At 26.7% G+C, this 118,506-nt stretch overlaps 2 protein-coding genes across 5 annotated transcripts; one reads left to right on the top strand and one right to left on the bottom strand.

The window, feature by feature from the left end:
• Positions 1 to 19,369: 19,369 nt before the first annotated feature.
• On the top strand, positions 19,370 to 47,892 carry LOC135924908 (EF-hand domain-containing protein D2 homolog). Its single transcript, XM_065460037.1, has 7 exons — positions 19,370 to 19,468; positions 20,367 to 20,486; positions 30,979 to 31,189; positions 32,890 to 32,972; positions 33,411 to 33,480; positions 33,640 to 33,737; positions 47,614 to 47,892. The coding sequence occupies exons 1-7, from the start codon at positions 19,370 to 19,372 to the stop codon at positions 47,761 to 47,763; spliced, it is 831 nt and encodes a 276-aa protein (XP_065316109.1). The 3' UTR covers positions 47,764 to 47,892.
• A 1,106-nt stretch (positions 47,893 to 48,998) lies between these two features.
• LOC135931766 (uncharacterized) lies at positions 48,999 to 97,178 on the bottom strand. 4 transcript variants are annotated; one of them, XM_065469058.1, is made up of 4 exons: positions 97,045 to 97,178; positions 96,857 to 96,965; positions 58,947 to 59,093; positions 48,999 to 49,225 (listed from the first exon to the last, which is right to left on the bottom strand). In XM_065469058.1, the coding sequence occupies exons 1-4, from the start codon at positions 97,105 to 97,107 to the stop codon at positions 49,074 to 49,076; spliced, it is 471 nt and encodes a 156-aa protein (XP_065325130.1). In that variant the 5' UTR covers positions 97,108 to 97,178; the 3' UTR covers positions 48,999 to 49,073. The 4 variants fall into 4 exon arrangements, with proteins under 4 accessions (XP_065325130.1, XP_065325129.1, XP_065325132.1 ...); XM_065469057.1 differs by having other exon boundaries at positions 48,999 to 49,206; XM_065469060.1 differs by lacking the exon at positions 48,999 to 49,225 and adding an exon at positions 51,076 to 51,446.
• Between the last annotated feature and the right edge of the window lie 21,328 nt (positions 97,179 to 118,506).

Genomic DNA, 118,506 nt, shown 5'->3' with positions numbered 1-118,506 from the left:
TGCGATGGGGGGGGGAATTTCCCCTTCCCCCCCCCAATGGTTACGCGCCTGATTTGTTCCTTAACTTTTAGGTCGCTCACGTGTTGCCCTATTTTTAAAAATAATTGTTTGGGCCTCATATTTTTTAAAAAAAATTCGAATCGCGCCGGGCTTTAAATTTTAAATGCGGTATCATTATATTTTGTCAAATAAATTGATATAATTAATTCTTATAAGATACAAGGCGCTAATATTCTTTAAAAATAAATTTTTCTATATTTAAATAATTTGGGCTTGGCGGACAAATAATTTTTATTTTGGGACAAATAAAAATAAGGAAGTTGTTAATATTTAAAAAAATAAAAATAATGAAGGCGAGATGAGGAACGACGACAAAGAGACGGAATATAAAAAATATATTATTTTTTTAGAAAAAGTTAAATTTTTATATTATAAAAAAATTTTTTTAAAATGTAATCTCCTACTCTTTCTCTAAATTGGATAAAACAATATTTTAAATTGGGTAGTATTGAATGTTATTTCCTTTCAAACGCATTTTAAAAAGAAATAATAAAAAAAATATTTGAAATTTTTAGTCATAAAATATAAATTTGCGCCAAAGTAAAATTTTACGGTTTTTAAGTTGTTTTAATTTTATCCTATATAATCGTAGAAACATACACTTATGAATATAAATTATTATTACACTCTAGCAATAACAAACTATGATTCCTCGTTTTGTTTTTGGTTCTCCTAGCCTAATTTCAAACATTAAAAAATTTAATTGATGTGTTTAACTTTAATACATATTTATCGCCATTTATTTTACAGTTAAAAAATATAATTTCTCACGCTTAAATATAATAATCAGAGGTAAGCGCGGGCCGTGAAATAAGCATGACCCATCATGTCACGAGTGGGTCACGGCATGAGTGTTAATAAATTTTAAATTACTAGGCGTGACGGGCCTTCCTAAATTTTACCCAGGTGTGATCAAGCTTGAACATTTAATTTTTAAAATTGTTTTTTTATAAATATAAATTTGCTATTTTATAATTATAATACATATTTTCTAATTTAATTTAGTTCCTTTTTTAAAAAAGAATAATTTTTGAAAACAAAAAATCTTCCGCATTTATAAACAACATCTGGTATCATGTTTGATTTCAATATATAGTGTTTCTAAATTCTGAGGGTACCCCACCTATTTTCTCGAGTGATTTTTTCCCACCTATGTAAAGAAGGATATTAGTTTACAACTGCCAAGTTTTGAACGAACAAATAGATTCACAGTCAAGCTAGCTCGATAAGACATATGCGCATGATTTCCAGATTCTACTAGATTGATTATTAACCTTTCACAATTTTTTACAAAAGTAAAAATATACACACTAAGCTCATCACAATCCTAGATTTTAGTATACCATAAAAACTAAAACAAAATCTCCCATATTATATATTTTTAAAAAAAATTAATGTTAACCCATCATTCAACAACTTAAGAAAAAATACACGAGAGACTAGGTGGGGTACCCTCATACCCCTTAGAAACACTTTATAACCTTAAGCCGCATATCAGCGGTATGAACCGCTCATGAGTATAGGCTAAATAGAAATCTTTTGGCATTTTGCCAAAATCTAAAATTATAGCAATCATTTTTTAGTTAAGATCATTTTTATTACATTAATTGATCCTCTTATTCTTCAAACGGAATGTCAAAAAATTAAACGGAAGTGAGTTATCAACAAAATAAAGAAAGTGTGAATTAACTTTGGATTTTGACCTTATTTTTAATGATCCAACAAACAAATAAATATTCCTAAAATATACAGTGTTGTGCAGATTTGATGGAAAACATTTCCACGTATTAATTAATATTTTTTATAATTTTTACGAGTTAAATTTATTTGCAGATAAATTAAAAAATATAGGACGGTTTTTTATCAAATTTACACAGTACTGTATATTATTATATATTACCTATTATAAAAAAAACTTATATAATAGTGGAATATACATGAAATGGATGCACTAAAATAAACGGTTCCACGAAGAATGATTTCATATAATGTTTTTAGCTTAGACACATACCTTTTTCCCGAAGAACTCTGCAAGTCACACCACACTCATACACCCTTTGCAACACTCCGTTTGAGATTAAAGGAAATTGCACTGCAAATTTCTAAAGGAAAACATCTTCATCGGTAAAGCCTAAAGAGCAATCTTTGGTATGGGATTCCTGTATAGATGCGTTTGCAATATCGAACTCACAACGCATCTATTGCAGCTGCTTCATCCAAAAGCAACAAATATTACCAATTAGAAAACGTATTTTTTACCCTTCGTCTACCATATTAGGGAACTTCGGCGAAGAAGCTATCCTATTTTTATAGGTAAAAAGCAACAAAATCAGTAGAGAAAAGAAAATTTATTTCTTAGACAGAACTCAAGATATGTAGATCAATTTTATCTCCATCCTAGGCTCCATGCCAGACAATACATCTCTTTAATCATCCCAATGGCCCCTATTATTTCTGAGCGATGAATGTATAGTACCCCCCTCCAAAAAATCAGTTAATTATTTTTGGCTTCCAACCTTAATTATAAAAAATTTCAAGAATAATCTTTATTGCATCAATCTTTAGTATATAATATAAATGTAAAAAAAATATATACTTTAAAAATATTTTTTAAATGATAGATTTAAACAAATTAGGGGAAGAGAAACAGTGGCGTCACAAGGGGGGGGGGCGCAGGGGCTCAAGCCTGAAAAATTTGAATAGCCCCCTGAAGCAAAAAAAAATTTTTTTTTTAATGGTTCCTTAATATCCCCTTAAACTAAAAAGAACTTTTTTTGATTGTCCCCTGTTTATTATAATTCTATTAAGTAATATATAGATTTAATTTTATTATTTAAAAATTAATAAGACTATCTAAATTTTATTAGATTAGATTAATACTTATAAATTATATTTTCACTATGTCAGCTTGCAATCAAATTCTTTGTTAAAAATAAAATATCAATACCATGCATAATGTTTAAATATCAATTTAGCATTAAGTTTAATTGATTTTTATTAATTAAATTATTATATAACCCTAATTAAATAAATATAAAGATTTATTAACTGAAAATTAACAAATTTAATATTGTAAGCCGAGTTTAAAATCACTATTTAAATAAAATGACTTTGCGATTTAAAAATTTAAGCATTAATAAAGACTTTATGAAAAAACTAAAGATAAAAGTAGCAATAATCTTGAGGACCAAAGAAGAGGATTCAATAATAAAGCTGGTGATGAACAAAGTATATTTTATACAGTTTTTATCAAACTTTGATTTAGTTGAAAGACGAATAATTGTAGTTTTAAAAGATATAAATATTGAAAACAAAAATGTTAAAAGAAAGAAAATAGGTAAATAAATTTATACATAAGTCTGTGTCCAAAATGTTTTGAAAAAATCCTTAAAATTTTTACAAATTAATAACAAAACACTTTGGACATTTAAGTTTTAAAAAATAAAAATTTATTAGTTAATTATCTATTTTAATGGAAGGTTCTTTTTCACTTGATCATAATTGAAGTTATATGTTTTTCCTATTTCCTCCCAAATTTGCCTAATTTCTATAGAATTTCTATTTAAGTCATTTTTCACCAGAGTATTAAACAATATTGATTTCTTAGTTTTCAAGTTAAGCAAAAATTGCTTTATATATTTCACCTTTCAGGAGCAGGACACTGGAAATGGGAATTTTTTTTAAAATTTTTCTATTATAATCACATAAGGTGATGTCAAAATATTAGCTAAATAAAACATTGAGCATAGAAAAAAATATTATTAATACCATTCCTATAGATCACATTATAGATGAATATGCAATAATGACTAGCCGGCGTAGAGAACTTATTTTATAAATAATTTAACCTTATAATTTTTGAAACGCAATTTTAGGCGTTAGTATTTGCGAGTAAATATATCGTCTAATATTTATTTTATAAATTTTTTTTTCATATCCAAAATTAGCTAAAAGACATGGTGCTTATAAAAAAATTCTTTTTGAGATAGGAAAAAATCAGAAAAAACAGTAAATGCTTTCTTTTGATATGACCAAAGTTTCTGAAAAATTTAATTAAAAATATATGAATACATTGACAATACAATAATATATAAGATCTTAATTGCTTTCATCATATCACTATGGTACTTATTTTCTAGCTCCCAAATTATTTATTTCTAATTTGGCACACTTAAATTGTAAATAACTCAAGGCTACAATATATTTGCATAATTTCTTCCAAACATAATTTCTACCAAGATTTTAGGTGTTTTTGCTTTATCAATATATCTAACATACTAGATTTTGAATAGGTTAACATCGTGTATGTCATGGCTATGACTGCAAATTAACCAGCATCTATTATTTGTGTGGCTATGTAATTTAAGATTATTACTAAAGCTGCTGGGAGCATATGATTACATAATTAAGATGAGCAACAATGATCAATTGTCCAGTAGTTTATATAGGATTAAAAATGGAAGATAATCTTTTAGAAATTTAATATCTCACAATAATTTTCTCGATTACTTATCTAGCTTCCATCATGTCATCTAAGAGTAAGCTCACCATATAGTTTTATGATTTGGATTGGTCGTTTATATTCTCTTCTTCAAGAATTGTTGATTTGGTTAGGCCTATAAATTTTTCCTTATTAGTCCATTCTATAAAACTTTGTCTAAAATGGTAAGAGAGAGTTATATTAGTTTCATGACCTTTTGTTAATGTTAGTTGCTTAGAATTATATTGCCTTATGGGGTTTTTAAAAACATTAACAATTGAGGCATATGTATGAATTAATTAATCGGTTTTATCACTTGTAATTCTTTAGACGCGAAATTTTTTATATCAGCAATTTAAAATACTTTATACTGTAGTAAATCGATTTTGTATTGAAAAATTTGTAGAAATGTATTGTTTTAATTATTTATATTCTAGTTTTAATTATTTATATTCTAGTCTTAATTATTTATATTCTAGTCTTAATGATATTTATATTCTAGTCTTAATGATATTTATATTCTAGTCTTAATGATCAATATTCTAGTCTTAATTATTTATATTCTAGTTTATTTTGTACGTATAATATAATAAAAAACAAAATATGAAAATAAGAATAATCCTTCAAGAGTTTAGTAATTTTTAAAAATATATTAATATATAACCCGGCCGAAAGCCGGACAAAAGCGGGCCGAAGGCCCGCAAATTAGGAAGTATGGGGGCGAAGCCCCCCATAAAAATTTTTTAGTTGAGCCCCCTGAGATTGTAAAGGCTAGCGACGCCCCTAAAGAGAAAGCGAAAGAATTTATAATGTTAATATTTAATTGTTTAAACAAATGTTGTACCATTGATATAATGGTTAAATTATTAAGAAAAAATTATTCATGGTACTACGAAGTCTTTTTTAATTGGTTTAATTTAACTCATGACCCTTTCTGCACAACTTTATGTAGTAGGAAAAGTTAATAAATATATATATATAATTAATAAATTAGGGAAAACAGAAAAATTAGAAAGTAAACGATATAATAAAATAAACGAATTGATTTTCCATCTGAATTATAAGTATCAGAAGAAGAAGATAAATAGTGTATTAATAATATTTTATTAAAATAAATTTATAAGAGTGACATGTCTTTAGATAACCTCCTGGTCATGTGCAATAATTACATCTCCCATTTTTAAGCCATCATATAAATATTTCGAAACAAACATTTCTTCAAAATGTTGACACAAATTCAATTGCACAATTCACGGATAACATCTCTAACAAATGTCTTTTCCTCATTCACTTTGGTCTAAAAATTTGATTTAAAAATTTCATCGTTATACTTAAGACTTTTATTGAACTGCATTATTATCAAATCAAGTGCAGAGAACACTGGTTTTAAAGCAAAAATATTTATAATATTTAATAATTAATGTTGGATTGTAATGTGTAAATCCTAGAACTTTCAAAATCAAAAGACAGATTTCTCCCTTATTGTTAATTTTTCGTTAATTAACCCTATTTATATATTTTTTTTTTCTATTTTTCTTTATTTTTAAAATATCAAACAATTTTTTACTCTTTTATATTTCTTTATTTTTCCTTTATTTTTTCTTCAATCAATAACATATATATCGAACATAAAAAAAATATAATATAATTAATAATAATCGTTTGTTTCTCTTTTCGCGCTTATATATTTGTTTTTTTACAAATTCATCCCGTTTATTTATTATTTTATTTATCACAAGTTAATCAACTTTTTTTTAATATTTATTTATTCACGTATATTACGCTATTATCTTCCTCTCGTGCTAAGCTTAATACTTGCTCCCTTAACACTTATGATACGAGGCAATAATTGAAATTATACTTCTCAAATTAATCAGGCAATCTTTTTCCAATTGAACTTTATTTATTGCAAATCATGTATCCTGCGATATGGTTTGTAATTTTGTACACGCCATACATAGTACAAAATAAATATAATTTTTTTATTCTAAGAACTATATCACTAGCCATGGTAGACTAGTCACAGAATTTTCAGAATCCTTTAAATTATCAAAGCTGTCTCAAGGCATAAAGATTATCAGAGACCTGCAAGCCCGGCCCTAAACTCGGCCCGGCCCTAAGCTTGGCCGTATTTTAAATTTTTTAAATATACCCGGGCCGGGCCTAAAAATTTTTTTTTAAAATATATCCGGGCCGGGCTTAAGATTGTTAAACCCGGGCCGGGCCTTAATATTTTTTATAAAAATTTTTACATTATGAGTTAATGGTTATAAGATTATATTATATTATAGTTATGAATAATATAATATTGGGTGATGGTTAACACTACCTAACAACCCACAGATCGATCTAATTATTAATTTCCTGCAAATTTATTCAAAGTATTAATATATTTTTTATAATTCATATCTAAATTTTTACAACATATTTTACCAAAACAATCAAATAAGGGAATATCTTAAATAAGCCCCAATATTCAAGTATTATTAATATATTTTTTTATAATTCATATCTAAATTTTTATAATATATTTTACCAAAACAATCAAATAAAGGAATATCACTTCTTAAAGTTTGTAATTGATTTTACTTAAAATAAAGCATTTTTTACAAGTATCATTTTATTTCTCTTTTTCTCTGATTCAAGCAATTACGTATGTAGTCAGGGACAGATCGCAAAATGACGGAAAACTATATAAAAGATTATATTAAATTACAAGAGGCTCAGGAAGTAAATGAAATACCATCGACCAATAAATTACGACTGTTGTTAAACAAAATGAATCGTTTTATGACAAATGGGGCGATGGTAATTCTGGTAATATGTCAATACCCGATGATGAATATTATAATTACATAAATAATAGATAAAACATTTAAGGTGGATAATTTGTTAGAGTGGTGGGCGGCTCATCAAAGCGAATTTCCAATTTTAGCAAAATTGGAATTCCTGCTTCAAGTGCAAGCTGTGAGCGGAATTTTTCCACTACAGGGAGAATTCTTGAAGAAAGAAGAAGTAATCTTCAACCTGAAAAGGTAGATATGCTTCTCTTTCTTCATGATAATTTGTGAATTTTTAATATCTTTCTTGAGTATAGAGTTTCGTCAATCATGCTGGTTTTTTACTTTGCAAACTGTCAAATATTTATTGCATTTATTATATTTACCTTGAATCATGAAAGTTTTAATCCAACATATTTCATTATTTTTTTTCACAATATTATATAATACAATTATCTTCTTTTGTTAAAAATTTATATTATAAAATAAATTATATTAATATTGTGCAATTAGATTATATTTTCAAAATACTATTTATTATACATGCATTTTTTTAAATAGCGATTTATTTTTATTTTATAAATTAAATAGTAAATTAAATACAATATATTATATTCTCAAAATATTTTCCATTTTTATAAATTAAATATTAGTTTTATTTTTTTTAAATGCAATATAAAATATAGTATATGCTCAAAATATTATTACCATTTTTATGTATATTAGTTTTTATAAATGCAATATAAAATATAGTATATGCTCAAAATATCCATTTTTATAAATAACAGTTTTATAATTTTTATAAATTCAATATAATATTCTCAAAATATTAGCTTTTTACATGTATTTTTTAAATAATAAGCGATAATACTCGCTGAAAAATATGGTAAAATACCTCATAGGTGAATTTTTGTATATACCAGGTCGAATATAATTTTAAAAAATTCCGAGCCTGGCCTGAAATTTTTTTTTAAAAAAATATCCGGGCCGGGCCTTAAATTTTTAAATCCGGGCCGGGCCGTAAAAATTTTTTTTTTAAAATATTAGGGCCGGGCCTAAAAAAATTAAAACCGGGCCGGGCCTAAAAAATTTAAAACCAGGCCGGGCCGGGCCGTGCAAATGGTACCTCTGCAGGTCTCTGAAGATTATAAAAGGTTACAATAGCTATAGATATATTAAATAAACATTTTAAATCTAAAAAAATAGGATATTAACAAATGGTATTCTTGATGCACACAAATTGCGATTTTGTTAGTACGTCACTCTGACATACTTTGAGCATCGCATATCTTTTAAACCATTGTACACATGAATCTCGTCTAAGTTATTTAAAACATTTCTTAGTTCTTTTATCAATTAGCATAATTGAACAATGATTAGATTTAATCGATGATACTAGCATCAAATAAGTGCTGCCTTTGAGATCTCAGCTCTAATAAATCCTGTATTCCCATGATTCTTCGACTCATGTTTAAAGCACCATAGATTTGTCCAACTAAGAATTCTTGTGATAGATTCATGGAACTAAGTTTACATATTATATTTTTTAATATCAAGGCCAGTCGGTTACCTGTACAATATATATCTATTGATCATTCACCCAACTAAGGCATTTCGCTATTTTCAATATATCTTACTAACAAAGCTATTACTTCTTATTTAGAAACATCATATGTACCATTAACTATAACTGAAAAGCATCTATTAGATTCATTCTTTTTGAATTTTTTCTGTAACCATATTTTTCTTGGTTTTAAGGAGAATATTTATACGACAATAAATTAGAATATAATTAACATTTTAAACCCTTACGTTTTTTTTTAAAAAAGGAAATTTAAATAAAAGGAAAAAAAATATAAAAAATAAAAAAATAACTTTTGTTTGGCTGTGAACCACTCTATTTAGAGGAAATTTTGATAAGAGGAACATATTTTTTAGAATATTTGTTTAACATGTGAATCCGTGAAGATTCTGATCTTTACAAGATATTATATATTTATTTATTTTCATTTCACTATAAAAATGATAAAAAGATCAATTATTAATTATTTGATTGGTTTAAAAGAAAAAGTTTTGCTCAAACAAAAATTACGCTATTGAACCATCTTGCTTTTTATTAATTATCTAATAAATAATTAGGAAAGCGTATTATACTTATTTGAAAATAACATAGTGCAATCATCATATATTACGTAAATTTTATCTTTTTAAATGTTTAGTATCTAATTTCTCATTATAATTTTCATGTTTTATGAAGAAAAAAAAATGATTTTTCTTTAAAATTTTTGAATTCATTGATCGCGATTAATTAAAAGATTTTTGGAAACTGTACCTAATAAATTAAAAAAATATATATGACTCAGCATATAGTAAAATTGAAGGCAGCTGATATGCCAGAGGTGATGCAAAACGATGCTGTAGAATTTGCCAAAGGTGCCATGAACAGGCATAGCCAGGAGAAGGATATTGCAAAGACTATTAAAGAAGAAATGGACAGGTAAATTATTTGTTATTATTCTATGTTCTTTATTTTAAAAAATTTTTTATTATTTTGTTCAGAATAAAAACTGAAACGCTTATTTTTTTCCCTTGATTGCTCAAAATTGAATATTTCTTCCTTTAATAATCTCAAATCTGCTTGCCCTGACCAAGTCGTAAAATTTTATTTTAAAATAAACCTATCCCGGGAAATATATTTTATAAAACCTGGGTCAGGCCTATTAAGTTGGGAAATCATATAATGGACCATTTTAGTTCGATATAGGTATCGAATTGAAGAAAATATTTTTATTTTGACTCTTTGTTAATCAGCGCCGTGCCGATACTTTTGGCGGCCCAGGGTAAAAAATAATTTGGCAGGCCCCTTAAAAAAACACAATTTTTTAAGCTTTATTTGATAAATTTTTGGGAAGAGAACCAAAAACATGTATATTTTATTAAATTTTAATCATAAATGCTCTTTACTGCGCATTTATTAATTTTGGTATATTAATAAGAATCCAAAATTATAATAGCTTTAACTACTGGAAACGTTCCTCCAACAAATTTCTCGCTTGATCTAGTAATACTCTGAGTAATTGCTTTTTCTAATTCAATATTGTCATTTTGCTTGCACTATGATGAGAGAGGGAAATATGTGAATCAGCAACCTCTGCTAGATCGTCATAATGAGAGTGAGAAATATATGAAACAGTGACTTCTGTGCGATCGTCATGATGAGAATGAGAAATATGTGAAACAGGGACTTTTGTGGAATCTTTTGGCATATGAATAACAATGTGCTCATCATCGAGATGGCTATCGAGTATTTCTGGTTGGCGCATTTTTATTTTTAAAGTATTTTAAAATGGCTCCTTTTGGAGAATTATAAATGTAGCGTCGCTCTTCTTTCTTTTCGTTTCTCAGCACCTGAATCAAATTTGTTTCTTCTTCCCATTTTGAAAATTCTATGGTTATGAAATAAAAGATTATATGGCGTCTAACAATTCAACTCACTAAACACTATTTTTATATTAAGTTTGTCTTTTATGGGACTGAAACTAGCATGTTATATAGTATATATTAAATTAAGCAAAAGTCGAATCTATCTTTATTAAAATAATAACTCAATCTAGATTAGAGTAATTTAAAATGAGCCCATTTGAAAAATCGGTGTATTAAATGAAGAATATGATGTAAACTTTTTTATTTTAAATAGACTTATCAGAATATCCGAAAAGTGCCACGTAGCAATTAACTACAAAAGAAGGACCTTTACGAAAAAATAGACCAAATATTAACAAAATAATCATAAATAGAAGTCCATTTTTTCTGAAATAAATTTATTATATTTTTTTACATACCGATTATCTTGTTTCTTTGCTAATTGAAAATTTAATTAAATCGTTTTTAAAGATTATTTATAAAAGTTCAATAAAATAATCAAATTAACTAAAAAATAAATTAAATTAAAATTTCATTGAAGATGTACCATAGGAAAGTGACAATTGTCATAATAGTCACTTTTGAACTTTTTTGAATTTTTTTAAGGCAAATGGGTAAAAATATATTTTGTAAACATGTTAAATTAAAGTTTCATTGAAGATGTACCATAGGAAAGTGACAATTGTCATAATCGTAATTTTTGAATTTTTTTAAGGCAAATGGGTAAAAATATATTTTGTAAACATGTTAAAATTTCATTGAAGATGTACCATAGGAAAGTGACAAAAGTCGTAATCGTCATTTTTGAAATTTTTTTAAGGCGAATGGGTAAAAAAATATTTTGTAAACATGTTAAATTAAAATTTCATTGAAGATGTACCATAGGAAAGTGACAATTGTCATAATCTTCATTTTTAAAATTTTTTAAGGCAAATGGGTAAAAATATATTTTGTAAACATGTTAAATTAAAATTTCAGTGAAGATGTACCATAGGAAAGTGACAATTATCATAATCGTTATTTTTTAACTTTTTCGAATTTTTTTTAGGCAAATGGGTAAAAATATATTTTGTAAACATGTTAAATTAAAATATCGTTTAAGATGTAGCATAGGAAAGTGACAATTGTCATATTCGTCAATTTTGAACTTTTTTCAATTTAATTGAAGCAGAGAGATAAAAATATATACTGTAATAAATCAATTTTTCAGTGATGAAAAACCTTGAAAAAATTAAAATGCCATGTTGATAATCTTTTTGGAATATTTTGAAGAAAATGGTTAAAATATAAATTATAAACTAGTTAATTAAAATTTCAATAAAAGCCATAGAATAGTGATAAAAGTCATAATTATTTTAAAACTATATTTAATCAAATAGTAAAAATCTTATTTGTAAAACATGTTATATTAATATTTTAGTTAGAAGAACCCGAGAAAAAGATTCATTGTGGCAAACTATCTCATATAAATACTTATTTTTTTTTGGAAAACTGATTTTATTTATAATTAGTATTTCAAAGCCTGTTTTTATAAGAGTTTCCGCTATTTTTTCGATAAAGTAGCGTCTTATTAACCACTTTTTACAATACTTCGAATTTTTTTTTATTTTCTTCAAAATATTCCAAAAAAATTATCAACATGGCTATTTTAATTTTTTTCAAGGTTTTTCATCACTGAATTAAAATGTTTACAGTATATATTTTTATCTATCTGCTTCAATTAAATTGAAAAAAGTTCAAAAATGACGATTATGACAGTCACTTTCCTATGGTACATCTTCAACGATATTTTAATTTAACATGTTTGCAAAATATACTTTTACCCATTTGTCTAAAAAAAGTTCGAAAAAGTTAAAAAATGACGATTATGATAATTGTCACTTTCCTATAGTACATCTTCACGAAATTTTAATTTAACATATTTACAAAATATATTTTTACCCATTTGCCTTAAAAAAATTCAAAAGTTCAAAAATGACGATTATGACAATTGTCACTTTCCTATGGTACATCTTCAATGAAATTTTAATTTAACATGTTTACAAAATATATTTTTACCCACTTGCCTTAAAAAATTTAAAAAAGTTCAAAAATGACGATTATGACAATTGTCACTTTCCTATGGTACATCTTCAATGAAATTTTAATTTAACATGTTTACAAAATATATTTTTACCCATTTGCCTTAAAAAAATTAAAAGTTCAAAAATGACGATTTTGAAAATTGTCACTTTCCTATGGTACATCTTCAATGAAATTTTAATTTAACATGTTTACAAAATATATTTTTACCCATTTGCCTTAAAAAAATTCAAAAAAGTTCAAAAATGACGATTATGACAATTGTCACTTTCCTATGGTACATCTTCAATGAAATTTTAATTTAACATGTTTACAAAATATATTTTTACCCATTTGCTTTAAAAAAAGTTCAAAAATAACGATTATGACAATTGTCACTTTCCTATGGTACATCTTCAATGAAATTTTAATTTAACATGTTTACAAAATATATTTTTACCCATTTGCCTTAAAAAAAGTTCAAAAGTGACGATTATGACAATTGTCACTTTCCTATGGTACATCTTCAATGAAATTTTAATGTAACATGTTTACAAAATATATTTTTACCCATTTGCCTTAAAAAGTTCAAAAATGACGATTATGACAATTGTCACTTTCCTATGGTACATCTTCAATTTTAATTTAACATGATTGCAAAATATATTTTTATACAATGGCTTAAAGAAATAAATTTCAAGTCTGAGTCGGAAAAAACAACCAAACTACAAGTCTGAGTCGAAAAAAACAACCCATATTTTGGGTCGAGGTCGTTTTTTTCAGCTTGGACTCGGGTCGAGGTCGTTTTTTCGGCTTGGACTCGGGTCGAGGTGGAAAAAAAACGACCCATATTTTGGGTCGAGGTCGTTTTTTTCGGCTTGAACTCGGGTCGAGGTCGAAAAAAACGACCCAAAATTTGGGTCAGCTCTGTTCGAGTTGACTCGGCTAAGCCGATTAACAACACTACTAGTGGATACAAAAAAATTCTTGTTTTTTACAAAATTTGGCGGCCCTAAAATTGTTTAATTTCGGGGGCCACTCGCCCCCCCCCCGTCTGCTCGGACCTGTTAATTACACTCTGATCTAAATTATGGAGGGAAGAGTGGAAATATTTTTCATACTCTCTCTATCAGGTTATCAAATGAAAACTCATAAAAATATCTCTAATAATAGCATTGTTAGTTATCACTCCTCTAAATTTTACCTGTTGTCTAAGTGGGAAAAGAAAAATCTTTTGAAAACTTTTCTATATAACTCGACATGGTATCAAATGAAAGCAACATAATGATATTTTGACTCTTTTATTAATCATCATTCTATGAAAATGGGAGGGAGGGTATAGGAATTATTTAAAAAAATATGCATGTTTAAAATATCCACTTAACTATTTTCTACTGAAAAATTTAAAACAATTCTCGCCTTTATTCCAACTTCTTTGATTGGCATTTTTTAAAGTTTTATTAAATTAAGTATATTATTTATATAATTTTTTCCTTTTAAATTTAAATTTATTGATATATATTTAAATAAATATAAAATAAAATGTTCATATTATAATAGCACTAAAAAATAATAACCGACCACTTGTTTTAAAATTGAGTTGCATCATATTTAAAAATTGACGATATTCTTTGAGGCATAAGAATTAATTAGGTTTTAACATTAATTTATAAATATGAAATTAAATGCGATCTGCAATGGGCAGGTTTTAACCCGATATGCTGCTCGCTATTTTTAACAATTTTTTTCAAAAAAAATGGAAAAGTCATCATAAAACAAATTTGGAGGTTTAAATATTAAAAATTGCTTTCCATAAAGTTTATAATCATGGAAAATATTTATATCATAGCTCTGAAAGAAATGTTTGAAAAGGAATACATTGTAATTTATATTGCGCCATCGCCCTCATCTTAATTATACTTCAATATTTATAAAGTAAAAATTAATAGCTCAAACCTTTTTTGTTTGTTAGAGATGCATTGGGAGGGGATAGTTATGTCTCCTATTTTAAATATAATTTGATTTATAGCAATTTATTTTCCTAATTAAGCAAATTCTGAGCTTTCATATATATTATTCTGACCATTTTAATTTTGTTAGTAATTCAGTTTTTAATCTGAGCATTCAATACTTTTTCCGAGGATTTATTATTATTAAGAGCGTTTAAAGATTTTATTATTATTAGCATTTCAGTTTTAACTATGAGCAAAATCTCCAGGCTCACATAATATTATTTTGGCTAAAATCTTAAAAAGAATGGTTATAAAGTAGTATAAACATTTATTTTAAATCATGATCATGCAGAAACCCTTATCTATTATTTGCTCGGCTTTTCGAGTCCTCCTATCCCATAAGTATTAAGATATATTAAATATAAATAACTGTTTTTTTATCTATTAATTATAATCAAAAATTTTTTTAGAGTTCATAGTCCAACTTGGCATTGTGTGGTGGGCAAAAATTTTGGCAGTTTTGTAGCTCACGAAGCTGGAAATTTCCTGTATTTTTATGTGGATAACGAAGCTATTCTTTTATTCAAGTCAGTGTGATAATCAAATGAATAATTTTTTCTAAAAATATTCTCTTAAATAAAAAAAATCAATTATTATTATAAATTTATTATCATATAATTTTATTTCGTGTGTTGACAAAAAAATCTCAAATAATCAATAAATATAATAATGGTATTGCGCTGTCTCAAAATTATTCTTTCAATTTCCTTATGCGACGTGCTATAAATTATAATCCTTTCCCTCTTTTAGTGATTTATTTACACTTTTCTCTGATTCTTAAATTTCTGGTTCGTTAAGAAATTTTATAACTGGATTTACATGCATTTGTGCAAAATAATTTTTAAAAATTAAAATTAACTTATGGCGAAATATTTAAGAAATCAGTCCAGTTCAACCTGTGGCACAATATTATCGAAATCATTCCAGACTATATTTAAAATAGATATAAAAATTATATAAAATACATTTCGAGATTTTATACGAGGCCTAGTAGTTATCCAAAATGGGTGGGGGGAGGGGGTTGTAAATCCTGGTGTGTTACTTTTAATATTATTTTCTATTATATAAACAGAGAGGAAATAAAAGTAAGGATGAATTCTGGATAGATGAGTTTGCTAGATTTGGGTATAATAGTATTAAGATAAACTATTGAATAAAATATAGAATTAAGGACAATGTTATGTAAGTCAGTTTATAAAGTCTACACTTATATATCGATCCGAGATTCATGCTATAAGGAAATCGAAGAAGAACGCCTATAGACGGAAATGACGATGTTGAATTGATTGTCAGTCAGGTATAAATAGCATATAAAAACTAGCAAATTATTGTAAATAAGGTTAGTTCTTATATGATGGAAACAATAGATAATTATTTATTAGAAAGGGATATCAAGGTCAACAACATGATTGATAAGAGGAAGCGTAATCGCTTTAGTGTTGGAGTCATAGTCAAGTGAGGAGGGGCACGAAACGTTTCCTCCCTAGTAAATTTGACTGAAAAAATCAGTTGCTAATAAAAATTATCCCTCTATACTGCCCCTACCCTCTTATCCTAAATAATGTATAATATGTCACTATAAATAACGATTTAAGTATAAATTCAAAATTTTTAGAAAAAAAGGCATTTTAATATTTTTTTAAAAAATGAAAAAATTATTTTAAGAAAAAATATAATAGGCCTAATCTCCGAAAAAATTTATGGAAAAACTCTCACAGAAGTACCCCCACCCCATTTTAAGAAAAAGTATATTAGGCATAATCTCCGAAAAAATTTATAGAAAAATTCCCACAGAAATTCTAGATATGCCTGCGATAGGAGTGTGCTTAGAGTTGGACAGGTCCTTTATATAGGAATTAAGATACGGATATAAATTCTTTATTTAAAAAAATGTATTTTAGATAGAGATACAAGTATCATATTTAAAATATCAAGATATATTTTAATTTTACTAAATAAGATTAAGCTTTTAAGGGTCAAAATAATCTCGTGGATCACAAAACATCATCGCTCTTCCACTCAAATACTATATTTTATCTAGAAGAATAAGCCAGAAGATTTTGCTCATAGGTGGCACAATGATTGGATATCTATTAGCGAAATCTCGATACTTAGGAAATATTTTTCCGGCTAAAAATTGAGTTAACCCTTTTTAAAAATCGGCTCAAATCGAGTCGTTTAACAACATTTAAAGGAATTGTGCGTTACCTAACTGTGGAAATAGAGAGATGTATAAATCAACCAACAGAGGTATACATGCTAATTGTTACAACGAGTTGAAGATTAATTTCAAATAAAATATATAACTCTGTGTCTATAGTTTAGGAATTATTCCCGAATTTTTTAAATCGGTTGGAAATTTTTTAAATTTATCTAAAACACCAACAAACCATTATATTTTGACGACTAAAATAAAATATTCTTATGATATCATTTATGCGAGGTCCCGAATCGCACTATATTTTACTTGATCCCACTTCTCTATTTCCAAGATTCAATTAAATCGAATTTTTTTGAAGGCTGTTATTAGTCTTAGGGATTTTAAAAAGCAAAATAATAAACTAATATTTTTACCTTATAAAATTCATAATCCAGTTTATGAATACTTCTTTTACAAGTAAATTTTGAGAGAATCTTGAGAGACAAATACACTATTGGGATATCTCCGAAGCTTTTAAGTTTTTTTTATTCTTATTTATTTAAAACTTGTTGATAAATTCATATTTTTCTCGATTTCCCTCGAAACTCTCAAGAATATATAACTATGCTATTTGTCTTCGAATAATATCTTGAAAAGCACCTGCATCTATAAATTTGCGATTCCATTTTTCGCATGTGCATCAATAGCTAATCTCTGAGTAAAGACCTTTCATCGCTTTCCGCCAATCATTAGAAACCAAAAGAAGGAACATAGAAAAAGGTTAAAGTTTGGTATTATTTAAGTATTATTATTATTATAATATCAAATGATTTTTAAAAGCAATCAAACTGTAGATTGATTTGCTAAAATATATTATTATACTATTAGATATAATGTGTGGTCGTTCATTTATAGAATGACGTCTAATTTTTTAATCTTGCCATAACTCTGAAATGGCTAGAGGAAAATAAATGTTTCAAAGTTTTTGATATAAATAATTTATTGTGCCATAACTTCCTAAAACCTCATTTTAGAAAAAATTAACGCCTTTATTCTTTTATTTAATTTTAGATATAATAATGCGCATGAAGGTTTTTTTTATTGAGGCAGAGTATACTATATCTGCTATATAATATTATTGTTGTTGAATACCGAACCATCACGAATATAGGTTCGGTTCAGGTTCAAATAAAAATAACGGTTCAGGTTCGTTTGGTAAAAATAATAATATCGGCTCGGACCTTTGATCTAACCTTTTGGTATACCAATTTATAAGTTATGTAAAGTGAAAGTGAAGAACATATTTTAAAAATTTCATAACTATTATATTGAACCAGGCCGTATTCTACTCTTCTTCAAAATATGATGTCTATAAAGAGAAAGAATAAACTCTATGGGTGAGGACAATTTTTACGCCAATTTGGGTGGCTGAGTCAAATATCAAAATATAAAAATAGTTCCTGACAATCAAAAATTGATTATTGATAGTTTTTAAAAGAGTTATGCAGGGCTGTCATGTCGGTACCGGAGGAGTATTTGGCCGGCAAATACTAGTATGCATTAAAAGCATGTTTATCAATCTTATTAGACAATTTATATAAAAATATATTTGTGTCATGAAGAATCGTTTTAATTATAATTTTATATAAAAATTTTATAATATAAAAGCAAAAGAATTTTTTTTATTACCAAAATATATAAATATAATTTAGCTAAATCATGGTTTATTTTATAATAAATTTAAATTTATTTAATATTTAGCCGAGTATAAATTATATTAATTCTCATTTCTTTTACTTCCACTTGCTACATTTGATATATAAATTAATTTTCTTATTAGTTGTTCTGGTCAGATTTACAAAATAATTTATTCAATTCTGGTAAAAAGTTATATCTTATATTATATTTTATATAATATTAAGCCAAATTATTGAAATAATTGATCGATAATTATAAAATAATTAAGATTGATTAACTTTACAATATTCAAAATCTTTTATAGTTAAATTTTTATATATTCGAGATTATAGTTAAACCAAAGCATCAAGTTGGAAACATTTTCAAGAAGTACGCGATGGTAAATCAGTTAAAGCGGTATGCAGGTTTTGCAAGATATCCTATATTACCCACGTTGATAGAATGGTCAAGCATTTATTTAATCAGCTGTACTATGTGCCCTGTCATAATTAATGAAAAATTTTATTCAAATTCCAAAATATGAACCTCGAGAAAATCACACAAATGTAATTTGTAATAGCGCTAATAAAGAATTTGGTGAAATTAGCGAGAATTATTATCAAATTGGCTATTTTGTCTTGTGACTGAGGAAAATTTGATTCCATGAACTCTGATCAATCTACAGTCAAGGATTAAATGTAAATCTCAATCTTGTATAACAGGTTTCATAGATAGAATGAATCCCAAAGAAAAAAATGAGCACGATCAAATGTATGCAAAGGCTGTATATGTGAGCAATTTACCTTTCCACATCACTGCAAATTCCTACATCCAAGTTAAAAGATAACGTTCTATTTACACTTTACCCAGACGAAGGCAGCTGGCTGGATATCTTCAAGACAAAGAGTCAGCAGATATAGAGGCGAGAGTCAGCAGATATAATAGATAAAGCTCCTTATTTATCAATTATATCAGATGGCTTGAGTAACATCAAAAACGAGAGTATTATTAATTATATGGTGATGACGCCTGTTCCAGTATTCTACAAATTTTTAAATACTGAGAAATCGCCATACGGCATATTAAGCCCAGGAATTTTAAAATGTAATTCATGAATTGAATCCAGTAAGAGTATATTTATTAGTTACTGGTAATGCCGCTAACATGAAAGCACCCTGGAGAATTCTAAAATCTGAATCTACTTATAATCATATACAATTCTATGATTGTGCAGCGCATAAATTGCAGCTATTCTTTCACGATTTTGAACGATTGAACGACTTCAGTTACCATATTTCAATAATTAAAAAAATTGTTAAATTTATCAAGAATAAACACATACCAACTGCAGTATTTTACCATAAGAATCAGCATGTATACCTACATTAAGTACAATTAGCCAAACAAGATGAGCATCGTCAATATAATGTATGGAGCAAATACAAATATGTAAGAAAGCTCTGAAAGCATCAGTTGTTGAAGAAGCTGTATGTGATATTTGTCTCATAGAAATTACCAATAATATATTAAATGAGAAATATTTTGGAAAAAAATTAAAATTTTTTAGCTATGCTCCAACCTTTAGCTACTTAATTGTTGTAAGTGCAAGGGGATAAATGTACTTTGGCGCAAAAAATGAGATGCTTAATTTGGAAAAACACATAATATAAACATGCCATGATTCTATATTTCTCTATTTTGACTATATAAAAATAAAAATTATGTTTAAAAAGAGAAAAAATGATCTAAATACATGTGCTCACAATGCTGCTTATTTATTTGACCCCCAACATCAAGGGGAATATCTTACTAGTACTAAATTTGATGAAGCATGTGATATAATACAAAATAAGGTATTTTACAAGGTGATGATAATTAAAATATTTTAAATGATATAATAAATTTCAGAAGTAAAAGCGGCATATTTAATAGCCACATGTGGAAAGCGCTAACTTCCATTAGAAACAATCAGATTTAGGCCTCAAGTTGGTGGAATGCGCTTTGATAATTAAGAGAAGTGCTAATATTTTACTAATATTTCCTAGTTCTTAGAAAGAAATTGGTCGGTTTGGGATAATATTCATACGAAAAACAGAAATCGATTAAAGACTTCTACAACAGGAAAATTGCTAAGAATATATCATAATTTAAGATTTATTAAAAATATTAAAGAAAATAATGTTATTAAATATGAATCGGAACAAGACTCTGCCAGGGAGACCGAAACATTAACTAGGGAATGAATTAAAAAAATATTATGAAATACAATATTACATAGATTCATTTTTTAAATATATTATATATATAGATAATAATAATATTGGCGTAAAACACATTTATTTGAATTTGATCGTATTTGACCGTCAAATATCGGTCAATTAATCGAATTGTATTTGACCTGTCAAATGCATAACCCTGGTTAGGATATCCAAAACGGTTCACAGGATATTTTTATTAGAGGTTCGTTTGACAAAATTTTCAACGTTTCAGATTGGGTTTAGGTTTTTAAAAAGTCAAGATTATAAAACCGGTTTAACGGTTCGGTTCTATTTTAATCCTTGATTAAAAACCTCGATCTAGCCCATTTTTAAAAATGGTGGAATCAAGATTTTTTCAAACCAATATTACTTACGCTTTGTTATTTAGCCAAAAGAGAGTCAAACCTATCTGCCATCCTTTGGAGAAATCTCGAGGTTTAGGCAATGTTGACTAAAATCTTGATTTCGCCATTTTTTAAATATCCCGTAAATCGCAGATTTTAACAACGCCAGAAAATATTCTAATGTCAAACTCTAAATTTGAGTAATTAAATATATTCATTCATAAAATAAATCATATATAAAGCTAAATTTGCACATCATTTATAAGCTCGGTTTGTATAATGTTAATTTACCTCATCAGCCCCGCCTCGTAAAAAAAAATTCGCACAGTCAGGTATGGATTTATAAAATATTGCTATTTTTTTATGGCTAGAAATCTCTATTATTTTTGGTCATTTTGGTTGTTTTTTATTTCAAGTCTTATTTTAAAATATGAGAAGAATAACATATTTAAAGCATCCGTCGTGTTTTTCAGCTCGTTAATTGACACAATTAAAAATCATTAAGCTGATAAATATAATTCGGTTATGACTGACTCAGGTTTGTATTTTTTTTCATTTTTTGGCCTGGCTTGTGGTTTTAAATTATCGAGTACCCTTAGCTTAATCGAGACTATTCAGACCAGATTAACTTAACCTGCAGGCCTCTGATATTGATATTTTAAGTATTAATAAGCCAAAAATCAAGAATAATACAGGTCAATATAAAATTTATTCAAAATTATGAGATGAATCTCTAATTATTAATTTAAAATTTCTTCATTATACTCAATTTATATTTTTCTGCCTTGGTATAATTGACGTCAGGGATAAATGTATAATATATTTTGCCCTAATTATTTTATGCACATAAAGATATAAATTAGGGGACCAAAGCACGTTGGTTAATGGGGCACGTCATTTCACTCCAATTAAAATAAAAGCTCATATTGAAAAACAGTTGAAAAATGCTAATATAATTAATTATGTCATCATTATCGGCTAACGAAGATTTGGAAAATCTTTAGCATTTTAATTTTTACCGAGAGAAATATGTTTTTACATTTCAGAAGTAGCACAGAAAATATAATTGTATATTTTAACGTTTAAATTTATAAATAAAATTATAGTAAAGTTTACCCTATTTTATAAATATGAAAACTTTTAAAAGTTGTAAAACATGAATTAATGTGATTCTGAATAGTATTTTTCAAGTTAGAGGGCGTGGTCATGGTTTATACCAGAAACGTCCACGGCCATTTTAGTTTTTCCTAAAATATGCAAAAATAGTAAACTTTTTATTTCCTCTTTTGTAAAAAATTTATAGACTTATTATAATACCAATTATTATTTAAACCTTTATTATATGGGTGGACCAACTATGAATACGTGTAGGATCATCCAGAGTGCAAAAACATTAATTAAAAAAATTTCTAATTAAATAAATGGAAAAGTGTAGTTTTTATAAAATAGGCATTAAGTTCGGGCTCCTGTCCATAAAATTAGGTTTTATCTTATTTTTTTAAATGTCAGATTGTTAACACGCTAACAGGTGGTTGTATAGATAAAAGTGGGTAGAAGAAAAAAAAACCGTCATTCAATTGTTACACTGAGAATTCTTAACTAATTTTTAATATTGTTTCTTTTGATTAGAAAAATATCAAAATTTTTTTTATCTTATTATAGTTAATATAATCAAAATACTTTTCTACATAATATTTTAAATATTTTCGAACAGTGTTCTTTGAATTGTTCTAAATTTCTTGCAAAAATCATTGGTAATAGTTTTAACCTTTCAAAGTAAAAAAAATTAAATAAATATTTCATATCTATCTTATTTAAATTTTATCTATAGAATATATTGACCTTTTTTTTTGATTTTCTAAAAGTAGCTCATTGAATTTTTCGGTTTTATTATTTAAAACTATATTGATAAAAATGTTATCTTAATATATGTAAATGAATCCCTATGACATTTATGAATAAATAATCTTATACAATTATGATAGTTAAAAACATTATATCTTTCCTTTTTAAGAACTTTTTTAAAGTTAGTCATTGATAAATCTAGGAAGGGGGTCTTTTATTTAAGGCAGATAATTATGCTCGGATTCTTAAAAGTAATTTTAAAGCCTCGCCGATTCACTGTCGAAATACAATGTTCTTATCACTAATCCTTCAGTTTAATCCTTCTCCACCTATTTTATCCATCCGAATTTAACATTCCATTTTAAAATAGTTCCTCTTTTACACATTATAATTTACTTGGTTTTTCTCTTTTCCTCTGTTTACCTAATTAATTAGTTTATTAATATGTATTTTTATTCAGAGCTGCAACTATGAGGAGGGATAACAACTTTTATCATGGTAGGGGTATAATGATATTCGTCGAAGGATAGTAAGTTGATAGGGGGTAAAAGAGAGTAAGCTAATGTACGGTCTGCTAATGATTTAATTTCTTTTTTGCTATTTGGTAGGAGGTCGAAGAGGATTAAAAGAGGGCATGGTGAAAGAGGAGAGTCGAGGTGTTATATATTCATTGGCTTAAAGGGCGTATAAGTCCCTGCGGTAGAGGCCTTATTTTGGGACTGACACTGCATATATTTCAATGCGTTTTATGTATTATAGCATAGATAAATTTTAATTTTAGGAAAATAGCTAACATTTAGCTAAATTTGTTATCGTATACAATATGCGAAACATTCTTTAATTTACATTCTAAAATTTATAAATTGAGGGCCTATAAATGTAAAAAATAGGGCTGGTCAGAAAAATATTGACAGGGCTCCGAATCAAAGAAATAAAAACGAAATTTAACAAATACCAGGGATGTGAACTCGAACCCGGACCCTGAACCCTCGTATTTTGGCTGAACCCGGACCCTTTTTAAAAGTGGAGGGTCCAAGGGTTCTAGGTGTCATAAAAATTTTTAAAAATAAAATATTTTTTTAAAAAATAATATAAATTTTTTTAAATTTTATTAACTTTTTTTGCGGAATCATTTATTTTATCTGCGCGTTTTTCTTCCAATTTTCTTCCTGTTCCATTTTATTTAGAGATTGATATCATAAATTATTTTCCAGTGTAATAATATTTTATTATGTAAATTTATTAATATGCTATGTTATAGAAATACGTTGATTATTGAAAGTGAATTATTTTGTAATACAAGTAATAATATTTTAATTTAAATGATAATGCACAACACGTTGGTCCTCAATTTGTATGAGGCTAGAACGATTATTAAGTTTGAAAGATTTCTGTAATGATTTTATTATAGGAGCATGTGAAGTCATTTTGTCGGAAGATGATTGGTGCCAAATAAAGGACCTTACTAGTGTATTAGTCCAGGGACGGACTGGCAACGCTACGGCCTCGTGGGCATTTTTTATAGCGGCCTCATTTATATGGGGGTTTTGCCCCCATACACCGAGTTCTTTTAAATGGCTTCTTTGATTTACATGATTTTTATTACTGCTTATTTTTTGAAAATAAGTACAAACGTTTTACATTTTTAGTAAAAAAAAGATTAGAATTAAACTATAATCATATATTTTATTTTAAAAAAATGCACATCTAAAATCATATTCATTACCTATGTAAAATAATATTAATTGAAAATATATATTTTATATTAGATTTACAACGATATTGCACTATAAAATCAAATCATACATCACAAGTTAAATATAAAAAAAATGCATACTCAATATATTAAATCAATTAATTATAAATATAAAATTAATGCAGTTATACAATATTACAGAGAATAAAATTGCTGCACTTTTATAGAATCAGGCACCGATCATATTGTACATAATATTAATAAGATTCTAATAAAAGAATTAAGAAAATATATAATTTTTACGTTAATAAATCTCTCATTAACTTTGAACCTTTGCGCAAATATACAGTTCAATCTACGCTAATAGTTCTCGTTCAACTGACATCATTAAAAACGCTTCTAATTTTTCTTGGTCAATATTAGCTCTCAGTTTATTTTTATAATTTTTAATTTACTAAATGCTTTCTCGCAATTAACCTGCGTAAATGATAAAATTAAAATGTATTCATATGCCAATTGTATGCATATTGTACTTGTTACATTTATTATCACACTCTGATTTATTATCAAATTGTAATATTCCATCTTCTTCATTTGACTCTTCACTTGTACATGCGATATCATCGCCCCTTTTATTTAATTCTGCTACTAAATCTTTGAATACACTGGCAAATGAACATAATTCGTTATGAAATTTAACACTCAATATATATACCAATTGTGCCAGTTTTTCCAAGGCCTTTTAGAAATACCTTTACTATTTATTACATCAAAATGTCTTGGATTCAAATATTGCACATTCAAGATAAGCTCTCAATTCGCAGAAAGTAGTTCCGACAATCTGTTTATAACTTGATCAATTATAGAACGAAATAGTTCGAACCTATAAAGGTCAATCGATTCTTGAGGACGTTCATCTTGGCATTTTTCACTTTTTCTTCGCTCGTCCTATTCGATCTTTATACAGAGCATTTTGTACTCAGATACTCTCCGGGAGCTATAAATATGAAAATGTTTCATAAATTAGCAGCCATTTTATTGCTTTATTTTGAATATATGCAATAATCGATGATACAGAAGATTTAGCATCTTCTTTCATTTTCCATGCTGACAAGTACCTAATTTTTTAGTTTAAAGATATGACAGTGGCCCCATTATTTAAAAAATTTCCAAAGATATTATAGCTGTACTTAGAGTCTTAAATTTACATAAATTATCAAGTTTTTGTCTCAAATTATTTATTATCTATTATAAATTGAAGTGCCTTTATCGTTATTGGGAGCAAGCTCTCTTTAGCATATATCAATCTAAGGGCTTTTTCACGCACCCATTTTTTGCAGCCTACTCAACTTATTTTGGCCAGGTGAATTATTCTGTTTCACCCAAGCATCCATCCTTTTATCTGATTCACCGACCTGTCTTTTATTTGATTTCAATGAATTAAGAACAAAAAATGTTGGCTATATTATTTCTACAATAAATCAATGTATAAAAATATAATATAATAAATTAATCAAAACTTAGCTTTCACTCTACTCAAACGGTAGCATTTTCACTTCATTTGAAAAAAAACAAAGAAAAGTACGTGGTAATGATGTGTAGCGTTAAGCGACGTTATTGATATATTATGCATTAAAATCAGGGACCCAAACCGTTATTTATAACGGTTCAGTTTGGTTACGGTTCAGTATGTAAAAAATTATAATGGTTACGTTTTGGTTACGGTTCTTAAGAAGAAATTTATAAAGGTTCGGTTCGGTTCAGCTAATTATAAAGGTTTATAAAGGTTCATTACGGTTAGAAATTTTTTTTTTATTGAAGCAACACCATCTTCTAATTTATTTTTATTATAAGCTTCTACGAATTATATATAAAAAAAATATATAAGATTCAAAATAACTCATTTTTAAATATATTATTTGAACGTATAAGTAATATATTTTCTAATATAAATGGATTCCTTTTTGTTCGTTGTGACGATAACACAAATTTTAGCCCCTAAATAGCCCTTTCTACAGAAACTTGTGTTGCGGGAACCGCCAGTACTATAAGAGCAAGTTTATATAATTCTGGATATTCAAATTATTTTCATTTTTAAAATATAAAAACTGAACCGGTTTGAACCGGTTTGCCCGTTTTTTATAAAGGTTCTTTTTACTCCTTCAAAAAATAATTATATCGGTTCGGTTACGGTTATGGTTCAGATATTTATAACGGTTTATAATGGTTTAACTGTTCGTTACGGTTCACTCCGGGTCCCTGATTAAAATATAGTAAACGACATGACAATTCTCAAGGAATGTGATATTCAAATCATAGAGATATCATTAAAAATAAATATATGATAAGAGAAAATAATGTGAACATAATAATAATTTTTTTCTACTCGGCCTCAATTTTGATATTTTCCTCTGAACGGCCTCAAAAATTGACATTCTCTCGCGGCCTTGTGGGCAAAATGCCCACGGGCCTTATGGCCAGTCCGCCCAATATTAAGATTACAATCAGAACAATTATGTTTATTTGATTTTAAGGCATATGGATTAGATGCCGATTAGATTTAGAAAAATTTACAGTCCATTTTATAAGAAATATTAGAAAACATGAAAATTCGAGAGCAACAATATTTACAAAATAGTGTTGTATACGCTTCTATATATTTAGACCCTCGATATCAAGTTTTATTAAGTATTGAGCAAAAACAAACGGCTAAAGATCATCTTAAGGATTTATGGCATAAACAAAACTCCATTATTTACAATAGACAATATCTATTGGTTGTAGATAATAATTATCGATAATAATAATGATAGCAACATTGATGATCTTGAAATTTTACTTTAAGATAGAGAAAAAAAAATCAAATTATCATCAGATAGAAAGGAGGATCAAAAATGCCTATTGCATCTTCAATAGTAAAGTTCTCAGAAGTTAAGAGAATAAATAAGGATATAAATATTTTAAAATTCTGGGAAGAAAATTCTTCAATATATTCAGAATTATATATCTTATCTAGAATCTTCATGGCTGTACCGACGACACAAGTACAATAATTTTATAAAGATAACTATCTATTTTAGGTAAGGGTAGAACGTGAATTTTCATCTTTGAAATATATATTGTCTACTTTACGTGGAAATCTCAAGGATGGTATTTTAGAAGATATTATGATTGTGCGAGAATAAATCATTTAAAATATAAATTATTTCATTTTTAAATTTTTCATTTGTAAATTATGAATATGTATGTATTGAAGTATAATAATAAATGAATTTAAAAAAAATATTTTTTGAGTCATTATTTTATGTTCCCTGAACCTGAACCCGAACCCTGACCTCGGGTCCTTTAAAATTTTATTCTATTACCCAAACCCGGACCCTTTTTTTTTGTCGAAGGCTTCACATCCCTGATAAATACACATTATAAATTAAACTATACTGTTTTTTTTAAATTTTTCAAGTAATATATTATTCCATTTCACTCTAAGTAAAATAAGAATCGTAACAATATTCTAAATCCTACGTTTTATTTTTTATGAGTATTATATTATATACTAGCATCAAATTTTTTATTATTTGAAAAAAAATTGGTTTAAACTTTTTTGCTTTGTTTAAAAAGAAGATTTAGGTTAAAAGTGAAATTTCCTTGCAAAAATTTAGTCTTTTATCATTTTAACCACAAAAAGCAAAAGTGCGAGTATATAAACAATTTATTTTTGTAAATCTTAAATATATATTAACAGACAATTTCATATTTCTTCGAGATAAGGGAATCTTTCAAAATACTCAGCATATTTAAAGGTTTGAGCTCTTATCAAGTCATTTCCTGTTATTATAAATCACATTATAGAAGGACTAATTAATATTATTTACAGCAGAACTTGATTTAAATATTATGTATGAAATATATAAAAGTGTAAATCAAAAAATACTAAATCCGTTTATCGATATATATCCATTTACGATTTTAATTTAGGGTTATAATCCCAAAAAGGATAAATGTGACATCTGTTAGGAGTATATAATATAATAAACTCATAATGATTTTACAATTAAATATAAAAACATGAAGAAAATAAGGAAACTAATTTCGATCGAATGAATGACGAAGAGGTAGCTCTCATGTTTTGATTTAGTGTTTTAGCACTCCATAATTTAAATAGTTCATCTTTTTTCTATAAATAAACACTCATAATCTAACAACACAACGTACTGCAATATCAATAAAGGAGTATATTGTGCGATATGGTAAGCATGAATATCAGGACATTACGAAAACGATATCGCCTAAAGATCTTTTATCTAAAATGAGACATTCTAATATACAGGAAATCAACAATTTCTATTAGTCAGATAGGAAAGGCTATTTTTATGATATCAAATGAAATTATGTATCTTAGACCATTTCTAATAATGGAATTACAGTCCCGTTGTTTTGTTGCGATTTTTACCAATAGTCAATACGTCAAATCCATCCAATACATATCATCTAAAAAACGATAAAGAGCTTTGTGAATATTAAAAATTTTCTCGACTTTTAAATCTCTATTGCATCAATTAACAGATACAGTAATAACTAAGAAAATCCAAAAGCCTCATTTTATAAACTAATCATCGTGATCCGATATAAACCACGCCACAAATAATTCCAAGACCCCAAGAATGAAAAACGTTAAAATAAAGATGAATCCAATAATACCAGAGATATCATATAAATTGTTTGTAAACTAAAAAAAAGTGGAATATTTTAGATTGATGCTTAAATTTTTTCCAGTTTATATTAATTCCTTAATAAATAATTTTTTAGATATTTTTTTTTATATATATGCCATTTTATTTTAAAATTTTAGCAATTACATTCAAACTACTTTTTTGGTCAATTTTTTAAGAAAAATATTAGTTTTTAGATATAATTTATTTTGTTAGAAATTTTTTATCCTACTTAAAAGATGTTCAAGCATTGCATATAATGGCATTCACTTATAAAATCGTTCAATGGAATTTTAGAAATTACCAATTGAAATTAATTTTATAGGATAATTTTTTTTAAAATATTAATTTTATGTGGATGCAGAAGATAAAGCACCGATTTTGTAATTTGGAATTGGGTTTTTTTCCATCTCTACTAATTTTAAGAAAAGTTTTCTAAAAAAAAACTATTGATTCCATTACATATGAAAAATTGTTTACCAATTTTTTTTTCGGTAAGAACTTTAAAGTGAAAAAATATTGTATTCTATCTCTAACAGTTTTGAAAATAAGTATTACAATATTTAAAGTGGTACTTGTATAAAAATGGAAAATTAGATAGAATAATTCTGTAATAAATAAAATCAAAATTTTTATACGATTTTTCGGAACTTTCCAGAACAGATTTGAAAAAAGTTTCGAAAGCATCATTCCCTTTTCATACTCTTTTTTTTTAAAATTTAACAATATTGTTTAATTCGTCCATACATTATGTGGGAAGGCTTTTAGTCTAATAAATTAATATAAAGTACTTAAATTTGAATGAAAATAATATAAATGACCTTTATAAATTTTATATATTCTCATTTTAATTTCCTTTAAAAAGTAAATTTATCCTATTTATTTTTTTAAACTTAGAAAAAATTCGAAAATATTAATTTATCTTTTGATTATAAATTTGTTTTATTCAAAATGTAATAGATTTCAATTGTAAATATTTTATAGTTAAGAAAAAGATAATTTTAAAATTAATTTCGTTTATTAGAATGATTACATACGTGTTTGAGAATTAAAACATAATTTCTTTTTCTTTGGCAATAATATTTAAAAAAAATGACAAATTTTTTATATCTATTTACAATAATTAATATTTTATCGTCTGCGAGATTCTTTCACCTCAACGGGAATATACATCTCCGAATTTTTCAAAATTGAATAAAAATTAATGTTTTAAGTGGATGCGATTCTTTTTCAATAATTTGGTATGAAAATAATAATGAAAACATATATTTCTCTACTCCAATAAAAAATTTTTTTATAATTATGTTATTGTGAAACATTGATTGATGATAAACAAAATAAAAATGATAATGGCAATAGCAATAGCAAAACACCAATATTTAATCAATAATTTTTTTCCTAGGGTGTATTTTTCCCTAATCCTTTTATTCCCCCCTTTTAAATTCTTCGTTTTTGCTTTCAAAATAAAAAGCTGAATTTTTATTTAAAAATAGCTTTACATGCAGCATTTGGAAAAAAGGATTAATTTATATCCCGAATTTTTGGACGTATTCCCTCCTGGACAATGCAAAGTTTTCGAAGAAATGTTTTTCAAAATGGATATAGACCTGGATAAAAGATTGGGGTACGATGATATAAAAGCGGGATTTGAAAAAATGGGATGCCCTTTACCTCATCTGACAATTAAAGATTGCATCAAATTAGGTAAAATATATATTTATGAGTTAAGTATTTAAGTATAAAAAATCCTATTTTTTTATACTAATCCTCCATAGACCTATTTAAAAACCAATACGAATAATAGAATAACTAAAATGCATTTTAATTTATAATGCAAGGCCTATTTTTAAGGTAAAGAATTTTTCTTATTTCTTCTTTGTAAGATGCGATTTTTGACAGCAGATTAGTTTCAACTGAGAAAAGCCTTTTACAAGTGATTGATTTACCTTTTTTAAACATATTGTTAGATTGACAGGTTATCAATATAAATGTCAAATAATTTCTTTTTATTACAAACATATTAATAATTATTTCTAATAATTTGTTTCGAATTATTCAAATACAAAAAGAGTTATTTACTAGTTTGATTCTATTTGATTAGACTTAGCATGATGCATAAATTTAATCAAATTTATAATAATCAGACTTAACTCGTCATGTCACACAGATATTACTGATAATTTAAATAAGTTATACCTTAAAAATGACATATAAATTATTAGTTTACCTCAAACTTTTAAATATCATTTTATCAGGGCCACAAACCCATAAAAATATTCAACAGATTAATTCTTTCAAATGTCCAATGAATCGAATTCATAACTCAGAGTTCAGGTGGGAGCCTTGATCATTTTAATCTAAATTTTTATAAATCGTATTTAAAACTTAATAATTTTTATTAATTACGGGAAAATTGGCCCCTAAAAATTTCCCTCCAATAATAATCTTGTTATTTTAACTATATAATTATCTTTTAAGTTTATATCATTATGAATTCTAAGAAAGTATACTAGAAATTTTGATTTTTCTAAATATTTAAAAAATCCCCGGTCTTAATTTTTCATTTTGTTAAGTTATGATTAATTAAGAATAAGAATAATTAAACTACAATGACAAAAAAAATTTCCCATATTAAAATATATTATATGAAATTATTATTGTATATTATAATAATTTTTGTCTAATTTGGAAACTTTTTTGCCAAATATTTAGAGAGGATTTTCCAAAGTAAGTTCGGCCCTCTTTTCCATATTTACCTTAAATTTTAAGATTGCTTCGTTTTTATCAAAAAGATAGGCTCTGGTGACATTTAATTTGGTAATATTGAAGTGCTAAACGATTAAAAAATTTAAAATTTAATACTTATCTAGATAGTATGTGCTATATAAAAAAAATATTAATTGAAATTAAAATTTTAACATTTTAACATTTTTTGCAGCCAATATTCCTAGGATTAATTTTCTGGGGGACAAATATTCCGGGGGTCAATTTCCTATTAACTAATTCATTGTTTGCAAATATAATTTAATTCTAGAGAAATAAAAATCATATTGCGTTTTTTTTAGAAATTAGCCTATCTGGACCGGAAAAGGTTAAAATTTTAAAAAATATTTTTTGCCCGGCCAGTTAAATTTCTTGCCCGACTGCTATTAAAAGAAATTGAGTTTAAATTTCAAACCCATGTTAATTATTTTGAAGGAAAGAAAATAGGGCAGACTAATAGAAATATTTTGCACAAGTTGTCATACCCTGAATGTTTAGATGGGCTGCCGGGCCAGAACTCTAGTTTTTTCATTTATAAATGGGAACAAAACATTGATAAAATTTTAGTCAAATTTAACATATTTTGATCGATTTTCGAATATTCAATTCATTTTCTTTTGACAATTTATTATAAAAAATAGTCAATAAAGGAAATGACGGAAAATTGACGGTTCCCGAATTTTTATTGCTCATTCGTAAAGGTTACGAAGCTGACGAATCATCGGTGAGTCATCACGCAATTAATTTTATGTTATTACAACTAGTCTAGTTTGAAGCCACATTTCTAGCATGGATCATTCATCTTATAACCAGGGATGTCGTTTGCTTTATAAATTGAAGAACCCATTTCATTTAGCATAAAATAGTCCCAAAATCTGTAAAATTTGCAATTCGTATTTAATAAGGGTATGAAAAGTAGTTTACAAATTTCTTGAAGCGGCTACCTTAATTTGAAGTGGCTGCTATAATAAAAAAAAATTAGGCTACACACTTTTAGGTAGTTTGAGTCTCCCTGCCCTTAACGCCATCGTGGTTTATAACAATTACAAGTGAGAAAGGTGGAAAATTTATTCTAGATTGACAAGAGCTCAAATTAGACAGGTTACTTACATATACAAATTTTTTTTAAACAAGCTTTCTTATAAAAATTTTTTTTAATAAGCCTTTGAAAAAGGTATGGGATGTGTTCAGTGCTTTACCCTACGAAAAATCGGATTTCGATGTAGCTCTCGGTTTATTTAATTTCACAATCACAAATTCTCTAAAAAAATAATTATATATATTTCTTTGAAAAAGAAATCTTAATTTATTAATTATTTAGCAATGGCATGGCTAGGAAACTTAAAGGATGATTTTAATTTTTCTCTTATTTCTTCCTAATATAAAAAAAGCACAAAAATATAGGCAAGTGCAAGATGTGCAAATGACGAGCATAGAGGACGCCTCGGATAAAAAAATGGTTAGGAATTTTTTCGAATTAAAAAGTCAAGTAATATTTTAACATCTAAACTATAAATTTATATATGATTGGTCCCAGGACCGTAACCAAAGAAAGTGGAAGGGGGTATATTTGTTGAAGAATTTGCATATTCAATTAATAGTTAACTAAAATTAATTATATGCAAACTCTTAAGACTAACAAAATAATAGTTGAATATCATATTAATTTTAGAATATGAATTGGAAATTATTCGACATATTACCAGGTAGAATGCTATATATTAGAAACCTTCAAAAATTTTTCAACCCGGCTCGGTTTTTTTTGTACAATTAATTCAGATTTTTAAAATTTTCATCACCGCTCCTTTAAAATGTTGTCACTTTAAATAATTTGTATTTAGTAAATGGTCTGATATGAAAATTAAGTAAATGAGAAGTCACTTTTAAATGAATCATTACGTGATTTTGTAACTGGTTACTTGATAGAATGTAATTTTTGAAATGAACGATATTATTATGAAATTTAAAATATTTTATTATTTTAAAAATATTATTTAATTAAAAAAAGGTTCAAATCAGAGACTTGCAGGTACTAATTGCATGGCCTTGCCCGGGTTTTACCCGACCCATATTATTTAAAATAATTAAAGGCCCAGTTAAAAATATATCAATTTGGCATTTTACTATTCGTTTTTCAGCTAATATTAAATCACTTAATATCTAACAATTTTTAAAATTCTCTTCTTTATTCTAAAAATGAAGATGATTTTATATTTAATTTAAAAGAAATATTGCATTTTGGTAGCGTCACGGGGAGAGGGGGGAGCAGGCGCTAGAGCCCCCTAAAAAATTTAAAAAGCCCCCTTTTGAAATTGTTAGTTAAAAAAGGTCATTTTCAAAAAAATTAACAAAAAATAATAATTTTTAAGCCCCCTCAGATTGTAAAGGCTAGTGACCAGGGTTGTCAGGTCAAAATTTTCAAATTGTGGGAGAAATTCGGTATTTTGTGGGAGTAATATAAATATTGTGGGAGAAATATGAAAATTGCTAAGATTTAGAATTGACTTAGTTATCCGCTTATTATTTTTTATAAATATAAAATCGAATCTATTTTCCAAAATAAAATAGGTAATTATTTTTCAAAATAAAATAGCCAACTATTTTTCAAAATAAAATAGCCAACTATTTTTCAAAATAAAATAGCCAACTATTTTCAAAATAACATATCCAACTCTTTTTCAAAGTAAAACAAGTAACTATTTTCTAAAATAAAATACGCAACTATTTTTCAAAATAGGTAATTATAGTACGACACAAAATTTCTTAAATACTATCTTTATTATTAAAATAACATATTGATTTAATATATTAATTTTGTTAAAAAATAATAACTAACGATCTTTTTTAAATACAAAAGAATGTAAACAAGATAAAATTTTATAAAAAAATTGTAATTTTACAAATGTAAAAAAATATATTTTATGCTAATGTATAAATAAGATTTTATAAAAAAACAAACAATTTTAAATTTACAATGTAAAAAATAATTATAATCAGTGCGGGGAAGTTGTTCTACAGTATTTAGTTAATACAATGGGGGAAGGGAATATGATATTTTGAGGCATCAAAAATCTTCAAAGCATAAATCAGTGCAGGGCAGTCTATCAACATCTATAGCAAAACAAAAATATTCTTCAAAAATAAGAAATAATACAGATGCAACTACAGTTGCGGAAATGGTAAATACCTATCATGCAGTACAACATTCAGAGAGCTACTTAACATCACAATGTTGGTAGAATTTTCCTCATAATATTTAACGACTAATATAAATGAAAAGTATACTTTGTAGAACACAAATGGGCAAGGCTATCATCAATGTTTTAGGATATAAATCCAGAAGGTCAATTCTAGACGATTTGAAAGATGTGCAAACATATGCAATTCTAACAGATGCATCTAATAAGGAGATATCAAAACATTTCCCTTGATCCTCCCCTATTTCAACAAAATTAATGTTATTTCAATAAAACTATTAAAAAAATTTTGTCCAGATATGAAATATCCAAAGACATAGCTAACCATATATAATGATAAATATGCCAGATTTGGCATTACCAATGAATTGCATGGCAGCTTTCTGATCTGATAATTCCTCAGTGAATTTGGCAAAAACCAGAGTGTATTTACAGAATTGAGTCAGCATAATGTTGGTTGACAGGTTCCTCCTAATACGCGCCATCGTAGAATTTTAAAATTTTACAAACCTTTAAAAAATAAATAGATTATAAAAGCTGTCCTAATATTTTGAAAAAAATTTTCAAAAATAAATGGCAGAAGTATATTCAGGAATTTTACATATAGGAAATCTACTATATGCTGTTAATATGCAGTTGCAATCAGAAGATATAATTTAATAAAGGATCACTAAATTATGCTGCAGAAATATCAAAGTAAGAATATTATTACTATTATCGGATAATTATTAATAAGATTTAATATGATGTCATGTTTGAGGAGATTGTAATGCTTCTTTATTTTTATGATTTGCCAAAATATTCAAAATATTAATTTTACAATGTAAAAAATAAATTTATTTGATTTTATGCAAATGTATAAATAGGATTTTATAAAATATAGAAAGTCAAATAGTTATAGTTAATTATATTTTATTTGAGATTTAAATAATGGAACTAAACGTTTACCGTCGTTATTAAGATATTTATAAAATTCCTGGATGACATTTTATAATTTTGTTTAACCATTAACTTGGCCTCTAATGTTGTTAAAGCAATTCGATTTTTCTCCTTTCTCCAGGCAGTCCTCATCAGGCTAAAAATGCGCTCCGATGAGGCATTAGAATGAGGTAAGGAGAAAACATACTCGCAAATTTTTTCCAAGCATGGGGATTTATCGTTATTACGAAAAAATTCCACCCATTTCTCCTCTGCTTTTAGACCATCTAACTTTAAGTATTCTGGCGAATCACAAAAAATGGAAAAAATTACAATCTCTTCAAACAAGGCTTCAATTTCTATCGGTAATTTTAATATATTTATTAAATTACAAAAACCATAAAATGATGGTTTCTGTTCCAAGGTCATAATATTTATACACTTGTAAATAGAGTTATTAAAATCAAATCTTGATTGTAAATATTCCAAATTTGTCTTAATAAAAATATTTGCTTCATTTAAAAATACGTTAATTATAGTAATATTTGAACATTTTAATATGATATTTTTAGCAATAGCGCCATAAAATTTATTATCTATTTTTAACTGTAGAGATGAACAGAGCTGTAGCATGATTTTGTGAATCTTTATCAATAAAGAATTTTCTGATTGCAACTGAATATTAACTACATGAAGTAGATTCCCTACATGTGAAACTAATCCCAAATATGCTTCTGACATTTCATCCTCGAAATTTTTTTTTAGCAAAATAGAACATTTTATTACTTAAATCTGTTTGGTATATGGGATATAATATCCACTTCTAAAAGTTCTATTCTTCTAACACAAAAATTTTGAAAATGTCGAGTGGAGCACTGCAATTCTAGATAACGATATAAAATATATTAAGTAATTTAAAATATATTTATAATAATTATACATACTGTTCTAACTTCTATTCTTTCTAACACAAAAATTTTGAAAATGTCGAGTGGAGAATTGGAGAATTTTATAAAAAATATATTTTAGAGCGGAAAAATAAAATAAAATAACTAGACATATTTTTCGAATAAATATTTAAAATTTATTTTAAAAATATAAAAATAATCAAATACTGTCTCTCAAAAATTATTATTTATTTAAAAACATTAAAATGCTAAAAAAAAAATTGTGGGAGAAATTAAAAAATTATGGGAGCTTTTCGTGGGAGATTTCTAATTGTAGGAGTTTTGTGGGAGTGAGATGTATGTGGGTAAACTAAAAAATTGTGGGAGACTCCCACTGATGGGGGGAGACATGGCAACCATGTATGGAATTTAAAAAAAAAATAAATAAAAAATGGTGGTCAAAAATATTTTTAGAATAAGAAATGTTAACTGATTAATAAATATAAAGTAAATAGTAGTTATGATTAAATTAAAGAATTAATAAAAGCAGGTGATTATAATTAATTTTATAAATTAAATTAATGTATTATTTAGGATATTAATATATAGTTAGTTTAATATGATGAAAATTTAAGATTATTTATAAAGAAAAAATAATATAATATATTTAATTGACGGGTGAATAGAAAAATATATATTCAATAGTTAATAAGAAATTTGGAAGAAGGTAGAGTAAAGTGAGTAGTAAGATTATAATTATAAAAGAAGTTATAAATTTAGTAATATCTATTTTGATTTAAGAATTGCCACATCAATAATATGAAATGAAATATAAAATACAAGAATTATTTCCAATTAAATAATTAATTTCATTTGTTGGAAGTATATAACGATATTGAGAGAATTATTGTTCATGCCAAATTGAATTTCAATTTATCCTCAAAAAAACAAAATATAATATATATAATTTAATTTATGGTCAATAGTTGTTTCCATTTCATCTAATTTGATTACTATTTTTCACATTGAATTCCATAACCCAAATATATAGCATTCCCTTTGCATGAAATGAACTCATTTCGGTTCTAAAAATATCAATAAATTCCTAATTTCATAAGAAATTATATTCAGAAAGTAAATTCTTTCGTTGGTAATCTCATCCTTGTTTATACTTTATAAGTTTTAAAAAACCATATGGGAATTATCTGAATGATGTATTTAATACTATAAATATAAAACACAATCTTATCTTTAAAAAAAAAACTTTATTTACTTAATCAGCAATATTATTTATTATCCTCCCTAAATAATATTATAACTTTCAATTTATCTTTTATTTAATTGTAGTGGTGCGTGTGTAAAAAAACGGGAAGAAAAAACATTTACTGAACCTGCTGCCATCACTATTTTTAACCAATTTTTATTATCCTTTTTCATTTTCACCATAATTCAAAATGTTACAAAACTAACAATTTTATTAATTACCCTCAGGATTATATAATTCAATTAATTTCCCCATTTTTTTGTACTACACAGTACAAGTATTACCCAACATTAATGTAAACTACAATATCAAGCAATCGTAAACTATCATATTATAGAAAAACAAAAACCTATATTAATGTTAAATTTTGCTTCTTTATTTTAATCTATGAAATAAAATTATATGAAAATTAACATATCAAATATAATATAAAATAAAATAAAACTTTATTCTACAAAAATAGAGGTGGGACTACAAGTTCCCAAACATGAATAATCATATTTTAAAATATTTGTTTTAAAATATTCTTTAGTATCTGATGTAAGGGCTCTTATCTTGTCGCCTATATTTTTTAAAAATTTTAAAGTTCCGCTTGACATATGTCCAAGGGAAGAGATAACGATTGGTATAAAAACATAATTTGTTAATTTTGAATATTTAATTGTTTTTTTTTCTCTGCTATATCAACCGGATTAGAATTAAAATTTTGGAAAAGAAGATACGCATGTGAAGTTCCAAATTAAGGATTTCCCTAAAGACCAAGGCACGGAAGCTAAGCCATCTGGTCTTAGGCCATCATCTAATGATAAATTAGTAGGCTCCAGGATGTTTGGTATTCGGGCCCTGGTAAGAGAACAGCTAATAAAATAAATTGCTGCATGCCTTGCATGTCTGCCTTGACTATATATACAATTTAGACCATGTCTCCCTTTGGAGTCAACTAATATTTTACATTTGATGCATATGTATGTGGTTGAACTATGTTACATCCAATTCGATGGCCTATGGCAACTCTTAATTGTTCATCTGATAAGAGGTTACCTAGGTTACGACTTGGTAATGCTTCCAACCATTCATAACCATTAGTAGAGTCAGCATTCTGTAATAGTTGGATATACTCTAAAGGGGGGTTTGATGATATTATTTAAAAAATTTTTTTAATTAAAGGTTCGAAAAGTGATTGGTGTGTTAAGATTGTAGGTAAAGCAGCTTCAGGCGGAGCTAAAGATACCCAAGTTATTCATTAAACGCGATGCCAAAAATAAAGAAAGAGATATAAGATTTATCTAAATTACCCATTTTCGAGGGTAATTGTGAGAAACCCCAATTAAAATCTTCCAATTTAATATTTAAAATATTTTCTAATATGCTTCTAAAAAATTCATGAATGCGATTAATAATTTCATCAGTTAAAAAAAAAGGAAGAAGATCTAAAAATATGTAAAATCTTTGGTAAAAATAAATATTTTTTTAAAAGAAAAAAGCTCTGGTGTGAAGGAATTTCTTTTAAAATATTTTCAAGTCCTAATAAGCCTTTGAAAAATTTTTCCACGAACACCTCACAGTTGAAAAAAACTGCTTAAAGGTGAACCGAGAAGATTAATTTCACTTTTTTATGATTATAACCCCTGGACTTCGAGAGTATTTAAATTTAAAAAGCATATTTCAGATTTTACTTAATTTAAAGATTTCTTTTCTATATACTCTATCGCTGCTAGAATATTTTTAGAAGGTCAGCAGATGGTACCCTTAAGTTAAAAGATGTTTTTAGAGAATGAATTAGGGTATACCTAAACTAAAGATGAGAGGGCCCAAAGGGTTACTTGTTGTATACCCCCTCGTCAGGAGGAATTATATATTCCACGAATTTAGGAGGGGTTCTACAGCCATAAGACTGTTCAATAAATCTTGCATAAACTGGGAATTTTTCATAAAAAATTTTTAAAAATACTTTTCTGGATAAAGAATTAAAAGCATTTTTAAAATCAAGTATTCAGACTACAGCGTCTGGAGGAGAATCTTCGATTACGAAGAGAGTGGGCGGCTATTTCGCAACCCACTTTAGTACCAAAGCCTAGTTGATATGTTTGGAACATTTTTGAAGCATGATGTTTGATGCGCTCAACGATTATCTTAGCTAATAATCTCCTAAAAAAAGACCCTATTGCAATCGGCCGAACTCCACCATCACATATTATCCTATATATTTTTCTCCTAATCGAACATGATCTATGCCAAATAACGGTAACCCCCTTTATTAGCAATATTTCATTTAATTTCGAACCTAGATGAGCTAGTACTTTGCCCTAAGCCCACTTAATATTTTTGTTATCAAATAAACCTGCCCAAACTATCTGGCCCACAATAAATTCTTTGATCTAACTGGATTATATCATTATTTTTTAATTAATCTTAACAAATCCAATGGAGGTTCTTCGACCAAGAAACAACTCCGAAGGAGGATACTTTCTCGGTTACAAGAATTAAGATTACAATGAGACATATAAGCCTCATCTTTTTCTTTTCTAGCCTTTCTGAGCCAATTTTTCACAATCGCTTCAGCTTGTCCATTCGAGATGGGATGATACGGTGGGACAAACATGTGGCTGGTCTGTGACTCGGCATAAAACTGTTTAAAATCGTCGCTTATAAAAGCTGTCCCTCTATCGGAAACAATAGTATCAGATAAACCGAACCTAGCCCATAATTCCCTTAATTTTCGAATAACAATTTTTGTTGTATAACCATGTACCTCTTCATATTTTATCCACTTTGAATACAAATCAACTGCTAAAAAGTATAGTTTTTTTATTCAAATCAAAGAAATCGATTTGGATACGCTTTCACGTTCTTTTTGATTTGAGCCAACTACTGCCTACCTTTTTACGGGACATAACGGTGCACTAATTACAGTAAATGCATTTCCTTGTATTTTTTCAATATCATTACCCATACAAGGGACCCATACATATTCATGAGCCCAAGATTTCATATTATCCCGACCCTGATGTCTGGCATGTAATAAATTCACAATTTTACTTGAAATTACGGCCCTATTTCCCCGCATTATACAATCACCCACAATAGACAATTCTTCTTCAATTTTTTTATAAATTTTACAATCATTTTTCCACGGTTTTTTCTCCGTTAAGAATAATTTCATTTGACTCAACTCCTTATCCTTTAAAGTATTGAGTTTGAGACCCTCCCAATTCGTAGGGCCACCCTTTAACATATGCCAATGAGAATAAACCAATGCTTTTATGATGACCTTATTCTTTGTATATCGAGATCCTCGTAGCTCGATCCCAACCTGGATAAAATATCCAGCAAGCATTTTTCTTTGCCTCGCCGATATCTTAATTACACATTAAAACTTCCCACTAATTACAACTACCGTTGTAATCATGGAGACAACATTAATTCCCGATTATCCTTCGTGAACAAATAAATTAATGATTTATGATTAGTATAAATTACAAACTTTTTACCGATTAAATATTAACGGAATTTGGTTAAACCAAATGACCGCTATGCTTCCTGTTCAATCTGGTTTCCACTTCTCGGAAAACTCTAGAAAAAAATATAATTGGTCTTTCCCAACGATCAATTAAATGTAATAATGCACCTCGAACACTTGTGTTAAATGCATCAACAGCTAATATTATTTCTAAATCGTTGTTAAAACATACCAAAATCGGTTCTTCCCCAATTTTCCGCTTTAACATTTCAAAAGCGATTTGTTGTTCACTGGTCCATTCAAAATACTCCCTTTTGTAATAATTTATATAAAGGTACTGCAATCCTTGCAAAATCATCCAAAAGGCTATGATAGTACTTTACCATACCCAAAAACGATTGAACCTCCGCTTTATTTGTTGGCTTCTTAATTTTTATCCAGAGGTTTCACCTCCATCCCATTAATTTGATGTCCCAAATAGATAACTTCTGTTACCGTAAGAACACTATTTTCTCTGCTGGCCCTCAGACCTTTATCACGAATTCTTTTGGAAATCTCTTCCAAACGTTAATTGTGTTGTTCCGGTGAACCAGTAATGAACACATCAACCATATAATAAAAAACTCCTTTTAGTCCCTGAAAAACTGATGCCATTGTAAGCTGAAAAATCGACGCTTACACATTTAATCCAAAGGGTAACCCAGCGTCTACATGGCAGAAAATTTGATAGAGGAAAACCCTCCTCCAAATTCTACTCTTACCCCCCCCCCCCCCCAAAAAAAAAATAAATATTTGCCAACCCACGATGCTATAGTGATATTAATAAAAAGAATCTTACAGTATTTGATTATCAATTTTTGGATTTAAAATATAATACAAGTCAAAAATTACCCTCCAAAAATCAATACCTATCCCCCCCCCCCAATAATTAATGCCTACCCATCTAAAGTCAATATCTACCCCCCAAAATCAATACCCACCCCTCAAAATGCCAATATATTTTGGAGGCATTTGTCTCCTATCCTACCCGGCCATGTAGACACTGGGGTAATCTACAAAAAGCAAATAATCCTTTAGGAGTCGTTATCGTAAACAATTTACGAATTTCCTCCATCAGAGATAGCTGTAAATACGCCAAAGAAAAATCATCTTTGAAAAATATTTTGCACCCTTCAAATTGGCAAAAATTTCCTCAATTCTAGGCAATGGATATTTTACTTCCACAACCCCTGGATTTAAATAAATTTGGAAATCGGCACACAGCAACTTTCCATTAGATTTTTTCACTGGAACCAACGGTGTAGCCCATCACTATATTCAATCGGAATAAAAATCCAAACATTCACCCATTTGTCTAATTCGTCTTCTATTTCCTTTTTCCATTCAAAAGGTTGGTGAAAAATCTTCTTTAAGTTTAACGTCTACTTAATAATCATTAAGACGTCATAACATTACCTCAAAAATTATAATATATTTTAATGAAAATATGTATAACATTATTAATGTAATTTAACTCATTAATTTCAAATTTATCATTTGATCTTTATCAATTATAATATTTATTTTAGAGCTACTTGGCTCTATCATTACTTTTACCGGATATTCAAGTATATGATTATTAACGACAGGACTTTTCCTTCGTTCAATAAATTAGAACACTCAAGTTACGAGAACAATGACATGGTTCATTTAATCATATAGTCATTAAAATTTTTATATGTTTTAATCGGCTGATTTATATTATTCTACCTGAAAAATTAATTTCATTAAAATCTAAATTCATGCATAAATTCAGCTCGGAATTTAGAGGCTTTTAATATCATTAATATATTTTTAACAATAACCATAAGGATATTTTCCCCATTTAAAATTATTATAACCTTTTTTATTCGGATTACAATATTTAACATTTTTCATTTTTTCAACATGATGATAATACAAATTTCAATCATAATCACTCCTCTTATGAGTTATATTTCATTTTACAGACATCATGCATTGAGCCATGGTATCCTTAATTTATTATATCCTCAGGATTTTTCACCGCATTATATTTATTAAAAAATATATTATTATAATTCACCAGTTTCTCGACCATTATATGATTAGATCTGCAACCATATAGTCAGTTTGCCTTATTTGACACAATTCATGGCTACATGTCCAGATTTTTTGTATTTTAAACAAAAGCGCGAATCATCATTATCTAATTCTAACACTTCAAATTTATCGTGGTGCTATCTGAAATTTTTCTTACATTAGAATTCCCCAATACAGGCATTCTTTAAGGAGAACCAACACAAAAATTTGTTGTTTTACGATGCATGTTTCAGCTTTATGCCCCTTATAACGACATCGGTAACTAAAATATAGGTGAGAATAAACTGGAATATATAAATTATTTGATAGACAATTTAATTCAGGTATGAACATATCAAACAGCTAAATAAATCTAAACAAAGAAAATAATGAGTTATATTTCATATTGAGCGTCATATTTTTATGCTGTCTTTGTTTCTTTTTACCATCCTTTATATATGATATTTATTTAATATGTTAATATAAAATAATAAAACAATCATTTATTTATCAACGTTAACAATTTTAAGTTAATCGCTCGAAGTGTTAACAAAATAATAAAAAAATTATTAAGCTAATAGATAATATTATAATGTAAAATAAAAGAAATAATAAAAAATCAGTCCGTAAAGTAAAATGATACTTTAGGGTAAATGGAATATATTAACATTCCACCCTCCAAAGAAATCCGGCATAGATTTTCCTTGGACATGTAGAGTGGACTAACAAAGTGTAAATCATTGTTCATACGAGTCCCTTGACAAAATCTGTTTTAGCCAAGACCATTTCCACGGGTTGTACCTTGCCCTATGGTTTTGTTGCCACGCAATACGCCATTAATGTTCATCAGGGCTTATGATGTCTTTAAAGCCAGCGCACAATCTCATGGTGCCATCTCTCTTAAAAACAGGTGTCAGTGGACTTGCCCATCTGACTTGAAATACAAGATCTATGATACTATCCTTTAGCCAAACACCCAACTCACGAGTCATTGCGTCAATATTGGTATATGGTACTGTCCTAGGAGATATGATTCTAGGCACAGCATCATGCTTCAAGTGAATCTTCACGTCTAATCATTTTGGGGTTTTGGAGCGTGTTGACTCAAGGTTTTTTTCATTGTCGAAATCGCCTTCTCAAGATCATCGTCTACATTACCCACAATGAATGATTCTAATATATTATCGAGGGCATGGGACGATACACATCATAGCAGGGGGCTGCCATCGTACACTGTCAGCCTCATATCAGTCTTGCGTGTCGTGGCTATGCCTACAGCCTTAGCTGTGTGCCTCAGTAATATCGTGTACCTGGTGCCGGTGTCCACTTGCATCAATGTGGGTATGTCGTTGATGCTCATTGTGATGCTGTATGCATTATATCTCATGTCAATGACGCCCAAATTTTCCACTTCCAGACTCTGAAGATTGTACTCTGACGTCTGTGTTTATGACATCCTCATCATAGATTTCTTCGATGTTCATAATATTGATGGTGTCCGATTGAAAAGAACGATCTTTATGATCATAAGGTTCTAGTTGTCATTGTTGTAATGGATGAGCCTAGGCGAATATTTCGGAAAACCATTGCTGTTTTGAGGGTTATGTCTAAGATGAGCGTAACGTGTATGCCCACCATGTCTTTTAATGTGATGTGTCCATTTATCATCTCTTATATTATGCCATGTGCAATTATTGAGCATTTGTATTTTTTTGGTTAATATTTTGAAATTGAAAAAATAATTTTATGACAAGAAATCTAGGATAACCTAATTTGCTAAACATCGACCAAAATTTATTAAAATGTAATAATAAGACCCCCCCCCCCCCCATTATTATTTAATATAATATGTATTAATGAAATCATGAGGTCGAGTCCGATATCATAAACCAGAAATCATTTGGTTATGGATGGGCTTAGTAAAACAATATTAAAAAAAATTTTTTTAGAAGCAATTGCTTCAGACCCCCCCCCCCCCTCTGTAGGGGCCTCTGATACATCTTGGTATATAACCTTGATTACATCTTTCAATTCTTTTAAAGTAACAAACCGATCTAACCATGAGGTTCAGGGGCAATAAAAATAAAAGCAACGGAACATTCTGAATGATCATCAATATTTACATTCAATTAACCACTTTTAGTTCATTCTTAATTTCATTTAAAATATTTTCCAATTCCATTATTTTATTCAAATAATTATCCGATGCAACAGAATCTTTATTCAATTCATTAAATATTTTTCAAATACACATGTATTACTACTTTTACCCTGTTCCTTCAGTTTCTTGAACATCATATTTAATTCAACATTAATATTGTCCATTTTACTAAAAGAAACAGTTTCAGATTTTTTTCTACATTTCTTTACCAAATGTTTACTAATTAGGAAGATTATATATAGTATGAAAAACAAAAACCTATAATTAAATTGTTAATTATATCACATTTCTTTTTAAGTACTTTATAATACAAATCTTTATGGAGTGAAACCTTGCTAAACATATCAGACCTATTATAATTAAAAACCATGGCAGTTTTCTTTTAAAATTACCTTACAAAATTTTTCAGTAGCTTAGTTGTGTTTGATTTTTATTTTAAATGTATATATAAAAAAAAAACTTGGGCGGTTTTGGTAAACCACAATTACCTGGGCTAACAATCCTGGTCAATCCCGTACCAATATCTTATTCCTGTCTTATTACTTTGCTCACTTAGATTTTCAATTAAGCTTTATAATAAAGGAGGACACGGTTCAAATCTATTAAACTTTTTATTTATCAATTTTTCAGTAAGTCAAAAATAATGTTTTTTATATACAACAAATTTTATCCGATAATTTAATAATGAATTTTATAATAATTCAAAATAAACTTTACATCATCGAAAAAATTATATATTTTCACATATCAAGATAATCACATTATTATTATTTAATTCCGACTAATCAACAATACGCAATATTGTTGATTGACGGTTTCCTTATAATAAAATATACTCTTAAGCCTAGATGAAACGGGGACAGCCCGGTTCGTATAACTGGGCTAAGTGGAGATTTGGTCCGAGCCTGCAACTCTCTGATTTAAATTATGATTTTTTGAGAAAGGGGTCATTGTTGTAAAAGAACTGCAATGTTTAAGCTAGATATCTGCAAAGTTAGGCATATCGGGTTCGGGCCTAATATTTAAAAAAAATCGGGCCGGGTCGAACCTTGGAAATTTTTTCAAATATATCTAAATTTATCAATTTTATATTGAATTTTTTATGTAAAATAAAAATATTTGAATTTATTTATTGAAACTAAACAACATATAACATATGTCTTTTATTTTGAGTAATTATAAAGATTAATTTCTATATTTAAATAAATTAGGGCCGGGCTGGGTAGGTAAATTTTTTTAACAAAAAAATCGAGTTCGGGCCGGGCCGGCAAAACTTTTTTTAAAAAAAATTCGGGCCGGGACGGACTTTAAAAATTAGGCCCGATGCAGATTAAGCTATTTTTTTAAAAAATATGATATGATGTAAGATATTCAAAAGAAAAAAAATACCAAAAAAAAGAAAACGAAAGTAGAAGAGGATTACCAAAAGCAGTTGATAGATCAGAAGAAAAAACAAATAGACACGGAGAAGGAAAAAAAGACCAAAGAGGAAGCCGAATCAAAGGCTAAAAAGGAAGCCATGAAAGCCCGGGCAGCTCATTTCGAATAATTTTGCCAAATAAACATTTTTCTTGGGAAGATATTTTAAAAAAATTTTCGAATTTAAATTTTTTTTAAAGAATTTGTTAAATTTATTATTAGGGCGTATAGCAACAAGGAAAAATTATATTAATTTTTTTAAACATACGATCGCTAAAGTATATCCATACTTTTATGTGTATATGTACTATGCCTTATTATATTTATATAGAATCTATGTAATGTAATTTACCAACTTATTATTCTTTACACTTTGTAAATTATGATTCCCGCACGAATAAAAGGGTAAATAAACCATATCAAAAATCGCATTTATCAGATTTATAATAAAGATTTTCTCTACTAATCTTTAAGAAATTTTATTGAACTTTTTCCTTTTTATCGAAGAAATTATTTATTATAAATAATTGATTATAACGAATTGTCAATCAATTTTTGTATATTTTTAATTAGTTTATTTTTATATCTTTTAAAACAAGAAAGTTTTTTAGAATTTTAATATAAAAAGTATTTTTTTGTTAATTTTAATTAAAAGTAAAAGGTTTTTACCATGAAAAAGAGGAAATTATTTGTATTGATTATAAATTATTAATTGTGAAATGAAATTTAAATAAAAGTCGTGAAACATGAAAATTCGTAATTTAATATTAAACAGGGCCCATAACTTTGAAACGTTTTATAGTGAATTTTTTGAATTTATTTTTATTTCGTTAATGTAATTGCATAAAAATGATCACATAAGCAATGATGTTTTGATAAGCATATATATATAGGTTATTTTAAATGCAAAACCAAAAAACCTATTTTTTGCTTTGTTTCCGAGCCCTAGATATAGGGTTTATGGTTTCAATGATAATATAGAGCATTGTTTCAATCATTTTTATTTAATTAATAAACAGATAATAATAAACTTTTTAAGACAAAGAAAGATACTGAGGAAATTTACTCATTTTTTGTTCATTTAAATAAATAACATTCTTCGGATATTCCCAAAGTAAAATCAAGCAGATACTTATAGCCATTTTACTAATATCAAACTTGATCCCACCAAAATATAGATATGGGCTAGGCTTAGATTTAGTTTATATTAAAAAATAATTTCAGTATGAGTTACTAAATAATTTATAAATATATTATCCGCAACCGAGAAATGGCAAAACACCTTATTCCATTTAATAACATATTTTATATATTTTTTTAATAAATTTAACAATTTTATTTATATATAAAAGGAATAAGTCAACATGTTTCGAATTGAATATAAGAATATTTTAAACAAACAAACGTTAATAAAAACAGGTATTTACAACATTTAATAAATCAATCTTTTTCAAGGTTATTTTGATTAGATTCGGGATTCTTCGTTTTAGACGTTGAGACTCTAATGTGAGTATAAGTGACCTTCTTCTTATCGGAGTTTGAATTATCGTCTTTTTTATCGCTCTCGTTGCTACTGTGATTATGATCGTTTTCTTATATAGTGATAGTCAATTTTATTATTTACTTTATTTCTCTTTCCCCCTAAACCCATTCTAGAAATATTAACGACCATTCCGGTCTGGGCGATAAACTATATTTAAAAACATAAATAAAATGGATTTTAAATCTTATAATTAGGCTTATTCAATTTAAATCTCGTTTTGTGAACCTAAACCCAACGCCGTTTCCTATAAACCCGATCTGAACCCATAAGAAAAATTTGGGGTTCGGGTTCGTGCTAATTTTTTTAAACAGTTGGGAACTCAAGGCCAAAATCTTTTAAAAATTATTTTGTAATTTTTTTGTTTAGTTATATTTTTTTTGAAAATTTTTGAGAGGGCTCTAAAAAATTTTGATAGGGCTCGTCCGGTTCTTGAATTTAGACATTGGTCGACCCATACTATTCCAAAATTAAAACATAGTATAAAATATTAAACAAATAAAATTGTGAGTAGAGGAAACTGGGTTTAGGTAAACCCCGATGCTAGAGGCAAACCTTTTAATCTCATTTTAAAAATAAATAGACTAGAAGGATTAAATTTTATCCTAATATAGATTTTATCGGTATGCATTTACAGGCATAAAATCTTTCGAAATAATAGAATTTTAATTTTTATTAAGTTATATAATATCAGAAATCTGCAGGCCCGGCACTAAACCCGGGTATACAAGCCGGGGGCTATATATTTTAAAACAAAATATTTTAAATCGCCATTATTAGCCATAAAAATTAATAAGTATAATATATTTTTTAAAAACCGGGCCAGACCTGAAAATACAAAACCCGGGCTGGGGTAAAAAAAATCTTAAAAAACCGGGCCGGGCCGTGCAAATGTTACCTTTGCAGGTCTCTGATTTGTATATAATTTAATATTTACAGCAAAGTTTTAACCCTCTTCTATAATAATTTGGGAATGTTTTATGAGTATCTATTTTGTCTAGATATTATTTCAATTAGTGATCTGCATTGGGCCTAATTTTTCAAGCCCGGCCCGGTCCGAAATTTTTTTAAAAAAGTTTTACCGGCCCGGCCCAAACCCGAAATTTTTTAAAAAAAAGTTTGCCGGCCCGGCCCGAACCCGATTTTTTTTAAAAAAATTTACAAACCCGGCTCGGCCCGATTTATTTAAATAGAGAAATTAATTTTTATAATTACTCAAAATAAAAGACATATGTTATATGTCGTTTAATTTTAGTTTTTATATATAAAATCAAATATTTTTATTTTACATATAAAATTAAATATAAAATTGATAAATTTACATATATTTAAAAAAAAATCCAAAATCCGACCCGACCCAATTTTTTTTTTTAAATATTAGGCCCGGCCCGAACCCAATTATTTTAAATAGAAGGCCTAACTTTGCAGGTCTCTAATTTCAATCATGATTTTTAATTTAGAGCTAGTGGGGCTTGCCAAACCCTATACGTCAATTATGGTAATAAATATGAAAAAAATATTTCAAAACTTTGAAAAAAAATTCCATGGCTGTATATAATTGGCAGGGTTGGAAAGTTGGTCAATTGACCGTCATATACTCCAAAATGTTATTGGTGAATAAATATATTGATTTAATTAATTAATATGTTTAAAGCATTTATACTCTAAAATGTTATTGGCAAATAAATATATTGATTTAATTAATCAATATATATTTAAAGCATGTTTATCAATCTAATTAAATTACAATTTATTAAAAGTATATTTTCATCAAGGCATCGAAATTATAATTTTATATAAAATATAAAATTTTCATATTAAAAGATTAGAATTTCATAGAGAATTTTTCTCATTATTAATTTGATTACATCTCAATATATAAATAAATATAATAATTTTGCTAAAGCATGGTTTTAGAAAATTACTAATTCCCAATTTATATTACATTATGTATAATTATCCAAACAAGATTGGCATCGTCAATAATATGTAAGGAGCAAATATAAATCTGCAAGAAAGTTCTGAAAGTAACTGTCGAAGAAGTTGAATATTTGTGTAAAAGATATTACCAAAAATATATTAAATGAAGAAATATTTTGGAGGAACAATGTATAATTTTGAACAATGTATAATTTTGAACAATGTATAATTTTAAACAATTCATTAACATTTAGCTCTCTAATTGTTGTATTTGCAAAGGGATATATGTACCTTGGCCCATGAATTTGGAAAACACATAATTCAATCATGCCATGATTTTATAATTTTTCCACCTGGAGAAAAAAAATAAAGATAATGTTGAAAAAGAAAAAACAATCCAAATACATGTATTTATTGGATCCCCAATATAAGGGGAACATCTTACTAGTAGTGAGTTTGATGAAGCATGTGATATAATTAGATATGTGCGCCGCCGGTCAAATGCGCCGCCGCCGATGATTTTGACCACCTGGACGCCGCGCGCCAATATCGGCGCTCAACACGCTGCCGCCGATGTAAAAATTCGGCGGCGTGATACATATTTTTTATTATTTATTTTATATATTATTTATGAATATAAGAAAAATATTAAATATTTTTTGAATTATTAAAAAATGCGATTTTATTTTTTAAAATTAATAAATATTATTTGCTATAAATTTGATTTGTAACAATCCTTATTCGCTCACTTTGGGCAGGTTTGTGACCAACGTGCTAGATAAAATAAGATTAGGACATTAAATTTGAAAAGGTAAATCTATATTTTATTCTTTTATTTTGATTCAAATTTACAACTCGTTATATAAAATTTATTTTTTATTATAATAGAAATTTTATTTAATGATTTTTATTTTGTTGCCATTATAACATATATAAAAATACCAGGACTAAAACAATTATAATGGATGCAGCATTGCAATACCCTGTAACAAAATATAGTATATCCTTGCAAGCAAAACCTTCTTTTGCATGGAAACATTTTGGATCCTTAATATTAAAAACTGACACAAATAATAAGAGAACCAGTGTTGTTACAGATAAAGTCTTTTGTAATATATGCTTGCAAATAGCACTTGATAAAGATGGTGAGGATGAAAATAATTCTTCATTTTCAGAGTAAATTTTTTGATTATTTTATAAATATTAGTAAATTTTTTAATTAGTTATCCAATCAAATCTTTTTCAAAAAATATCAGCACATCAAATATAATAAAACATTTACTTGACAAACATGATTTATCATGTAAAGAAGAAATATCTACAAAATTTAAAGTTATTTTTCAAACCTATTGTAAAAGATACAACTGACCCTATAAAAGATAAAAATTGGATTCTGGTAAGGAATTATGTTCTCATGTGTTGCAAGGATTTAATGCCATTCTCTTCTATAATTAATACTGGAATGCAAGATTTTCTAAAGGTTATTTGTAAAATCATTATAATTTTTTATAGGGCAATCTTAATTTTTATTTGTTAAGATATTTAATTATTTTATAACATCCCACATTTAGAATTTTTTATGGCATAATATTTTATTATTAACTTTTTATTATGTAGAAATATGGCATTATTTCAGATGCCAAAGAATTACCTGACAGAACTACACTTAGCCGGAGTGGATTAGATGATGTTTATTTATCAATGAAAGCATACATATGCCAACAAATTAATGTAGGTCCTAAATTTTGTGCTATAACTTTTGATATGTGGACAGACAAATATAGACGGCGAAATTATATCACCTTTACTTTTCACGAAATAGATAATAATTTTAATATTGTATTTTATACATTGGCGACACATCATGTCACCCAAAAACATACCGCTGAAACTATTCTTTCCGAAATAGAAAAAGTTGAAAATGAATTTGATTTAGGGTCCAAGAAAATTCAAATGGTTACGGATGCAGGACCCAATGTAAAGAAAAGTGTTCGTCTAGGAGAATATGACCATCATTTATGTTTGGGGCATGGATTACATAATCTAGTGACAGTCGATGGAATAAAAAAAGTTAATAAAATTGAAAATCTCATTAAAAAAGTTAGAGAAGTTATAGTTGCCTTAAGATTCAAAAAGCGGATTTTGAAAATGTAAACGATATAGAAAATGTTTTGAATCGATATCATAGACATCGGATATTTTAGATTTGGATGATAATGATCCTTTTTATGAAGATCGTTTGGGGTATGATGATGATAGTGAAAATCAAAAATCATATGAAAAAAAACATAAAACCTTAAAATTAAATGTGCCTACATGTTGGCATAGTATTTTAATAATGCTGGAAAGTGTGACTGGCAATAACAAAAATCCTATAAATATTCTATTAAATAGAATAGAGAAACCGGATCTCAAATTATTTAACTCCGATTGGGACTTGGTGTATGAACTTTTAAATTTTCTTAAAACCTTCAAACAAACTGTTGAATTTTTATCTGTCCAAAAAGGAGTTACTATAAATTTAGCCTTATTATTTCGTAGTGAAATTAAAAATCATTTAATTGTAAAAGAAAATTATAGTCCACCCATAGCATCCCTTAAACAAAATATGCTTACTAAATTTGATCATAGATTTCCAATAACCGATCTTCAGGTAGTATTTTAAAATACATAAATTATTTTTTATACATTATTCTTTTTTTTATTTTTTTTACTTAGGTGTTAGGAGCACTTTTGGATCCTCGTTTTCAATCAATAAACATAGTAAATGAATATTTAAAGGAAAAAAATATTACTCCGGTTGAATTTTTATGTCAACACGCTACCTCTCTACGGTCTTACACGGACGAATTAAACGAATGTAAAACGACGGAAGTTGCTTAAAACTCGATTATCTTAAGTCATTGGCTACGAAGCATTCATCTATTCAAAACAATAACCTGGAACAACAACACTATTTAACTAGTTTAGAAAAAGAGTGTTATTCATTATTTTCGCCTTAATTTGGAGATGATGTCTTAGATTTTTGGAAGATAAGAGCATTGGATCTTCCTAAACTTTCAATATTAGCTAGAAAGGTCCTGTGCGTTCCAGCTACAAGCACACCCAGCGAGCGTGTATTTTCTATAGCTGGGCTCACTCTGAACTCTAAAAGATCATTATTATGTCCTTTAAATCTTAATAAAATAATATTTATTCATGATAATTATAACTTAATAAAATCATTAAATTATAGTTAAAACATAATAAAGTATAAATTTTATTTTAAAAGTCTTTCCAATGAATTTATAAATTTAATTTAAAAAATTTAAGTTAGAAAAATATTTGACGCCGCCGCCGATTTTTGTGGCGGCGTCTAAATCGATTCGCCGCCGCCAGCCGATCATTTTAAAAAAAGAAACGCCGCAGCCGAAAATGCTGTCGGCGCACATGTCTAGATATAATACAAGAATTAGGCATTCAAGTGGATGATAATCAAAATATTTTCATGATATTGATATCAGAGATATAAATAGCTAAAATATATGGAATTTCATAAAAAAACAATCAGATTTCGGGCTCAAGTTGTTGGAATGGACTTTGCTTACCTTGAAAATTAATAGTGTCTAATATTTTAATAACAATTCCTAGTTATACTTCTTTTTCAGAAAGAAATGTGTCTGTTTGGGGTATATTCATATGAATAAAAGAATCGATTGAAGATTTCGGCAACCAGAATATTGGTAAGAGTATATAATAACTTAAGATTGATTAAAAATATTAAATGAAAATGATAAAATTGAATATAAACAGAACAAGACTCTGCCATGGAGAGGGAAACATTAATTATACAATTTAAAAAAATATAATTTAATATTACTAGATTCATTTTTTTACTATTATATAATATAAAATAGTTAACATTGTTTTAAAAAACATTTATTTGAATTACCATATTTGATCTAAGTTCCAATTTTTATATATAATTAGCTTCAATAAAAGTATTAAATTTTAAACAATAAAATTATTCTATTCGTATCATTAAGTATAAATAAAATGCATTTCAATTCATTATAGCCTAAAAAAACTAATGGTTTAGGAAGCCCCTTGTAGTAGTTTGCCTAACCGCGCTGTTGGGGCTTGTTTGGCAAAATTTCAACTTTTACAAAAAAATTCCAAAAATAAGATTATATATAAAAATATTTACAAGGCACCTTTATAAAGTATAGTTATAGGTAGACATGTGCGCCGATAGCATTTTCGGGGGCGGCGTTTCTTTTTTTAAAATGATCAGCTAGCAGCGGCGTCAAATATTTTTCTAACTTAAATTTTTTAAATTAAATTTATAAATTCATTGGAAAGACTTTTAAAATAAAATTTATACTTTATTATGTTTATAACTATAATTTAATGATTTCATTAAGTTATAATTATCATGAATAAATATTATTTTATTAAGATTTAAAGGACTTAATAATGATCTTTTAGAGTTCAGAGTGAGCCCAATAGAAAATGCACGCTCGCTGGGTGTGCTCGTAGCTGGAACGCACAGGACCTTTCTAGCTAATATTGAAAGTTTAGGAAGATCCAATGCTCTTATCTTCCAAAAATCTAAGACATCATCTCCAAATTATAAGGCGAAAATAATGAATAACACTCTTTTTCTAAACTAGTTAAATAGTCTTGTTGTTCCAGGTTATTGTTTTGAATAGATGAATGTTTCGTAGCCAATGACTTAAGATAATCGAGTTTTGAAGCAACTTCCGTCGTTTCAGATTCGTTTAATTCGTCCGTGTAAGACCGTAGAGAGGTATCGTGTTGATATAAAAATTCGACCGGAGTAATATTTTTTTCCTTTAAATATTCATTTACTATGTTTATAGATTGATAACGAGGATCCAAAAGTGCTCCTAACACCTAAGTAAAAAAATACAAGAAAGAGAAATAATATATAAAAAATAATTTATGTATTTTAAAATACTACCTGAAGATCGATTATTGGAAATCTATGATCAAATTTAGTAAGCATATTTTGTTTAAGGGATGCTATGGGAGGACTATCATATTCTTTTACAATTAAATGATTTTTAATTTCACTACGAAATAATAAGGCTAAATTTATAGTAACTCCTTTTTGGACAGATCATATGATTTGATTTTCACTATCATCATCAAACCACAAACGATCTTCTAAAAAGGATCATTATCATCCAAATCTAAAATATCTGATGTATATGATATCGATTCAAAACATTTTATATTTTCTTATTTTTCAAAATCCGCTGTTTTGAATCTTAAGGCAACTCTAACTTCTCTCACTTTTTTAATGAGATTTTCTATTTTATTAACCTTTTTTTTATTCCATCGACTGTCACTAGATTATGTAATCCATGCCCCAAACATAAATGATGGTCATATTCTCCAAGACGAACACTACTTTTCTTTTGGGTCCTGCATCCGTAACCATTTGAATTTTTTTGGACCCTAAATCAAATTCATTTTTAATTTTTTCTATCTCGGAAAGAATAGTTTCAGCGGTATGTTTTTGAGCGACATGATGTGTCGCCAATGTATAAAATACAATATTATAATTATTATCTATTTCGTGAAATGTAAAGGTGATATAATTTTGCTGTCTATATTTGTCGGTCCACATATCAAAAGTTATAGCACAAAATTTAGGACCTATATTAATTTGTTGGCATATGTATGCTTTCATTGATAAATACATATCATCTAATCAACTCCGGATAAGTGTAGTTCTATCTGGTAATTCTTTGGTATCTGAAATATTGCCATATTTCTACATAATAAAAAGTTAATGATAAAAATATTATGCCATAAAAAATTCTAAATGTGGAATGTTATAAAATAATTAAAATTAAGATTGCCCTATAAAAAATTATAAAGATTTTACAAATAACCTTTAGAAAATCTTGCATTCCAGTATTATTTATAGAAGAGAATGGCATTAAATCCTTGCAACACATGAGAACATAATTCCTTACCAGAATCTAATTATTATCTTTTATAGGGTCAGTTGTATCTTTTACAATGGGTTTGAAAAATAACTTTAAATTTTGTTTAAATATTTTTTCTTTACATGATAAATCATGTTTGTCAAGTAAATGCTTTATTATATTTGATGTGCTAATATTTTTTGAAAAAGATTTGATTGGAAAAGTAATTAAAAAATTTTCAAATATTTTTAAAATAATCAAAAATTTTACTCTGAAAATGAATAATTATTTTCTTCCTCACCATCTTTATCAAGTACTATTTGCAAGCATAGATTACAAAAGATTTTATCTGTAGCAACACTGGTTCTCTTATTATTTGTGTCAGTTTTTAATATTAAGGATCCAAAATGTTTCCATCCAAAAGAAGGCTTTGCTAGGAAGGATATACTATATTTTGTTACAGGATATTGCAATGCTGCATTCATTATAATTGTTTTAGTCCTGGTATTTTTATATATGTTATAATGCCAACAAAATAAAAATCATTAATTAAAATTTCCTATTATGATAAAAAATAAATTTTATATAATGAGTTGTTGAATCATCAAAAATTAATAGAATAAAATATAGAATTACCTTTTCAAATTTAATGTCCTAATCTTATTTTATCTAGCACGTTGGTCACAAACCTGCCCAAAGTAAACGAATATGGATTGTTATAAATCAAATTTATAGCAAATAATATTTATTAATTTTAAAAAATAAAATCGCATTTTTTAATAATTCAAAAAATATTTAATATTTTTCTTCTAATTAAAATTCATAAATTATATATAAAATAAATTAATAATAAAAAATATGTATCACGCCGCCACGCCGCCGAATTTTTAGATCAGCGGTGGCGTGTTGAGCGCCGACACTTTTTGGCGCGCGGCGTCGGCGTGGTCAAAATCATCGGCGGCGGCGCATTTGACCGGCGGCGCACATGTCTAGTTATAGGTATTGATTCATATATTGTTCTCCATAATATTTAAAAAACATAGGAGTTATAGCCGATTTTTCAAAAATCGGTTCGACTAGCCCCAGTCTCTCATATTTATAAATGGAAATGCAATTTGCATTTCTAACCAATTAATATAGCTAATTTTAACAACCATCATAATCATTCATTCCTTACCTCGTATCAATTATCCTCTCTGACCAATTTTTTCATATTTCAAGATGGATATTCAAGGGTTTTGAAGTAGAGCAACAATGCTTATGGTTCAACGTTTTTAGTGCATAGGTCATTAATGTGATTGGCAATAGTGCCCCTATCCTTCTCTTTCAATTTTTTTCCTTTCTTATTTTGCCATAATAATAATTTATCATTTTTTCTGTGGTATTCAATCCTAACAAAAATGTAGGCCTTTCATTTTATAGGCGCAATGATATTCGCGCTTTTCCGTTATATACCAAATTAATCCCTAGTCGAAACTATATTAAAATTCTGATGAAATTACATGTAGAGATTTGGCATGCGAGAGTTTTTGCATATTAATATTTATTCAACTATACGTAATGATAATATATTATAAAATTAAGTCGTTTTCAATAGCAGCAAAATATAATAATGTATTATATCATTATATAAAACTCATTTTAATATAATAAAATAAACAATTTAAATTAAAGATAATTTGTAATAATATATAAAGGCAATTTAACCATAATTTTACTACGAACTCAGAGTCGTTCATAAATTAAGGTTAATTCTATAATGGCCGTGATGGTTTTTTCTATTTTCCGTTCTTTAAAACCTTTAGCCGCGTGATTTTTTTAATACCCCCCTTCTTTTCCCAGAAGCCTTTACCTTAATAATAATGATATACATATAGTTACTTAATAGGCATTTATTATTAAAAATTGCGCTACCATTTTTAGCGATATGATCATGATAGTGACAATCGTGGCAGAGCTCACTATCATTATCGTCATCGGATTCGCTGGATGAAATTTGGCTGCCGGAGGTAGGTGAAACATCGTTTTCTAACGTATCAGGTTTTTCGTAAATACAGCAACCTATGTGGATATATATTTTAAATTATTTAAAGATGAATATTAGTAGTATTAAAAATATCTTAATAAATTTGAATTATAAAACATTTATTATATATGGCATTTTAATAGCAAAAAAGTTACTAAATTCAAATAGTTTAAACCTTATATTAATTGGATAGAATCCGTGATATTATTAATAAGTTTTTTTAAAGGACAAGTGTTATAGCTAAAGGCTCGGACAAAAGGCAAGATTTTTTGGCTAGCCAAAAGCAAAAAATCAATACAAAAACGCCATTTCTGAAAAAAAACCCAAAAGCAAAATTAGAAACTAGAGAAAATCAATTTTCATAAATTTAACATTTATTTTTAAAATTTTTAAATAAAAGCAAAAAATTATATCATAATGTATAGTTTTTAATCAATCATTAATTAAATGATGAAAACCGACACTCATAAAGAACCATTTTTTATGCTCCCAATTTTGATATCTCTAAAAGTATAATAGCTAGGATGCTGAAATTATGCTTAAATATAAATTATATAATTTGTATGCAAAATTTTGTAAAAATCGAATTTCGTCCGAAAATCTGTTTTTTAGGTATTTTCTGTCAACAAATAATCTTTTCGCTTTCTAGAATATTTTACTCGTGACTCTAGAACACTGGCTAACTTTTACTTGTTAATTCATGCTAATTCGCCAATCATAAGGCTATGCAAACGGTCTACTTTTTAAAAAAATTATTACTCGAAGACTAATTTTATATTTTTTTTCAAAACGGAACAAGGAAAAGGAGAAACTATTACATAATATTTAAATAAATTAAAGATAAAAGCAAACACTTGTGATTTTAAAGAGATGTAGTATTATGTGATAAATTAGTGTCGGGAATTACGAATGGAAAAATATTAATGAAGTTAATCAGCACTCCAGACTTGGCATGGAAAAAGGTTATTCAAATAGCTATATCAATGAGATGAAGGAAATGCTATATACATTATCTGCAGGAAATGAGATAAATAAAATTACAAAAACAGTGACAAGGGAGAAGAAGTATAATTATAAACCAGTATCAAAAACTATTTGTTATTGTTGTGGATTAGAAAACCACATAAAATCAAAGTGCCCAAATTTAAATGCACATAATTGTGGTATAAACGGACATTTACAGAAAGTATGCAGAAGGAATCGTGGTAAGAAAGAATATAATCGAATAGATGTACCAAAAAGAGGGTGAGAAAGTTTTTAGGATTGGGATTCTCCAGAGGAGTTCTCAAAAAATGTGAGGTTAAATTATTGATAGATAAAATATATATTAATTTTTTAATTGACACAGGATCGGCAGTCTCCATTTTGAATAAGAAGACGTTTACCGTTTAAAAATACCAATAACAGATATTATTTTAAAATCTTATAATAATTTAATGATTTAGAGGTAAATGTTGTATATTACCCGTTAATTATAAAAATAAAATTATATATCAAGAATAATTGTAAACAATGGTATTAATTTGATAGGTAGAAATTTAATAATAATAAATCAATGTAATACAATTAATCTGGTTTGGGGGGATAGTATTAAACAAAAATTTTCATCATTATTTATTAAGAAATCGGTTTATTGAAAGATTTTAAACCATGCTTATCGGTAAAACCCAACCCCAACTTTCAAGGTCTTAAAAGCAGATCAACACCATGCGCGGAAGACAAAATTGGAAGCGGAATTACAACGATTGGAGTTCATGGGAGTTTTAGAAAAACTGAAATATTCGAGTATCGCTTCCCCGATCTGTGGTGACTTCCGACAGATGGTCAGTACAAATATTTTGATTGATCAATATCCTATACACAGAATTAATAAATTAGCCATACTTAGACCTGTGCGCCGCCGGCAATTTTATTCACGCCGGAACAGCCGCCAATTGAGATCATCGACGCGAGCCGGATCGCCACCGATTTTTTTTATGGCGGCGGGGCGGCGTATATATCATATTTTATTTCCACATACATAACATATTCACATATTCATTATTTTTATGGACTTACACGTTTTAAACCACCCTATATACAATTATGAAATAACCTCTCTACTAATCATAAATCAAGTTATGTCTGGAGGTACTTTGGGAATCTTATTTTGAAGAATGAAAATAAGAAAAGCACAATAATGCCTGATTATATTTATTGTGAACCTTGCTTAAAATTGGGGAAAAAAGATGAGGAAAATTCGGATAAACATAATCCATTTTCACAATAATTTATTTTAATTTTAGACTTATATTTATATACAATTTATATTTTTGTTAAGAAATAAAATATTTTAGTAAAATATAAGTATAAGTAACATTTCTCGACACTTAGTTAATGTTCATAAAATATCAGAAATAATTAATAATAATAAATCCACCAAAGTCTAAAAATGTTTTTAAGCCAACACCGAGATGTAGCAACAATATAAAAGATGAAAAATGGCCCTTAAGCTAGTATTATTTTATTATTATTCATTTTAAATTTTTAACTGGTTTATTAAATTAATTTTATTAAGCTTTATTTTGAAAGTTCAAAACAACTAAATTTTTAGTTTGTTTATTGTCAGCTCTATTTTGAGATCTTTTTATATAATGTATAAACTTGATATACAAATTAAATTAATTATGTAAAGCTTTATTTTGAAAGTTCAAAACTTAATCAAATTTTTCATTTGTTTCATTCCAGCTCTAATTATTTTATTTTTTAAATATCTTTTTGATGTATAAAATAAATATGAAATCTAATAGGGCGAAATTATGTTTTGATGTGCTGCTTAGATTTAATGTCGATTCTATAAACAATAAAATTTTAATAAAATGATTATTAATAAATAAATTGCTTAAAAAATTAGAAATATAAAATAATTGATTCCTAGTCAGAATTGCCTAATAGGACAACCATTTGTCGGGGTGTATTAGATATGTTTATTTATCTATAAAAGCGCATATTTTAAATCTGATTGATTCTGGACCAAAATTCTGTTATATCAATTCTGATTTATGGACCGATTATTTTAAGCGCCGAAATAATATAACATTTATTCATAATAATTTAGATGAAAATTTTGATTGAATATATTTTACTCTGGCAACTAGAAATGTGACACAAAGTATACTGGGGAAACCATATTATCTGAGATTGATAATATTGAAGAGGAGTTCCTTTTAAAAGTCAAAATAATACAAATGGTAACTGATGCTGGGGCCAATGTCAAAAGAAGTGTCAGATTGGGAGATTATAAACATCATTTATGCTTAGGGCATGGACTTCATAATTTGGCTACAGTTAATGGTATAAAAAAGTTGCCAGAATTAATATTCTCATTTAAAAATTAGAGAAATTATTTCAGCCATCAGATATCAAGTAGCTGATTTGGAATGTGAAATTAAGGCTAAGCATCGTAAATGTCTGCAGACAATTTATGAAATAGGTCATATCTTGAATATTAATGATTCTGATCCATACCTTGATAACCATTTTATATGTCTGATGAGGCGGATAATAGAAATGGCATTGCACCAACCAATCTTATTAATACAAACTTTAACATTAAATTGCCCTACACGCTGTCACAGCATATTAATTATGCTAAAAGTATTCGCTGTGAACAAAATTCCTATAAATAATGTTCTAAATAAAATAAAAAACAATCTTTAAAACTCTTTAATAATGAATGGGATATGATTGATGAGCTTTACGCGGTATTAAATCCATTCCGAAAGTCGGTGGAATTTATTTCCTCCCAAAAGGGACCGACAATAAACTTAGGATTATTAATTCGCAGTGAAATAAAACCCATATACAAATTAATAGATCTGATAGCTCAGATATTATTTGCTTAAAAGAAAATATAAAAAAAGTTTGACCATAGGTTCCGCATTGAGCTTCAGGTTATTTTATACTTATATTAATAAAATTATATTTTAAACAGTAAATATTAGCGACTCTACTTGATCCCAGATTTCAAAATCTTAAAATTGTTTCAGAATATTTAAATTTGAATTCTACGACATCATTGCAAATTTTAATTAGATTTTAAAACTTTTAGAATGATAGAAATAGAAATGCACATTGTGAGATTCAAGTTGAAGATAATGAGCAAACATCCAGTTCTTATATAGCCAAAATAGTGTAAATATTCCCTCCCAAGCAACGATTATAACAACATTAGTAATATAGGACAAGAATGTCATATTTTGCTCAGCCAACATAATATCCCAGAAGAGGATGCATTAACCTTTTGGAAAAAAAAGCAACGGGAACATCCTAGGCTTGTTAGCTAGGAAGGTTCTGCCGTCGATTGAGATATCGGCGCACAGGTCTAGCCATACTAAATAATGGATCTAAATATATGGTATTAGATATATCAGAAGAAATAGTACTAGATGAGGAGGCGAAAAAGATGTTAGTGATGAACACGCCAGTGGAATATATCGTTTCAATGACTTCTGTTTGGGGTAGCTTCATGGCCAGCATTTTTCAACAAGCAATGAATTCGTTATTAAAAGGACTACCTGGGATAGAGGTATATTTAGACGATATAATAATTACTGGGAAATCAATTGAGATTCATAAAGGAAAAGGTCCGATCAAAAAAGGAAAAGGGTCGATCATAAAAAAAAGGTTCAATCAAAAAGAAAAAGTCCCAGAGGCTTAGGTAAATCCGATCAAAAAAGGAAAATCGTTATTTTTAAATATTTATCAATTTTCTTAAATTTTTATTATTCCTTTTTATTTTATTTCTAACATTTTGCGATTTCTTTAAGTCATTTTTAATCTTTATTTTTCTTATCTTTTCTCAATTTATTTTTTTTCTCATTTTCTGATAATTCATTTTATCTTTTTAAAAATAATTTATAAATTTTCCCTTTTATTTTTCTTCACTCTATATTTTATGTCATTTTTTAAGAATTCTTTTTTCTTTTTTCATCCTATTTAACAATATTTTGACTTTGCATGATTTTTTTCTCCTTATATTGTTATCTTTTACATATTTTTAACTCTTCAATCTCTTTAAGTCATTTTTAATCTTTATATTTCTTATTTCTTCTCATTTTTGATCATTCTTTTTTGTAATTATTTTTAATTTTCACTTAATTTTTATTATAACTTTTTGCATATCAAATTATTTAATTATAATTGCTTAATTTTAATTAATCATTTGGTTATAATGTACCTTTTCAAAATTAAATAAGTTTGAACTATAATACCAACGATATGTATACAATTATATTTAAATTCTTATTTTTAAAATTTTAATATTTATGCAAGAAGCATTTAATACTTTTGAGGTAAATAATATTTGTGTAATTATTTATAATACTATATTCTTTGACTTATGAATAATTAAATGTAAAAATGAGGAAAATGTTATAACCTAAAGGATTTTAGTCTTTTTTTGTCATTCATCCCATTTGTTGAGTATATATTTAAAAAAAAATAAAATCATGAAAAAAAACATTATCAGTGAAACAAAAGCTCTAAAAATTGAAGCGTTAAAAAAAGATAGTATCAAAAATATAGCATCGTTTTAAAGTAAGCTATAAAACAGCGACAAATATAAAAACCCCATCTCAAAAATGGTATAAATTTTAGTTTACCCAAAGGATTCATGTGCATGCAAGAAATTAAATCAAGAATAGGAAGTATATATAAATTAAATTGTATAAATTTGGATTGCATTTTATCCTTAAAAAGGTTATGCGAAATGATTAAAGAAATATGATATAGAAATATCAAAAAATATCAAGGTAACTATCAGGTAGGGATGCACCGATATCTTTTATCGGATCGGGCCGATATTTCACCCATTTTAAAATATTGGTTATCGGCCAATATTATAAAATTTGCCGATCCGATATAAAATTGCGTCTTTAACAAAAATAAAATTTTATAAAAAAAGTTATATTTAAAATCATTTATTTTTATAAATAAAATCGAAATCCATATTTTTTTAATAATAATTAATTAATAAACATTCTGCCATATTTTTATTTTTTTGCACATTCTGTTTATAAAAGCGTGTGATAATTTCTTCAGAATCTGTTTTTAGTGAAGCTGGTGATATTGACAATTACCATCGCCGCAGGCTGATTTCTGATAAATTAGAAATTTTGGTATTTCTAAAAAGAAATCTTCGATATATTAATGTTAAATATTATTTTAAATATTTATTCAATTTATATGTATTTGTTTATTTATTATGTATATAGATTAATGTTATTACTTATTATATGAGAGTGATTTAACAATAAAAATATTTTATATATTTTAGAATTGCAATAGATGACATATTTATGGTATAGTTAAATTATAGATGTTATACAAATAAAAAGTATATTAAAAATTAAAACTATTGATATATTTACAGAATACAAAATTAGATATGATATCGGATCGGTAATCGGCCGATATCAATTTATTATCGGGAATATCGGATTGGATCGGCCTCCAAAAAGTCGGTACACCCCTACTATCAGGAATAAGGTATAACTTTAAAAGAGTATCACTACGTTCAGTTAAAGAAATTACCGAAACAAATATCGAGATTGGCAAAGAATACGCGAATTGGTTTGTTGATGTAGCCTATATGAAAGAAAAAATGTATCTTTATCGATGAGAGCGGGTTTTCAATATCAATGAGGCGGCTATATGAATATTCACAAATAAAAAAAAGGCTATTAAAAATGTTTAAGGGATAAAGATAATAAATTATACTATCATTGCTGTTCTCACGATTGCGGGAATATTCAGATTCGAGGTTCTTGATGGTCCCTGAACGGTATACACTTTAGTAACTTTGATGAAACACTAAATCGTTTTGAAGGGAATATGATGAATATGATTTTTGTGATGGATAATGTTCCATTTAATCATAACCATACAATTAGGGAATCGATAGAAACAATAAAATATTTAACACCTTACAGTCCTTATCTTAATCCCAATGAAAATATGTTTTTTCAATGGAAGAATTTTATCAGAAATAATCACAACGAGGAGGAATTAATTCGTTTCATAGAGCATGGAGAGTGAGGAATATCTGAGGAAAATGCAAAGAATTATTTTAGAAAATATAAAGTCCTATATTCTAAAATGTAGAAGAGAGGAAATTATTAATGATTAATATAACAGGAAATTATTAATGATTAATATAATAGGAAATTATTAATGATTAATATAATAGGAAATTATTAATGATTAATATAAATTTTTTTTACTATATATACCGTAATTATAGTAAGAAATACTTTGATATGCAAAAAATACTAATAAAAAAAAATGTTGTCTCTCAATGAGAAATAAAAATTAAGTTAAAATTAAAAATAAACAAATTATTTTTAAAACGACAAAAAAAGAGTGATCAAAAATGAGAATAAAAAAAAATTGAAGATTAAGAAAAATAAAGATTAAAATGATTAAGGAGATTGTAAAATAAGAAGAAAAAATAAAAAATAGATTAAAGAAAATTTTAAAAAGATAACGATTTTCCTTTTTTGAAGGGAATTTTCCTTTTTTGATTGATGCTTTTCCTTTCCTATTGGGAATTTTCCTTTTTTGTTTGACACTTTTCCTTTTTTGAACAGACTTTTTCCTAAGCCTTTGGGACTTTTTTTGATTGACACTTTCTTTTTTGATCAAACCTTTTCCTAAGCCTTTGGGACTTTTCCTTTTTTGATTGACACCTTTCCTATTTTGATCGAACACCTTTCCCTTTTTTGATTGAATTATTTCTTTTTATGATTGATCTTTTTTCTTTTTTAATCAGACATTTTCCTTTTATGATTGACACTTTTCCTTTTTGAATGGGAAACCCTGTAAATGGTAAGAAATTAAATCTAAAGATTAAATTCTTAGGTTATGACATTAGTGAAGGGGGAATCACAACAACAAATAAGGATGTTAATGCAATTTTAGACGCACCGTTACCTAAACGTTAAAGAATTACAAGCTTTTATCGGTATAATTATTATCAAAAATTTATAAACAATTTTTCGACTATTGCCGTTCCAATATATATGCTTTTAAGGAAAAACAGGAAATGGACAGTTAATGAAACAAAATAATTAATAAATTTAAAAAATTAATACCATAAACCAATTTTAACGCATTATAATCCGAAATGGCCGATAATTCTAGTTACTGACGCGTCGCAACATGGAATAGGATCAGTTCTATTTCATATTATTAACGAGGAAAATCTGGTTGTCGCTTCCCGAGCAAAATTACAGTCAGATAGAGCGTGAGACTTTAGCAATCATATTTGAATTAATTAAATTTAAACAGGTAATCATTTTTACTATAATCTCTGATCATAAACCACGTATATCGTTACTTAACCGACATAAAAAATTAAATGATATGTCGTCAAGATTAGTAAGATGGGCATTACTACTAGCCAATTATGATTATGAATTGCGACTTCGAGGAACGAAAAAAAATAGCATTAATGCGGGATATTAATTTAACAGTACACAATTTTCAGTGTTAGATATAAATCACGCACAAGAAATGACCCGGTACTACCAAAAATTTCGCGTTACATTACAACTGGGTGGCAGAAAATAATATTGGAAAATCTAAAACCGTTTTTCCAGCACGGAAATGAACTTCCAAAAAAATTACAAGTAAATTGTTGTAGATGTTGAAAAAAAGAAATAAATTTAATATAATACATCAAATGTCAGTTATTTTCTTACAGGGGAATGAGTGTTTCCTTGTGGATGGGAGGAAAACGAAATCATCACATGGGGGTTTTTAGAAAAGAACAATAAAAGTTTCTTTGTTTGCGATTTGGAGTGAAAAAGACATGATATTGGATGAAGACGAGATTGATTGGGAAGATTTAATATGTTTATGAAATATAATGTTATATATGCATATTTGACAAATAAAGTGGACTTGTAGTAATGTTTATTATATTTATTTAATATTATTAAAGGGATTGTTTTGGATTGTTAAGTTATATTTTTGAGAGGGAAGGGTTGAGAGTAAGAGGCATTTTTTTTAAAATTGATGGAAATTATTATGAATTTTTGATGCATATTAAAGAAATAAAAGTTTATAAAAAAACCACAAAGTATCACATTTTTTAGCTTGAGTGAGAATTAGTATTATTGACGTTCTTTGTGATTTTTTAATTTCAGTAAGTTATTTTTATATTTAGATCTTTGCCAGTTTGGATTGTCTGCGTATTTTAATAGCGTTTTATGCTTAATTTTGATAGTTATTTTTATTTAGTTTTTGTCATTTCTATTTCTGTTTTTTTTTCAATATGTTGTCTTTTTTACATATGGGGCACCAGGGTTTTACTAAAACAAAATTATTGGCCCAAGAGAACGTTTCGTAGCCTAATATTAACGAAGAAATCGAATTACACGGTAAGAATTGTGAATTACGTTAAACAAATAACTCTGGCGGTAAAACGATCATAGGCCCTCCGCAAATAAACCATGGGGAAGAATTCATTTAGATTTTGCCGGACCAATTAACGGAGATATATATCTAGTTATAATAGATAGTTTTAGTAAATGCTGAAATACAAAAACTTTAGATATTGGCCCAAGAGAACGTTTCGTAGCCTAATATTAACGAAGACATCGAATTACACGGTAAGAATTGTGAATCACGTCAAACAAATAACTCTGGCGGTAAAACGATCATAGGTAAATGGCCCTCCGCAAATAAACCATGGGGAAGAATTCATTTAGATTTTGCCGGACCAATTAACGGAGATATATATCTAGTTATAATAGATAGTTTTAGTAAATGCTGAAATACAAAAACTTTCGACAAATAATTTTACGGAAGTAAGAAAAATATTGTAAAAACTTTTTGCTATTTTCAGTTACCTCAATACGATTGTTAGATAATGAACCCCCATTTCAAAGTAGAGAATTCAGTATATTTTGCAAACAATTAGCAATTAGAAATGTATATAGTTCCCCTTAACACCCAAGAACCAAAGGAGAAGCGGTGCAATTAGTAAAACTTTTTAAAGTTTTTTAAAAAAACATGATTATAATAAACAAGTTTCTCTTTTTAATTATCGAAATTCACAAATAACCACAAAATGCTTAAATTTCAACCCATAGGACCCTTACAATTAATAAAACCAATTTATCCTCATCAATACATACCCCAGTTACCAGGAAAATATATGTAAAGGATTTTAAAAAAGATATTTGGATACCAGTTATCCCTGTTAAAAGAACAGGACCAATGACTTTTTTAGCTGAGACTAAATTAGGTTTATGGAGAAGACTTATTTATCATTAAAACATAGGTTCGACGAAGAAAAGGAGAAACTATGCAAACTATACCACGAATGGATGAAATTGGTTTTATACAAAACTCGTTAGCTAAAAACATTAATCCTATAAAAAACTATATAGCCAAAAAACATTGATCCAATACAAAACTCGATGACCAAAGACACCATCATAAATAATTCGATAGTATGGTCCGTAGTAGGGAACGAAAGTATTCAAAAAACGTATAAGAAAACATATAACGTTTCAATAAAGAGCTCAAAAAGGAGAATAGATGTAATAGAATCAATTAACCTTGAAAATAAAGGCAATTGGTAATAGGATTAATTGTTATTCAATAAATTTGTTACCTGTGTATTATGATTAGTGTTGTTAATTTGCTTGGTCGTAAAATATACGACCCAATTTTGTGCTAATACTTGCTATGAGCACGAACCCTAAGCACAAACCCGGGGTCTGTGCTCGGGGTTCAGACCCGGGGTTGTTTTTAATTATTATATAGCCCTGCAAAAGCAAGTTAGCTTCGGGATAAAAAAATTTATATCGGGTCGTTTAATTTAAAAATTCCCAAAATTATTGCTGAGAATAAAACAAAGAGGACAAATAGTATTAAATTTAATATAAAAATAAAAATTAAAATTCTTTTTATTTAAATATTTTCAGACTCGGAGTTAAAGAAAGGAAAAGGGTGCTAGTTGTGCCTAAAAATCAATAGGTATATATAACTGAGATAGGGTTTTAGAATAAGTTGCAATGGGCTCAGGCAAAAAAAAATTGAATTTGCAGAGCTCTTCCTTGGGTAGGGTAGATTAATCATGTTTTTTTAATCAGTTACAGTGGTGATTTTGTAGATACTAAAATAAAATGATTATAAGGAAAACTAAAAAAATTTATAAACCTAATTTATTAATCTTAAGCTTTATTATTTCATTCTACATTAATCCCATTCCCAATAGTGTTGTTTATTTTTTAAGTTAAATTTAAATTATTATTTTTTTAGTTATTTATATGGAAAATAAAAAATATTTTTAATATATGAGTGGATTGGATGAATTAACAACCTAATAGGATTACTATAAGATTGAATAAATATGATAGAAATTTATTGGATTGATGATTATCAGAATTGATAAAGCACCTAAATATAAAAATGTCGTATCTTTATCTACTAGGTACACTATTATAAAAAAGATATTGTATCTAGATATAATTTTAGAGGTATCTGTATTTTAATCTTAAATTATTTTTTTTTAAATAAATGCTAGTTTTAAGAGAATTTGTAAAATAAGAGATTATGTTTGAAAACAACAGCTAACTCTGTATATATAACTATGAAAAAATTGTATCTCAAGAGTCGACTCAAACGGCTCATTAAGCCGCTCGAGGCTGAGTCATTTTTTACGACTAAAAACTCGAATCAAGTTGCGGCTAAGCCGAATCGGCTTCTTTTTAAATTGTTAAAAATTTCTGGGATAGGTAAAATAATGAGAAAGTCGTTTTATTTTAGCTAGCTAGCACACCTGGTTTTCCATATATAGGGGCTCAAATGTACAAAAAAGTGCCACATTGGAATCTTTAAGATTTTTAAAATGCTTATATCTCAAAAACCTATATAGCAAAAAAAATATAATCTATCATATTGTTGTAGGTAATAAAATCTCTGAAATAAATGATGTTTAGTCCAGAAGTGGGACAAAACCCATTTATTTTTAATTTTATTTTGAATCTACTAGGAAAGTATATAATATATATGATTTAGCGTTCCCTCTCGAGTCTCGACTCTGTAAGCTAATATAGGGCTTAGAAGGGGCAGGAAAATTTTTATCCAAAATAATTAGGTAGTCCTGATGAGTCTCAGTCAGGATTACCAAAGCAAAATATTGACTGACAAAAATGATTATGATTACGACATACGAACGACAAACTCTATCATTTTACTTAACTAAATATAAAATAGATAGCCTACTATAAATTGTAGGAATTTTTTTAATTTATTTTAAAAAGAACTATTGATGCTAATATAACTAGAAGATATCAATGATTTTAACTGCATTTCTTAAAATATGAGTATTGTATCATTATTAATTTTCGTAAATCTAAACATAATAGCCTCAAAAATAGTATTTAAAACATTATTTTAGATTTATCATGTCTTACAAAAACTAATTATTTTTTAAAATTTTTTATATTTTATATACTATTCTTAAAAATTATTATTGTTTAAAAGGTATATGTTAAAATTTTTTGTTTAAAATCATTTAAGTAAAGATTTAAAAAATGTCCTCCATGAGACTTTACCGATAGCTGGCTTAGGATGTTGCCTTTGGAAAAAATTAATTAAGTAATTTATTTTTAATGATATACTGGCCATCAGTAAAATAAAACATATACATTTTGCCAAAGGAACCGCCAAGTATCTACTATCTAGGTGACAATAGTCAAATTTAAAAATTCTATGGTAGGCAAGATATTCGAAATTTTAATATATATTTTTTATAAGAAATTTTTTTTCGTGGTTAATATAAACATCTTAAAAATCGCAAAATATGATGATATTTTATTATAATTTATATTTAAACAAATAAATTAATAAATATAATTATAGTATTATTATAAATAATGAAATAAAAAATAATATAATATACATTTAAAATATAATATTATGTTAAAAATTCCCATTCCATTATATATTCCGATCGGTAGTAGTGTTGTTAAATGGCTGAGCCAAGCCGGCTTAGCCGAAAACTCAGCCAGTTTTTGAGCCAAAAATTTGGCTCAGGCTCAAGCTGGCTGGCTCAAGCCGAAATTTATTTAAGATTAGTGTTGTTAAACGGCTGAAAACTCATCTAGTTTTTGAGTCTAAAATTGATTCAAACCGGCTTTTTGAGTCAAATTTAGCTCGAGTCGGCTCAGGACTTAGCTCAAGCCGACTATTGATTCGAAATTTATTTATTTGTTAGCGTTGTTAAACGGCTAAGCCAAGCCGGCTTAGTCCTAAACTCAGCTTATTTTTGAGTCAAAAATTGACCGAGGCTCAAGCCAAAAGGAAGATCCCATAATTAAAAAAGGTCTACGACCAGGGTTGCCAAGTCAAAATTTTTAAATTGTGGGAGAAATTTGGTATTTTGTGGGAGTAATATAAAAATTGTGGGAGTAATATAAAAATTGTGGGAGAAATATGAAAATTGCTAAAAAAAAAAATTTTGCAGGCCTATCCGCTTATTATTTTTTATAAATATAAAATCGAATCTATTTTCCAAAATAAAATAGGTAATTATTTTTCAAAATAAAATAGCCAACTATTTTTCAAAATAAAATAGCCAACTATTTTTCAAAATAAAATACGCAACTATTTTTCAAAATAGGTAATTATAGTATGACACAAAATTTCTTAAATACTATCTTTATTATTAAAATAACATACAGATTTATTTTAATATATTAATTTTGTTTAAAAATAATAAACAACGATCTTTTTTAAATAAAAAAGAATGTAAACAAGATAAAAATAAAAAAATTTGTAATTTTACAATGTAAAAAATATATTTTATGCTAATGTATAAATAAGATTTTATAAAAAAACAAACAATTTTAAATTTACAATGTAAAAAATAATTATAATCAGTGCGGGGAAGTTGTTCTACAGTATTTAGTTAATACAATGGGGGAAGGGAATATGATATTTTGAGGCATCAAAAATCTTCAAAGCATAAATTAGTGCAGGGCAGTCTATCAACATCTATAGCAAAACAAAAATATTCTTCATAAATAAGAAATAATACAGATGCAACTACAGTTGCGGAAATGGTAAATACCTATCATGCAGTACAACATTCAGAGAGCTACTTAACATCACAATGTTGGTAGAATTTTCCTCATAATATTTAACGACTAATATAAATGAAAAGTATACTTTGTAGAACACAAATGGGCAAGGCTATTATCAATGTTTTAGGATATAAATCCAGAAGGTCAATTCTAGACGATTTGAAAGATGTGCAAACATATGCAATTCTAACAGATGCATCTAATAAGGAGATATCAAAACATTTCCCTTGATCCTCCCCTATTTCAACAAAATTAATGTTATTTTAATAAAACTATTAAAAAAATTTTGTCCAGATATGAAATATCCAAAGACATAGCTAACCATATATAATGATAAATATGCCAGATTTGGCATTACCAATGAATTGCATGGCAGCTTTCTGATCTGATAATTCCTCAGTGAATTTGGCAAAAACCAGAGTGTATTTACAGAATTGAGTCAGCATAATGTTGGTTGACAGGTTCCTCCTAATACGCGCCATCGTAGAATTTTAAAATTTTACAAACCTTTAAAAAATAAATAGATTATAAAAGCTGTCCTAATATTTTGAAAAAAATTTTCAAAAATAAATGGCAGAAGTATATTCAGGAATTTTACATATAGGAAATCTACTATATGCTGTTAATATGCAGTTGCAATCAGAAGATATAATTTAATAAAGGATCACTAAATTATGCTGCAGAAATATCAAAGTAAGAATATTATTACTGTTATCGGATAATCAGTGACGAAGTGTCCATAGAAGCAAGGGGAGCATTGCTTCCCTTGAAATTTTTCTTACAAAAATTTTAAATAAAATTAATATAATCTTTGTACTATGCTAAATAAACTAATCTGACTTCGTTAAAAAAATTAATATAATTCTTATAAATATAATTTTTATAACGTTAAAAATATTAATATAATTTTTATAACGCTAAAAAATTGATATTATTTTTACTATATTAAGAAATACTAATATTTTACTACGTTAAAAATGTTACTATTATTTTTACTACGTTAAAAAATTTACTATTATTTTTACTACGATAAAAAAAATATACATGAGGGAAGCAAATTTAATATTGCTTATTTTTTTTTAATAAATAAAGAGAAAATCATGCCATGGTATTGTATAATTTTACCTTTAAAAAATAAGCATTGGGGAAGCAAATAGAAAATCATGATGGTTTTGCATAATTTTACCTTTAAAAAATAAGCATAGGGGGAGCAAATAAAAAAATGCTTATTTTTTTAATAAATAAAAGAGAAAGAAATTTTTTTATACAATATTTTTTTTCCTTACTTTATTAAAATAAAAAAATTTTCGTTTTTAAAATCCTTAATTAATGTTTAATAATTGTAATTGTATTATTAAAAATTTATTAACATCATTTAGCTCAAGAAATTTTGATGCGAAAAAATTGATTATTGAAAAAGGAAGATCAAAACCAATTTTACAAAACTTAAAAAAAGAAATCAAAACTTGCATCCATAATTTTTCTATCGATAAATATGAAAAATATTAATGGCTCACTGGATGTAAATTTTCTAATTCTCTATATTGTTGGTCATGCCTATTATTCCCAAAGGAAAAATATGTTTGGAATGATAAAGGATTTTCGGATATTAATAATTTTTCAAAGGCAGTTAAAAGGCAAAGAATCAACTACTCATTTGCAGTCGATGATTCAATTAAAAACATTCGGCCAAAATCGTATTGAAAATATGACAAATTCGATGCGCAAAATATCAATCGAACAGCATAATTCTAAAGTCAAATCAAATAGAGGAATATTGATCAACTAACTATATGTTTTCTTGGAATTCAGGAGCTCGTATTCCGTGGTGATGATGAAGAGGAAATTATATTGTATTCATTTATTCGCGGAAGAAAATTTACTATTGAAACATCATTTAGAAATAATGCAGTTTTTATTGGACTATCAAGCAATATTCAAAATGATTTGATTAATTCTATTTCATATGTCTTACACCAAAAAATATAATTTGCCGAATTGTTAGATATTAGTAAATTCCAAATAATCAATTACCCAAAATATTTATTAGATAATTTAAATGACACTTATTCCCAATTTTTCGACTTACACAAGCTGGAAACCTAATTAAAGGTAGTGTTTTGGGATGTTCAATTTAGAAAGAAAAAGAATATAAATGAAATACTTGAATTTTTAATATGCACCAATTTGATGAAAAGTTTTAAAGTTTTTTAAATTATGCAAATTCATCTTAACTTTGGCTTCAATAACAGCATGTGCAGAACAGAGTTTTTCATCAAAAGAATCAAATCTTATTGCAGAAACAGGATGACCCAAAATCAATTATCGAATCTACCTTTGATTTCGATTGAAAAAAAATTATTAAAAAATTTAAAATCTAGCGATAACTTTTATAATGCAGTACTTGATCATACTCAAAAACAAAGACGAATACCACTTATTTGTAAATCTTAATGTTTTTATAGTTTGAGTTTGACTAAAATAAAAATAAATTTTTTTTGATTGCTTCCCTAGTGGTAAACTTGACGCTTCGTCACTGCGGATAATTATTAATAAGATTTAATATGATGTCATGTTTGAGGAGATTGTAATGCTTCTTTATTTTTATGATTTGCCAAAATATTCAAAATATTAATTTTACAATGTAAAAAATAAATTTATTTGATTTTATGCAAATGTATAAATAAGATTTTATAAAATATAGAAAGTCAAATAGTTATAGTTAATTATATTTTATTTGAGATTTAAATAATGGAACTAAACGTTTACCGTCTTTATTAAAATATTATAAAATTCCTGGCATGACATTTTATAATTTTGTTTAACCATTAACTCGGCCGTCTCATGTTGTTAAAGCAATTCGATTTCTCTCCTTTCTCCATGCAGTCCTCATCAGGCTAAAAATGCGCTCCGATGAGGCATTAGAATGAGGTAAGGAGAAAACATACTCGCAAATTTTTTCCAAGCATAGGGATTTATCGTTATTAAGAAAAAAATTCCACCCATTTCTCCTCTGCTTTTAGACCATCTAACTTTAAGTATTCTGGCGAATCATAAAAAAAAAAATTACAATCTCTTCAAACAAGGCTTCAATGTCTACCGGTAATTTTAATATATTTATTAAATTACAAAAACCATGAAATGATGGTTTCTGTTCCAAGGTCATAATATTTATACACTTGTAAATAGAGTTATTAAAATCAAATCTTGATTGTAAATATTCTAAAATTGTCTTAATAAAAATATCTGCTTCATTTAAAAATGTATTAATTAGAGTATTATTTGAACATTTTAATATAATATTTTTAGCAATAGCGCCATAAAATTTATTATCTATTTTTAACTGTAGAGATGAACAGAGCTGTAGCATGATTTAGTGAATCTTTATCAATAAAGAATCTTCTGATTGCAACTGAATATTAACTACATGAAGTAGATTTCCTAAATTAATCCCAAATATGCTTCTGACATTTCATCCTCGAAAAAATTTTTCAAAATTTTAGGACAGCTTTTAAAATCTTTATTTAAGAAGTATTTCTTTAAGGGTTAGTAAAATTTTAAAATTCTCTCGATGGCAGGTATTAATGATATATTTTAATTTTACAGTAAGATAAAATTATTAGCAGAATAGAACATTTTATTCTTAAATCTGTGAAAAATTTTGAAAATGTCGAGTGGAGCACTGCAATTCTAGATAACGATATAAAATATATTAAGTAATTTAAAATATATTTATAATAATTATACATACTGTTCTAACTTCTATTCTTTCTAACACAAAAATTTTGAAAATGTCGAGTGGAGAATTTTATAAAAAATATATTTTAGAGCGGAAAAATAAAATAAAAGAACTAGCCATATTTTTCGGATAAATATTTAAAATTTATTTTAAAAATATAAAAATAATCAAATACTGTCTCTCAAAATTATTATTTATATATTAAAAACATTAAAACTAAAAAAAAAAATTGTGGGAGAAATTAAAAAATTGTGGGCTTTTTGTGGGATATTTCTAATTGTGGGAGTGAGATGTATGTGGGTAAACTAAAAAATTGTGGGAGACTCCCACTGATGGGGGGAGACATGGCAAACCTGTCTACGACACTTATTTCCGGTATGGCAAACTTTTGATTTTTTTCTACCGAATTATCAATATGATCACCAAGTATATTAAAGATCTGCAAGAAAAAAATCGGGTTCTGGCTGGGCCAGGCCTAATATTTTTTAAGAAAATTCGGGTCGGGCCTGAGAAACTTTTTTATCAAAATTTATCAATTTTATTTTGATTTTTTATGTAAAATAAAATATTTGATTTTATTTATAGAAACTAGACGCCATATAACATATATCGTTTATTTAGAATTATTTATAAAAATTAATTTCTATATTTATAATAAATTCGGGCCGGGCCAAGCCGGTAAATTTTTTCAAAAATAATTTCGGGTTCGTGCCAAAAAATTTTGGATTTGGGCCTGGCCGGGGAAACTTTTTTAAAAAAATTACGGGCCAGGCCGGGTTTCAAAAATTAGGCCCGATGGATCACTAAACTATATTGTATTCCTGATGATATTAAATGTTTATTTAGACAAAACTCATTCACAAGTTGCTTAATCATACATAAGTATTCATTTAGAAAAATATTATATTAATTTTTAAAAAAAATAAACATAAAAAAATAATATACCACCCGAGACGAGAGTGGTAGCATCCGGAAATTTTAAATCATTAATTGTATTTGTTTGAAATTTACTTTTTACAAAGTTAGATTTTTTATATTTTTTTATTTATTATAATATAATAATATTAAATTTTTTATAATTATTATTTAATATTGTGCTTATAAAATAAAATCCATGCTTTTTTAGTTTATGTAAAAAAAAATAGGCTTATAATTTGTAAATAAATAAAATAAAATATATAAATCAATAAATATTATTAAAAATATGTTATTTTAGCTAACAATATAAATATAAAATATATTTTTTCTCAAATCTAATAGGGTTTATGAACCCCAGGTTGTTGGAAAAACTCTTGTGTAAGGTCAAATAATATAGTTCCATTTGTTAACTTTATTATTTATATATATTATCACATATTTGGTTTATTTTGGCTTAATAGTTTTTAATATAATAAAATAAAATATTTTAAATAAAAAGTAAATGAAGAGAACTAAAGAAGCAATTTTTTATTTTTTTAAATGGTTATCAATTTAACAAAATTATAAGTAAAAGTGGAAAATATTTAACCAAGATTTTTAAAAATAAAATATAAAAATTTTTTAAATTGTGAATTTTTAAGTATTGAGTGTTATTTTCTTTCTAACACTTTTTTATAAAGTAATAATATAAAAAAAAATATATAATTTTAGCTATTAAATGGAAATACCTTTTTGAGGCAAAATTTCTCTCTCACTCAATTTGCTTAATAACATGCAACACCCTAAAAAAATCGGAGAGTGGTTTTATACATCCCACAAACCATAATTATGGTAGAAACAATAAGTGAGCATGATACTACTGCGAGACTGTTGACCATTTTCAAAATAATTGCCCAAAGAGGGATCAATACTACAACAAAAATATGTACTCTTATTATCAGCCACAACTTATACAACCAAAACCCGATGAAGCATATTTCAAACTAACAATAAAAAAATCCCTTATGATATTAAAATCATTCTCCAGGCAAGTCATTCAACCACTCGAACACACTAAAACTTTAATAGGAAGTTTCACATGTAGAAAATATATTAGAAATTACTTCTCAATTATGGGAAGAGATACTCTACTAAAAATTCCGATAATCACGCAAGGAATGACTATCAAAAAGGCTAATATAAAATGAAACAAACCTTCCCACAAATATTTTCTGAAATTTTAGGACATTCCCGACCGAATTAGAAATAACCCTTGCCCATGCTTAACCAAAATTCAGCCGAACCGTGCCCTACTCTCTGAAATCGCAAGTAAAACAGGTATTAACAGATTGGGAAAATAAGGGGATTATCAGTAAATGTAGATACAGTAAATTGGGGGTCGCCCATCATACCTATATAAAAGGCAGACAATACATTGCGTTTATGCATCGACTATAAAATTACAATGAATCCCTAAAAAAAACAATGACCTACTTAGACGATATATTAGATTCGTTGCAAAGCCATAAAAACATCGTTACAACTTACATCAACTCGTTACTCGATTAAATGACTTCAATTTAAGGATAAGCCTAAAAAATGCAAATTAGCTAGGTCCGTAGAACATCTGGGCCATGAACGGGTTAAATGTCTAAGGGGGCTGAAACTTTTTTAAAGTTATGTTCTGTAAAAAAATATTGTTTTTGTCTATTCGTTATAGGCACACCAATTTGTTAAAGGGGGGGGGGGGACTTTTAAAGTGCAACTATAATTTTTAACTTGATGATATGCTAGATACGTTTTATAATGTAAAGCTTATATATTTTACCCATTTATTTGATCCTTTTTTGAATAAAAATGGATGGGAAATCGAAACTTGATCCCCTGGAAATCTTCTTATACAGTGGTACGGGGTAACCCGTCACAATAAAAACTAACTTAAACTTACCACTTTGATGCGGTAAAAACCTTTATGTAAATTAGTTTAATTAATTTATAACTAAGTATTTTATACCTGAATTAAAAGGATTAGTATTAAAATTAAGGATAGTTTTAGAGTTAGGTCTTGTTCAACTTAATTTAAAGGAAAAGAGTCGGACTTCTAGTCATCTTTTGAATCCGCCCATGCATTTCTTTTGTTTGTTCTTCCCCTTTCAATTTTAGATATGTGACGAAAGACCAAAATTTCTATAAACAGGTCCCCTGTACGCAACTCCGAAATTCTCAAACCATTAGCAACAGTCGATCCCTCCCCTGCTTCCAGTTTGTGAAACTAGCATACCGGGTTCAGAAAACAACAAATACTATCAAATAATATCGCTCACACCCACTACATTAGAACCTTCTAATTAAATTATATCTCGACAAATTACATTAATTTCATAGATACAAGGAAAATTCTTAATATGGGATCTCTCACGCATAGACAAGAATTCTCCATCCAATATTAAGCATGCAATAAACTGGGCCCAGAAAAAAATATTTAAATATTTAACTGAATCCAGGTTATATTCATATCAATAATCAGCTCTACCCAAAACAATGTATGTTGATTTGGAGAAAAACTTCACCAAAGATGTCGGTCGTCTAATCAAAAAAAAAATTTGGGGGAGCCTCTTGAAGGTTTCTATTTAAATAGCTATACTCAAGGCAATTATGTGTATTTTATTAACCCAATTTCCTCAGACAATTAAAATTCTCCCTCTGTATTTGTTAAATTATAAAAAAAATTAATACACAATTAATTTATACATAATATGATTGAGCTATATTATAAGGATTAAAGAATAAATATCTATTAATTTAATATAAATATAAAATTTAGTAATTTGCAAAAAAGGGGAATATGAGAAGGAAAATATAATTGAAAATCTAGCTGTTGGATAATAATCCCTCAAATAGTGAATCAACTGAGATGAATATATGAATCAGGTCCGGTTACATAGGCTGGGCCGTAATTTTTAAAAATAAACCCGGGCCGGGCCCTAATATTTTTTTAAAAAAATACCCGGGCCGATAAAAAATTTTTAAAAAATTACCCGGCCTAAGCCGGGATTAAAATTTTATTTAAAAAAATACCAGGATTAGGCCGCATATTGTAAATCAAAAATTACCATTATAATATATAAGTAAAAATAAATGATATTTTTAAATTATGTATCCTAGAAAAATAATTCACTTATCACATTTCGTAAATTTCCATTTTAGTATATATGGATTACATATTCGTAAAATAAATGATATATTTTAAATTATGTATCCTAAAACAATAATTCACTTTAACATTTCCTAAATTTCCATTTTATTACATATGGATTTCATATGTAAAAATAAATGATATATTTTAAATTATGTATCCTAGAACAATTATCACTTTCACATTTCCATTTATTATATATGAATTTCATATTCGTAATAAATGATATTTTTTAAATTATTTATCCTAGAACAATAATTCACTTATCACATTTCCTAAATTTCTATTTTATTAGGATTTCATATTCATTGAAAATGATCCTTAAAATACCGAATAGGTGTTTAAACTAAGGCCGTAGAAAGAATTTATACACCTGGTCCAAAAATTTTTTAAAAAAATCTATTCAAACGGACCAGGCTGAAAAATTTTTATAAAAAATTCCAGGCCTGGTTAAAATATAAACCAGGGCCAGGCAAAAAAATTTTAATACGCGCCGGGCCGGGTATAAATTTTTTCAAATCCGGATCTGCCGTGCCATGGGGACCTCTACAGGTCTATAATAATGATTAGATAAATCCCCTCATTTGAGTGATTTACTTTTGGAGAAATGAGTGTGCAATCATGTTTTAATGAGGCCGAGAGCAAGAGCATCGAATGTAGTGAGAACAATAAAAATATTTCATAAATACAATACCATTTTGTGATACTGATACCACTGGCACCAATGCCAAAAAAATAGTAGTCTATTGAAAAAAAAACACCAATATAACTAATCGATAATGTTATAACCTCAACATGATGTTTATTTTTGTTCAAATGTTCATTTTATTATTATGCCTTCTGGGTTTTGCCTTATTATTTATTTTAATTTCGATTTACGTTGATATAGTTAATAGAGTGTAAATTGATTTTAAAAATGATATATATATATATCATCAGAGACCTGTAGGCCTGGCCATAAGACATTTTTAATTTTTCTATCTCGGCAAGAATATTTTTTTTTTCTTTATTTAAAAATTATGTTAGTGTTTATTAATTTAATAATCGATATTCATGTAAACTATAAGATAATATATTTAGAAATAAAATTTAAAATCCATATCAAAAATATTTTTTTTAAAAAAAACATAAAAAAATAAGGTTAGAAATAAATGACAGCCATGAATCTTTAAATAATTTAAAATTGTAACATAAAATTTCGAAGCTGACTTTTTGTTTGATCAAAAGGGCCCTTGAGATTGTTTTATGCCTCTTTTGGCCAATTAGTTTGATTAGGGATTTAGCCACTTTCCCAAATGAGAGCAGTTTATACAATTTGCTTAAATATATTGTTTACGGCTATATGTGAATATTTTGGGGATTCCTTTTTTTCGCTATACCCAATGAATCGTAAGTGTTGTTTGATGGGGCGAAAATGTTTATATATATGTAGTCCCAATACAAGTGTTTTATTATATTCCAGGGGGTTAACGTATGCCCATCAGGCCGCAAGTTATTAACCAAAGTATCTCGTGGTTCGAGATGTGAAAGAACATAGGTTTTGAATAATAAATCTTGGATTATTTTATTAATTCTATCGTGCCTTACATATTTGTATCTGTTCATGAGACAATGGAGTGGATGTCTAGCTTTAGAATCAGCCATTACCCCATGTCTTTCACAGTTGTAGGGTAGAGATACCTAGCCAGATAGCCAAAGTATATCTAAATTCCATATTTGTCAAAAGATATTTACATTAGGATAGTGACTTGATTTATTTATGTCATCTATGAGCGAAATCTCCAGGCTTGAGTAGTGTAATGTGTTACACTGCTAAGAGGTGTGGTGCCTGTAGTTTGGATCCTGGACATCTAGACAATTTTGGGCCATAAAGACTAAATTTATTCTCTTTATTTATACCATAAAGTTTAATGCAATACAGACAGTCTTATGAAAAGGCATTTTATTTTAATTGATCCTATATTATTTTAAATAGTCATCGCCATAATATTTGAATTAATATCACATGATAAGAACAGCTATGGTTTGAAAGATCTAAGTTGTCAACTTAAAAAATTATTGATTTGCAAAACTTATTAAGCTTGATTATTTTTTAACCCAGAACAAAAGCCTTGAAAGGTCATTAGATTATGATTATTTTTGAAAGAATGTTGGGCATAAGCCATGAAGACTTGATCTAAGGTAATGTCATTAGATCTGATTCAGCATTACAAGATTGAAGGTTGTAAGATTACCATAAGATTATTATAAGTATTGCTTAATTGTTAAAAGCAGCTGATAAAGGGATAGATAAAAAAATATATCTCTGGTAATATAAAAGGTACTGAGTTTAAATTTGTTTATGTTCTAACTATAACCCATTTAATCATACTAATTTTCATTAAAATTGATGTAAACTTCCAAAAATGCCTTTTCTGTTGATTTGACCTAGAATGACCCATTTATAAATTCACAAGATTATAATTATTTCAATCTAAATAGAATATCTTTTCAAAATTTCTATTTATTTTCTATAAGATTATTAATTTCTTCTTCCATTTAAAGTGATACTAAATCATACTTATTTATTCAAACAATTGTAGGCACATTTATTTTTTTTTTAAATTTGTCATTAAAAAAAATTTTTTTAAAAAAGGGGTTTCAATAAAAATTATTCAATATTTTTTGTCTTTTTTGAAAGACAGGAGGAAGCATCCAAAGGCACCGTAGGAGGACAAGATGCATCCAAAGGACACTAATTTTTGTTTCTTCTGTGACAAATAAATGTCTGTCAAATCCTGGATAGGCATTTTGCCTCTCTAAATTTGAATGAGGAATTTATTTAAAAAGAAGATAAGTTTGCTTATTATAATACCCCATCAAGTCACCACTAATAATGAAATGTGTTAACTTTGGTGCAAGTTAATGCCTGTGAATAGTGTTGTAACGGCTCGTTTTGAACCGATTTTTTAAAACGGCTAACTCTATTTTTTAGGCAGAAAAATATTACCTAAGCCTCAAGATTTCGATAATTTTATATCTAGACCTTTGAGCCATCTATGAGTAAAATCTTCAGGCTTGCGCAATATTTTTTTGGATGAAATATTGAGATAGCCGTTTTTTAAAATCGGCTCAAAACGAGCCGTTTAACAACACTACCTGTGAATCTCAAAATCATATAACTTATAAATAAAAATAGCCTTTTTAAAATAGGAATACTCTGCAGCTAATAAAAATTATTATATTTAGTTTATTAAATAAAAAATATATATATTTATAAATAAATAATTAAACCTGTTGATGACCATGTATTTTATTTACTTTATGTAAAAGAAATAAATACATTGGCAAAGAAGGAAAAGTTTGTAATATTTTTACATATTCACGATCATTAAAAAATTTGTATGAAAATAAAATGTATTGGATCCCGAAAATTTGTAAAGCAAGATATAATAAAAATATGAGTTCCAAAATAATATAAAAAGGTAAAGATATATCGAATTTAATAACATAAATAAACTTAGGGTCAATATTACACTTTGTTAATAATATATATTTTTTGTAATTAAGAATCTTTTTAATGGTGTCGTGTAAGTTAAGTGTCACAGAAGGGTTTTGAGGTCACAATAAAATTATAAGGAAATAAATTTAAGATTAACAAATAAAGTAGACTTAACATGACAAACATTTAAAACTAAAAAAATAAGTTACAATTACCGTGTATTATATTAAAAGGAATAAAATTTAAGTATTTAAATATAAGGGGGAACAGTGGCGTCACTAGGGGGGAGGCGCAGGGGCTCAAGCCCCCTGAAGCAAAAAAACAATTTTTTTTTAATGGTTCCTTAATATCCCCTTAAACTAAAAAGAACTTTTTTTGATTGTCCCCTGTTTATTATAATTCTATTAAGTAATATATAGATTTAATTTTATTATTTAAAAATTAATAAGACTATCTAAATTTTATTAGATTAGATTAATACATATAAATTATATTTTCACTATGTCAGCTTGCAATCAAATTCTTTGTTAAAAATAAAATATCAATACCATGCATAATGTTTAAATATCAATTTAGCATTAGCAGTTGAAGTTTAATTGATTTTTATTAATTAAATTATTATATAACCCTAATTAAATAAATATAATGATTTATTAATTGAAAATTAACAAATTTAATATTGTAAGCCGAGTTTAAAATCACTATTTAAATAAAATGACTTTGCGATTTAAAAATTTAAGCATTAAAGACTTTATGAAAAAAAACTAAAGATAAAAGTAGCAATAATCTTGAGGACCAAAGAAGAGGATTCAATAATAAAGCTGGTGATGAACAAAGTATATTTTATACAGTTTTTAAAATTCAAACTTTGATTTAGTTGAAAGACGATTAATTGTAGTTTTAAAAGATATAAATATTGAAAACAAAAATGTTAAAAGAAAGAAAATAGGTAAATAAATTTATATATAAGTCTGTGTCCAAAATTTTTTGAAAAAATCCTTAAAATTTTCACAAATTAATAACAAAACACTTTGGACATTTAAGTTTTAAAAAATAAAAATTTATTAGTTAATTATCTATTTTAATGGAAGATTTCTTTTTCACTTGATCATAATTGAAGTTATATGTTTTTCTTATTTCCTCCCAAATTTGCCTAATTTCTATAGAATTTCTATTTAAGTCATTTTTCACCAGAGTATTAAACAATATTGATTTCTTTCGTTTTCAAGTTAAGCAAAAATTGCTTTACAATATATTTTCACCTTTCAGGAGCAGGACACTAGAAATGGAAAATTTTTTTTAAATTTTTCTATTATAATCACATAAGGTGATGTCAAAATATTAGCTAAATAAAACATAGTAAATATTTTCTATATAAATATTCAATATCTTAAAAAATCATACACTATTATTCTTTTTACATTAATAAAGATAATATTGGCTAAATTGTTTACTCAATCATTCTTTCATAATTTGATAATTATATATTTATTTGTTTATCCTAACTAATAATAAACTATATTTTAATAAAAATGCTAAATAAATTTAGAATAGTTTGCTTATTTATATATATTTTTGAAAAATGGACACTATAATATGGAATATTACTTTTTATATATTATATTTGCAAAAATAAATACACTGAAAAGAAATACATTTTAAAATTAATCTTATTTAGATTCATTGAATAATGAAGAAAGTATTGTGAATGACATGATTGTAAATAATGTAAGTATAGAAGGAAAGAAAATAGGTAAAAAATTAATTTATATATAAGATATTTTATTTATAAAATAATAGAAGCACTATGTGTGTCTCAATCTGAAGATATATGTGAGATCCAATGTACAGATATCTTTGAATGCATTAATTTTTTTAATATAATTAAATTAAATATAAAATTTTATATAGACATAGAATCTGAAGAGGATACTACAACAAGCCAGATTCTTGGTAGCAGTAGATATAAATGTATATTGGATAAAGAAGTTTTATTGCAACAAATTACATTTGATGAAATACATTTTAAAATTAATCTTATTTTTATTAAATAATGAAGAAAGTATTGTGAATGACATGATTGTAAATAATGTAGGTACAGAAGGAAAGAAAATGGGTAAATTAATTTATATATAAGATATTTTATTTATAAAATAATTGAAGCAATATGTGTGGCTCAATCTGAAGATATATGTGAGATCCATTGTATAGATATCTCTGAAGGTATTAATTTTTTAAATATAATTAAATATAAAATTTTAGGCATGGATTCTGAAGAGGATACTACAACAAGCCAGATTCTTGATAACAGTAAACATAAAGGTATATTGGATAAAGAAGTTTTATTACAACAAATTACATTTGATGAAATACATTTTAAAATTAACTTTATTTAGATTTATTAAATAATGAAGAAAGTATTGTGAATGACATGATTATAAATAATGTAGATACAGAAGGAAAGAAAATAAGTAAATTAATTTGTTTATAAGATATTTTATATTTATTTATAAAATAATAGAAGCTATACGTTTGGCCCAATCTAAAAATAACAACTATTCAAGTATATTTTTCATTTTAACAATATTTTTCTACAAATATATAATATTTGTCATAATTTTCATAAAAGCAATAATATTTTAATTTTTATATTAATATTTGTCACTTTTTTAGAAGAGCTTATAAGTATTATTTTTATTTTAACAATGTTTTTCTTCAAATATATAATATTTGTCATAATTTTCTAAAACCAATATTATTTTAATTCATTTATTAATTTTTATCACTTTTTTCAGAAGAATTAGATCTGGGTACTAAAACAACTGGTTCTATGCAACCTATATTAGGTGCCTATCCATATATTGGAATGGGTAAAGATAAACGATGCTTTCAAACTCAGTGGTACAAATCCTTTCCCTGGATTGAATATAGCATAACCAGAAACTCTATTTTTTGTTTTCCTTGTCGTAATTTTCCCACTCAACCTCAAAAAGGATACCTTTTTAATCAAGGTTATCAAAAATTTCGTAAGGTAAAAGAATACTTAACAACTCACGGAGTAACAAATGGTCATGCAACGAATGTAATTCTCTGGAACCATTCTAAACAATCTTTGATAGAAGGCACCATTAAAGAAAAATTAATAGCTCTAACTAAATCAACAATACTTGAAAGAAGAGAATATTTGAAACGATTATTCAAAATTATAATACTATGTGGTAAGTTGGAACTTCCCCATAGAGGTCATTATGAAAGTAAGACAAGCAATAATCAAGGAAATTATTGTGAAATATTAAACTGTTTGAAAGAGTGTGATCCATTTTTAATAGCATATAAACCACCAGGCAATGCTCATTATTGCTCACCTCAATCACAAAATCAAATGCTATCTGCAGCTGGAAACTTAGTAAAGTCATAGCATCAGAAATAAGGGAGGCAGGCTATTTTGCTGTCATGGCTGATGACACTCGTGATGTTAGCTCATATGAGCAATTTAGTATATGTGTTAGATATGTTGATAAAACAAAAACACCAAAGCAATCTTTTATATCTTTTCAAAAAGTTGAAGACTTAGATGCAGAGTCATTAACGAAGACATTAATAACAACCTTAAACAACAATTCCATAAATGCACGTTGCTCATGCATATGATGGTGCAAGTGTTATGAAAGGGCATCTTTCAGGAGTCCAGGAAAGATATCGCCAAAATCACAAAATGGCTATATATGTGCACTGCTATGAGCATAAACTCAACCTTGTACTGATCTCTGCCTGCAAATCAGTACCTCAATCTAGAAAGTTTTTTAATGTATTAGAAGTTATTCATGCTTTTTTCTCAATATCTGTTATCCATCACAATAAATTTCTTGATTTGCAATTAAGATTAGGGTTAAAATCCAAAAATATTGATGCCTTGAGTTCTACACCTTGGGGATCCCATATTAGAACTATAGAGGCAGTAAAAATGACTTTCCCTGCAATTATTTCTTATCTAGAAAATATAGACCATGGTGATGTGGTGAAAGCAAAGGGAATTTTATATATTCTTTTACAATATGATACAATTATGTGTATGTTTATATTCCAAAAATTATTATCTATGTGTTCCAATATTTCTATTTTTTTGCAAAAATCAGATTCGGACATATCAACAGCATTGGCTCTTATTGAGTCTCTTATCAGTTCTTTGTCAAATTTAAGAAATAATTCGTATTTTTCTTCATTATTTACCGAAGTAAATAAATTTTGCAATTTATATAATATAAAAATAACAAATAAAAGAGCAAATATACCTTCTACCATTTTGAATAATTATATTCAAATAGATGATATTGTTTCTTCTAATCATTCTGATCAAACAGAAACTTTTTATAAGTGTCATATCTTTTATCCAATTTTGGATATTATGATAAATGAATTAAAAAAGAGATTTTGCCAAGAAAACACAGATATTTTAATAGCTATAAAAGCTTTACATCCCTCCTCCCCCCTTTTTTTAAATAATGATATCATTAAACCATTTATCTTACATTATAATCTTCCTGATCCAATGGAAGAATACATAATATTAAAGGCTTATATTTTAACCTATAATAAAAAACACGAATCTACGTGTAAATCAATAATAGATTTGATAAAAATCTTACCCATAGATATATTCCCTCGTATATTTAATTGCCTTAAAATTGCGTTAACTATACCTTTTAATTCCTGCTCATGAGAAAGATCGTTTTCAGCATTAAAACGGGTGAAAACATATCTTCGATCGGCAATGGGTCAGGAACGATTAAATTCGTTGGCTCTATTGAGCATAGAAAAAAATATTATTAATACCATTCCTATAGCACATTATAGATGAATATGCAATAATGACTAGCCGGCGTAGAGAACTTATTTTATAAATAATTTAACCTTATAATTTTTGAAACGCAATTTTAGGCGTTAGTATCTGCGAGTAAATATATCGTTTAATATTTATTTTATAAATTTTTTTTTCATATCCAAAATTAGCTAAAAGACATGATGCTTATAAAAAAAATTCTTTTTGAGATAGGAAAAAATCAGAAAAAAACAGTAAATGCTTTCTTTTGATATGACCAAAGTTTCTGAAAAATTTAATTAAAAATATTTGAATACATTGACAATAATATAAGATCTTATTTGCTTTCATCATATCATTATGGTACTTATTTTCTAGCTCCCAAATTATTTATTTCTAATTTGGCACACTTAAATTGTAAATAACTCAAGGCTTCAATATATTTGCATAATTTCTTCCAAGATTTTAGGTGTTTTTGCTTTATCAATATATCTAACATATATGATTGCATAATTAAGATGAGCAACAATGATCAACTGGTCCAGTAGTTTATATAGGATTAAAAATGGAAGATAATCTTTTAGAAATTTAATATCTCACAATAATTTTCTCGATTACTTATCTAGCGTCCATCATGTCATCTAAGAGGAAGCTCTAACCACCATATAGTTTTATGATTTGGATTGGTCGTTTATATTCTCTTCTTCAAGAATTGTTGATTTGGTTATAAATTTTTCCTTATTAGTCCATTCTATAAAACTTTGTCTAAAATGGTAAGAGAGAGATATATTAGTTTCATGACATTTGTTAATGTTAGTTGCTTAGAATTATATTGCCTTATGGGGTTTTTAAAAACATTAACAGGCATATGTATGAATTAATTAATCGGTTTTATCACTTGAAATTCTTTAGACGCGAAATTTTTTATATCAGCAATTTAAAATACTTTATACTGTAGTAAATCGATTTTATATTGAAAATTTTGTAGAAATGTATTGTTTTAATTATTTATATTCTTCTAGTCTTAATTATTTATATTCTAGTCTTAATGATATTTATATTCTAGTCTTAATGATCAATAAATTAGGGGGCCCCATAAAATTTTTTTAGTTGAGCCCCCTGAGATTGTAAAGGCTAGCGACGCCCCTGAGGGGGAATCATCTTCGGAGGTAGAAACCTCAAGTCAAAATATTTGTTCAAATATTGTTCAATTTTTTTTTTTTAAATGGACCAGAGAAATCCAAATTCCTTGAATAAAATTCAGGATAATATAAAAAATAATAGGCAGGATGTTTCTGTTGATAAGGCAGGAGATGTTAACCATCAAGAATGTGTTAAAATCCTTTACTATTATTGATTCTAGGTAATATATATAAGGAATTAAATAAAATAAATAATGTAAATATTAATATATGCAAAATATCCCATAAATTTCAAAAATAAATTTTATTGCATCAATCTTTAATATATAATATAAATAAAATGTAAAAAAATATATACATTAAAAATATTATTTTTTAATTAGAGACCTGCAGAGGTACCATATTTTTTGGCCCAGCCTGGGTTTTATATTTTCAGGCCCTCGGCTTTTTTTTTAAAAAAATTTCAGGCCTGGCCCAGATTTTTTTAAAATATATTATCTTTATTTTTTATTTTTATAGCTAATAATGGTGATTTCAAATATTTAGTTTTAAAATATATGGCACAGCCCAGTCCGGATATTTTATTTAAAAAATACATGGGTAGGGCTTAGGGCCAGGTCTGCAGAATTCTGTTTAAAATTAATAATTTAGACAAATTAGGGGAAGAGAAAGCGAAAGAATTTATTTAATTATTTAAATAAATTTTTTCCCATTATAAAATAGTTAAATTATTAAGAAATGGATCTTTCATGGTAGGTACTACAAAGTATTGGGGTCATTCCACGTCAAATGAGCATAAAAAAATGAGATTTTCGGCCGACCCATTTCGATTTTTTTAAAATTTGGTAAGCAAAGAAAGGTCAATGTAACTAAGAAATAGCCAAAATTTTAGCCTCCTAACATTTATATTTTTGAAAATATTAGGGTTCAAAGTAGCAAAAATGACGTATTTTTCCCATTATCTCTTAAAAACTACATAATTGTAAATAACGAATTTAATATCAAAATTACCTACAAAGATTCTACTTTTAGATAAAAAAAAATTTATTTTTTTTTCCAATTTCCGGCTATTTTATTTAATATATAAGTACTAAAAACGATTTTTCGGAAATAATACGACCTTCAATTTTTTAAAAAAATTTAGTAAACATTATTAAACTCTTTCTTTATATTTATAAAAAAAAATTGGTCTGGGACGCGGCCATCTTCATTCTCAAAATCGATAAAAATGTTAAGAAAAGTGTATAAATATTTTCCCGAAAGGGGGCGTCTTTGTATAAAATTATATATTAATCAGTTTTTAATAGTTTTTCTTGGACTATTTGATATAATTTAAAGGAGTATTCATCTTTTAAGTGAAAATAACAATAAATGGGGCTTTCATTCAATTATAGAAATTGTCTATCGATAAAAGAAATTTAATTTATTACTTTATTATAAAAAATTTTGCCCATATAACATATATTTAATGAATATTATTCAACCAAGTTTATAGTTCTTGAATATATGAATCAGAATCTTGTGCATTTCATAGACGCCAAAAATAATATCAAAATTTTCTCTACTCAATTTTGTAAAATAATTTGATATTTTTAAAATATTACAAATATTAATTTATTACTATTATGAAATTATATACAAAATAAAAGTATTATCATAAAATAACCCAAAACAATATAAATATTGGATCGGATTTTCTAAAATCAGCATAGCCTTACTAAATTAGAATAACAATAAATAAGTGTTTCAATCAATAAAATAAATAAAAATTTTAAAATTGATTAACCCTTTCGCGCCCAGCGAGTTCATTTGTCATCAAAATTTTTAATCAATTAATTTTTATATTTAAAGAACCTAATGGTTGGTACTTAAGGATATTAATTTATAAAACAATATTTATTATTTCGTATTTTATCAGTAACCTGTCCAAAATCATTATTTTATTATATCAAAGTACATGTATTTTTTGTTCATGGGAAATATTCCGGGCGCAAAAGGGTTTTAATCATTCAATAACACATGCTCACCATATTAATTCATTTTTTAATTAATTTCTTGATATTTTGATTTCTATCAACACCTAACCCCAAGTCTGGAAAAACTATAGACGAATATACAGTTAAAATTGTACAAGAATTTTATTGTATAGACGAAATAAGCAGAATCATGCCAGGCAAGAAAGATTGCGTTTCGATTTTGACCAAAGACGGAAAAAAGAATACCATACATAAGAGATTAAATTTAGATAATTTGAAAAAAATTTATATATTTTTTTGATGTTAAAATTGGTTTTTCGAAATTCGCAAGCATTCGCCCAAAAATTGTATACTCGTGATTGCAGCTACCACCAAAATTTTAAATTAATGATCATTGGATCAAACTTAAACAATGATCTTTAAAACATACAAACCTATTTTACACTTAATAATTTGTAATTCGCCTCAAACATCCAGTTATATGGGCAAATGTGATAATTGTCCAGGGTCAACACATTTACGCGATCAAATAGAAATATTGTTTCGTTCTAAGGACATCGAATTTATAACATGCAAACAATGGCTATCCGTAGATAGAACCACTCTTGAAACAATAACCAAACCAGTAGGTGAATTTATCAATGCCTTTTTTGAAAAAATGGAATCTTTATTACTCCATTTTTTTATTTCAACGCAACAATCGTTGTATCAAAACAATCTAAAATTGAACTTAGACGAAGACCAATATTTAATTTTGTGATTTTTAAGAAAACTATAGCTTTATACTTCAGGATGAAGTACAAAATTATCATTGGAATAGGGCTCAATCCACTGTTCACCCTTTTCTTATATATTATAAAGATAATTTTGCCAATATTTGTTGCCTAAATTATGTTATGATATCCGAATCTTTGCAACACAATATAATAGCAGTACATAATTTCAAAAAAACATTGGTAAATTTTTTAATTAATAAAATTTGTAGGCCAAATAAAATTTTTTATTTTCCGGTGGATCCGCTGCACTATAAAAATCGTAAAAATTTTATTAATATTTGCCATCATGAGATGGATTTCGAGGTACAGGCGAAATGGCATTTTTCTGCTACAGCACACGGGAAAAGTGTTTTTGATGGGATTAGCCGCTAGAGCTAGTTTACAAGGCCTTACTCAAAGTACACATCATATGAATTGTATGAGTTAGCTAAAGAAAATATTAATGTCATATATTTTGAAGATGACCAAAATAAATTATGATTACGAAGATCTATTACTCAGAGAAAGATTTTCAAAAACTAGATCTATACCTGGAACACACAAAATACACACCTTGATTCCAACAGATTTACATCAATTTAAAATTAAATGTATTCCAATTCAATAGAAAGTACTTTAGAATAGTTATCATTTAATGATGAAAATATAATTATTGAAGAAATATCAGGATACCTAACGTATCCTTATGATTCTAATTGGTAGTTAGCTTTGTTTTAGTGAAAAATCAAAAGCAGGAAGAAATGTATATAAAGTTTTTACACCTATCCGGACCTTCTAATTCCTTTACATTTCCAAGTATAGACGACACTCTTTACTTGCCCAAATGTCATATCTTAACATTAGTTTCACTGTTAAATGCTACTGGCCGTAGTTATACATTGTCGTCACAAGAAAGTAAATGCGCTACCGAAAAATTAGAATCCTTTGAAAGTGACTTTAAATTTAAATTATATCAATTTTTTTAATATTTAGGGCGCCATATATGAAATGCACAAGATTCTGATTCATATATTCAATATTTATTAAATATATGTTATATGGGCAAAAATTTTTATAATAAATTATAAATAAAGTAATAAATTGAATTTCTTTTATCGATAGACAATTTCTATAATTGAATGAAAGCCCCATTTATTGTTATTTTCACTTACAAGATGAATAATCCTTTAAATTATATCAAATAGTTCAAGAAAAACCATTAAAAACTGATTAATATATAATTTTATACAAAGACGCCCCCTTTTGGGAAAATATTTATACACTTTTTTAAACATTTTTATCAATTTTGAGAATGAAGATGGCCGCGTCCCAAATTTTTTTTTTTTATAAATATAAAGGAAGAGTTTAATAATGTCTACTAAATTTTTTAAAAAAATTGAAGGTCGTATTATTTCCGAAAAATCATTTTTAGTCCTTATATATTAAATAAAATGACCGGATATTGGAAAAAAAAAGAAAAATTTTTTTTTATCTAAAATTAGAATCTTTGTACGTAATTTTGATATTAAATTTGTTATTTACAATTATGTAGTTTTTAAGATATGCTTAAGGCAGATAATGGTAAAAATACGTCATTTTTGCCACTTTGAACCCTAATATCTTCAAAAATATAAATGTTAGGAGGCTAAAATTATGGCTATTTCTTAGTAACATTGACCTTTCTTTGCTTACCAAATTTTAAAAAAATCGAAGGGGGTCGGCCGAATCGTGGTTGATTTGTCATGGAATGACCCATTGTTTAATTAATTTAATTTTACTTATGACCCATTCGGCAGTAAATGAGGTAGTAGGAATGGTTAATAAATATTTATATATTAAATTAGGGAAAGCAGAACAATTTTAAAGTACTAAGGTAAAATAAACGAATAGTTTTTCCAGTCTGAATCATAAGTCTCAGAATTATCATCATCAGAAGAAGTAGCTAAATAATGTATTAGTAAAAATAATTTAACTAAATAAATTCACAATTCTCAGAATCTGACAAATCTTTAGATTCTTTAATCTCTAGGTCACGTGTAATAATTACATCCTCCATTTTAGCCGTCATAAATATTTCCAAACTTTAACATTTCTTCAAAAATTTGACTAACATCGACCAAAATTTATTAAAATTTAATAAGGCTTCCCACTTATTATATAATTTAATATGTATTAAGGAATCACGCCATTATAAACCAAAAATCACTTTGTTATGGACAAGTGTAGTAAAACAATAAAAGAATTAATTTTTTTTTAATTTTTAAGTGCCTCCACTCAAATTTTTAGAAGCAGTTGCTTCGGACCCCCACCCATTGTTGGGGCCACTGAGTACTTTCAAAGAAATAAAAGTGGAAATAATTTCAAATAATGCCAATTTAAATATAAGACACAAATTACCCAGTAAAAATAATATCCTTATAAAAGATAAATCACTGAGTAATTGGAATATTTCACAGTGTGGGATGAACATAACAAATAAAAATATTCTGAAGGAAAAATTACTTAATTGCAAATATCGCCATAAAAAATTTAAATAAGCAAAAATTGTGTGTAACCATAATGCCTGGTGGAAATGAAGGGGAATGTGTGATTTATAAGAAACATAAGGATCCAAATCCTTTAATTTGGAAAAATATTAAATTATAAAGAATGATTGAGGACAACATTGATGACTTAGATGTTCAACTGTATATCATGAAACAGCAAAAGAGATGAGATCTAATGATACATCATTAACATATTAATTGTTGTTAAATATAAAGTATTATGTACTTTGTCCAATACATTTATATTATGGGAAATTAGAATATAAAGATACTGGACCTGTTTAGGGTGGGTGTGTTATATTTAATTAATTAAATAACAAATATATATATTTATATTTATAAATAAATATTTGGACTTGTTGCTGACCATGTATATTATTTACTTTATGTAAAATAAATAAATACTGTGGCAATGAAGGAAAAGTGTGTAATATTTTTAGATATTTACAATGATTAAAAAATTTGTAATCACAATTAATGAAGAGTTATTAAATATTAATAAATGGTCATTAATGGATATAATCAACATTGTTATGAGATTGCATATTAAATTTTTCTTTGCAGGATTTATAAATGAAGTATATTATATGAAAATAAAATTCTAAAAATTTGTAAAGCAAAGTGATATAATAAAAATAGGAATTCCAAAATTTAAAATAAGGTAAAAACATATATCGAATTTAATAATATAAATAAACTTAGGGTCAATATTGAACTTTGTTAATAATAAGAGTTTTTTTGTAATTAGAATCTTTTTAAAAATGTCTTATATCTTTTCAAAAAATATTTTATAAATAATTTCTTCATCACTAAGGTTACATGTCTGAATTTATCCATCTTAATATGGATTATTTAATTCATATAAAATAAAAGCTGTCCATAAAAATTTATTTGAAACAACTTTGTGTGCATTAGAAAAAGAATAAAAATAAGTTAAATATACTATAACAATGCAAATTTTAGATAATTTCAGTAATATATATTGACAATTTTTAAATAAATATAAATAAATCAAATTAATTAGAGAAATCCTACTTGATTTAAAATATGCAAAAAATGATTACTCTATTAAAGACTAGATATAATTAACTGCAATTCAAACTTACATTTTGATTTCTTTTTCCCCATATTTTCATTATCAACAGTCTTATTGTCCCATTTAACATTCTTTTTGCTTTGAGGTTTTTTAAGCTTCATTTTAACTGATGGGCTTGCCTAAGAAAGGATAAACAAAATTTATACAAATAGTAATTGGCATAATGATGGTTAAATATCAATGTCTTATTAAGCATACGTCTACTACTGTTTGCTCCTCAATTGTCTGAGTATTTGTTGATGAGTGTGAGATATTCTGCATCCCACTTAATAATTATTTTAAAAATTTTAAAAATTTAGTTCCCCTTGGAACATCAAAATCTAAAAATTCAAATGACAGTTTACTGTCAATTAATTGAATTTTCTGATATATTTCTGTTATTTTCTATTAAATTATTTTATTTTTAATAAATATATCTGGTAAAATAAATTATGTTAATTTATGACATGTTTTAAATATAGTAAAAACAATTTATATTAAAAATGTATTCCAAAATTTGAATAATTGTATTTCTTTACTTCTTCGATAAAATATTTATAATGAATAAAACAGATGAACAAAAAATATAAAATATACAAATCTGTAGACCAAAATAAAATACTCTAGCGCCAATAATTAGGAAGAAAGATCCAGATGAATGTATATTTCTGGATGTGCTACCAATTGTCAGGACCTCTGTTTATCTGTTCTCTAGATTTTTAATAGAAAAAAGGCACAGTTGTCATAAGTTAATAGAGTAGTTGCTGCAGTATTCAAATATAAAATTTAATATAGAACATTTTATTATTTAATTTTTACTTTCATCACACATATTATTCGTAATATTGAATGACCTGTTATTTTCTTATCATATTTTATTATTATTTCTTATTAAAATTAACATTTCTAAAATTATATATGAAGCTAAAATTTTCAATATAAATTATCATAACTTTATAGTATTAAATAAGAATAAAATTTATATAATACAAAATGTAATTAGATCATAAATTGAAATAAAAAATATATAGTCTTATATTAATTTATCTTTAATAGGCCCCGCATACCAACATGGTGGAAGACGGAAAAATAGATGGTATCTTCTAGTTATATATCAAAGTTGTACTTAAATTAAATTTTAAAAAAATATAAAAAGTAAAGAAGGTATTAATATATAAGGTATAAAATTTAAAAAAAGCTATATATAATCAATATATTAATGAAATTATAAATCATAATTGTTTAAAAAAGGAAGAGATAAAATTGATATAGTCAAAGTTTGAAAATTTAGAAATGCGTATTAAATTAAAAAATTTTTTGTTAATTCAAAACTTTGGAACAAGATTGTTCTTTTTTTTATCATATTTTATTATTATTTCTTATTCAAATTAACATCCTAAAATAATATTATATGAAACAAAAATTTACATCAAAATTATAATAATATAATTTTACATATGGATTATAGAAATAAAATAATAATATCATTCAGTATTAAATATAAAATAATAAACCAACTTGGTCACGCTTACCAATAGTAGTTAAGAGAATAATATTTCGTAATTCTACGCTTGATCGGGGTTGCTATGATTCCCCCCCCCATCAGAGGGAGACTCCCGCATATTTTTAGCTTACATGCAGACATCTCTTTCCCGCAAAACTACTGCAATTGGATATCTCCCGCAAAAATCTACCACAATTTTTTAATTTCTCCCACAATTTTTTTAAAAAGTATTTTAACGTTTTTAATATATAAATAATAATTTTGAGAGACAGTAATTGATTATTTTTATATTTTTATTTTAAATATTTCGAAAAACATGTCTAATTTGTAAATTTCTTTTTATCCTGTTTTATTTTTATCCAATAATAAATCAACATCATTTCATTCATATAAGTCAGTACAGGGGAGTATATCGTATATATCGATTGCAATACAAAAATATTCTCCAAAAATAATAAATAATACAGATGCAAGTACAGCTGCGGAAATCGTATAAACCTATCATGTAGTTCAACATTCACAGAGCTATATCATCACAATGTTGGTCGAATCTTTTTCCCATGATATTTAATGACTCCAATATAAGTGCAAACCTTACTTGGTTTTAGTACCTGAATCCTAGAGGTCAATTCTAGACTATTTGAAAGATGGGCATCCATATGCAATTCTAACAGATGCATCTAATAAGGGAAATATTAAAACATTTCCCTTGATCCTTCGCTATTTCAACTAGAATAAGAACATTTCAATAAAACTGTTAGAAATTTTTCCTCGGATAGTGAAAAATCTAACGATGTAGCTAACCACATAATGTAAATATAGCTGATTCATCAGGGTTATCAATGAATTACATAACAGCTATCTGCGCTGATAATGCCTCTGTTGGAATGGTGTGAGTTATTGCGATATATACCTATCAGGTGGTTATCACTAATACCTACCATCCTTAGAATTTTAAAATTTTACAAACGCATAAAAAAATATTTATTAAATAAAGATTTTGAAAGCTGTCCTGATATTTTGAAAAATTTCTTGGATTATGAAATGGCAGAAGCATATTTGGGATTAGTTTTACATGTAAGAAATCTACTTCATGCAGTTAATATTCAGTTGTAATCAGAATATTCTTTAAATAAAGATTCACAAAATCATGCTACAGCTCAGTTCATCTCTACTGTTAAAAATTGATAATAAATTTTATGGCTCTATTGCTAAAAATATTATGTTAAAATGTTCAAATAATACTCTAATTATTACATTTTTGAATAAAGCAGATATTTTTATTAAGACAATTTTAGAATATTTATAATTAAAATTTGATTTTAATAACATTTATCATTCATTAATTATAAATTTAATATTTCTAGGCTTGGGAAATTTTTTTCAAAACTAATGCAAATGTAGGAGGATATATTAAAACCAATTGTCAAATTAATACATTATTTACTAAATATTACAAATTATTAAGAAAGCCCATCAAAAATGACGGGGAATAAGATTTTTATTCATTTTTTTATATAGATGTCATGCCAGGTCCAAGATCACAATATTAGGAAGCATATAATTATAAAAATGTTTATCAAGCTCAGCTGAACCCTTAATAATTTATAAAAGATATTTCCATGTCTGGTGCAAGCTAATATTATTTTTGAGGTTCCAAGACCAGTCGTATCCAATATAATTTTGAAAATTTTTTCCCACCTCGGAGAGAGTTAAATTTTTAATTGATTTATCATCACCTGAAGGGGAAATATCTGATTTACCAATTAGTTTAAGATTTTAAAAAAAACATTTTTGGAGTTATCTCCAATAATACGAGGTAATATTTTTTATTTCTTATAATAATATTAGGGCAGACCTTATTTCGTCATGATTCTCTAATAAGTGCTTTGTATAGGCTTTCTCAGTTTCCCTTATTACCAATTCACATGTTTTTTTTTGCATATATAACTAGGAATTAACTCATAGATTAATTGGTAAATCAGAGATTTCTCATTCATTATTTATAAATTTAATAACTTTAGGCTTGGGAAATTTTTTCAAAATTAATGCAACTGTAGGAGGCCATATTAAAACCTATTGTCAAAGTAATACATTATTCACTAAATATTATAAATTATAAATATTTTATATAGAAATTCAATTTAATTGAGTTAACTTATAGATTAATTGGTAAATCAGAGATTTCTCATTCATTAATTATAAATTTAATATCTCTAAGGCTTGGAAAAATTTTTTCAAAATTATTATAGGTCGGACTGGACTAAAAATATATTTCAAAATTAATATTGGCTTGCTTTTCAAAAATTATTAGGGATTGAAATGTGCTTGAGAAAATCTTTTTAAATTATTAAGATCTTGGATGCTTGGAAATTTTTCCCAAAAATTGTAGGCTTGAACCTATATTGTGATTTTTTAATGTTAAATGTTAGTCTTATGTTAATATTTTTATAAAGAAATATATTTTACCGTAGACTAATTGGTAAATCAGAGATTTCCCATTCATTAATTATAAATTTAATATCTCTGGGCTTGGTTTCAAAATTATTATGGGTTAGACTGGGCTTAAAAAATATTTCTCAAAATTAATATTTTCTTGGTTTTCAAAATTATTAGGGATTGAAATGGGCTTGAGAAAATCTTTTTAAATTATTAAAATCTTGCATGCTTGGAAATTTTTTCATATTTTTAAGGCTTTTCATTTTGTCGGGCCAACATTATGCCCTTTTATCTATGATGAATATTTTGTCTAACTGAAAATTATACAAAATACATTTTTTTAAATTTAACTAAATTAATATAACAATTTTTAAGGATCCTACTTTTTTAAAAGCTAACCATTTTGTCGGATCCATCATTGCCAGAGTTGGGCAGTACCGCGAATACTTGTATCTAAGATACAAGATACAAGATCCTTTTGTATCTTGTACTCAGTATCTTATTGACATTTTTAATAAGATACTAGTATCTGTATCTAAGATCCTTTATTTTGAAAAGAATCTTGTATCTTTTTCATTTTCTTTAAAAAGATACAGATACAGATTCTTTTTAATATTCTTGTTTAAAACATTTACATATCACACAATGTAACTTTATTTTCTTCGTGAAATCTTGTATTATTTTCTTTATTTTTTCCCGCTATATTTTAAATATATTGATAACGAAAATTAGTTGGAAATGTTATAGGTCACAAAGATAGATAGATTAAAATAACAACACCAAAACTAAATAAGAGAAGGATATATTTTATATGTAATATTTTTTAATTTGTAAAATGTTTAACAATCATAGTAGTGAAGATGAAATTATGGAGATGGGTTCTCCTGAATCAAATCCGAATCTTAAAATTCTAGATGGAAAATTTTATAAAGTAATTCATGTGAAAAAGAACAAGGTACAAGCTGAATGTCAAAATTGCACAAGTAAAAAAGTTATTAAAGGTTCAACAAACTCCTTTACAAACTTTGTTAAACATATTAAAGTATATTATATTTTTATTTTATAATTATCAACATAATAATACCTATACTTAAGTCCCTCTTAGATAATTGTTATTAAAATTTTTCATAGAAGATGGTTGATTACAAATTAAAATCATTTTGGATATATATTTTTTAGAGGTGTGTCGATACCACTTTTTGGAGGCCGATCCGATATTCCCGATATTAAATTGATATCGGCCGATTACCGATCCGATATCATATCTAATTTTGTATTCTCTAAAGACACCAATGCTTTTAATTTTTAATATACTTTATTAGTATAACATCTATAATTTAACTATACCATAACTTATGTCATTTAAATATATTATAATGATGAGTTATAGTTTATATTCAATTCAATTGCAATTCTTAAAGTATATAAAATATTTTTATTATTAAATCACTTTTATATAATAAATATTAACATTAATCTATATACATAATAAGTAAATAAACAATTATATTATGAAATTTGAAATAAATATTAACGAAGATTTCTTTTTAGAAATACCAATATTTCCAATTTATCAGAGGTCAGCTTGCGGCGATAATAACTGTCAATATCACCAGCTTCACTAAAAACAGATTCTGAAGAGAATCTCGCACACCTTTGTTAACAGAATGCGCAAAAAAATAACAATATGGCAGAATATTTATTAATTAATTATTAAACATAATAATTTTTTTTAATGCATTTTAAATTGATTAAATTTTGTAAATAAATACTGTAATGTAATTTTACTTATATCATAAATAAATAAAAGTAACTAATAAAGTTAAATTCTACCTTATTATAATTATTTTATTAAGAGTCTTTAAAAATTATCTAATATTTTTATATATCAATTGTAGCTTAAATATTTTCTCTAATAAGAACTTGCTAAAATAATTATATATAAAATATATTAGGGATGTGCCGATTTTTTTATCGGATCGGATCGGGCCGGTTTCACCCATTTTAAAATATCGGTCATCCGCCAATATTATAAAATTTGATCCGATATAAAATGGCTTCTTTAACAAAAAAAAATGTTATAAAATTTTAAAAAAAATTATATATAAAATCATTTATTTTTATAAATAAAATCGAAATCCATTTTTATGTATATTTTTTAATAATAATTATGTATTTAATAATTATAATATAAAGTTGTACATTATTATGATATTTTTTATATAAAATTGATGATTTTGCAAGAAATATATAAAATAAATTTGAAAAGAGATTTAAATGATATTTATATATATAATATTACAAACGCAAGAATTAATAAGTCTTATTTGAAAATAAACTAATTTAAATAATACATAAAAATCAAATAAGTAATACTTATTAAAGATAATGAATAAAATAAAACTAGTATATTTTTTTTAGAGATGCCATTTAGCCATATAGTCCGAATATAAGCTATATTTAAAACAACACAGAAAATAACCTGCACATTCTAATAAATCATTTGATTTAATTTTTTTTTCTTATTTGCAAATTTTCAACTCCCATTAAATATACTACTCTCCCTTCCATGTTTAAGCTATTAATGGGCAAAAACTAATATTAAAATCCCTGGTTATTATAATTAATTTATTAATAAATATTTTATTAATTATTGCAAATATTCATTCTTATATGTGTATGCTATGTTCTTCACAAATAAATAATAAAAACTGTATTTTATAAACTATTCTAATTTAATTGGTATTTATAATTTAAAAGTATCTTGTATTTAAGATACTCTAATTTTGTAAAAGATACAAGTATCTTTTATCTTGTATCTTTTTGATATTTTGAAAAAGATACTAGTATCTGTATCTAAGATTTATTTTTTTATAAAGAATCTGTATCTGTAACTAGATTCTTTTTCTGGAGGACCTGCCCAACTCTGATCATTGCTCTATTATTCCTGCTGATTATTTTGTATAATGCTCAAAAAAATATACTGCATTATTTTTATATATGATTTTATATCTATTCTAAAAAATCATTATATATGACAATATTTATTTTTTTTTAATTAAAATTAAAATTAATTCTTAAGGTTCCTACCTTTTTTAACAATACTCCTTTTTATTCTTTCAATAAAAAATACTAAACGGGGTTTTCTATTTTTATGATTTTATATTTATTCCAAAAAAAATACATATTACGGTATTTATATATTATTTAAATTATTTTATACTTATTCACAAGGATCCTATTTTTTTTTAAAGTTTGTCAATTGATCTCTCCGAATGGTATTTTATTTTATTCCTATCTTATAAAATTAACTTGAGAATTATTTTTTTTACTTTAGAAAACTATCCCCATCTTATTTCCTCTTTATAATTGTTCAAATATTGATATATCAGCCATTAATAATGAACAAATGCAAAATAAACCTTTAGAATATAATAATAGGCTTGATAAGTCCCACCCCCAAAAAATTTTTTTTGATGATATCCCTCCAACTACTAGATATATATGCATCTATTATTGACCCATCTGCTGGTTTACATTATTTTAATGTTCGTTTTAAATAATAATGTTTATTTATATTTTTGCCTAATTTCTTTATTTGTCTAGGTTAACCCAACCTTAATCCCTCACTAAACATGATGAATCTATTAAAGATAAGCAAAGAAAATAATGACGAATAAACAAACGCCTTGCCTGTTCTAGAGTTAATGGTAGCCATAATAATAAAGAACTACGCTTGAAATTAATTCATCTGGAGGTTTATTTTGTTTTTTTTATCTTATGTTTTATATTTTTATTTTATTTTCACCCAGTTGCCTCCAAATGATATTTCTATCACCGCTACCACAATCCCTATGCCACCTCTGCCTATTTTTTAACAAATATAAGCATTCAATTCCGTACTATCATTCACTTCACTAGAAGTTATTATAAATATAACTTTATCCGATTCTCTGAGAAACTTTCATGATTATTTAGAGGAATGTTCAAACTTGAATGTGCAGTACGGCCATTTTAATCAACTTTATTAATGGAAAAATATGCAGTAGTTCTGTCGTGGCCTTTATAACAATTCTTACTACCTTTTTATGGTTGAGTTAACATTGTCGTTCATGATTCTATTTTAGAGGGGGCTACCAATGCTGACATTGACAGAAATATCGTTTTGCGTTCTTCTTTTAACAGTATCCCAAGGCATAGGCATATCATCTTTATCAGGATGTAATGTGTTTTGTACACTGCTTTGGTAATCTGTCATTACTTTCATCTACAACCCTAAATGATATGAAATTGTAAATTAATTATTTCCGCTCCAGACGACCTTCCAGATTTATTTTGTCGCTTTTTCCATCAAAAATAAAAATGTCAACAAGGATTTGCTCTTAGTTTTATCAAATACACAACATAATAATTATTCCTCATTATTTTTAAAAAAAATTAGCTTAAATTTATATGTCAATAAAAAATATAATCTTAAAAAATATATATATAAAATTTGCATATCATTAGTGTTTAATGACATTTTTGTAATTAATAGATAGCATTTTTTTTTACTTAACATAAAATTATAGACAAATAATTTGGGAAATGCAAGACATACATTAAATTTATCCGAAAAGCTACAATAACTTTATATAATAAACACCAAATTATTTTTTATATATAATTTTAATTGATCATATTACCGAAAAGTATAAGAGTCGGTTATTTTAATTTTATTTGTTATGATTCTCTAATAAGTGGGTTGCCCAGGCCTTCCTAGTTTCCCTTAATACGGAATATACATTTTTTTTTTTACATATTAAACTAATTGGTAAATCAGATATTTCCCCTTCATGTGATGATAAATCAAGTAAAAATTTAACTATCTCCGAGGTGGGAAAAAATTTTCAAAATTATATTGGATACGACTTGGCTTGGAACCTCAAAATTAATATTAGCTTGCACCTGACATGGGAATATCTTTTACAAATTATTAAGGGTTGAGCTGGGCTTGATAAACTTTTTTATAATTATATGCTTCCTAATATTGTGAGCTGGTAACATGACATCTATCGTAAAAAAATGAATAAAAATCTCATTCCCCGTCATTTTTGACGGGCTTTCTACTAGTAATTATTAATAATAGATCCATAAAATTACTAAATAATATAATATTAGTAGAAAGCCCGTCAAAAATGACGGGGAATGTTTTTATTCATTTTTTACGATAGATGTCATGCCAGGTTCAAGCTCACAATATTAGGAAGAATCCAAGATGTTATAATTATAAAAAAGTTTATCAAGCCCAGCTCAACCCTTAATAATTTGTAAAAGATATTCCCAAGTCAGGTGCAAGTTAATATTAATTTTGAGGTTCCAAGCCCAGCCCTACCCATTATAATTTTGAAAATTTTTCCAGCCTCGGAGATAATTAATTTTTTAATATCATCACATGAACGGGAAATATCTGATTTACCAATTAGTCTAATAAGGAAAAAAAAACATGTGAATTCCGTATTAAGGGAAACTGGGAAGGCCTGGGCAACCACTTATTAGAGAATCGTGACAAATAAAATAAAAATAACCGACTCTTATACTTTTTTGTAATATGATCAATTAAAATTATATCTTGTTTTTCAGATAAATTTAATGTATCTCTTGCATTTCAGAAATTATTTGTCAAAGAATTTGATAAGGGATATATATTTTTTTATGTTAAGTAAAAAAAATGCTGTCTATTTAAATTATAAAAATGCCATTAAACACTAATGAAACTTATATGCAAATTATTTATATATTTTTTAAGATATTTTTTTTTATTGACATATAAATTTAGGATAATTTTTTAAAAAAATAATGAGGAATATTTATTATGTATTTGATAAAATTAAGAGCAAATCCTTGTTGACATTTTAATTTTTGATGGAAAAGTGACAAAATAAATCTGGGCGGTAGTCTGGAGAGGAAATAATTAAGGTATAATTTTATATCATTTAGTGTTGTAGATGAAAGTAATGACGGATTACTAAAGCAGTGTACAAAAAACAATACGTCCTGATAAAGATGATATGCCTATGCCTTGAGATACTGGTAAAAGAAGAACGCAAAAAGATATTTCTGTCAATGTCAGCATTGGTATCCCCCTCTAAAATAGAATCGTGAACGACAATGTTAACTAAACCATAAAACGGTCGTAAATATTGTTATAAAGGCCACGACAGAACTACTTTATATTTTACCATTAATAAAGTTGATGAAGCTGTACTGTACATTCAAGTTTGAACACGCAAAACGATATTTCTGTCAGTGTCAGCATTGGTATCCCCTTCTAAAATAAAATCATGAACGACAATGTTAACTCAACCATAAAACGGTCGTAAGTATTGTTATTAAGTCCACGACAGAAATACTGCATATTTTTCCATTAATAAGGTTGATGAAATTGGCCGTACTGTACATTCAAGTTTGAACATTCCCCTAAATATTCATGAAAGTTTCTCAGAGAATCGGATAAAGTAATATTTATATTAACCCCTAGTGAAGTGAATGATAGTACAAAATTAATTGTTTATATTTGTTAAAAAATAGGCGGAGGTGGCATAGGGATTGTGGTACTGGTGATAGAAATATCATTTGGAGAAATGGGTGAAAATAAAATAAACATAGATATAAAACATAAGATAAAAAAACAAAATAAACCTCCAGATGAGTTCATTTCAAGCGTAGTTCTTTATTATTTTGTCTACCAGTAACTCTAGAACGGGTAAGGCGTTTGTTATCTTTAATAATAGATTCATCATGTTTTGTAGCATTGTGAGGGATTAGGGTTAGCCTAGACAAATAAAGAAATCAGGCAAAAATATAAATAAACTATTGTTGAAATCAAACAAACATTAAAATAATGTAAAACCGGTAGATGGGTCAATATTAGATGCATATTTATAGTAGTTGGAGGGCTATCATCAAAAAAAATTTTTGGGGGACTTATCAAGCTTATTATGATATTCTAAAATTAAAAAATAACGATTAAGTTAAATAATTGTAAGGTAATTAAAAAATAAGATTAAAAAAGGGGGGGGGGAAAGGAAGGTATAAATTATTATATTGTAAAAATAATAAAAATTAAATTAAAGGAATTGATAAGGTTTTGAGAAATAGTGGTTAATAGATAATAGAGATAGAAAAAAAAATGAGATAATAAAATTAGTGATAAAAAAAATGTTTATATTTGTTAAAAAATAGGCGGAGGTGGCATAGGGATTGTGGTAGTGGTGATAGAAATATCATTTGGAGAACTGGGTGAAAATAAAATAAACATAGATATAAAACATAAGATAAAAAAAACAAAATAAACCTCCAGATGAGTTCATTTCAAGCGTAGTTCTTTATTATTTTGTCTACCAGTAACTCTAGAACGGGTAGGGCGTTTGTTTAATCGTCATTATTTTCTTTGCTTATCTTTAATAATAGATTCATCATGTTTTGTAGCAATGTGAGGGATTAGGGTTAGCCTAGAAAAATAAAGAAATCAGGCAAAAATATAAATAAAATATTGTTGAAATTAAACAAACATTAAAATAATGTAAAACCGGTAGATGGGTCAATATTAGATGCATATTTCTAGTAGTTGGAGGGCTATCATCAAAAAAAATTTTTGGGGGACTTATCAAGCCTATTGTGATATTCTAAAAATTAAAAAATAACATGATGAATGTAATGTTATTAAGATTAAGGTTAATTAATTGTAAGGTAATTAAAAAATAAGATTAAAAAAGGGGGGGAAAAGAAGGAATAAATTATTCTATTATAAAAATAATAAAAATTAAATTAAAGGAATTGATAAGGTTTTGAGAAATAGTGGTTAATAGATAATAGAGATAGAAAGAAAATAATGAGATAATAAAATTTAGTGATAAATAAATTCATTAAGGGAGGGGAAAAAAATAAAAAAAGAGTTATTTATAAGGATTGGAGATTATAAATAAGTTAGGATATGGATATTTAAATATTTGAATATACTTGATTATCTTCTTAATTATTGGTTATGAAAGAAAAATATGAGTATGAAAAATTGTAATGTAAGTACTGACAAAAATTGTGAGTAGGTTCAAAATAAATATACAAGTTGAGTATCTTGTAGAGATTTCATTAATGTGTAATTGATAATATGAGATGAAAATTGATAAGGTAATCTAAAAAATAAAGAAAGGATTAAGTGAAACTGAATCTTTTTATTCACATCATTTATTTAATTCATATTTAGAGTGTTGAGGGAATATTGTTTATATCAATTCAAAGACGATTTTTCAAATCTCTCAATCCATGTTAAATATGTGTACACCATCAATTCTCGAAATTCCATTCATCTGTTTTTATAAAATAAATAAATAAAATCAACAAATAAAAAAAATAAAAATAAATATGTATTGATGACATGACGTAGCGATGACATGACGTAGCGATGACATGACGTCATTATGACGTAGTGAGGACATCGGAAAATTATAATATAGATATCAAATATAATTATTTATAAAGTGAGTAATAATTTATTTATCTTAATAAAAGTAAAATATAATTATAAAACTATTGATAAAATTAAATCATAAATTTAATAAAAATATTAAAGCACAATACAAACAGTGGAATATTATGTCTTAGATTTATAATATATCTAATTTTATCAATTATCATATGGCAATCAAGCAATTTTTACCAATAGAGCGAATTATATATTTTACAGAAAACTATAAAAGCGAATTCTATATTTTACAGAAAACTATAAAATATTGATAAGGACATCAGAAAATATCTTTTAAAGACATTGTGGGATGAATAATATGAAAATTAAATTTTAATATCATTTTTACTTAAAATAAATAGATGGCGTTAAATAATTGAATGCAAATTGTTGCTACAAGATCATTGATTAGTAAAATTTGTTAAATTATTAACTATAATATATTCACAAACTGTCAAATATGTCTGTAATAGTGGAATTTTACCTAGTATTTTGTAACTAATTCTATATAATAGAGGAATATCAACTATATGTCTACTTACTTTTTATAAATAAATTTCTTATAATTGTTTGGAATAAATTATTACCATGCTTTTATATTAATGTATATACAAGTAATTTATTATATTTTATATAAACTAATAAAAATATATTTCATATTTGTTCCAGGCTTATTTTTTTATCAAAATTTGTAAAAATATTTTATGACTATATATAGACTATGGTAACCCGGCCGAAGGCCGGGCAAACAGGCAAAGGGGGTCTGGAGGCGAAGCCCTCAATAATTTTTAATTCCCCCCCCCCATTAGGAAAATCCTGGCTACGTCTATGGTCTCATCATTTACTAGTACACCCCAATTGTCATCTTCACTTTTGGTATTTTTGTCTCCTCTTACTGTTCTTCCCCCTTTTTTTTAAATCATCATTTTTTTTTATTTTTAAATTCTATTCCCTTTCTCCATTATTTTATTCTTTTCCTATCATTTTTTTATATATTCTTTTCTCTTTCCTCATTTTTTTTTATACTTTTTCCTTTCATTTTTTTTATTCTTTTCCCTTTCTTTTTTTTTATTCTTTTCCCTTTCATTTTTTTTTATTCTTTTCATTTTTTTAAAAAAATTCTTTTCATATACTTTTTTACAATTATATCATATAAAATAATAATCATAATACTACATATGCAAAAATCTAGGTAATATAAATTCATTTCTCTATAATATAAAATAATAATCATTAGGAATATAAAACTTATGCAAAAATTCATGTAGTATAAATTCATTTCTATATCATATAAAATAATAATTATAAGAATAAGAATATAATACATATGCAAAAATCTAGGTAATATACATTTATTTCTTTTTATATTTTAATAATCTGTTACATATTGTAAAAATCATTCATACCCAAAGTAAAAATTTGTGGTCATCACCATATTAAATAAAACATCTTTAATTTCTTTATCATATAAAATAATAATTATAAGAATAAGAATATAATACATATGCAAAAATCTAGGTAATAATCATTTATTTCTTTTTATATTTTAATAATCTGTTGCATATTGTAAAAATCATTGATACCCAAAGTAAAAATTTATGGTCACCACCATATTAAATAAAACATCTTCAATATTTTCACTCTCACTGGTAAAATTTATGGTCACCACAAAATTAAATGAAACATTTCAAATATTTTCACTCTCCTATGTATATATATATATTCTTAACTCCTTCATCTCCCTCCTTCATTAACAATTACCTTATATAGTTGCAAAAATATTTCCTATCACAAAACCATATCAAATCAACCTGTAATTGTTAATCCCCAAATAAATTAATTTACAACAAAGATATAATAAAAATATAAAATTAAAAGAACTACAATATTTTTTATATCATTCATTTACCAAAATACTTTTACACATTTCAAAAAATAAAAATCCTAATTTAAAAATAATCATTACTTCATTTATATCTGGTCAACAGAATCATAATTAATTGATAAACACAAAACTTATACATTTATCCTTCATTTACATTCAATACATTCTTCCTCACCTCCTTTATTTTATGCTGATATTAAATTTATGTTGTCTACCCAATTTTTATATCAAAATTTACCCAAATAAAAATCCGATCTCTAATTGAGCTCGATTGTGGCATAAATTTTTAAATGATGAAAGCCAATTAAATTTATACTGATCTTGTTTAAGTAACAATACAAAATACCAAATATTATCAACTACATCCTATCACCCCATATTCTAAATAAAAATGAAAGGTAAATATTTAACAAAATCCATCAATTCTCCGGTTAATAATGCTTACTACCTTAAGGTACTACCTATCAAATTTGAATTTTGTTCATTTTTCATTTGGCATTATCATATACCACCTCGTATATTTTTATGTCTATTTTCCTTCATTTACCCAATGGTTTTGGTAGAGCATACCATAAATTTGTATGTCCATCATTCATTATTTTTTCTCTTGAAATTAGACTGACCTGATTACTAGCCTCACTTCGGCACCAACACCAGGGTAATATATTTAGGACATATAATAGAAGACAGAGGAGTCACCCCATTAAGTAAAAATATTGAGGGTATAAAAAATATGCGATCGCCAAAGGACAAGAAGGAGTTGCAGTCGTTTATGGGAATGATAAATTTTTATCATCGATTTATTGAAGCATTTGCAGCGATCGCCGCTCTATTATATGACTTGTTGAAAGATAAAACACCTTTCAGATGGTTGGAAATTCAGGAAAGAAGTTTTAACGAGGTGAAGGATAATATATGTAGAAAACCCATTTTATTATGTTTTGATAATGATTTGGAGGTGATTTTATCAGTGGATGCTTCTGCAAAGGGTGTGGGAGGAGCACTTTTACAAATATTGGGCAAGGAGGAAAGGCCTATTATATATTTTTCGCGAAGGTTCAGACCGGCGGAAGAGCATTATTCGGTTATTGAAAAAGAATCGTTGGCGGTTATATATGGACTCATGAAATGCAGAGAGTATCTGATAGGGCGCCGATTCATTATATATACCTATCACAAGCCGTTAATGTATCTATTTAAAAATGATAGCAAGTAATTGATGCCTCCTAGATTGCAAAGGTGGTTGTTGTTAGTTGGAAATTTTAATGTGGAGGTACGTTATAGACCAGGAAAGATTAATCATTTGCCAGATGTGTTATCGTATCGAGATAGAAATAGTGAACGATGAGGATAAATATGATAATGGAAGGATTAGGAAGTTATCTTTCAGGAATGGTCCAGTGACCTGGCAAGAAATAAAACAAAGTACGATAAAGGATGAGGAGTTAAAGAAAATTAAGCAATGTTTAATAGGCGAAAAAAATTGGAAAAGGAAAGAAAGATAATTCATACAGATTGGTGGAACAAAAATTAACAATTATAGATGACTGTTTGGTGAGAGGTAATAGAACTATAGTACCGCGAAGATTGAGAAATAAAGTAGTCAGAATGTTGCATGCGGGATATCAAGGGGTAGGTAGAATGAAACAATGGGCTAGAGAATATGTATGGTGGCCGTCAGCAGAAGGATATTACAAAGGTCTACAGAGAATGTTTAACTTGTAATGTTTGGTCAAATCTACCCACAAGGAAGAAGGGTGATAGCTGGAAGGAAACTACATAGGCATGTGAAAGAATACATTTATATTTTTTTGAATGGGAGAAAAAGGATTATTTCCTTATAGTGGATGCTTTTTCCAAATGGATTGATTGCTCAAAGGTGTCGGGACTAACGTCAGTTATAGTTATACAAAGATTGAAGGAATTTTTTGGGAGATATGGAATGGTAAAGATGATAGTAACGGGTGGTGGTACGGCGTTTACAAGTGTAGTTAAGATATTTTGTGAGTGGTACGGTGTAAAGCATGTTATAACGGCTCCAAATCATCCAGTTCCAATGAGTAGGCCGAGAGAATGGTTGCAGTGGTAGAATCGTGGTTGAAAAAGGAGAGGTATGGTGATGGTGAAAGATGGTTGTCGCAATTGTTTTACAATAATAGTAGGAATCAAAATGGGTCTCCGGCAGAAAAACTAAAGACATTGTTAATGTTGGATTCGTGAGGAAATGAAAAGGTTTGCCTGGAACAAGAAGTGTATATTTTAATGTTCAAAGGAAAATTCCGATGGATGATGGGCAAGGTGGAAGAAATAATGGGTAGTGCCAAATACAAGGTTAAAGATGACAATGGAATAGTATATTGTAGGCAGCAAGATCAATTGAGGCTGAGAGAGGAATGTAAAGGAGGGGAGATGTTGTAATTATGAGTATATGATAGAGATATAGTGATTGATATTGGAGAGTGTTGTGTATTTTTTAAAATGAATAATGTTTTTTTTTATTATTAAAATAAATGAGAATTAAATATAATTTATATTCGGCTAAATATTTAATATAATTTAAGTTATTAAAAAATAAACCATGAGTTAGCTAAATTATTATATTTAATTATTTTAGTAATAAAAAATTTTTGTTTTTATATTATAAAATGAAAGTCTAATATTTTTTATAATAAAAATTACTACTCTGAAATATTTACAATTTTTCCAGCTATATATATTATTATTTTAATACTATTTACATATTGACATTTACGAAAATTAATATAATTTAAAAGGTCATTAAAAAAAGAAAAGATTTATTATATATTAACATTTCCCCTTTTTTTATGTCTTCTTTCCTCAGTTTCTTATCTTCACTTCCAGTCATTCGTTTCTCAATTGCTCCATTAGTCATTTGTTCGTATATCTTTAGATTGTTTGTTTGACCATCTGATTATCGTTTGTTGAATCGATTATCACACATCATGAAAAATTGTTGGTTGAACATCATTGTTAAAACTTCGTTAGTTGAACATTGCTTGTTGATTTGCTGTTTGTATTGATCATCCCATTTCTCTTTCAAAATTTTATATATATATATTTTTTTACAAAATTTTATTTATTCATAACAATCATTTTCTATGTCGTAGGTCATATTCTCGCTTTTGAACTTGACTTTGAATTTTGAACTTGAACTTGACTTTGAATTTTCGAATTTTGAACTTAAACTTGAACTTGTTCACTTCTTCCACCTCTAAAAATTTTTTCTCCTTTGTAGAATTTTCATTTGATATTTTGTTGTTGTTTAGCCTTAGTCATATCTTTTCATTAATTTTATCTTGTTATCCTTATCATCTAATCATTCGCTTGAACATCATCTTCACACTAGCTTGTTCATCTCGTTATTTATTATCAGTTCGTTATCAATGTTTGTAAATATATATAATGATCAATATATCTCAAATAAAATAATTTTGGAATAATGATAATGGAATAAATAATTTATCATAATCATTCATAAGAACAAGAATCATAATTTGGAATATAGAATTATTTCATTTTATATTATAATTTTTTATTTATTATTTAATTATTTTTATTTTTAAATTTTACTCCTTTATTTTTCAATTTAAACACTTTTTTTATATCATAATTTCTCTTCAACTTGTTCTTTATAACAAAATTTCTCTTTCTCCTTCCATTTTCTACATACGATCTTCATATCGTACTCTTAATCTCTCTTTCAACATCACGATATTAAATCACCTTTGTTTTAATTTTCTTTTCCAAAGTTTTTTTAAATTTTTTATTAATTATAAAATTTTTTATTTTATTATTTTCTTCAATTTTTATTTCATTACTGTTTTTAATAACTATTATTTCTTCAATTGTTATCAAATGATTTATTTCTTCTAATTTATAAGAATTTATTTCTTTTTTAACATTTGGTATTAATTTACATAATTCAATTTTATTCAAGTTTTTATTATTATGATATTTATAATTATAATTTTCATGCTTTTTATTGTAATATGTACCTTCATAATTTTTACTATCTACTTCTCTATTTTCCTCGATTATATTTACAATTTTATTAAGTATGTTTCCAAAAACTTTTATCCATGTCCTTCCCAGAATTGCAATCTTGTCATTTTGGACTACATACGCATCTAAATTTTGAGTTTTGTGTTCATATCTCACTTTTATTTTAACGATACCTAGCACCTCTATTCTTCTCCCATCATAGCCAGTCAGTTTCGTATCCGATTTATTCAAGACTTTGATTCCTATCTTTCTAGCAATATTAATAGGCAATATCGAAAATCGTGACCCGGTATTTATCTGCATGTCTACCGGTATATCGTTAAGGTATATCGTAACTTTGTAAGCATCATTTGCCTTGTCATCATCATTCCTTCTATTTACGTCAAATCTGTTCTTGTATGACTGATTATTGTTCTGATTATTATTGTATCTAGGTACTCGATTCGTTCTGATGTCTATAATATCTATAATTATATTCATTATATTTGTAATTATCATTATTATTATATCTATAGTTATCGTAGTTATAATTATTTTTATTGTTAAATCTTGTAAAATTATTATACGGTCCTGACCCATTATACCCCTTATCATTATCACAAACTCTAGGATTATAATTGTTTCTATATCTTGGTTCATAATTATTTGTATGTCTCGAATCTTTATAATTATCGTATCTCGGTTTCCACTGATATCTATGTACGTGCGACTTCATCCCTTTATCGTGCTCATGGTATTTCATCATCCTTAAAATGATTTTTTTACTAAATAATCTTCTAATTAATCAATGGATTTTGTTTTATCATTATTGTCTTATTTTAAATATTTCATCATTAAAATTTTATTATATTTTTATTCAATTTTATATTTTAATCATCTCTTACGTGTTTTTAGAATAATATTAAAATCATTTTCCATAATCCTCTTTCGTCTAGCTTCACCATGTTTCAGTATAATTTATAGCGTAATAATTATCTGCCACCATGTTATGTTCATGGAAGGCAGGTAAAGAGAAACCAAAACAAATTTTTAAAATCTTTATTTAATTTATTTTTAATTTTATAAAAATTACTACTCTGAAATATTTACAATTTTTCCAGCTATATATATATTATTATTTTAATACTATTTAAATACTGACATTTACGAAAATTAATATAATTTAAAAGGTCATTAAAAAAAGAAAAGATTTTTACAAAAGGTCATTAATTACAAAGTAAAAAATATTCAAATTATATATTAACATTATATATTATTTTATAATGTGCAATTAATAAAAATGAAAGTTTTATGTATGTGTTTGTTATTTTTTTCATGAAATAAAAAAAAATATTCTTCCCTATACATAATTCGAATGTAAGTTTAAATACAAAAGTGTTCAAACCGGTTTTAGAGGTTCAAACCGAACCGATATTTTTATTTTTTACGAACCGAACCTGAACCTTAAACAGTTATTTTTATCTGAACCTGAACCGAACCTATATTCATTTTGGTTTGATCCCTAAAAAAACATTCCATTATTATTGTAGAAAATTTTTTTATTAATAAAAGTTTTTAAACTTTAATAAAGACTAAAGTCAAAGTTATAAATCGAATATAGTTTTTTAATGTTTTGGACACAAGTTTAAGTAAGAAAATGAGAATTAAAAAAAAAATTTCTAAGATTTTTACAATAACCTTTTTTTAAAAAATACATAATATATTTTTAAAAGGGAAAAAAGGTCACTGACGAAATTTTTAATATTTTTTTTTATTACAAAATAATAAACAACCGATCGTTTGGATTGGATATTGGTGAATTTGTGAAACAATTTAATTTTACATTAAAAATGGGAATGGCGTGTGCATTATCAGAAAGTTAGGACTACAATTTTTTTTTGTGAAAATATTTACAATACATAAATTATTAAAAATGGAGTATATTAATTAAAAATTTATAGAGGCATATGCGTTAGGATATAAAATTTCTTTGTAGAAGTAATCTAAGTAAGTCAGTTTTTTAAGGATAAAAAATTATCCTGATAAAAAAAGTCAAAAATAAAGTCAATATTTGTTTGAACATACTTGAGCTCTGGTTCATCCAAAAAAAAATCGACAAAACACATCAGTATGAATAGGTTCTAAGAAGTAACGCCCCCCCCCCCCAGCGTTGGTATAAGTGTATCGGTATATTAAATTGTAAAATTGTCAATAATTCTGATAAAAACCTTAAATATTCTAAAAAATATATTAAAAATTTTAGACAAAATTTAAATTAAACCTGATCTTCCCCATTCCTGACTCAAGTATATAATTTGTATTAACGACTCAAGTTGGAAGTCTAAAGTAAAAAAAAATGTTAAAAAACAGAATTAATATCTTAATTAACATTAATTAATTTGAAATATTTGTCCTCTAGTCAATTCAAGTTCATAGAACTATTGGTCCTCTAGTCAACTCGTTTATATAATTCGTAATCACGACTCAATTTGGAAGTCTAAAGTAAAAAAATGTAAATAACAGAACAAATATCTTAATTAATAATAATATCAGATAATTTACATAATTCTGGGCATCAATTACTCTAATTTCTCCAATAACCTAAAATATTCATATTATTATTTAACCTAGGTTCTTTTGAAAAATTAATTTAAATATTTCTTATATTCTGCGATTTCTGTAACAGATTTTGTTTATTACCATCTTTTTTTTAAGAAGAATTTCTACTAAATCCACTTCAGATGAAGATACATTAACCGGCGTTGATTCACCTTCAATAGAATCATCCACTTAACAAAGTTTAATTCCATATCTTATTTTTTATTTTATTAGGCTTTTGTTGTGATATTTTGTTCATATCCGAATTCTAGAGGATGGTTTCTTTTTATGTGACGCTCAATATTTGATCCATGATGGCCTTTCATATTTATTTGACAATAAGTAATATTAGTTTGATGTGTCATTTATAATACTAAGGTAAATAATTTATATTGGATTAAATTTTTTTCTGGGTATTACAATTTATAAGTTTAATTTAAAAAATACAGTAAATGGCAATACACGAAAGTTTATAAATTATGACTGACACTCATCAATCAAATGTGATTGATAATAATCTTTAAGACAATTCGAATATAATTAAAATTTTTGCAATATACTAATAATAACTTACACATTATTTTAAGCATAAAATCATGAGGCTCGAACCGGTTCAGAGAATTTAGAGGTTCGGTTCAGGTTCGGCTAGATTTAGTGGTTAAGGTACTATAAAAAATACCGGTTTTTAGCGGTTTAATGGTTCGGTTCAGGTTCGGTTTCCTGGTTTTTTCACCATATGGAAATGTGTTA

The sequence above is a fragment of the Gordionus sp. m RMFG-2023 genome, chromosome 1, assembly GCF_954871325.1.
Source record: "Gordionus sp. m RMFG-2023 chromosome 1, tfGorSpeb1-WG-v2, whole genome shotgun sequence".
NCBI lineage: Eukaryota > Metazoa > Nematomorpha > Gordioida > Chordodea > Parachordodidae > Gordionus > Gordionus sp. m RMFG-2023.
This window is presented reverse-complemented; position numbering and strand designations above follow the sequence as displayed.

Bases quoted from the DNA above. Each gene is read 5' to 3' on its own strand.
- LOC135924908 (XM_065460037.1), top strand. From the start codon at position 19,370: ATGAATCCCAAAGAAAAAAATGAGCACGATCAAATGTATGCAAAGGCT. The intron at 19,469-20,366 runs GTTAAAAGATAA...ATGTTTAAAAAG, and splicing joins CTGCAAATTCCTACATCCAA to AGAAAAAATGATCTAAATAC. The intron at 31,190-32,889 runs GTAAAATATATA...TATAAAAAATAG, and splicing joins TAAAGATTGCATCAAATTAG to TCAATAAAGGAAATGACGGA.
- LOC135931766 (XM_065469057.1), bottom strand. From the start codon at position 97,107: ATGCAGAATATCTCACACTCATCAACAAATACTCAGACAATTGAGGAG. The intron at 59,094-96,856 runs GTAAGTTTGAAT...ATATCCACATAG, and splicing joins GGGGAAAAAGAAATCAAAAT to GTTGCTGTATTTACGAAAAA. The intron at 49,207-58,946 runs GTAGCGCAATTT...TCATAATCACAG, and splicing joins TGATCATATCGCTAAAAATG to TAGCAACGAGAGCGATAAAA.